At 43.7% G+C, this 144,179-nt stretch overlaps 2 protein-coding genes across 2 annotated transcripts; one reads left to right on the top strand and one right to left on the bottom strand.

Moving 5' to 3' along the window:
* Positions 1-92,691: 92,691 nt before the first annotated feature.
* Positions 92,692-133,196, bottom strand: Dusp10 (dual specificity phosphatase 10). Its single transcript, XM_052200807.1, has 4 exons — positions 133,073-133,196; positions 130,088-130,939; positions 98,402-98,770; positions 92,692-94,011 (listed from the first exon to the last, which is right to left on the bottom strand). Exons 2-4 carry the CDS (start codon positions 130,896-130,898, stop codon positions 93,746-93,748), a joined length of 1,446 nt encoding a protein of 481 aa, XP_052056767.1. The 5' UTR covers positions 130,899-130,939; positions 133,073-133,196; the 3' UTR covers positions 92,692-93,745.
* Positions 133,197-133,457: 261 nt separating this feature from the next.
* LOC127697384 (translation initiation factor IF-2-like) lies at positions 133,458-134,593 on the top strand. The gene has a single exon (XM_052200500.1). The coding sequence runs from the start codon at positions 133,781-133,783 to the stop codon at positions 134,480-134,482; it is 702 nt and encodes a 233-aa protein (XP_052056460.1). The 5' UTR covers positions 133,458-133,780; the 3' UTR covers positions 134,483-134,593.
* The last annotated feature ends 9,586 nt before the right edge of the window (positions 134,594-144,179 follow it).

Raw genomic sequence — 144,179 nt, 5'->3', positions numbered from 1 at the left:
CAGAAGGTATGAGTTCTCTGTGGCACTGGAGGGAGGAAAGGGCAGTCGGAGGCACACTGCAGGAAAATACTGATGTGGCTTAAAGACTCAATTCATTAATGGCTAGCTGCTGAAAAGAAACGTGTTTAGGAACTATAGGACAGTCTCCATTACTGTGGTCCCAAGCATATTTTCAACAGGACAATACTATCGTTGAGAACATCTAATAATGTCTTGCAGGATCATACTCAGAATTCACGTGGACTACCTGTGCATTAAAGAATACAGGGCTGAAGGAACTTGGAGCAGAGAGAGTGGTGGGGGAACCTACCTCCTTCATGTAAAAGGAAATACTCATGAAGGTTCTTTCAAACAAAATCTTTTGATTCTAGCATGCTCTGGAAATTTAAATTTTGTTTTCATTATCCTTAATCAGTTAGGATAAGATATGCCACAGCAACTAGCAAGTCCCAAATTTCTGTATATATATATGTCTTCAGTAAAGTGTTTTGAGACTTACAGTGAAGAGCAGAACACCAACATCTTCCTCTGGTCCTCTTCTGCACACAGACACACACACACACACACACACACACACACACACGTACACATTCACTCATGCACACACATGCACGTGCACACACACAGTACATTATGCATTAGTACTAATGAGACTTTCATTCCTTTTTTGAAACTAGTCACAAGCTCACTTAATCACTAGGTATAGCAAGAGGAAGAGATGTGGTATTTTTCCATTTACTCATAGGAGAAAAGCAATTTGTGCATAAATATATATGTGTGTATGTGTGTGTTTCCATGTATGTGCAGCTATTCATGCATGTGGAGAATGGAGAACAACCTCTGGGGTCACTCCCTCAGGCACCATCCACCTCCATTTTGAAATAGCATCTCACTGACTGGAAGCTCACCAAGCAGGCTAGAGGAGCATGACCAGTGGGAAAGAATCTATCCATTTCTACCTCAGCACTTGGATTACAAGCATGCCACCCCACCTTTTGAGATTTTTATGTGGGCTGCAAGGATCAAACACAGGTCTCCATGCTGTGTGGCAAGCACTTCGCCAACTAAGTAAAAGGTTTTAATGAGAAATAACTAATTTGGATTCAATTAAAAATACATTCAAACTTTCACAGAGCAAAACAACTCAGGAAAAGCAGCACTGACTGCTTCCTCTGCTGGGGCTGACTGTCCCTGCTGTGAGCATTCCCAATAGCCCCAAGAGGCAACTTCTCCTTTCTGTGCTTCAGTTTCTATAAAACAAGAATAATCTTTCTATATCTCAAGCTTATTTTGATTCAATGTCATGATGCAGATGCAGTTTCCTATAACATTCCAAAAATCACAAAAATGGAATGGATAATAAATGTTCTCGTCCTCAAACTAGGTCCCCTGTGTGTTGGATACATTTCTTTTTGTAATTGTTTTAATGTCTTCTTAGACAGTTTTGTATTCGTTGAGCTATCTTCCACGTTTTCTAAGGAAGTTGTTAAAAGTAGTTGTCGTCTTTCATGCCACAGAGGCAGACAGAGGCATGCGACCAACAGAGAGTATTCTGAGGTCACCCAGAGCTGGTAGTAGTTTCAGAAATAGTCCCAGATCCCAACCTGCACCATGGCATGTGTGTCTTCCCCTCCCCCGTCTTCATTTGGCTCTTGCTTCCATACCAATCACTCTGCTAATGTATTGGCAAGAACTGAGAGCAGGATGCGTGGGAACTATATGCAGAGACCTCTTGACAGTCTATTAGTAAAAAATAGCTCTAGTTCACTGTCCTGTCCCCGTGAGGAGGGCACATGAGAGAGATTGGGCACATGATCCAAGAGGTTTGATCCACAGGCAGCCCAGATGTTTCCAGCACCTGCGTGCCCTGTGCAGATGGCTGCGTAGTGAGTGTGGCATCCAGGAATGTGGGCCCAGGTCCACTGGCATCCAGCTAGGGGAAGTCCCTTCTGCAGGAACTGACTGTGACTTGGAAGGTAGAGTGGAAAGTCTGGAGACACAGGTCAGAGACAGTATGAAGTAGAGATAGCTCCCAGGGCTCTGTCGGCCAGTTACTCCTTCCTGTGGGAAGGGTGTGACACAGAGGCCACCAGAGAATGAGAAGAGTCCTACCGAGGTGAGAAGTGGGGAGGGGGGTGCCTACACTCGACAAACACAGCCAACCAGAAAAATCTACCAAAGACTGTGCAAAAGTATCAAAGGCAGAATTTGTAAGGAACTTACATGATCAGGTTGTGGGGGAAGGGGAAGCATAGAATTATATAACAACTAAGGGAAAAACTACAAGACACTATGAAGAACAACTTGAAATGCAGAATTGCAATGAAGTAGAGTTCAAAAGTGGATCTGAATTATTGAGCAAGTTTTCATGGCTCAATTACACTGTGGCCTAAAATTTGTCCCTCTTATGTGATTCCAGTGTCTTCTACTCCTATACAAATAGTTCATGCTTAATTATTATGATCCCTTGTCCTTTAGGCAAACCAGTACTACAAAGTATCCTATGCTCTCAAAACTCCAGCCACCAGAGAGGTCACGGAAGGAGGGTCACTTGAGCCTCTAGTTCCTGGCACGCTTGGCATCACGACAACATCCTACCTTAAAAATCGAATTTCTGGCTGAGATGTCTCAGTTCACAGGGTGCTTTTCTCAAAAGCATGAATATGCGGGTCCAGTCCCTCCAACCCACTTCCATAAGCCAAGAGTGGTGGTGCACACACACTTGTAATCATAGGGCTGCGGAGGTGGAGACAGTAGATTCCGGGGCCTGCTGCCCAGGCAGCTTTGCCTAATTGAGAGATCTCCTGTAAAAAAACCAAGATGGACAGCTACCTGAGTAATGACGCCCAAGATTATCCTGTTCTCTACATGCAAGTGTTTACACATGCACCTGAACACACACACACACACACACACACTCTCTCTCTCTCTCTTTCACACACACACACACACACTCACACACACATACACACATACACTCTCATACACACATTCATACACTCACACACATACACACACTCACACACACATACACACACTCACACACACACACACATACCAAGATGCAAAAATAAATGAACACCATTCCCTCCCCCCAAAACAAGCAGACTCTTTGTAGAAAAGTAACTCACACACACACACACAAACACACACACCAAGATGCAAAAATAAATGAACACCACTCTCTCCCCCCAAAACAAGCAGACCCCCTTTTGTAGTTAAAAAAAATATCTAACCACCCTTTTAACCCTTTTATAAGACTAAGGTGGAAGTCTTTTGGGATGATTAAGATGACTCTATTTTAATATTGATATTCTATCTTCTGTAATTTCAAATGATAGCCAAGCATCAGACTCCCTAATCCTCTTGGGCATTTAGCAATAAAAAATAAATAATTAAGGCTGTCTTGGCAGTGTGCCAGTTCCAAACTGGGTTTATCAAAGAGGGGAGATGAATTGGAGTGTGTCCAAGGGACAGCACCACCTGTAGGCTCCGCTGTGTAGGGTCTGCCCCACACTCTAGGACAGAGTGTGGTAGAACTTTCTCAGGCCACTTACCATTCTTGGAGACAGGACAATCCCAGCTTTATGGAGTGCTCCCTGCTCATGGATTCTCTGAGCATACCTATGTGAGCCACTCACTCCAGCCTGGGTAGGAAATTAAACTTCTCATTTAATGGTTCTGATTTTGAAATTCATTCTGATAAATCATCTCCTGCCGAAGAGTGTTCCTCTTTCATCATGAAAATGGGACTCAGGAAAGGGACAATGTTTTAGTTTCTCAAGGACAGACTGAAATCCTAAATGTTTCTAGGAGCATCCCAAACGATCACGAGGTCACAAGTAACAGAGGCTGACAGAGAGGAGACACTTGCTTGGGACTATTGATCAAAGAGACAGCTCTCATCCAGCCAGACAGGTCTGTCCTCTGACCTTCTCCCTTTGGAACGAACTCCATATTAAAGATCCTTGAGGCAGCTCAGATTTATTATTCTGATCAAAACTAACTGATTTTTCAAAGAGCTTACCACGGCTGTCAGCGTGGACACAGGGATCACTGTGTTGAAACACTGTTGTTGACTGCGTGCTCACAAGGTGAGCATCTATTATAAGCTGGGCTTGAGACCCTTCCTTTCTCAGCCCTATTTTTAGAGGGCTCATGTGATACATGACTCTTGCACCTGTCAGCGACAGGCTCAGTCAGCAGCCGCCACCAGCCTGTCTGCGCTGCTACTGTACTTGTGGGCACACGAGGACACCTGGGTTGGGGCGGGGGCTGTATGAAGGTCACTGTGGCCTCTGGCCTTCAGACAAGGGCACCCATGCTTCGTGCTCTGGCCCAGCAGCTCAGCCTCAGACACTGACTTCTCATGGCAGCAGTTACAACTGTTTTGCAGGAAGAAAAAAAAAGGTTTTCTAAAATAAAAGTTGACAGCCACACAATGAACGCATAAACATACATGCATTTATGTGCACTGCACATGGAAGATTTAAAATGATGTGCAATCCTGACAGGTACAGGCTGGACCGAGGAGGATCAGAGAAGGCCAGAGAGATTCCTGGAACCTTCACCCCTCAAACTTAGGTGTGGCTTAAAGTTTTAACTGCTAGAATGTCACTGCAAAGGTTTTTTTTTAAGCTGTTGCTGCCAAATCTGATTGATATTATTGTTTAAGATTAGAGAAAAGGTGAGAAAGAGGAGGATAAGGGACAGGAGAAGAAAGGAAGAAAGAATGGAGGAATGGAGGAAGACAGGGAGGCAGGGAGGGAGGGATGGAAGGGGGAAAAGAGCCGAGGTAGTGAGAAGGCTTGCGTGTTCAAGAGTCAAGCTCACACTCAGTGTAGGAGTCATCGCAAACACATGATACACAACAGCAAACAAACCTTAATGAGCGGTTGGATTTCAGTAGAATTCATAGATAATATTTGTTTCCTTATAGCATCTTGTAAGTTGGCACAGCACAAATACTACAGAATGTAGAAGACTGCAAAGGAACATGGCGTTATCAGCCAATCAGTTCCTCCCCCAATCAGTTACGGTTTGGCCCTCCTTTGTGCCTTTTCTTTTGCTCAAACCCTTTCCTTTTTCATAGAAAGCAAGGCATAGCAGAAGAAAGAGGGTGCGAGTACCCCATACATACATGTACACACACACACACACACACACACACACACACACACACACAAGAAAGGACCCTTGATGCTTACATCTCCAAGTCTAATACTTCTCTTGAAAGCATTATTAGGGAAAGGAGGAGATTGCAATCTGGGAACCAGTTGGTTTTTGAGATCCCTTCTCACATAGATTGTGTACTAGTCAATCTGAAAGCTGCGAGAGGTACAGGGGGAAAACAGTCAGAGCAGCAGCTATTATTTACTGAAAGTTAATGTACTTCTAATATGCTGAAAGAGCAGCCTGAATTTCCCTCTCACATCATCCCCATGGTGCAGAGAGAATGATTTTTTCCATGCCATTTATTTTAGAGAGCTTGGAATAGACCCAGAGCCTTATGCATACCAAGCCCACACTTTACCATTATTCACCCTCAGCTTCTGCAAGGCATAGAGACATGAGGGAGCTTCCTCAAGCTTGTGAAACAATAGTCTGAGCCAAGGTCAGAGTTTTATTAGCCTTGGCCACATAGCCCAAGCTCTTAGCTGTGAACAAATGGGCACAAAGGGGAACCTTGGCTATCCTGTGCAACTTACCCACACTGCGAAGTTGTGTTAGTCTATTTAAGAAATTATCAGGGCACTCTGTGAGGTTTGCAGAAAGGTGGTACCAACAGATATTAGACCACTTCCCCAAGGATGATGAACAAGCGACCGCCCATCCCCCCTGCCTTGATGCCATCCCAGAGAGACCTGTGCTAGATGGTCCAGCATGGGATAAATTTGTCCATCTTGCTGAGAGTGAGACGGTTGTCCAGAGCTGTCACTAGGGAAGTTCACTTAAGGTTCTAGGAATAAAAGCTCTGAATAAGGACTTAGTGTGTGCCAGGAAGGGGCTCATAATCTGCATATCATCTGCATTCCCACCCCTCTGGACCTATATGTCTGAGTCATCTCAGTCAGAGTAGATGACCCACAGGATGCTCTGTCTCAGAAATGTGTCTGTTGGTGTTATCCTCTGTACAACCCCTCCCCCCTTTTTTCTATATTGCTCCTGGTGTTTGTGCAGCTGCTTAAGAACTAGATATGTAATCAGGGCGGTGCAATTAGATGCATTTCTTATCATGGAAGGAAGAAAATGCCAACTCAAAATTGATGCAATTTTCAAATGCTCCATGATACGAAATGATAAGTTCACTTAATTGATGTGATCTTAATTGGAGTCACAGGGGAAACTAAAAGTCACAGTGAGTTGGGTTGTTTGTGTTTTTAATAGCGCTGTTTGCTGAGATTGGACCATTATCTCCCTCTGATTCCCCAAATGATGGAGAGTTTGTATTTCTGAAATTTAATGAGAAGGGAATGCCATGGTACAGCATTTTTCCCCCTGACTTTCTCTGTTGTGCTTTTGTTCTTAGAATATTTGGATTTTGTGGGCTGTATATTGAGGCTGAGCCACCATAGAAGGCACTTAAGACAACTCTGTTCGTATTTCAGTGATTAGAAACACAGGGATTCATGTTAATTACTCTCAACTGGTGACATTTGCTCTTTTCTTTTGCTAAAGCTTTATTCAAGTGATTAATATTTGAGCCCAAACCATCTCCTTGAAATTGTTATAATCATAGAAGGACTGATGAACAACACTAAATCCCTGCTCCAATCTTATCCTAGCTGGAAATAGAAACAAGAAAAACAACATGTAAGATCCTGGGATAGAAATATGCTATAAGTGAGGCATGAAAGAAATCAGAAGACATATTTGAACCAGGAGTGGTCAACAGATTTAGAGAATGAGGCTGAATTTTACCAAGATGAATGTGCAGTGTCTACAGTAGACCAGGATGATAGAGACATAGTTCTGCCTTGAACATATCTTCTCAGGTTCACCCAACTGAACAACTTTTATACATTTTTCATAGCTATATTTCTTTTTAAAATTTTGCATTTCAAGAGGTTTTTTTAAAAAGCTTTAGAACCATGTTTGGTGGTATGTCCCTGTAATCCCAGCATTTGGGACGCTGAGGCAGGGAGATTGCTGTGAGACCAGCTTAGGCAACATAGTGAGCCTGAGACTGGCCTGGATTATAGATAAGACCCTGTCTCAAAAATAAAATAAGGGGAGAAAGAGAAAAAAGATGAGTCAGACAGCATAGTTTACCAGTAAATTCATAATGTTTTACATTTCTGTCAAGAGCACATTCTATAATGCACCTTCTCCCAAGGATGTAACTTTGCCCAAAGTAATGTAATTCAACCCATTGGAAATATTTAGCTCTTGAACCTGCCCAGTTCCTCAAACTGTAAGATACAGACTGAGGTATCCATTAGCCAAATCTTGATGTTCAACAAAATCTGTTCAGTGAAGTTTTTGGGGTAGTCATCCACAAATAACACCACCCACATCAAAATGAAAACATCTTTTAGACAACTAATGTGCTTTTCAAGTAAAATATAGAAGCACATATAACCCCATCACAGTGTCCTAGTGTTTCTTAACTTCTTCTGGGATAGCCATAGACCCTAGAGAGCTATGTTCAATGATATAGAAGTCATAAACAAAGATGTGACCATAACACTCAGAATAGAAGACAGTTTTGCCTTGTAAGAATGGTGGATGAAACAGGAAGTCTGTTTTGGTCCTAGCTTGTCACTATGAATATGACTCTGAAGAGTTCCTCAATGTCCCTGATCCTTAATTGTTTTATCCAAAATCTGGAGGAGTCACATATATGATTCATCATCTCTAAAAATCTGAATTATACTGGAAATGGAAAACAAGACATGACTGATTTGGGTTTACTTTGAATCAGTGAAGTGCTTCTAAAGGAAGATTCTAGTTTTAAAAGTCAGGAGACTAGAGTTACAATTCCAAATCTCTAGTAAGAACTGACGTTTGTGACATTGGGCTGGATACTTCCTTTGTCTGCAATTGCCCTTTCTATAAAGTTGTCTGGGGCCTGGGGGTGGGGTGCTCTGCAATCTCGTGGTGTCTTTCGGTCCCATTTCCTATAGTTCTACAATGGTCAATATCCCTTTAGGGAGCTGGGGAGACAGCTGAGTGAGCAAGGCACTGTTGCACAAGCATGAAGACATGAGTTCAGTTGTTGAGAATACATTTACTTGTGTCGTGTGTGTGTGTGTGTGTGTGTGTGTGTGTGTGTGTGTGTGTGTGTGTAGGGGAGTGAATGTGGGATAGTGGTGAGTGTGTAGAGTGAATACTTACAACCTATGTTCAGTACATAGAGATAGGTGGGTCCCTAGGTGTGGTGGTTTGAATATGCTTGGCCCAGGGAATGGCACTATTAGGAGGTATGACCTTGTAGTAGTAGGTGTGACCTTGTTGGAGGAAGTGTATCTTTGCAGGAATGGACAATGTGACCCTCCTTCTAACCATGTGAGAGTTATTCTGCTCCTGGCTTCCCCTTTATTACTTGAACCATATATTTTATATTTTTCCTTTCTCAGCTTGGTCCTTTCCATCAAAACTCTTTTCAAAAAAGTGAACTTTAATAATCACACAACAGAATTTAAACTGTTTTGAAACTTCCTTTTTCAAAGCAATTAATCTAAATCTCTTCCCCTTGGTCTCAGGCAGACTCTTTGGACAATGGCATAAGGCAGCCATGTTCTTCATCAAAATATCACAGGAACAGTCTCTAGGCCACACTAACATTCTTCTCCATTGAACCCTCTTGGAATAGCAGTTGTATACAGTTCAAATCATCCTCAGCACCACTGTTTTCCATATTCCTACTAAGATGACCCAATAAGTCCCATTTAAAGCATTCCATGGATTTCCAAACCAAAAGTTCCCAAATCCACATTCACAGCAATACCCTACTCTTGGTACCAACTTCTGTCTTGGTTAGGGTTTTCATTGATGTGAAGAGACACCATGACCAAGTCAATTTGTATAAAGGACAACATTTAATTGGGGCTGACTTACAGGTTCTGAGGTCCAGTCTGTTATTATCATGATCGGAAGCATGGCAGCATCCAGGCAGGCATGGTTCTGGAAGAAGTAAGAGTTCTACATCTTCATCCAAAGGAAGCCAGGAGCAGACTGGCTCTCATGTGGTTAGGAGGAGGGTCTCTCAACCCACCCTCTACAGTGGTACACTTCCTCCAATACAGCCATACCTACTTCAACAAGGCCATAACTCCTAATAGTGCCACTCCCTAGGCCAAGGATATAGGCCTGATCAATGAGTTTAAGATAAAATGGAAAGACTCTGTGTCTAAAAGCAAGATAGACAGCATCCTAAATAAATGAGATAAGGGAGGAACCCAAGAATCAATGGGGATGACCTTAGCTGTGACTCACTACATTGGGGATATGGAACCTGAAGAGGTCACCTTCTCTAGCTAGGCAGGAACCCCAGAGGATCTATAGGGATACCAACTCACCCACAAAACTTTCAACCCAGAATTTATCCTGACTGAAAGAAGTACAAGGACAGGAGATGGAGCAGAGGCTGAGGGAATGGCTAACCAATAACCAGCACAACTTGAGGCCCATCCCATGGGCAAGCACCAATCCCTGACACTATTAATGATACTCTGTTATGCTTGCAGACAGGAGTCTAGTGTGGCTCTCCTGAGAGGCTCCATCAAACAGCTAATTCAGACCGATGGAGACACTGACAGCCAAACAGTGTATGGAGCTTAGGGGCTCTTAAGGAAGAATAGGGGGAAGGACTGTGGGCTCCAAAGGGAATAGAAATCCCACAGGAAGACAAACAGGGTCAATTAACCTGGACTTTCTGGGCTCTCAGAGACTGAACAAACATAGGCTGGACCTAGGCCTCTACACACATAGCAGATGTACAGCTCGGTCTCCATGTGGGTCCCCGAAGAACAGCTGGAGCAGGGTTGTCCCAAAAACTGTTGTCTGTCTGTGGGATACGTTCTACTGGCTGGGCTGCCTTGTCCAGCCTCAGTGGGAGAGGATGCATTTAGCTTCACAGAGACTTGAAGTGCCAGGCTGGGCAGATACTCAGGGGCCCCACCCCCTGGAGGGAAAGGGGACTGGGAGATAGGGAGAAGGATTGTGGGAGAGGTGACAGGGAGGGGGCAGTGATTGGGATGTAAAGTGAATAAGTAATAAGTAAGTAAATGATAAATAAATAAACAAACAATGAATTGAGGTTGCCATCTGGTCTTCACAAACTTATGCAAACACAAGTGTATACATACATACATACACACATACACACACACACAGAGTGAGAGAGAGAGAGAGAGAGAGAGAGAGAGAGAGAGAGAGAGAGAGAGAGAATTGCCAGATCTTTGTTTTCCTGAACTTAAATTTCCTTCTGTAGTAGGAAAATGTAAGATAAATATATCCATTTTACAACACTGAGTAAACATTTCCCAACACAATTTCGATTTTGAAGTTCTGAGTTGCTGAAGCCAACCAGGACTGTTGAGTCCCCTTGCCCTAGAGCTTGCTATAAACACATTCATTTACTGTGTGAGGCAGGAATGTCTTCTATTTTGCTTTGTATTTCCCAAGATAAAGGGCGTCCAGCCCCTCTGAGGTCAGTTTGCTTCTAGTAGCCATGGCTCACAGTTTCTTCTCGGTAGGCCCAGTGTTTATAAACCATGTGGGGTGGGACCATGAAGAAGACTCTAAATGCTCTTCAGACTCCCAAAGAGGAAAGCTGCTAGGTTTCCTCCCCTGGAGCTCCTTTCCTAAAGACTTTTAAAGTTCTGGTAGAAATGGTTCAGCTTCTTATTATGATCGTCACATGTCCATTTTCAGGGTTCAGTGTGAGCTCCACCAGGACAGACGGTGTTTCTTCTTATCTGTCCCTGAATCTCCAGAATTAAGAATTGTGCCCATGTAGCAATTTTTCCTACATAAAAAGGAAGAAGCAGGCAAGGAAGGAAGGGAACAGGAAGGGAGGGAAAGAGCAAAGGAAGAAAGGAAGGAAGGGAGGGAAAGAGCAAAGGAAGAAAGGAAGGAAGGTAGGGAGAAGAGGGAAGGAGGAAGGAAAAGGGAGTGAGGAAAGGAAAGAGGAAAAATAAGGAGAGAAGGAAGGAAGTAGGAAGAGAGGGAAGGAGGGAAGGAGGGAAGGAGAAGGGAAAGGAGGCAAGGAACTAAACACAGGGAACCTACCATTTTACTTATCAGGAGTTAGTGAATTCCCAAGCACGTGGTCAGAGGCTGCTTGGTGCCTGATATCAGCAGCAGACAGGGGATACTGTGGAATTGGGCACAGCTGGAGGATGAGTTAGACATGGGTGGAATTTATGCACATCTGTATGGAGGGGAACAATGCTCAGACACATCCTAATGTCTGAATTTACCCAAATACTCCATTAAATATTGCTTTATAATGAATACAATGTCTTGTTAACTATTGTTTATTTGAAGCTTACATTAATGAATCACAAGCATTTATTTTCTTTGACTTATGGTGATTATAAATTTAAGTTAAGGGACCTTAATTTCCATGTTTTTTCATCTCTCAGCATAGACTGGGAATTATTTATTAACAGAACTGTATTCTTTGAATAAATGACTGATAGGCACCCCTGAGTGTATTTTTTAGGAAAGTTAACACCGGGAAGTAAATTTTAGTGGTGAATTTCAGTTGATGCTCTTTGTCCACCACTAAATAAACAATTCCATTCTTCAGACATTGAATCCAGCAAGTCTAGGTATACACTGTATCTACAAGTTATAGTATAGTGTCGATGGAAAAAATATTTACCCAACTGCATCTCCTATGAAGATCAAAGATAACTGTTTAGCCTTAAACCAGTGACTCATACGATCCTCTCTAAGGCGCCCACTATGGAAGAGAGGGAAAAGGAAGGTAAGACCTGGTAAGTAGGGAGAAAGGCTATGGGGAGTCATCTCCTCTTGCAACCACAAACTCACTGGCAACTGTGGATGTTGAACTGGCTGGTTTTGTGTGTCAACCTGACATAAGCTGGAGTTATCACAGAGAAAGAAGCCTGCCTTGAGGAAATGCCTCCATGAGATTCAGCTGTAAGGCATTTTCTCAATTAGTGATCAAGGGTGGGAGGGCCCATTGTGGGTGGTGCCATCCCTGGACTGGTAGTCCTGGGTTCTATAAGCAGGCTGAACAAGCCAGGGGAAGCAAGCCAGTAAGTCACATCCCTCCATGGCCTCTGCATTGGTTCCTGCTTCCTGACCTGCTTGAGTTCCAGTCCTGACTTCCTTTGGTGATAAACAGCAATGTGGAAGTGTTAGCTGAATAAACCCTTTCCTCTCCAACTTGCTTCTTGGTCACGATGTTTATTCAGGAATAGAAACCCTGACTAAGACAATGCCCATACTGCATTCACATAAGAATTCACCCATCAAAGGTTAGATAGCTGTGTGTGTGTGTGTGTGTGTGTGTGTGTGTGTGTGTGTGAGAGAGAGAGAGAGAGAGAGAGAGAGAGAGAGAGAGCCCTTGCTGTTGATTATTAACTATGTCTAGATCATCTAGATTCAGTGAAAGGAAGGACCACTGTCTTAAGTTGTGTGACCACTGGTGATCCCATCAGGCTCCCTGAAGAATTCCAATCCAATGATCATCCAGATGGCCTTAGTTAAATTAAATGGATCACTAAGATGAATGAGTCATCAGTGGGAGAGGATGTGTTAGTCCTGATGAGACTTGATGTGCCAGAGTGGGTTGGTAAGGAAGAGGGGGCTGCCAAGAGGAGGAGGGAATGGGAGAAGGAGATGGGAGGGTAGAAATGGGAGGAGAGGATGGAAGGAGGCTGTGTTGGAGGTGTAAAATAAATAAATAAATATATCACAAAACAAAACCAAAAGTCATAAATCCGAGAAAGGAAAGAGGGATGGGGGAGGGAGGGGTGGTTGACAAGGATGAGCAGAAGATAAGAGAAGATATAAAGGAGAGAAATCAGAATACATCATATGCTTGTGTGAAAATATCAAAGAAAAATTAATTTATAAAAATACTCATGACCAATAAATACATTAAAATATGAAATAATCCTATTATTAGAGAAATAAATATGTTACAAAATATCATATTGTATTCTATAAATATGCTTAATTGCCATGGGCCAATTGAAGATAAAAAATGGATTAACAAGCTTTTAATTAAGAGAATCGTTGACTCCATAATTCCTGTGGTCATAGTGTCCAGGAGCAATGAAAAATCTTTCTGTTTGACTTAGAGACCTCTGATTCCTCACACCCCCTACTCTTTTCTGGCTCCCCAATTTTATGCATGAGAGAGTTAAGCACTGCTCACACTTTCTGTAGTAATGCCATATTTAGGCACTTAGCAGTGTCTCCCAGCACACGCTAACGAGTGATTTTTCTAACTATAGTCTTGGTTTGCTGTGAGTTTACAACTCATAACCTCTAAAGTGCAACAATTGAAAACTGAATTAGGAGACCAGTTGTTACCTAAAGAGCAATCCTATTAGCAAAGGCAGCATGAGTTTAATTTGTCACGTTGTCCTCAAGGAACTTTTTCAGGGGTTGTGAATGAAATTATTCACTCAAGCTTGTCAAATGGAAGGCGAAATTGGGTGTATAAGGGCTGTTTTGTTGGGTCCCCGCTGGGAAATCTGATCCAATAGGGAAAGGCTGGGATAGAACACAGTCCAAGAATTATGGCTGCTATTTCTAGTGCTTCCAGTAGCTCAGCAAGGCTGATTTTGCTGTACCTGGGAAAGAGCCAACATCTAAGCAATATAAGGTCATACTGGGTACACTTGTGTAGTCTGTCATTTGTGGATATTAGGTCTCCTGCAACCAATGCTTTTGCATAGTGGATAACTCTTCAGTAGACCAGGGTTTAAGTTATGCGGCATGGGATAGAAGTATTTCTGAAAAAGAATAGCCAGAACACTGATTTGATTTAATGAGTGTTTATCAAGTAGATGCTATCTGCCAGGCACTAACTACTGGAAACACTGGGAGGACAGCGAGGCATGAAACAGACATTCTCTAGAGCCTCTACCCTAGAATTTACCTTCTGTCAGAGAAAGTGAGCATCCCATCCTGGCACACACACTGAGTCTGTGCCCAGTGGAGTGTGACTGCCCGTGAAATATACTCCTCATAAAATATTTTCTTGGTCGCAAAATTCATATGCAAACAAGACATAAGCCAAGTGTCCAGTCATCTCCCCTTCATCTCTCTCATCTCTCTGTCCACACTCTGTGTTCTTCCCATCAGCCAGAGCCCAGATCTCAGGAACATCTGTCTCCTGACTTTCCTTTGTTCCAAAACTCCACCTGCTGCAGTGATCTTGCCTTTGGACATTGTCCTAGATTTCAGATCATGTCAGACCCTTCTATCACACTGCCTTCCAGCCTGTCTGGAGCCTTATTTTACGTCCCTGGCTTATGGTTCTTCATGTTCAGCTATAGGTCCTAAATCCTATTTTTCACGGGAAGGGGAAGCCTCATCATGATCACATAGCAAACATATGCTAGTAGGTCACTGCCACACCCAATGAATTCCTAGGAAGAGTAAGAAGTATTCGGGCATTTCATCACTAAGAACTGTCCAAACTGTCTTCTTTTGGATTCATAACCTCTGTTTGGTTTGTTTCCCAACCCCTCCCCAATAAAATAGCTATTTTGCTATATTAAGTGTGGAAAATATCTGCTATACTAAATGTGCTGGTTGTTTTTGTCTACCTGACCCAAATCTAGGGATATCTGGGAAGAAGGGATCTTAACTGAGGAAATGCTTCCATAACATCAACCTGTCTGCAAACCAAGCCTGGAGGTGGGGGGGGGGGGTGGCAGGCATTTTCTTATTTAGTTCTTCTCCTGACTTCCCTTAACGGTGTACTGTTACCTGGAGGTGTAAGCTGAAATAAACCTCTCCTCCTCACGTTGCTTTGAGTGTGCTGTCTTATAACAATAGATATTCTAACTACAACACCAACACAACACCACACCAACACGCTCTCTCACTTGTGAAAGCAAATAGATGCAAATCAGAACTTCCATGACAAGGCCTGAAGAGATAGCTTGGGGGTTAAAGTACGTAATGCTTCTGTGGGGAGAGTCAACTTCCCAGAAGCCACTTGGGACAGTTCACAAATGTTCTGTGACTCTAGTTGATGCCCTCTTCTGAGCTCTTTGGGCATCACACTCACATGCACAAAACCCACACATAGACACATGCACATCCGCAATTAAAAACAAAACCAAAGTCTTAAAAAAAGAAAGCTACCATGATTAACATTGTCAATTTAGTAAGCTCACGAATATTCTTTGTCCATTCCCTCTCAAATAACTCTAGAGTCCTTTTATACCGAAAATAGAGAACTATCAATGGCCATACCCTTACTGCTCACCAGGCTTCTCTGCATCAAAGCAGGGTTTGGACTCAAATGGCTCAAGATTGAGTTCTCAGACGACTCAATATTCAAGGATAAAAAAGATATTTTGTTGCTGTTGTTTCTCATAGCTGAATCCATGCTGAGATCAAATCGTGAATTAATTTAATTTAATATTTGATATTACAGATGTAGTTTCCCTAGAGTTAGAAGCATCTAGGAAGTTTTTAAAACAAAGATTATCCAGAACATATGTAAGAGATTAAGTCACAGAAGAGGTTTATCCCCCCAAAGCAAACAAATTTTAAAAAGAGAAAAATTCCATGAAAACATGGTGCCCAAAGTAGTAGATGTAAAATGAAGAAGGTTAATAATTATGGTTAACAAAAACCACAAGGAAAATAAACTTAGCAGAATTTATCTCAGCCAAGTCAGGAATTTAGCAGTACCATGAGCAGGTGGCATTTGTAGACAGAAAGTGGAAATGTTGCATAGGCAAAGCCTGTCTGGTTACAGCTCCACACAGGCACAGTGTGATCAGTAGGCAATTGCTACAGGTCAATTTTGCCCACTGTGATTGAGCAAGACTCATAAGAATACAGATAGTTGCGACTTTCAATGGTTTGAATCACAATTTTTTGACTTTGCAGCATGAGAGACATATGTATTCACTAGGAACCATAAGTTTTTCATCTCAGTCTTCCCTTAGGCTAGCAATACATAGTAGAAACTCTCTAATGACTGTGGACACATCTGTGGGGGGTTGTCTTGTTATTAGATGATGCAGAAGGAGCCAGCCCACTGTGGGCAGCACCATCCCTATGCAATCTCGGACTGTATGAGAAAGCTTTCTACAAAGGAGCCTGTGAGAGAGCCAACTAGGAGGCAGCACCTGCCATGGGTCCTGCTATAGTCCTTGGCTGTGAATGAATTCTCTGGGCAGAAATGACACTGCATGGAATAGTAAATGGTCCTTCTTTGGGGTTCTGCTTTGAGTTCCTGCTTTAACATCCTTTTGTGATGAGCTATGAGCTAGAAGTACAAGACAATACTCACTTTGGTCAGAATGTCTTATTAAAACACCAAATGGAAACTCAAGCATCGTAAATAAAGAAAAGAGGGAAATAGTATTTAGGACAGAATAAAAACGAAAAAAGATGCTTGCAATAAATAAAGAAAATGCAACAGCTAATATACTTTTTCTTAAAGATATGAAAATAAAAGGAATTTAGGTTTTAAAAAAATGGCAATGGTTGTTGTCCACATGGTTGTTATCACAATGCCAGATCTGTCCTGAAAGAGCTGGCACTATCTGTGTAGATTGACACCCACTAAGAGGAGAGTTCAGCTTTTATGCAGAGCTCCTACCTATTTAGTCACACTTGCCTGCAGTAAGTAAGTTCAACATCTTTCTGAAGTCACACTCTGGAGAGGAGGAGAAGCTGAGTTCACAGCCCATATCTACTTGGCTGCCCAAGGCACCAGACTCTATTCACTTACATGAACCCACTTCTGCTGACTGACAACAAGGACCCAGGCCACTCCCCAGGTTCAGCTGGGACCAATGCACTGGCTTAGATTCCTACTGTGCACAAGGGTCAGAACAGTACATGGGCCCTTAGGCTCATTTTCTGCTAGTATCAGTTGATGGCCAATATATTGACATTTCATCCATTTGCTTATAGTGAAGATGGCTTAAATAAATAACAACATCAAAATTCAACCAACTTGTGCTAGAAGACAACTTCTAATGCATTATTTGTTACTTACAAAGATGTATTCTTAAAATCACACCTAATGATTAAAGACTAAGGTTTTTCTATTAAGATTATAAATGAAGGGTATTTTCTTTCATCCCTATTTAATACAGTACTGGAGATTCAAGCTGTTTGTCTAAGTATGTGAAAGAAATGTTTAATGAATTTCCTTTGTGTGAAGTGCTCTGATTTCTCCTAATTTATCATATTTTAATAAGACAACTGGCCCCAAAGTGCTAAAATCATTATGAGGTCTGCAGGTTGAAAATTTTTGCACCTATAGTGGCTGAACCTGATGATGGAGACATGAAGATTCATTATGTTAAATTATTCATTTGTCGAAGTTTAAAATTTTTCATAGATAAGAAGCTAACAAGCGAGAGAAGAAAAATACTGCAAAAAAATGACTTTAAACTTGCCCATCTGGTATCTAACTCATAGTCAATATTCATTGAAATCTAAAAATTCTGTATTAAAAATGTAAATGAACTAGAATATTCAGTCTTCATTGTCAGTGCCACTGGATTTAGAGTCACCTAGGAGGTACATCTGGACAGTTGGTGAGGTTGTTTCCAAAGAAGGAAATAACCATTCTAGACATAGGTAACATCATCCTATTCTATGAGCTAGAATCTTAGGCTCCATTAAGCAACAAATGATTAGAAAGCGAACTGAGTATCCACAACAATCTCTCTCTAGTCCCAAGTGCAATACAACATGAACAGATGCCTAAGTTCCTCCTCCATGCCTTCACCACCATGGTGGCCCCTCGACCTATGAATGTCTGAAGCATCAATGCACAGGAGGAAATGTAAAGCTAGGAAATAAATACATGGAAATATGGTTAAGATTGTTTGACATAAGCAAAATGCAAAATGAAGTCATAGTGAGATATTGCTATGCCTTTTAGACTGTCTAAAATTGATGACTATGTAGATATTCCATCTCTCGCATACATGGGAGGTCATGTCAATTGGTACAACTTTGGAAAATAGTTGTTTTCCCCTCAAACCTAAACATCCAATAGAACTCTTTCAGTTTTAATATTTGTATCAATGAAATATGCATACACTTCCATCTTGGCTCCTGTGGTCAGGTGGCCAGCTCAGCCAGGTACACAGAGAAGACCAGAATGGGGGATCGCTCAGGACACAGCCTGCCTGGGTTCATTCTGAACGTGGGAACTGGGCAGCTCTACAGCTGTTAGAGGGAGCCCTGCGGTCTGAGGTCACCGCCATCTTTGCTGCTGTGACCAAGCAGCCAGCTCAGCCAGAGACCTGTGCCACATCTGACACTGGGAAGATCCCACTTCCTGATACTCTCTAGAGAACTGGCAGGAACAGGTTAATCGCCACTGCCCTGTCCCATCAAATGTGGTATACCTGTGCCACATCTGACATGGGGAAGATCCTATTTCCTGATACTCTTGCAAGAACTGAAAGGAGCAGGTTATTTGGTAGAAGTGAGGCATTCAGAGAACCAGCATCAGCAGAGCATTTGAAATCTGGCAGCAAGCCTGTCCTGCACCATTTGCCCTGCAGAGTAATCAGTGCTTGGAGGGGGCACTTGCGGCATCCACATCTTCACTACCAGGTAGACCAGACAGGCAACACCAGGTACACAGAGACAACCTGAGTATAACATTGCTTGGGACAAGGCACACCAGGGCTCCAACAGCACCAAAGGGTAGGGCAGCACATCAGCAATCTGTACCAGAAGAAACCCAGTCATCCAGTGGTGTAGAAATAGCCTTTCAAGCCCACAGGAGGTTCAAGCACCAGTCAGTGACAGCAGAACCAACTAACGCCAGAGATAACCAGATGGCAAAAGGCAAACATAGGAATGTTACTAACAGAAATCAAGACAATATGGCAGTGTCTGGACCCAATTCTCCAACAACAGCAAGTCTGGGATACACCAACACATCAGAAAAACAAAATTTGGATTTAAATCACTGGTCATGATGCTGTTAGAGAAACATAAAAAGGACATAAATAAATCGCTTAAAGAAATACAGGGGAACATGAATAAGTTAGAAGCCCTTACAATGGAAACACAAAAATCACTTAAAGAAATTCAGGAGAATATGGGTCAACAGAAGCCAATAAAGAGGGAATGAAAAAAAAATCACTTAAAAAATGCAGGAGAAATTGAGTCAACAGGCAGAAGTCATGAAAGAGGAAACACAAAAAGCTATTAAAGAAATACAGGAAAACATAAACAAACAAGTGAAGGAACTGAGCAAAACCATCTAGCATCCAAAAACAGAAGTATAAACAACTAATAAATCACAAAGGGAGACAACTTTGGAGATAGAAAACCTTGGGAAGAAATCAGGGGCCATATATGCAAATATCAACAACAGAATACAAAAGATAGAAGAAACAATCTCAGATGCCGAAAATACCATAGAAGCCATTGACTCAACAGTGAAAGAAAATGCAAAAAGCAAAATGCTTATAACCCAAAACATCCAGGAAATCCAGGACACAATGAGAAGACCAAACCTAAGGATTATAAGTATATATGAGAGTGAAAATTTACAACTTAAAGGGCCAGCAAATATCTTCAACAAAATTATGGAAGAAAACTTCTCTAACCTAAAGAGAGAGTTGCCCATGAATATTCAAGAAGCCTACAGAACTCCAAACAAACTGGACCTGAGCAGAAATACCTCCGGTCACATAATAATCAAAACCCCAAATGTACTAAACAAGAAAGAATATTAAAAGCAGTAAGAGAAAAAGGCCAAGTAACAAATAAGGGAAGACTGATTAGAATTACACCAGACTTCTCACCAGAGACCATGAAAGCTAGAAGATCCTGGGAAGATCTCATATAGACTCTAAGAGAACACAAATGCCAGCCAAGACTACTATACCCAGAAAAACTCTCAATCACCATAGATGGAGAAACCAAGATATTCCATGATAAAACCAAATTTACACAATATCTTTCCACAAACCTAGCCCTACAAAGGATAATAGGTGGAAAACACCAATACAAGGAGGGAAACTACACCCTGGAAAAAGTAAGATAGTAACCTTCTTTAATCAAACACAAAAGAAGATAACCACTCAAATATAAAAATAACATCAAAAATAATAGGAAGTAATAATCACTATTCCTTAATATCTCTTAACATCAATAGACTCAATTCCCCAATAAAAAGACATAGACTAACAGACTGGATATGTAAACTGGACCCTACATTTTGCTGCATACAGGAAACATACCTCAGTGTCAAAGACAAATACTACCTCAGAGTAAAAGGCTGGAAAACAATTTTACAAGCAAATGGTCTCAGGAAACAAGCCGGAGTAGCCATTCTAATATCAGATAAAATTGATGTTCAACCTAAAGTCATCAAAAGAGACATGGAAGGACACTTCTTACTGGTTAAGGGAAAAATCCACGAAGAAGAACTCTCAATTCTGAACATCTATGCTCCAAATGCAAGGGCACCCTCATTCATAAAAGAAACTTTACTAAAGTTCAAAGCACACATTGCACCTAACACATTAATTGTGGGTGACTTCAACACTCCACTCTCCTCAATGGACCGATCAGGAAAACAGAAACTAAACAGGGACACAGTGAAACTAATTGAAGCTTTGGACCAATTGGATTTAACAGATACATATAGCACATTTCATCCTAAAGCAAAAGAATATACCTTTTTCTTGGCATCTCATGGTACCTTCTCCAAAACCAACCATTTAATCGGTCACAAGACAGACCTCAACAAATATAAGAAGATCAAACTAATCCCATGCCTCCTATCAGATCACTGTGGAGTAAGAGTGGTCTTCAAGAGCAACAAAAACAACAGAAAACCCACATACACATGGAGGCTGAACAATACTCAATGATACCTTGGCCAAAAAAGAAATAAAGAAAGAAATCAAAGACTTTAGAATTTAACGAAAATGAAGGCACAACATACCCAAATCTATGGGACACAATGAAAGCTGTGCTAAGAGGAAAACTCATAGCCCTGAGTGCCTCCAAAAAGAAATTGGAGAGAGCATACACTAAGCAGCTTAATGTCATACCTGAAAGCCCTGGAACAAAAAGAAGCTAATTCACCCAGGAGGAGTAAAAGACAGGAAATCATCAAACTCAGGGATAAAATCAATCAAGTGGAAACAAAGAGAACCATACAAAGAATCAGCAAAACCAGGAGTTGGTTCTTTAAGAAAATCAACAAGCTAGATAAACCCTTAGCCAGACTAACCAAAGGGCACAGAGACAGTATCCAAATTAACAAAATTAGAAATGAAAGGGGAAATATAACAACAGAAACTGAGGAAATTCAAAAAATCATCAGACTGTACTACAAAAGCCTATACTCAACTCTACTGGAAAATCTGGAGGAAATGGACAATTTCCTAGACAGATACCAAATACCAAAATTAAATCAGGTGCAAATAGATCATCTAAACTGCCCCATAACCCCTAAAGAAATAGAAGGGGTTATAGACAGTCTTCCAACCAACAAAAGCACAGGACCAGATGGGTTTGGTGCAGAATTCTATCAGACCCAGAAGATTCCCTGGCATACAATAAGGACACATGCTCCACTATGTTCATAGCAGCCTTATTTATAATAGCCAGAAGCTGGAAAGAACCCAGATGTCCTTCAGTGAAGGAATGGATACAGAAAATGTGGTATATTTAGTGCTGAGTAGTATGGAATACTACTCAGCAATTAAGAACAAACGAATTCATGAAATTCTTAGGCAAATGGTTGGATCTTGAAAATATCATCCTAAGTGAGGTAACCCAATCACAAAAGAACACACATCAAATGCAATCACTGATAAGTAGATATTAGCCTAGAATCTCTGAATACCCAAGACACAATTCACATATCAAATCATTCCTAAGAAGAAGGAAGGAGAGGGCCCTGATCCTGGAAAGATTTGATGGAACATTGTAGGGGATTACCAGGACAGAGAAGTAGGAGAGGGTTGATTGGAGAATGGGCAGAGGGAAGAGGGCTTATGGGACTTATGGGGAGGGGGGAACCAGGAAAGGAAAAATCATTTGGAATGTAAACAAAGAATATAGGAAAAATATGCATACACTTAAGACTGGTGCTCTTGAACATTCATGGTAGCTTTATCTAAGATAACTTCAGACTGGAAAAGCCTACATGATACTAATAGACATGTCTATTATCTTATTGTTGGTCTTATAGTCATCCCTTGGAATTCATTGACCTGTATAATTTGAACAAATGAGGTTTACTCCATGTCCATTACAAACTCAACAGAACTGTGAATACAGTTATTGCCATGACTCATCCATATGATTTTTAGTGGGTTTCAGTCCTGGGTTAAGCCCCGTGAAACTATCATTACTTTGATGGCCATCATTAAAGCTACTACTTAAATCAAATTAAATTAGTACCTGTGTTAGTTATCCTTTACTTTTTACTGTTGTAGTAAAATACCAAGTCATTTCTTATAGAAAGCTTTGTTTGGCTGGTGGTTCCAGGGAGTTTGGGTTCATAATGCTGGTAGGGACATGGCAGCAGGCAGCTTGGGCAGGAAGGTGAGCAGTCATATCTCAGTCACACAAAGGAAACACATCTAGAGAGCAGGAACAGAAAAATGGAAGTAGGCTATAAGTCCTCAGATCCTAGTGCCAATGATGTACTTCCCCCAGAAAGGCTGCACCACCTCACCAAATAGTGCCACCAACTGGTAACTAAGTGTTGAAATACCAGAGTCTATGGGGGACATCTTCCACTCTATATGGTATTCAAGAAATAGGACCACATTTCTAAATGACTTGGAAATCAAAAACCACTTACATATTACCCACTTACCTTAAATGAGCTCTTTTGGGGTGCTAGTAATTGAAAGGTAAATAGTATTTTGAATCTACACATGATTTTTACAATACAGTATAATGAGTGTATGCAAAAGATGATGGAAAGGGTGGAAAGAACTGCTTTGGGCAGTGGATCTTCCTGCTATGGTGGGATTTATGCTAAGAACTAATGGAGTGAGTCGGGCAACTATTGGTGAGTTAAAGGGGCTTTCTATTCAAAGTAAACAAGATGCACCAACAATCAGATGAGAGAAATAAGAGGAAGAAGAAGGAGAAGGAGAAGAAAGAGGAGGAAAAGGAGAAAGAGAAGGAGAAGGAGGAGGAGGAGAAGGAGGGGAAGGGGAAGGGGAAGGGGAAGAAGAAGAAGAAGAAGAAGAAGAAGAAGAAGAAGAAGAAGAAGAAGAAGAAGAAGAAGAAGAAGAAGAAGAAGAAGAAGAAGAAGAAGAAGAAGAAGAAGAAGAAGAAGAAGAAGAAGAAGAAGAAGAAGAAGAAGAAGAATGAATAATTTGGGGAATCCAACTGTGACCCATAGTAACAAAAGTAAGGTTGGAGTTGCAATAGTTAATAATTATCTCTCATCCCAGCACTCAGAGGTGGAGGCTGAAAAATTGCAAGTTCAAGACCAGCTCAAAAAGCCCTGCCTCAAAAATTAAATGTCTGGAAATGCTGGTTAACCAAAGAATGCTTGCCTGGAATACACAGACCCCGGGTTCCTTCCAAGGATGCATAAAGAAAATCTGTGTCTTTGTTTCTGTGGAAAGAAACTGAGTCAAGGAATTGGAGAGGAGGGTTGTCTTGTGTAGTTCTGGATACCTTGACCAAAAGCAACTCAGAGAGAAAGCGTTCATTTAGCTCACTGCTCCATCTTACACCCAGAAGGTGAGACAACTGGTCACATCCCACTTGTGGTAAAGAACAGAGAAGGCATGTGTGCTTAGTGCTCAGCTAGGTGTTTTTTACTCTTATACAGTGCAAGGCCCAAAACCTAGAAGTGGTGTTGTACACCTTCAGGCTGGGCCTTCCCCCATCATTTAAGGCAATTGAGACAATGCCCTCTCAAGTCAGAGACAAACTGGATCTAGACTATCTTTCATTAAATTCCTTTTCCAAGATGTTTCTGGGTTGTGTGAAGTTGACAGTGAGAACTACCTGTCACAATATCTACATATAATCTATGTATATATTATCTATATATGTATAAGCTGTCTACAAATCATCTACATATGTAGAAAAACCTTGAAATAATCTTGACTTCTCAAATTAAATATCTGAATCAATTTGACAATCAAATTTATTTAGTGAGCAAACACAGTATGAATATTGTAGAGAAGATATGGACATTAGTGACCTCATAAGTAAGGCTGGTTTGGTGCCCATTGCCTAGAGGCCAACTATGAGAAAACAGGTCAGCTATCAGAGCTGGCTCTGGAGTTCTGTACACTATAGCAATGCAAAAATTATTTGCTTAGTTTCTGTATTCTTTCTGAAAACATTTTTCCCACTCACTAGACTGTAGGCAAGTTAGAGCACAGAGAAGGTGTTGTGAGGATTGAAGGGATGGGTATTATCCTCTGCCTTAGAAAACAGTAAGACTTAATACATTGTGATGGGCAATCTAGATTGTCAACCTGTTGGGATTTACAATCACTATGGAAACAATTCTCTGGGCAAGTCTACAGGGGCATTTCTGGAATGATTATCTGAGCAGGGAAGACACACCCTGCATGTGGGCAGTATGATTCCTCAGGCTGGGACTGGATAAAAACAGGAGAGTGAGCTGAGCACTGGAATTCATTTCTTCTGCTTCCTCATTGCATATGTGATGTGACCAGCTGCCCCGAGCCCCTGCTACCATGCCTCTCCCACCACAATGTACAGCATTATCAAACTGTGAGCTTCCTTAGGCTGCTTTTGTTGGATTTTTTTTTTTTATGTTTTGTTTTGTTTCTAAAACAAGGTTTCTCTGACTGTCTTAAAAACTCACTCTGTAGACCAGGTTGGCCTTGAACTCAGAAACATCTGCCTGCTTCTGCGTCTTGAGTGTTGGGATTAAATGCATACACCACTACCACCCGGTTAACTTTTATCAGATATTTCATCACAGCAACACATAACTAATGCTTACATTTAGTTGTTGATGAGATTTTCCTTTTGTATTTTGCAATATAATCTGTCACTACTCTCCTTCACCTGATCCTTTCTCTCTCTAATAAGCCCTTCAGCTGACTGAGCCAGATAAGGATAAATAAGATTAATAGTCATTGAACCCTCAGCACTATTTAGATGTATTCAACAGAAATGAGGATATGAACTGCACTCTGAAAAGAAATCTTAAAATGCATGATAGGGTATTAGCTTGGTTGATTATGAATATGGTGTTTCTATTCAAGAATGTTATAGGTGATGAATGATGGATTTATGAGGCTCAGAAGACCCTTTTTTAAAGATTTATTTAGTATATGTAAGTACACTGTAGCTGTTTTCAGATACACCAGAGAGGGTGTCAGATCCCATTACAGATGGTTGTGAGCCACCACATGGTTGCTGGGAATTGAACTCAGGACCTCTGGAAGAGCAGTCAGTGCTCTTAACTGCTAAGCCATCTCTCCAGGCCCCAGAAGACCTTTTAAATACCTAATATCAATCTAGCCTCCTAAAATACCTGTGGTTTGAATGAGAATATTAGCTTGTATGTTTGAATACCTAGCCTCCAGTTGATGGAACTGTTGGGAAGTATTGGGAGGTGTGGCCTCACTGGAAAAGGAGTGTCACTGGAGGTAGGTTTTGAGGTTTCGGAAACCCAAACCATTTCCAATTTTTCTCTGTCTCTTGCTTAAAGATAAAAATATAAGCTCTCTGCTACTGCTCCAGCACCACATCTGTCTGCCTACTGCTATGCTTCCCACCATGATGGTCATGGACGCATCCTCTGGAACTGAAAGCCCTAATAAACTAGTCTCTAAGTTGCCTTGATCATGGTGTCTCTTCAGTGCAATAGGGAGGTAACTAAGACAGCCTTTTTGTGTTAAATGCTTTGTTCAGGAGACTGATAGTAGTTGATCTAATATAATAGCTAATACAATACATGTTAGAAGGAACACAATCGCTGCAGTTAAACTGCATAGATGCTTGCCCTAGCCATAACTTTCTGCAGGGTCCTAAAATTCTCTATGTTTTAATTTTTATCAACGGATAAATAAACAAAGCCTATATCATACACATAGTAGAACTGTGTCTGTTCAGAGCTCATATCTACCCAAAATTATCCCCTGTGCATTTCACAGAGAATAACTAAGAACTGCATTATCCTAAGAATTATGCTAGGTAGATGCCAAAATTATCATAGAAATAGATTATAAGCTATTTGTAGAAAACAAGGCGAAAACAGAATTTTTAAAAAGTATAGTGCCCTATATCCAGTGAGGGGAGAATATGAAAAGAAAGATGGTGGGAGTGGGAATATAAACTTGGGTCTGGACATTAGAAAATGCATCTCTGAGAACTGGAACATTGGTCTGAATCCTGAGTAAGGAAAAGAAGTCAAAACCTAAGAAGAAGGAGGAGACAACTTGCATTGCAGATGCAGTGGGTGACTGTGTGGAGCCCTACAGGGTGATCAGAAGCAGCCATCAACTTTAGCAGGTTAAAAAAAAAAAAAAAAAAACTACGAGTATCTAGCAATGAGGGGACAGGTCAGAATACATAAGCTCTAACAAGACATGATGGGCATTTGAGCATGATTCTATGGCCCTGTGATGTCGCTGTATGTTCTTTGATAGGAGTGTATTCTAATGTTGCCAGACATGCTTACTCTCTGTCATCTACCATACAAAAATGGAATGGACCAAGGACAAAAACAGATTTGGGTAGGCCAGTCTTTCACAAAGGGATTGGCTGCTGCATCCCCTGGGCTGCAAGACCATCAGGGCAGTGATGTAGCTGAGACTTATAGGCAAAATGCGTCCCTCTGCACTTCAGGGACCAGACCTAAAGTTCTGTGAATCTGTAGGGCTTAGATCACTGGCCCAGAATGTGCCAAATAGGCTAGCTTAGCTGACTAGGGAGCCCCGGGGCTCCATGTGTCTGAATCCTTAGTAGCAGGAGTACAGCATGTGCTACCACATCTGGCTTTTTTATGTAGGTTGTGGGTTCCAGTTTGCTATTATTTCAACATTTGACATTGATAAAGGATGGGTGGAAGAGAAGAAAGAGGAGGACAGAGTGAGAAAAAGTAAGGAGATAGAAGGAAGAGAAAGGAGAGATGAGGGGAAGGAGGAAAGAGAAAGGAGGGGAAGAGAGAAAGAAAAGACACACAGAAAGACATGGAGACACAGAGAGAGAAAGAAAGAAAGAAAGAAAGAAAGAAAGAAAGAAAGAAAGAAAGAAAGAAAGAAAGAAAGAAAGAAAGAAAGAAAGAAAGAAAGAAAGAGAGAGAGACAGAGAGAGAGAGAGAGAGAGAGAGAGAGAGAGAGAGAAAGAAAGAAAGAAAGAAAGAAAGAAAGAAAGAAAGAAAGAAAGAAAGAAAGAAAGAAAGAAAGAAAGAAAAAGAAAGAAAGAAATTGCAGAAGATCTACAGGGACACGGTGCTCCTTGGAGATAAGGTATGTATGGATGTGAAGGCTGCTGGGTAAGTCAGTAACAGACCATGCGTTTAGCTTGCTGACCTGGGGCTAATTCCTATACCCACAGTGCCTGCCCTGCGTACACACAAGATTCATGTAAACAATCAAACAAATGAACAAAAACAACTTTCAAATTGCATTTAAACATATTAGTAAACACACAAGGGGTATTGAACAACATTTACCACAGACCACTTTTACAAGTGAGACACTGAAGACATCTTAAATAACCACCAAGCAGGAAATTGGTTCAATAATTCAAAGTATTCTTAACACAGCACAACATTTTGAGTTATTGATGCAGACAACTCACTACATACACTGACTCTTCAAAGGAAGGAAATTAAAGACCCATGTAAGTGACATACTGATTCTGCAGAAATTAGCCATATATGCGCATTTAAAAGTCTAGCCTAAGCCCTTGAGAGTTATTGGTTACTATCATTATGATTATCTTTGGGTGGTAAAATTATGAGTAATTTTCTCCCTTTTTTTGTAATAACAAAAGGTAGTGAAAGTTAATTAAATTCCAACAAAAGAAATGTAAAGCACTAAGAAAAGAATATTGGAAAACTACAAAGCAAAATTAAATGTCCATTAGCTCTGGATAGAGTCATACTGTTTCATTTTTATTTGCTTTTTACTTAAATGTTTTTTTAACTTTTGTAATAATACCATATTGCTTTAATAATAAGAAAAACCCATAAAAGTCTGTCAACTATTAGTGAAATGCATGTGATAGAAAGAGAGGACTTTGGAGATATATACTGCAGAAGCCAAGAGTAGTTATTTATGCTTTCTACGAGCTTTGTGTGATTTTACCCTGATAGTATAACACATCCCTAAAGAATGAAAACTATTATTTGAAAAAAATGTATTTTTGCCCATTAAAAACAGAGACAACAGCCTCTAGATATGCACTTGCAGAGCTACATGGAAAGGTTGAAGGTAATATAAAGATTAAATAATACCTATTTTCACTGAGGACAAGTAGCAATATTCTTATTGCTTATCAGAACTCTAGTAAAACATACTTACACTCAAAACATCACACCTGGATTATCCATAGTCACTTTTACCTATGAAACTGTAGTAATGTTTACTTTTTAAATACACACACACACACAAACACACACACCAGATTGCATCAGAAACAGATTTACCCAGTGCTTAAATTGAACATTGGTAAGTACTTAGAAACACTTGATGCTTTTTCGGGGAAACTGAGTTTAAGTCCCAGTACCCATGTTCAGCAGCATCTCACAATAGCCTATAACTTCAGCTCTAGAGGATCTGATGCACTCTTCTGGCCTCTGTAGGGAACTGTACTCATCTGCACATATCACACAATTTACACACTTTGCTGGATTCCTCACAGGTCTGCTTTCATGGAACTCAGCAATGTCTAATCCACAGAGCTCCCACCTTTCCATCTTGTAAGTAAATAGTTCAAACACCACATATGAACTAAGATGACTAAATGGGTCCCAAGAATAAACAAATCCCATTTTAGAGTAGCATGAATCACTGCTGGAGTCCTGTATGGCCACTTTTGGAGTTCGTGAACTTCTGAGTGGTAGAAGATTCTCAAAGAACCATAATTTTAGAGCTATGTCATAAGATGACTGGGTTTTTAAAAACTGTTACCAAGTAGGGTCTGACTCAATGAAGTCGAGAACTGGGCAGCATTTCACATGGTGTGCCCAAGTATGAACCATTCTCCCATTTGGTTATTTGATTACAGTGTTGTTAAGCAGTTAGGACAGTCTCAAATTGCCAGCCTTGCACAGAAGTGTGTGGAAGAACAATACATATGGCCTTGAAGCTTTTCAATCCAAGGTCCAGACGCTTTGGGTCACATGAACTGATTACAGATCATCAACAATAACAACGCACTGTCAGAAGTCTGTAAAACATCTCTTAGGTTGTAGAGATAATCACCTGCTGCTTCCATCTATACTTCTTCTCCTTAACATTCTTTTCAGCAAGAGGCTGCTGAGAGTTATGATTTATGGTCAGGATTGGACACAAGCCCACACACTTAGTCTGCAGTTGGCTTTGATGTCATTACAGAGCTGTGTTAGTTACTTTTCTGTTGCTATGATAAACTTCTTGACAGAAGCAAGTTAAGAAAGGATGGATCCGTTTTGGGCTCGTAGTTCCAGTGGCCATATAGTCTATCATGAAGGGGAAGGCATGGTACAGGTGTATGAGCCAAGCCTGCCCGTCAGGAGCAGAGTTCTCATATTTTGTTCACACACAGGAAACAGAGAAAGGGAGAACAGGAAATAGAATCTGGCTATAAGTCTCTACTACCACCCCAAGTGATGTGCTTCCTTCAGCAGTACCCCACCTCCTAAAGGTTACATAACCTCCCCAGACACAACCACCAACTGGAGACCGAATGTTCAAATTCATGAGCTTGTCAAGGATATATCTCATTTAAAACAACACAAAAGAAATTTGTTTTATTTGAAGATCTCTAGAGATGCCTGAGAGAAACAGGAAGCTGGAAGCAGCAGCGTATGACCAGGAAAGGATAGGAATGAGTAACATTGTTAGGGGCATCTGGGTTGGGCTTCAGACAGGAAAGGGGACTGACTGGCTGAATGGGTGTGATGATAGGAGAACAGGGAATTCACAGAAGCATGTGATACATCACACCACCCTCACAGAGCCCGGAGCCCGCATACCACAGTTTGGCAGTAACTTGAGAGAGAAGTATATTCATCCAATTACGTTCCTTGGCACCTTAACCATCTATCTTCAAGCTCTTAGGAGCTTAAATTACCCCACGGCTGGGATGACAATATGAGTCTCCAGAATAAACAAATCCAACTTTATGGCAGGACGAGTCATCAACTGGAGGCAGGTGCAGCCATGGGACAGTTCTCTTACAGGGCCTACATTTTAACCCAGGAAGGAGACCTGCCCTTCCTCTACTGGGAAAGAAGAAACAACAAGAAAATACCCATCTGCAGGATGACAGTTTTGACTAATCTTTTGGACAAGATTTTAACTATTCTAGTGATTTATACGTGAGTCAAATGTTGGTGTCCCAAATCTCAAGTGACTGGATCCCTTAACGCCATTGAGTTAGACCAGGCCTGGGGCTATCTTCATTATGTTTCTCATCTCTCAGGTCAGTTCTGTTCCTGAGATGGAAAATAAGCTTAATGCAGTGCAAGCTGGGAGACTGGGAGCTATATCACTTTTGTGGTTGCTGTGATAAAACACCAGGACTAAAAGCAAATTAGGGAATAAAATATTTATTTTAACTTACAATTCCAAAGAGATGGAGTCCATCTTGGCAGCACAGTTGTGTGGAGGCAGGAGCAGGAAGCTGACTGATGACATTTTCTTCCACACACAGGAAGTGAGAAGGGAGGAGAGAGGGGGGAAGGAGGGGGAGAGGAGAAGGAAGAGGAGGAGGAAGAGGAGGAGGATGAGAAGAGGAGGAGGACAAGAAGAGGAGGAGGAGGAGGAGGAGAGGAGGAAGAGGAGGAGGACAAGAAGAGGAGGAGGAGAAGAGGAGGAGGAGAAGAGGAGAAGGAGGAGGAAGAGAAGAGGAGGAAGAGAAGAGGAGGGGGAGGCTATAAAACCCCAACATCCAGCCATGATGTACTCCTTCCAGTAAAGTTCAACCTCCTGAGAGTCCCACTCCCTCCTCAAGCAGTAATCTCTAACTCAGGACCAAGTATTCAAATACACAGGCTATCTCTCATTCAAACCACTACAGGAGCCACTGAAAACTTACTTCCACAAAATAAAACTTCCAAACAATAAGTGGGCCTAGAGACTGAACAGTGACTTCTCAAAAGGAGAAACCAAAATGAGCAGACAAGATTAAAATGTTCTGCATGCTCAGCCATTGTGTGGATGCAAATGAAGATCACTTTGAGAGCCCGTCTCTTCCCACTGAGAGCATCAATCATCAACAAAGGAAATGAAGACAGGTGCTGGAAGGGACTTGGGGAAAGGAGACACTGTTGGTGGAAGCGTAAACTTAGATAAGTGCACATTTATATGGAAACTTCAGAATAACTAAATCCACCTGAATTCAAAGTGTGAGCGATCTGTCTTGGTACTGAGACCCATGAAGGCCACAGGTATTATGATATGCTGAGATGGCTCAGTGGGTGAAGATGCTTAATGCCGAGGCTAATATGGCCTTATTTCATCCCTGGATAATGCTTGTGGTGCGAGGGCTACCAGCACCCTGGCATTGTTCTCTGATGCCCTCACATATGCACACACACACACACACACACACACGAGGGGGGCAGAAACTCAGAAAAAAAATTTTTTTTCATGCCTGGTATTTGTTCATCAATGGGTTTTCATGAGTTGCCTGCACTCAGTGAAAACCAAAGATTACCACTAAGTTTTATTGCCATCTTGTCATTTCTACAATGAACGCTTTATTGCCTCCCTGTGGGCAGATAGCTTCTGGTGCCCACTCCTGCACACTGGGCATGGCATCTGCCCAGGTATTTGACACCCCGGGGCCTCTGCGCTCTACCTCGCTTTGTGAGTCCCAGTGAACAGGTTGTTCTGTATGGAGCTCTCCGATGAGCGGGGCAAACCTGAGTCACCAGCTGATGTCACTGCCCTCACGCCACATGCTCCCGCTCCCTCTGACTCATGGGGTCACCTCTGTTGAGAACATGGCTTTTATCCCATGTCCCTGTCCCATTGTGCCAGCGGTCCTGATGCCTGTGCACACCCACACTAGCTTAAAAAAAACTCGGCCTCAGGAAGGCAGGTACAAGCAGGCACATTTTCCTTACTTGTTTATTATGGATTTGGGGAGGGGGGTGTTTTGTTTTAGTTTTAGTTTTCATGAAAAAAAAATAGAATGAGCCTATCTACTTTAGGGGAAAACTTATTTATACGTACATTGGATTTTGTTTGTGTATATAATGTGGACAAGGATTATCCTTCTCTTCTCCCTTATACCCCCTGTTTGAAACAATGTCTCTTTATTGTTTACAGCTGTGAGTGACAGGCAACCTGGACCATGAAGCTCTGGGGAGTCTCCTGCCTCTGTCTCCCATCTTGTTGTAGGAGCACGTGGACTGAACCTGGCATACCACTGAATCTGATTTGATGGGACTTTGGGGGATTTGAACACGGATCTTTCTGCTTACATACACACCACGCACTTTACCCACCAAGCCATCTCCTCATCCCTAATTATGGCAATATTTAAATATTTCATTTTTGTTTATGTGTTCCTGTATGAGTGTGGGCATGTGCGTGCAGGCACCTAAGAAAGCCAGAAGAGGGCATCTGATCCCTTGGAGCTGGCATTACAAGCATTGTGAGCTACCTAATGTGGGGACTGGGAAACAAACTTGGTGTCTGCCTTCTTGATTGGTGGGCTATCTCTCTATCCCCAGGTTAGGACAATTTTTAATGACAATATTTCATACAATGAATTTCATTACAGGATGACAAAATACACATTACAAAATGGAAAAGGAAGTTGCTGTTTCTCTTAGGCTGTTAAGCTCTGCGGTAACCCTTCAGTGGGCTTCAGATTTCTGCTGTTAGTTCCGATTGTAATTCCTGTCTGGGAAGACAGAAGTTTGACTCCACACTTCTGGAGCCCAGAGTGTCAGCCAAACTTTCCAATCTTTTACTCTCGGTTTTTCCTTCCCTAGGTGCTTCCCTTAATCTCGCCATGCTAGCCAGGCACTTCAGAAGACTTTAAACAACAATACTTAATTAGGATTAACATTCATAAGTGGATGGCAATGTTATCCTTGCCTCGTGAGGATTTTCTTTGGATCAAAGCAGAATTCATATAAAAATCACTTTACAGAATATAAAGTCCTAAGTAAACACAGGCACTTGGCAGCCATAGTGTGCCATGAGTTCGTTATTTACACAAGGATATCCAAGAGAAGAAGTCAGAATGTAAAGATCCCAGCTTTAGGCACTAGAAGAATCATCTTTCACAGCTTTGAGTCTGCTCCTGGTCCTGTCATCGTTTGGTCCTGTGAAAGTACTGAATACTCAGTCAGGGAGACAGCTGATGGCCAGAATGTGAGGAAAAACAGATTATATCGTCCTAAATAAAGTTATTTATTTGGTTATGGGAGCATGACTAGTCCTAAGGAAGGACAAATTTTAACCCAGCCCAGGGTCTGCTGGCCTCTTCCTTACTAACCACTGTCTGGCCCTGGCTCCCTGTCTTTCCCAATGCTCAATGGCCCTTTGCTTCTGCTAATTTTAACAGAGGGTTTTTAATTTTATTTTAACACATTAAAGAATCCATACTAACATGTGAAGAATTAGGTTGTGTTGTGTTTTTTTCATGCACATTTCAATTTTGTCCTTTCTCCCTTCCCTACTCTCCTGACCCTTCTCTTCCTGTGCCCTCTGTCCCAATAGCCTCCTCCCCTTTTTTATACCAGGGGTCCTTTTGCCCACTCCCCTTTCAAAACCCCTTATTCTGATCTCACAGTCTATAACCACTCCCTCAACCTTATATTTAGATTTACAGAAACACTAAAAGTTATAATCTCATGTGAGAGAACCTGTGGGTTTCCTCTTTCTGCATCTGGGTCACCTCGTTATTATCATATTTTCCACTTCTGAAAATTTGCCTGCTTCAGGACTTTGGAGGCAGAAAGGGTGATGTTCCAGCCAGGGTGAGGTACTGAGACTATGAACAATCCGAGCGGTCCATCTACCGAACAGTAGGATGTGAGACTGAAGGTCCACGGGAGGGTCTCAGGCAGGGTCCTCACCTTTGAGACCTTGCTTACCTGGACAGCAAGGGAAGAGAAGGATTCAGGATCGCATTGTCCACAAAGGGAAGCAGCAGCATACAGCAGGTGCCAAGGGCTCTGCATACTGGTCCATAGTGTGGAGCAAGACTGGTTCTAAGAAGTATGTCGGTAGAGACAAACTTAAGCTGAGAAATGATGAGTGTTCACAGTCAAGACCCCAACTGTCACAAAGCAAGCTTCCTTGCTGGGCCTTTCCTTCTTGTTTTGCTTCTTTGGGTCTGAGGAGTATAACAGGGTACCTGTGTTTTATAGCTAATCTCCACTTATAAGGGAGTACATACTATGCATGTATTTTTGGGACTGGGTTACCTCACGCAGGATAATATTCTCAAGTTCCATCCATTTCCCTGCAAAATTCATGATGGCTTTGTTTTCAATAAATGAATAGTAAGAATTCCATTGTGTAGATGTACCACATTTTCTATATCCTTTCTTCCGTTGAGGTACATCTAGGTCGTTTCCAGTTTATGGCTATATAAAGTGGCTATGAACATAGTTGAGCAAGTGTCTTTGTGGGACGGTGGAGCATCTTTTGGGTATTTGCCAAGGGACGGTATAGCTAGGTCTTGAGGTAGAACTAGTCCTAGTTTTCAGACAAACCTCCAAATTGATTTCCAACATGATTGTACAAGTTTGCACTTCCACCAGTAATGAAGAAGTGATTCCCTTGCTCCACATCCTCACCAGCATGTGCTGTCTCTTGAGTTTTTAATCTTAGCCATTCTCATGGTGGTAAGATGGAATCTCAGAGTTGTTTTGATTTGCATTTCCCTGATGACTCAGAACTTTGAACATTTAAGTGTTTCTTAGCCATTTGAGATTTCTCTGTTAAGAAATCTCTGTTTAATTCTGTACCCCCATTTTTAATCAGGTATTTTTGGATTGTTGGTGTCTAACTTCTTGAGTTCTTAATAAATTTTGGATATTAGCCCTCTGTCAGATGTAGGGTTGCTAAAGTTACCTTTCCAATCTGTGCACAGTCGATTTGTCCTATTGACAGTGTTCTTGGCCTTACAAAAGCTTTTTGGTTTTACGAGGTCCCATTTATCAATTATTGATCTTAGAGCCTGAGCCATTGGTGTTCTGTTCAGGAAATTGTCTCCTGTACCAATGCATTCAAGGGTATTTCCCACTTTCTGTTCTATGAGCTTTAGTGTATCCAGTTTTATGTTGAGGTACTTGATCCACTTGAACTTGAGTTTTCTGTGGGGTGGTAAGTATGCATCTATTTTCATTCTTCTATATGTAGACATCCAGTTAGTTCAGCACCATTTGTTGAATATGCTTTCATTTTTCCATTGTATGGTTTTGACTTATTTATCAAAAATAAAGTTCCTATAGGTTTGCAGGCTTATTTCTGGGTCTTCAATTTGATTCCACTGATCAACGTGTCTGTTTTGTTACCAATACCATGCAGTTCTTATCACTATTACTCTGTAGAACAGCTTGAGGCCAGGGAAAGTGATTCCTGCCAAAGTTCTTTTATTGTTCAGGATTGCTTTGGCTATCCTGGGTTTTTTGTTATTCTATATAAAGCTGAAAATTGCTCTTTCAAGAGGCCACAGACTCTTAGCTTTTGACTTTGGATATTTCAAAAAACAACTCAAAGTGATAAAGTACTTTTTCTAAATTTTTCAAATTGAATTAGGGGCAAAATTGAATTTAAAAAAAAACTAAGCCTCTAGATTTTGATGTAGATGTGTGTGTCTCCAGAGTTACCAGAGGGCACGAGGTGCTCTGACATAGGGGATTCCTTGCAGATTTTCCCCATCAAGTAGCACAGCTTCCTCTAACTGATGCTTAGCTCGTGCTTAGCTCGCTTCACTAGGCAGAAGTCTGGCACTGTCTTCCAGAATGGAGTGTGGGCCAGGAACTCCCACTGTGCTGGAAGGATGCTGAGATGTGAAGAGCACCTCTAACTTACTGTCAGCTGCAGACCAGGAGCCTCAGTGCTTTGCCCCCTGCCCTGGAAACTGAAGCACTGTACCTTGCCATGTCAAATCATTGGCCAATAGGCTGGACCGCCACTCTCAAAGCTGCTACTCAACTTTCCATGTTAACAGCCCATGAATTCTATAATGAATTCCAGAAGGTTTTACTGCTATTCAGAAAGCTCTGAGACAGAAATCCAAAAAAGGCACATCTTCCAGGTTCAAAACATAGAGCATCAGGCTCTAAATATAAAAGAGTAGAAAGTCCAGGTCTGGTCCAGCAGGCAGAGAAAGGAGCTCTGAACTCAGATAGTCCAAGAATGAACTATTATAATAGTTAAAGTGGTAACCAGAGGTCAATATGGCAAAGAACACAAGATATAACAATTAAAAAAAAAGACACAGTGAAGCTAGGAAACTGTGTTCCCATAGTCCCAGGAGAGATAGGAGAAACTTGAGTTTGAGGGCAGCTTGAGCTGCATAGTAAAATAGTTTCTAATAGGAGTAAGAGCAGGAGGAGGAAGAGAGAAGGGGGAGTTGAGGGGAAAGAGGAGGAAGAGGAGTGGAGAATAGAAGAAGAGGAAGAGGAAGAAGAGGAGGAGAGTTGAAGTTTGGTCTTTCACTATGTATTGTAATACTAAATAGTCACCTCCAAGGTCTAGTTGCCCCCACCCCCAGACAAGATAATCTGCATGTGTGACCATGCTCTGTAATTTAAAACTATTGGTTGAATAAAGATGCTGACAGCCCATAGCTTGGCAGAATGGAGATAGGTAGAGTTTTTGGTTTCCCTGTTTAGGGCTGAGGCAGAAAACCACTAGATGGAGAGAGAAGATGCCACGGGGTAAGTGGATTGTGAAAACATGGCCATGAGGGCTGGCCAACTGGAGCTGAGAGCAGCCCAGATGGAACATGGTAAGTTAGAGTTGGGGTTATTGATAAGGAAGTAAACATAATAGCATGGAGGGTAGATTTTTGCCCATCTCTAGTGCATTCAAGGCTTATTATAAAATAAAGATTGCATGTCTTTTGTCTGGGTACTGAATGATCAAAGGTGGGATTAAAAAAAAAAAACCCGATTGAGATTAAATACCTACTACAACAGAGGAAAGGAGAAGGAGGAGGAGGAAGGGAAGAAGGGAGGAGAGAGGGGAGGAGAACAGGTTCAGGGGAAAGAGGCTAAGGAGCTTGAGGAAAGAATAGAAACAAACGGAAGCAAAGGAAACCGATGTCCATCCTATAGAAACAGAGTGGGAGGTGGTTGTCAATTCCAGGGTCAGTGGCTCTAAACAGCAGGAGATGATCTCATTGGGTTTAGCAGATTCAACTCTTCTCCAGAGTGCTGGTGACTTTTGATTATGTGGGTGTGCCACCTTTTTAAATGTGGTCAACTTGCAATTTATGACTAATGTGCACATATGCCATAGTTCAATCAAACTTACCAAAAGCTAATAACTTGTGGAGGTCCTCCTATAAGTTAATTCTCAGTAATGAGAAGCATGGTTTGGCCCTGTTGTAATTGCTTCAAGTCTTCAGTTTCTATTTTATCTCCTTAAGTTTTTGAAAATATGATTAAAGGACCAAGGAGGCAAAGGAAGGGGAAAAAGAGTGGGGTAGACATGATGTTCATCTAAAGGACCCGGACTGGGTAGACAGACACATATGTGCTCTAAAATGAAGTACCCAGTGAGAACTCCAATGGTATAAATCCAAGTTAATTGGATCAATCTTGAAATATTTATTAGCCTAACACTTAAAACAGAGTGAACCAGTGTTTAAGTCTCAGTCAGTGAGGAAAACAGACTGAGTTCTAATCATTGTCTAGGGTTGGGTACCAAGGTCAGAAAACCCAGAGACCCCAAATCATATCCAAACAGTACCCGAAGATGAGGGTGGGTCAGATCCCATCAAAAGCTGCTTGGGGCTCTGCTCTGACGAGACTGAGGTCTGGCCGCTGAAGAGGTTCATGAGGAGGTTACTAGTGACCTCGGTAACATTTACCCACTGGTAGGAATCAATGCCTATACTTGGCTCAGTAAGGAATTGGAAGATCACGTGATGGCTCAACATATAAAGAAAGGTGCCTGTCTCCAAGTTTGAGTATGCACATTTCCCAGATGCACACAGTAGGAGTGCCCAACTCCCCCCTACACACACACATACACACTCATACACACAAACACACACACACACACACACACACACACACACACACACACACACGAGATTCCTCTGACCCCTACACTCATGCCTTGAATTGTGGCATGTGCTTCCCTACTCAGCTTCCATTAAATAAAAAAATTTATGTAATAAAAAATTTTCTTAGAACAAAAAAGACAGGAAAGGAAAAAACATAGGCTACCTCCTTTGGAGAGCTTGGGATTAAAGACCATCAGATAAAGTAATAAACAGATTTTCAGCAAGACTTTTGGTTAATGCAGTGGCCTAGATGACACGCCACTCCAATCTATTGTCATGGGCACCACATATGATAAGTAGTCCTGATATTCCCTCTGTACCTCACACCAGTCTATACCAGGCCACATCCTCCCAGACAGGATTTAACAGAGGGGGGCTGTGCTTCCCCTGACAGGTACCTTAGTGCCGCCCTCTGAACCCTGTTACCTGCTGCAGCCTGGGACCTCCTTCCCTCCCCCCCTGCTTTCCTCACTTTTATAAGCCTGAAGGGACAATAGGAATTTTCTCTCCATGCTGCTTCCTCCAAATAGTCTCAACTCCTGATCCTTTGATGCTTGAACTAACAGATGGACAGAGAAGAACTTAGACTTAACAGTTACTATGGCCCCAGGCCATGCAGATTTAGGGGTTGCATGTAGCCTTCAAGGTATGTGAAGCCAGCACCCCAGCACAGTGATGTCAAACATGTCCCAGTAACAAAAGAAGACCAGACCTTGATGTAATTCCAGTACTCGAGAGGCTGAGCAGAAAAGGGAGAAGAGATAGACAGACAGACAGACAGACAGACAGAGATTTAATTGTGTATTGTTAGTCCCTAGTTAAAATCTTCCAAGTACTAAAACAAAAAGAGAGATAGAGAAAGGGGTGTGGATAGGAAGGCAGTGAGAAAGGGATGAATGGTAGAGAAAAAACAGAGAAACGGCTGAAAAAAGAATAGGGTCTCTCTCTCTCTCTCTCTGGTGTGTGTGTGTGTGTGTGTGTGTGTGTGTGTGTGTGTGTTGTCAACCTAAATAACAATCAGAGTGAAATCCTCCAAAGAATATTGACTTCTTTAGGGTGGGTAGAGCTTGCCAACGAAAACATACTGTGGTAACTGTGGCATTGTGGGAATATCCCAGGAGGTTAATCTGAAGGGAAGTTTTCAAGTTGGAACTGTGCAGGTTTAAACAAGGCACCTTTAACCAACAACTTTGATTTCAAGGATTCATTTTAAAAAAGAGAGTAGCATTCTGAGGTTGAAGAGCCAGCTGCTGGGCAGATGCCCTTGAGGAAGCAATGCTTTGTGCAAGGTGTGGCTTTGGGCCAGGGCTGTGGTTCAGGCAGGGTGTTCTGTCAATGGTTGAGTCATGAAGCAGGGAGCCCAAGGTATCTCCCCACACAACCTTCTGGCTTCGTTTGCTTATTTATATCTTGGTTAGGGCTTGACCAAAACAATTTCCTTTTGACACTGATAAATTTCACAGAATTAAAGTGATAATGCATGTCAGATGCTCTGTAGGTCTACAAATATACGTAAATTAATCTTAGAGAGCTTCAATGCAAAGTCTAGCTACAATGTATCCCTTTCTCTGCTTCTTAAAGATTGTAATTTTAAGATCTTTCCTGAGGATGTCTATTTGTATCTTTATAATGTGACAGTTTCTTTTAAAATGGTTCCAAGATGTGTTTAGCAAATATTTTTTAAGAACCTACTATGTGTTAGGAGTTCTTAGCACAGAAGACATCCACTGATCAAGATGAGGACCATCTTTACTTTCAGGAAACAGACCGGAATCAGTGGACAGTAAAACAGAGGAAGGTGAGACCCTCACACCTGCCTTTTGTAGGATGTGGATATCCTAAGCCAGGCAGAGCTAAGTTCACATCCTGGAAATATTGTTTCTTGGTTGCACTAACCTGGAGAGTGCTTCTGCTAATGAGCCTGGAATCTCCTCTGTGAGAGTTGGGCACCATATCTACCCCAAGTAACTATAGCTAAAGTTCTAGAGGGACTTTGGTTGGATGGGGGGACCATCAGTACAGACATTGGTTTTAGGTCTGTTAGAAGAAGGAAGTATTTTCTATAAATATATTTAAAATTTAAGCCTTTCTTTCACAAAAATCTAGATGTGAATAATTAAATTACATTCCCACAATATCATTGTATTAGTTACTTTTCTCATTACTGTGCTAAAATACGTGATACAAGCAAGTGAAAGGAAAGAAGGGGGATTGGCTCACAGTTGGAGAGCCCAGTCCACCATGGCAGGAGGGTTCCCTCACAGCTGCTGAGCCCAGTCCATCACGGCCAGAGTGTGGGGCATCTGGACACATTGCATCTGCAGCCAGAAAACAGAGAGAGTCGAGCTGGTATTCAGCTCAATCTGACTTTTTTTTTCCCAGTCTTGGACTCTTTCATGGGATGCTGCTGGCAAGATTTAGAGGGGGGTCTTCTCACTTCTATTAACTTAACCTAGGAAAGCTTTTCCAGAATGTCCAGGCCTCCTAAGGGATTGTAGACCCAGGTACCTGACAGCATTAACTGTCAGAGTCACTATGTGAGTCTATCAGACATTCTCTAGGACCTTCTCTGAGCTTTTGCCCAGGTACTGGCCTCTCTCTTTCCTCTCTTCCAGTGTCTCACTTCACTTCTTATTTGCAGAACAAAAAACCTGAGTGTTTGAGAAATCAAACAAGTTAGAGCTGGTCTTCTAACCTATATACACATTTCCTTTGGCCTTTGAGTTAGATTTAATTGTGAACGAAAGAGAAGCCATTGGTACATGAGGGAAGCAACTAAAGGTGAATGTCCCTCCCCCTTCATTTGTCTACAAAAACCTGGAGTGTTGATAACCTGCTATGATTTTTCATGTTCTTCTTTGTAGTGGCCTTGTTTTCTGCAGTTTCCAAGGTGAATAGACAGGCTTGTCACCTTTGACCCTTCCCCATATCCAATCCCAACCTCTATGAACACAGTGTCAGCAATGTGTATTTAGGGTGAAATTAATACCTCATGTTTGAAAGGGCACAATTTCTTCCTTGTAAATATAAGTTACAAATTAGAATTTTAGTCACAAATGATCATTTTCTAGTAGTATAATTTTTGGTACCTGCTAATGAGTTACCATTTTTGTAAATGAAGAGAGAGGAGGGAAACTAAAGGTATTAGAGAAACATTCACCAAGTTTCTGAGTCAATCTGTCAATAAACCTACATATAAGGAAACTAAAATATCTATTCCACATTTTGTTATAAAGGCAGAAATCATTAAAAGGGGAAAGAGTTTCAATGTACACCCAAAGTCATCTGATCCCATGCTTATATGGCTCTAGATAAATGGGTCAGGACTATCTGTAACTGATGACTTCAAATCACTCCTTTGGAGACCAGGGATGACTGTGTCTACTGAGACTCCTGACCTGGTCTAATACAAGAAGGCCGATTCACCAACCGGATGAGAGTCATGTTCCTACCGACATCTCTGGGCCATGAAAGGACTATTCTGACAACCATTTCTTTCCCTTATTTTCAGGGTAAGAGACAATGCTGATTAGCTTGCAAACTATCCCCATATTTTTATATATCTTAAGTTTAATTTACGCCACTAATCATGGAATTAATAATAACCCTCCGAGAATGTCACTTCTAACAGAGTGGAGATGTATACTCTATGACATTAAGCATAGCATCCCTGTGATGTAATCTGTTTACAAGAGGAGCACAAAGCCTTTGGGCAGCATTCCATCTCAGTGAGAGATTCTCTGACCGGCAGAAGATCCAACTGACGTGCCTGGAAAAGTCCCATGGCCCTGGCTTCTTTGGGGAGATAAGGTTTAAATTAATAAATGATGAAAAGATAATGCTGGCCCCAGAAAGTCCAAGGTAGTGTATTACTGTCCCAAAAAGGAAAGCAGCAAGGGCCACAGGGCAGAAGAAGGGTAGAGTACATGGAGAATGGCAGCAACCAGTCCATAGACAGAGGAGAGGGCAGGAGACTGGGCGCCAGTACTGCAGAGAGCACACCAAGGTGTCATCAGTCATCGGCCATGCTTTCTTTTCCTTTCTTTCTTTGTTTCTTTGTTTCTTTGCTTCTTTCTTTCTTTCTTTCCTTCTTTCTTTCTTTTTTATTTTTGATGTGAAAACAGGATCCTTCATTCTGCTGCATGCAAGAAACACAGTTTGGCAACAAAGGTAGACCTTACCTCTGAGTAAAGTGCTGGGAAAAGGCTTTCCAAGCAAACAGATCTGAGAGAAAACTGGAATAGCCATTCCAACATCTTTTTTTATTATAACTTTTTATTTTCTACATTCTTTGTTTACATTCCAAATGATTTTCCCTTTCCTGATTCCTCCCTCCCCATAAGTTCCCTAAGCCCTCTTCCCTCCACCCATTCTCCGATCAACCCCCTCCTACTTCTCTGTCCTGGTACTCCCCTACAATACTGGAACAAGCATTTTCAAGATCAGGGACCTCTCCTTCCTTCTTCTTGGGAATCATTTGATATGTGAATTGTGTCTTAGGTATTCAGAGTTCCTGAGCTAATATCCACTTATCAGTGACTGTATTCCATGTGTGTTCTTTTGTGATTTGGTTACCTCACTTAGGATGACATTTTCCAGATCCAACCATTTGCCTAAAAAATTCATGAATTCATTGTTTTTAATTGCTGAGTAGTATTCCATTGTGTAAATATACCACATTTTCTGTATCCATTCCTCCATTGAGGGACATCTGGGTTCTTTCCAGCTTCTGGCTATTATAAATAGGGCTGCTATGAACATAGTGGAGCATGTGTTCTTATTACCTGCTGGGAAATCCTCTGGGTATATGCCCAGGAGTGGTATAGCAGGATCCTCCGGAAGTGTTATGCCCAGTTTTCTGAGGAACTGCCAGACTGATTTCCAAAGTGGTTATAGCATCTTACAGCCCCACCAGCAGTGGAGTAGTGTTCCTCTTTCTCCACATCCTCACCAACACCTGCTGTCTCCTGAGTTTTTGACCTTAGCCATTCTGACTGGTGTAAGGTGAAATCTCAGGGTTGTTTTGATTTGCATTTCCCTAATGACTAAAGATGTTGAGCATTTCTTAAGGTGCCTCTCGGCCATCCGAATTTCTTCAGGTGAAATTCTTTGTTTAGATCTGTACCCCATTTTTAATAGGGTTATTTGGTTCCCTGGGGTCTAACTTCTTGAGTTCTTTGTATATATTGGATATTAGCCCTCTGTCAGATGTAGGGCTGGTAAAGATCCTTCCCCAATTTGTTGGTTGCCGTTTTGTCCGCTTGACAGTGTCCTTTGCCTTACAGAAACTTTGTAATTTTATGAGGTCCCATTTGTCAATCCTTGATCTTAAAGCATAAGCTATTGGTGTTCTATTCAGGAACATTTCCCCTGTGCCCATGTCGGGCAGATAGATCAATGGAATAGGATTGAAGACCCAGAAATGAACCCACACTCCTATGGTCACTTGATCTTTGACAAAGGAGTTGAAACCATCCAGTGGAAAAAAGATAGCCTTTTCAAATGGTGCTGGCTCAACTGGAGGTCAGCATGCAGAAGAATGCGAATTGATCCATTCTTATCTCCTTGTACTAAGCTCAACTCCAAGTGGATCAAGGACCTCCACATAAAACCAGACACACTGAAACTAACAGCCGTGCTTTCTTAAGATGTCTCTCTGGTCCCTGCAGAACACACATTGGGACGAGCATGGAGCCCAGGTCATCTACAGGAGATGGCGCTGAGGTGATCAGAGAATGAGAAAGGACTACAGGGAACATAATGGATGATGGTATTGGAAATAACTTTTGGAGATGTAAGGTTTTGTATGTTCCTGAATGTCACACTGATAGCAGACAACTGCTGCCATATTGAGTGTGGACTGTACCCACCGCTCCTCAGATAACTCTCAGACAGGCAAGAGTATAAAGTCCTTAAGTGTGTTGGGAGAGCAGACATAAATAAGGCATTGGTGTGGGTGTAGGATAGTCAGTTGGTGATTATGAGATGTTGTGAGTACATACATATTTGTATGAGAAATGTGAAGGTCAGAGGTCAACTTTGAATGTTCATCCTCATTCCTTTTTAAGACAAGATCTTTCACTGGAACCTAAGGCTCCCTGTTTTGACTAAATTGGTTGGCCAGGACGCCCTAGATATCATCCTATCTTGTCTCCTCAGCACTGGGATTAAAACTCTGGACTTTACATGGGTGCTAGGGAGCGAACTTCAGGCCTCACACGGCGTGACAAGCACTTTACCAACTGAGCCATCTTCTCCAGAAGATGTCTCTTGCCCCAGAAAATTGTCTCTTGTGGCCATAGAAATATGATCAGACCCTGAGTATTTACAGAGGATTAGTTGACTATTTGTGAGGCATTATGCCAATTTTGGCAAGGGCCTGTTTGATGGTGTCATCTCATGGTAGATGACATCATGGCTGGCATGTGTGCAAAAGAACGAAGTCACATGGAGAGACGAGAAACCGGGGAAGGGGTGCAGCCAGGCTTATTATTTTAGCAACAACTCTCTAGAAATAGTGAACTCAGAGTCCTGGGAAATTTAATTAATTCCTTCTAAGGGTGATGGCTTTTTTGTTCTAACAGATTTCCACTAGGTCCCAACTCTTAAAGGCTCCACAACTTCTTAATATCACCATAGTAGATCATAAGGGAACAAGCCATATCAGAACTATGGCACTTGGTGAGCTTGGTATTTAAACATGAAATAAATATACAGAAAATATAGAGAAGGTGGTTCTCTAGTAGGCTCAAAGTTCCCCAAGAGGACAGGAGCAAACTTGGCATACATCCATTGAAAGCAAATGCAGTCTTTCCAGTCTGTCTGCTATTTCATACTGTTTGATCTAGTTAGTCCCAATAAGCCCAATGTCTATAAGCCAAGAATTATCCTGCAGAAGGATGAGTCTTTTGTTAAATTAAGATTTATCTGTCCAAAATTCCCTAGCAGAACACTTATGTACTTAAGTTTCATACATCAATAAAAATTCTTTCTAAAATCTTACCATTTAGATAGTGGGGAGAGTGTTACTTGAGCATTTAGAGAGTGCTTGTATGTGTAGATTAGAGAGAGGCAGGCAGAGAAATAATGAGGGAGAAGAAGAGACAGGGAAAAGAAGCTATGGGTCAGTGTCCAACCACAGTGGCTTTGTGTGTGACAGATGAAGTCATTTGTTTGTAACTGCTTTAAAAAGATATTTACCCAGGGAGCCGATAGCCACTGTGAGACGCCAGCCTGACCTTCATGTGTTTGCTCAGACAAGTGGCAGTGGTCAGGACCACATGGTGCTGGAGGGAGAGTCCCCCTGATTCCCTTATTCTGACCCATTTCTTCAGACACCTTGTCTGTTACCGGAGCAATCCCCTGCATTTCTGCGACTTTCTGAGGGGAACAGTAAGATCTTGGTCATTTGAGAACAGATATAACAGCTGTGGAAATTCTGGGTTCATCGAGACTTAATGAAGGGTGAGGGGCACAGATGTAGGGCCAGGCTTCTCTGGAAAACTAGATGACACACCTTTTAAAAATTCCTCTTCTTCTTCTGTCTAGAAATTAAATAATTTTACAGCCATTTCTTACAATTTCTCTAGAGATGTCTGTCCAGTCTAGCATCACAATAAACATACTGAAACCAAAACCTCAAAGCTATATCCTAGATTGTCTCTGACAGGGCAGAATATGTGCTCTAGAAAAGCTCTTGGCCATCTTACACGCCTGAGCATGTCCTTTGATCACTTAGACTTAACATGGTACATTAGAGTAGACAGCATGTGGCCTATGTCTCCATCAACAGTCTTGAGTACTCAGCCGGACCACAGTAGTCATCATGTATGTCTCCAGGGTCACTGACCAAGCTCTTTTTCAGGCTGACTGCTACATGATACCCTTCACAGGCTTTCCCTGTCTTTCCTCTCTAGGACATTGCAAGCTTCTCCGAAACTATGCACGTCTACTCTAGGTGGGATAGATCTTACACTATGTGTCTGCACTTCAGTAAGCCATATGAATCTTGGGTTCTAGCAAGTAAACTTCTGCCCAAAGGGTCTCATGGTCCTCTCCTTGTCAGTGGGAAAATGCCCTGGCATGGTCCTTCCACCTCCTGCCTTTCACTGGGAGGTGAGAGTCAATTATCTGAATAGCTCTCGACCTCAGAACTGGAACAACTCACTTCATCTTTGGAGATAAATTACAGAGCATTGACTGCTACCTTCAGGAAAGCCCCTGTCAGCAAGGGAGGAATGTTCTGTCCTTTAAAACACACTGATTTGTTTTGAATTGATACGATACAATAGCACTTAGAATACTCACCCACCACACTTTGTCCTTTGGAGCTGTAACATCTAAAAACTTGAACAATACATTGAGGGAAGCATCACATGACAGCACACTTCTCAGAAAGGCAGATTTTTCAGGAGCTTTTTACATAAGCTGTGTATCTCTAATTTCCTTTTTAAAACATACAACATGTCCTGAATGGAAACAAGCAATTGTGACAATAGATGGGTGTCCATAATAATGAAATTCTTTTGACTCCCCATGAGAAAGGAAAGGAACATTGTTATAGGTTATTGTTAAAGCACACTCCACCCCTAAAGAAATGTTCCCTTAGAATTAGCTGTGACAATGGAGATAAAAGCACATGGCCTGGACACTGTCTTGTCACTGTCTCTCTCCTTGAATCCCCAGCCTTAGGGGACTGTTGCTTTCCAACTCTGCCACAGAACTAAGGCCACAAAAGAAGTCATGGAAATTTCAAAGGTGTGGAAAATGCTAGAAGATAAATCTTATACCCTAACACTTTAATTCACCATTTAAGAAATTATGTGCTAAATTGTCACATTTGATTTATTGTCGGTGGGTTTTGTTTGCTTATGTTATTTCTTAGGATCCATTGTGCAGCCCTGACTGGCCTGGAACTTGCTATGTAGACCAGGCTGGCCTTGAACTTACAGAGCTCTGCCTGCCTTTGCCTCTGCCTCCCAAGTGTTAGGATTGAAATTGTGTTCTAACCATAGCAAGCATTTTCTTTTTTGCTTTTTGGATGTTTAGTTTTTCATTGATTATTCCCTTGCACTGCCTGATCCTCTCCTTGAACCTCACTGCATTCATTTCCACTTCAGTTGCTGTGATATAATATCCTGACTAAAAACAACTTTGGAGACAGAGGATTTATTTGGCTCATAATTTCAGAATACAGCTGATTGTTGTGAGGAAGTCAAAGCAGGAACTTCAGGCTTCACACCCTCAGTCAGAACAGAGAAAGAATAAACTTACGAAGCCTTGATTGGCAGTTTCTTTGCTGTTTGTGCTTGGCCAGCCTCCTTTTCTCTTACTCAGTTCAGGAAGTAGCCCATGAAAAGGTGCCACCCACAAGGGCCTTGATGGTGGCCACTGTGATGATAAGCTAAGATGGCATGACTATTCTAAATATTTGTCTTTAAAATCTTAAAATGTGAAAATATATGTCCTCTGGGGGCAACATCAAGTTATCAAGTAACATGAAGACAGCCCTCCACTCCACTCCAGACATGCACACAGGCCAACCTTATCTAAACAATTTCTCAGTTAAAGCTCTCTTCACAGGTGATTCAAGGTTGTAGCAATTGGACAATTAAACACTGATGAAAATACTTACTGTTTCCCCTTTTGCTCTAGCACTGAGTAAAGCTAAGATTCCCTATGGGAATTTGGTCTTGAAGTGGTAGAATAAAAGAGCTCGTAACTTTGGACAGGTAGCAAGTTTTGACGCAAGCAAATTATATATGTTTAGCTATCAACTGTTCTAGATGAATATCCTCTTAAATGAAATCTACTTGCTTGTAAATAAAGCAACAATCACAAATGTAGTACAGTCTATGGATACAACAAAGACACAGGAGTAGGAAATTAACTATATTTTATCTGTAACTAGGCCAAGGGGAAGACGCATGCATATTTTCCAAAGATGTTAAATGAAAGGGCATTTGATTCCATTGCAAATCTAATTGTGGTTTTATAAAAATTTCTAAGGAAAATAAGATAGACAAATTCTGTTAGAAGACACATCTCTCAGCCCAAAACTATGGACTGACTTCGTAGCTACCACAATAGACAAGGGAAAATCTAATAAGAGGGATTTTATTGGGCATGGAGAATTTTTTATGCAGATGATGTTATTCTATGTACAGAACATCAAATAAAACCATAGTGGACAAGACAAAGTGGTTAAGAATCATTGTCCAATTCTCAGTTAACTGATTAACTTCCCCATATATCTTCCTTCAGTCTTCCTAATTTCTCTTGATTGTTTCATAGTGAATGTTCAAGCTTTTGGTTTTTCTAGAGGAAAACCTCTATAAGTATTTCATAAGTCTTTTCCACATAGCATCAATTTTATGTTGGGCCACCTATTAGGTAAATCCATGAAACCAAGGATAATAGAATAGTGAGAAATTAAGAGAGTAGACCAGATGGCTCAATGTGCTACCAACTATAACAAATTGAATTCAATACTTAGGAACTCACCTGGTGGAGTAAGAGTTTTTCTCTGTCATACACACACGCACACACACACACACCATGGCATACACATAAACACACATACAAAATAAAGAATATATATTAAGGTCAAGATGATGAACCAGATTGAATTCCTCATTTCAGATTTGTTCAGATTGGTCACAAACCACAAAGTAGTGCCCAAGAGGAAAGTGAAGTTTCCCCTGAAGATATAATTAGGTACTCACAGAAGAAATGGTAAACTAAGGCTCTGTGCTGGAACCAACTGAGTATCATGCAGAAAAATTTCAGAAATACATTAAATGGAAAGTAGGCGTGTCCCCAGAGGGCACATCTTTCCCCATTTTAAGATCTTGAAGACAAATATTTATAATAGCCATGACATCAAAGAACCACAGTGGTTGGCCAGCATTTGTGACGTGACTGTCATTGTGCACCCTTGATTATAGCTGTTCATATTTGCATTGGTTCCTTGGAAAAGCAAGCATTGTTGCTAGTTGCCACTTAAGCTGTTTCCAGAAAGCTTCCCCTATAATTTAACAGGGAAACAAAGTAATTTAGGATGCAGAAATACATGGAAATAGACCATCAGGACAGCACATTTATATTAGCTGTGTGTCTCTTCATTGGACAGAGATTCATGGCTCTAAATTTCTTGCAAAGCAGCTGCCAAAAGCTTCCCTGGACTTCAGAAAGGAATATATCCCCCGAGTAGATGGAGCCCTGTTATATTTTGTTCCTGCTGTGCATGGAAAAAGGATTATTGTAACACATACACACACACACACACACACACACACACTAACCAATGTTATTGAAGATAGGAGAAATTGCCAAATCTCTTGGAACAGACAGAAGAAATTTCAAAGCAATAAGAGATAGGATGTCTCATCCATGCATAATGCAAAACTATTGTCAAAGCATCAGATATCAATTGAAGTAAATTTTCCTGATGATTTTGAACAGACACTGCCAACAGTTCCATGCTGTCCAATTGGGAATAAAATTAAAACATGAGTTTGTCAAGTAAGAAATACCAATTAAGCTTCAATTTTTTTTCAACATGCCTTTAGTTGATCCTGGGAAAGCTACAGGATGTATACAAAGGAAGATGGTGGGCTCATGATACATTGACCACAACCCCTGATATATAATGACTTGCTTAAATATTTCTAGACAAATTTGCAGATATTTAATTATAATCCACAAAATGGCCCCTGGGAATGAAGCTTCCCCTGAACACATCATATCAGGGTTGCACAGCAGAGCGTGTGAACTGTGACTTAGTTTTGGAACTGGCAAAACATTTAGTGAAAAGGATATACTAGTGAGTCTAAAAGGGCAAGTAGGACCATCCTAGAACCTCAAAAAGATGGCAACCAACACAGAGAGGGATCTAAGCCTATTTGTACAGGAGCTTCTCCAGGCTAAGGTACCTGCCATGCACGTACAAGAGCTAAAAAGAACAGCAGAGTCCCTCAGACTACAGAGTTCTCAGTAGCCACTCAGAGGTGGCACAGGCTGCATCCAGCTGCTTAAATTCTGCTGCTACAGGATTCTGGCTGTATGCCTCTAGGCCCAAAGACAAAGCTTAGTGCTTACTTGACACTGCAGAAAGATTTCTGAGTTGAAATGTAATAAAATCCTTATAGCTGCCATATTGCCCTGTAGAATAATGGACACACAGAAGGCTCCAACACATTGTATGGTGGCCCAAGAGGCCAAATATTTTCATAAGCTCAGCTAGCAGGATCGTGTGTGTGTGTGTGTGTGTGTGTGTGTGTGTGTGTGTGTAGCTGCTGCTTGCTTTGTCCATTGCACAGTGGTATCTATTCCTCAGGGTGCCTTAATGATGCTATGCCGGCTGCCTGCAACCCTGCCTGTGCCCCTCCCTGTCATCCCACCCAGGTCTCTGAGCACAGAAAGATTTGAGGACTTCTGCTCCTTCCATTGCATTCACTTTCTGTTAAAAATATAATATTTTTGTGGTGGGAAAATGTATTATCATTTGGTCTAAAATTCTTTTAAGTCATCTTGCTTTTAGCAATGGCCAAACAGCACAGCTCTACATTTGTTTAGATACTGAAGTGGAAGCTTTTACACTGATAGAAAATATCTGAGATATGAATTAAAAATATATAATAGATCTGGGAGAAAGCTGAGCAGCAAGAGAGAACTTACTGTTCCTGAAGAAGACTGGAATTCAACTCCCAGCTCCTGTGCTGGGCAGTTACATACGACTGTAACTCCACTTCCAGGAGACCAGGGGCCCTCTTCTGGTCTCTGCAGACACACATGTGCAAGTATACACATACACACGTGCATACATACACACACACACACACACACACACACACGAGAGAGAGAGAGAGAGAGAGAGAGAGAGAGAGAGAGAGAGAGAAAGACAGAGAAAGACAGAGAAAGACAGAGACAGAGGCTAAACAAATCTTTTTAAAACATCCAAGGGTTAGTAATCTCTGAGTGAGGAATTTGTAGTCTAGCCAATATGATATTGAGGACCCTGACTTGATGTAGAAAGGAGGTCCTCTTGATGTGAAGAGGACCAAGAGACAAGTGGACAGACTGACAGACAGTAGTGTATGTTTCATGTGATAGACTTGTGCTTTAGGACCAAGAAAATATACAGCTTATTTAGCAATGATATAGGAAAAGCTCACAATAATACAAACAAACAATGAAAACAACGCTAAAACCTTTCTTCCATGTTTTCTGGATATACTTTACTATTATTTAGACTACCGAGAATGTCTTTGTTTTAAAAGGAACATTTTATTTCAGAGCTAAGATTGATTACAAGCTTGTGCTGGCCAAAAAAAGACATTGAATACTGTCACCCCAATTTACCATGTCACTAATTTGGCAACAGGGGGATTATTCTTAATGGATTGAAAGAAAAATGTCATTTGTTTCCCTGTGTGGATCTAAGGCCAATATTTCATGCTTCTTAAATTTCTAAGCTGTTGGGCCACAAACTGTAAGAGTTTGCAGAAGCATTAAAGACAAAACCTATAGCCAAATCCCCTTACTTTGCAAAGGGGGAAAATAACTAAGGACATTCTCTGACTCCAAACCTTACAGGCTGCTAAGGATGCCAAAACTAGAACCTGAGTTCTGACTTTTTACAACTCTTTTCCAGAGGCATTTTTATGGATCACTTGGCCATTACTAAAGATATACTTCTTGTCCATTGGACTACAGGCCAGTGGCAGTAACCCTCAGGAATGTCTGGGGCCCCCTCCTCTTTAGACAGATTCTCAAATTTATTAACTACAAGAAAAGTATATGAAGGTAGATTTTGCCTTGAGGAATTAATACTTAAACCTAAGAGATTAAAAATTTTAATTAACATGGCTACCTGAGAAAGAGACAGTGGGTGCTTCTCTCCATTTCTCAGGTGAGGAAGCACACACACTAAGAAAAAAAAAACTGACAAAAACAACAAAACCTTATGGCCATAGAAATAATCTGAAGTAAACGCTGTCTATGCTGAGCTGCAATCTGCGGCATGGTGCCTGTGTGACTCCGTAGCACACTGGAGACTTAGCAAGGCCTCTATCCCAATCAATAAATAATGCAGAGATGAGAGATTGAGGTCTCGGCAGCTCTACAAAAATCTATTAAAAGGAATCCCAGTTCCCTTTGGAATTGCAGTCCCTCTCTGAGTCCTGCCAGGAGGTTTTTACTTTATTTGTTCTTGCATTTTGGATGGCCTCCTCCATTGGCTGCGGGATAGATTTGATTACATCATTTCATCTGTCCCTTCCCAGCCTGTCTCTGTGATTGAAGTGGGTTGGAAATGAGTCCAGGACTTGCTGCCTGAATGAGAATCAAGAGAGTTTCTCAATGACCTCGTTCCCAGTACCTCTACTGGGAGGGTCCCCATGACCTCAGAACCTCCCCAGTTCTGTTTTTTCCCCACCTATACTCAGTCCATAATCTTCTGTAGAGTGAGACAACATCATCAAAGTCTACGACAGGCACTTTTCAAGTCAAGTCAAGTCAAGTCTCTCTCTCTCTCTCTCTCTCTCTCTCTCTCTCTCTCTCTCTCTCTCTCTGCCTGTCTGTCTGTCTGTCTGTGTGTGTGAGAGAGAGGGGGGGCAGGAAGAAAGACAGAGACAGAGAGAGGGGGGGAGGAAGAGAAACAGAGAGAGAGAGAGAGAGAGAGAGAGAGAGAGAGAGAGAGAGAGAGAGAGATATGAGGTACACACTCACATGGAGGTCAACATCAGGTGTTCTCCTCTGCCCCTCTGTCACACTTCATGCCAATTTTCTGAAACAGGGTTTCTCACTGTTATTTAGGATGACTATTGCTATGATTGCTATGATGAAACCCCTTGATGAAAAGGAAGCTGGGGAAGAAGGAATTTATTTGGAGCATGCTTTCACATCACAGTTCATCATCGAGGCAAGTCAGGACAGGAACCTAGAGGCAGGAGCTGATTGATGCAGAGGCTGTGGAGGAGTGCTGCTAAGTGACTTGCTCCTCCTAGCTTGCTCAGCCTGCTTTCTTATAGAACCAGAACCACTTAGCCCCAGGATGGTACCCACTTTGGGCTGGGCCCTCTCCCATCAATCACTAATTAAGACAATTCCCTACAGGCTTGCCTGCAGCAGATCATATGGGGGCATTTTTCTTGGGGTTCCCTCCTGTCAGATGATTTTAGCTTATGTCATGTTGACATAAAACTAGCCAGCACAATCACTGACTCTGAAGCTTACCTGTGGTTAGACCAGCTGTTTGGCAAGCCCAGGGGTCCACCTGCTTCTGTTTCTTCAGCATCAGAGTTATAGATATACCCCCACTGCACCCCGCTTTTTACATGGGTGCTGGTGTGAGTTAGGATCTTCTTGCTTATCAAGCAAGCATATTACTAATTGAAACTTTCCAAAGCTTCAAAACTTAAGTCTTGGAGGGGAGAAGTTGCCTGTTATTTACAGTATTTAGCATCAGTGTAGAAACCACAGCACACCCACAACAAGGCTTTCCTGGCTGATTGTGTGTATCTGGCAAACGGAGGAGCCAGCTCATGAGCAGGATGGAGTGCATCTCAGAAGGGCTGAAGACGTTCCTTTGTAGACAAGGTTGGCCACTGATGAAATTTAAAATTACAGAGAGACATGCCCGCCAAGTCATTAAATGCACATAATAAGCTTCCATAAGCTTCTAGGGCATTTTACTGTGATCTCCAAAATAACACACTGTGAACTGCACAGCTCTCCATGCGATAATGCCTAATCACAGCAAGCTGCTCCCTGGAATCCAAGGCCTCTGGCGAGAGATGGCTGCCTGCTTCCGCTTCCGCAAGGAGATGAGAGATGCTGGCCATGGAAGCTGGAAAGTGACGCCTCCTGCCAGACTTGCTGCAGCCATGCTTTCTTACAAGTTTAAAGATGGAGAACACATCTGCTCCTGGCAGGCCCGGCACCGCATGCATCTCTTCATAGTCTCAGCCCGGAGAATGCAGCTAATGAACTTGTTTGTTTTTTGTTTTGGTTTGGTTTTTTGTTTGTTTGGTTTTTGTTTTTTGTTTTTTTGTTTTTTTGTTTTTTTGTTTTTTTGTTTTTGTTTTTGTTTTTGTTTTTGTTTTTTGTTTTTTTTGTTTTTGTTTTTTCAGAAATCATATCCTTTTACAATCCTGGAAGCATTCTGGTCCCTCCATGAGTAGAGGAGGCTCCGCACACAGACCAGTAAGCAACCATCCATGGGATTCTGGTTATACAGAGGAGAGAACGCACTACACTGGAGCCCAAGGAAGAGAAGCCCCATATCATGTGGTTAGAAGTTCCTGGTCTACATGGAATGCTGGGAAGTTTCCAGAAAGAACTAAGAGCACAACCACAGTGTGGTGCTTTGGCTGTAACTCTCCATCACATTGTAGCTAAGAAGGCACAAATTCCTCAAACATCTACAGCCATTCTCAGCTCCCACTTTCTCCCTGAATAGGCCAGAGAACAGAACTATTAGGCTAGCCTTGTGTTGTTTTTGGTTTTTGAGTATTTTGTTGTTGTTGCTGCTGCTGCTGCTGCTGTTTGTTTTGGGTCAAGAGATGGTTCTGTTATTCTGTAGGTGGATAGTCCCCTGCCTCAGCCACCCTTGCAAGGGGGTTACATGCGTGTAACACCATCCCTTAATAACAGGGCCCTATAACTCTCATGAGAAAGCCAAGATTCACATTAAAGATATAAAGAATGTCACACAACCAAATGTCATGCTGAATGATTCCAGCAATATATTCTCAAACAGTTTGGGAAAGAGAAGTTCATGGTGGATTTTTAGTGGTTAATTTTCAGCAATGCTTATGTACAAAAAGAAACTTGCTCGATCTTTGAGGATAGGCAGGGCACACCACAAATAAGGGGAGATTTCAGGCCTTCAGGGAGAGTGGATGAAGAGGTCACGGGTTCAAGCAGGCCCTGAGCTCTCCAGGAGATGCCTCCCCAAATCCCAGTGCCAAAAGTGGCACACAGTCCATCCAGAAGACAGCCAGGATTGTTGGAATGAGCACCCAAAAGACACTTAGCACAATTGTATTTCCCTTCTGGTGGCTCTAAGAGCTTGCCACAGAAGCTAAAAACCTCAGGGTCTACCAATTAGATTGTCTTATGACTGAAAACATCCGCATTTTCAAATTCAGAGTCTGTATAACTGCTGCCTCTTGCCCGCTTATCTTGCGGGTTTACCAAGCTGCAATTGCTAGTAACTTTACTGGACACTATTCTAAATTATAACACCATTTTACAGTTGAGGAGTTGCTTGTTTTTTAGTCATCTGCGTGTGGTTTCCTTCTCTGTAAAGATGAGCCACTGTGCCCTGGAAGAGGCAAACTGGCATAAGGACTTCAGGGAGAGGCAGTTGGAGGGGTGAATCGCAGCTCAGTTACTGACCAGCTGGAAAACCTTGAGGAAGAAACTGGGCCTCTCTGAGCCTTGGTTTCCTGGACCATTAAAAATCTTGTCCTGCTTGGGCTGGAGAGATGGCTCAGAGGTTAAAAGCACTGGCTCTTCTCCCAGCGGTTCTGAGTTCAATTCTCAGCAACCCCATGGTGGCTCATAACCATCTATAATGAGATATGTAATAACATCTATAATAATCTTCTGGCCTGCAGACATACATGTAGCCAGAGTGCAGTATATGTAATAAATAATTAAATACATACATAAATACATTAATCTTTAAAAAATAAAAGAATCGTGCCCTGAAGATGTGATGGGACATTAGGTAAAATAAGTGTAGAAATGTATCTGTCACATGACGGCTACTCGATGAATGAGAACTATTGCTATTCTTTTTTCCTGTTTTCATTAGAAATTCTTTGAGAATTTCATGCAATACGTTTTGATCATACTTACCCTCTTCCCTAACTTCTGCCATATCCACTCCCCCATTCCCTACCTACCTGACTTTGTGTTCTTCTTTTATTGTGGTAGTTTTTGACTTTCTTTTTTTAACCCACCAGACACAACTTATGCTACCCATATACTCTTGGATATGTGACCTTCCAATGGAGTCTGGTTAACCTACCAGGGCTCACACCATTAAAGCAGCTGACTCTCCCTCTCCCAAAACCTGTCCTTGACAATAGCACCCCAGCTAAGGGTGAAACCTATTCCAACCACCATAAACGATTATGCAAGTTAGATGTAACCCTGGCTGGGCTGGAACTCACTATGTAAATCAAACTGGTTCCAAATTCACAGAGCTCACACATCTGCCTCCTGGGTGCTGAGCTTAAAGTCATGCACCACTACTCTGAGATGAGTGTTTCAATGTGAAAAAATTAAGTGGTAATTTTCTTTTGGAAACCATCTCAGAAAGTATAAACATACTGAAATCTAACCCAATCTTCTCCTCTAAGATGTGGTAAACAACAATGGAAAAGATTAACCATTTTAAAAATATGACACTTTATTGTGTTAAATGAAATGTTCAATATGATGTCCTGAAACTATACCACATGATAAAAGATGCCACACCCAACTCAATAAAGATTACAGAGATCTGGACAAGAAGAAGGAGAAACTCACAGAAAAGACTCAACCCGCTCACTAAACAAAATTGTTTAAAAATATAAGGAAAAGGTTAAAATTACCTTGAAATACATATGTAGATAACCCACAAGAGTAGAAACAAAAGGATCATAGTTTCCAGGATGCCAGTATAAAAACCAAATATGTTCCCAGTCAGGAAAAGGCATGAGAAGTAAAATTGAGATCACACTTTATAAAAACAGCCAACATTTTTAAACTGTAAATGCTGCAGCATCTTTTCTCCCAGAATGAAAGTTCTGTGGAGAGAAAGAGAGATTTTGACAGCTTTCGGTGCTATGTTACTGGAATATAAAGTAAAATCTAGAGAGTTTCTTATTCAACATTCAAGAGGTGAACAATGGACGCAGCTCACAATTCTGCTGCATTCCCTGCATTCTCAGCAGACAGGAACTCACTCAGACAAGGCGAGGGCTGTTAGCTCCATTTTCAGGTATGCCTCCTGAGGCCCAGGGTTAATTAATCAACCAGTGGCAGAGCCAGAACTTGAACCCAGGTCAGCTGATGCAAGAGTTTCTGTATGGGGAAGAGAGGGGAACAATCTGTATAACAAAGGAAATCGGTCAGGGAAAGTATGCCTAGAAATAAAAATAACAAAGCCAGGACCCACTCAGGGGCGCCCCTTTCTCCACTGTCCAAGTGGAGAGAGCAGAAGGAAATGAATAATTTATGTTAAATACACACCACATCATTTCACTGCTGTGAACGTGAAAAATTCAAAGTATGAGAGTTGACACTGATGGGTGTCAATAGGGAGGATTTGGGGTCAAACCCAAAAAACCAGAAGTATAAATATACTATGTTCACATTTTGTTAAAGTACATGCATGTATGTGCATGTTTGTGTGTTTGTGCCTGTGTGTGCATATGTTTGTATGTTTGTGTGTGTATATGTGCATGTGTTTGGCATCATAGGACTTTCTTAGGAGCCAAATCGTTTGAGGTGGTTAGCTATGATGAGCCCTTGGGGGACTATGGCTGGGAACCCTACCAAGAGACTTAGAGGAAAGAAAGAAAAAGGAAGCAAACAGGGGAAAGTGAAGGCCACCTCTTTAAAGATTTATTTTTATTTGTGTGCATCTGTGTACATGTTCATGTTTAATTGCTTTTTATGAGTTGTATAAGAAAGACGTGTTCATCCCCAAGGTAGATTCACCTCTGTCTGCTCATCAACATCTGTAGGCTTCATTTTTCCTTTCATGCTTACACCTAGAATTCACTTTTAGTTCATTTTCATGTAGGGTTTGGGGAATTAACTGCCACTGTTTCAAGTCCTTAATCAGTGAAGAAGTGTGTTTTAATATCACAATGAGATAGCATCTCACATTAGTCAAAATAGCTAAAATGTAATGGTCTGACATGTTGGCATAGCTGTTTAACACCTGGAGCTCACAGCTGTCGTTGATGGGAATATTAAAGACCGTAATAACTTTGGAAAACAATTTTGAGTTATGTGATCACAGTTGTCAACTTGAATGGATCAGCTAAAGGCAAGCTGAGGGATTTTTTTAATCAGATTATTTGAAATGGGAAGACCCAACCATAAATGTATGAGGCACCTTCTGGTAGCAAACCACATAAAAGTAGATAAGAAAGAAAACTGATATATTTTTTTCCTGGTTGCATCTCTCTGCTGGCAAGTTCATTCACCTGATGCTGCTACTGCTGCGTTCCTTCAGTGACTGCAGAACCAGCTTCCTCAGACTTCCAACCTAGACTGAATCTTCCAGACCTTCAGCATCAGTCTGGGATTCTGAGATACCCAACCTCGTGGACTGAACAACCAGTGGATTCTGGGTCTGCCTAGAATGAAGACAATCATGTTGAGTCACCAACACTGTTATATAAGCCTAATAAATTCCCTTTTATTATCTATTCAGCATATCGATTCTAATCCTCTGGAGAAACTTAATACACGTTGCTAGAATTCAGCAAGTGACCACCAACCATGAATCCTAGCACTTGCATATCCAACGGTTTATGTAAAACAAATTGCAAAAATAACCTCACACAAAGATTTGTGAGTAATTGTCTGACAACCTTGTCTACATATGCTTGGAAGTAAAATTCAACCAGACATCTGTCAACAGGTGGATAGACTTCCACATAAAAGATGAAACTGTGATACACCCATCATACTATTTAATAATAAAATGTGAAATACACTTCCAGATACATAAATACAAATGCTATGTTTTATTTGTATGACATGAGGCCAGGGAAGCAATCTAATGGGTGGAGGTGAGTGTAAAGATCAGAGGTACTTTAGGGGATTATGGAAATACCCAGAACTGAGACTGGGATGATGGAAATGCCCAGAACTGAGACTGGGATGATGGTAAGGCTGGATATATTAGCCATGCTCACTTACATCTTCTAGTCTAAGAAAAGCATACCTCAAGAAGTCAAAATAAAAGGGAAGATAACCGAATTAGTTTAAGAACTACAATACACAAATAAAAATCAAGCCCCTGGCAAAGGGAGGCTCTTTGTGAGGATGCTGTGGGGTCAGCACGGTCTCATGAGCTTCTATGATTCTTGACAAACCACTCCCAGCCATTGAATCAAAGTGCCTTTCAAAATGAACTCAAGTAATCATGTGCTGTCTGCAAAAGCGAGTCTCTGCCACTCCTCCAAATTGTGAGCTCTGCTCATCCTGGGTATTTATTACAGACTGTGGATGTGCTTTTGGGTGACAGCCTGTGGGAGTTTCACAGTTTGTATTCCCTGTCAGCTAGATACTGATTTGCAGCTTCACAGACAGCCACTACTATACACCTAACACATGCTAATGAAACCTATCATTGAGAGGAGCGGTCATTTATGAAGAATTTATGACTCTATGGGCATTGGACTCTGAGCCATGAAAGCTCAGCCGTCTCAGCTCCTGGGATCCTGAAGCAAGGGGACTCGGTCAGATGAAGGCTGAGAGCGGGTGCTGTGCCTTCCAGTAGCCCCAGGAACTTGGTGCAAACACTGATTCTCACTCCCTATTTTTCCCCCATTAAATGAAGGCGTCTAGGCCAGAGGCCTGGGAGCTGGTATGTCTAAAAGCAAGTTCAAGAATTCCCATGCAGTGAGGATGGCCAATCACCGTCAGAGGGAAGGTGAAAAGGAGAGAGGCAGATTTTAAAACCTAAACTTAGGGACATGCATCCATGTTCAAAAGCGAGGGAAGCATGTGCCCCAAACCTAATAAGGTGAAAGAAATAAGCACATGGAACCTCAGGCTTTTCACTCTAATTTATATTCACATCCAGGGAGATGCTGTGAAGCACTCACAGGCCAGCTCTGCTCTAGTGGGCACGGCCTCACAATGTGGGCTAAGTCCAATGCATCCAGATGCCATAGAAAGACCACCGGAAGCTCATTGGTGTACTGTTTCCTTCTTCCGGTTGCTCGGTCTCACCTCCTCAGAGTCAGCCTACTTCTCAATCCTTGCACCTGTCTTTCTTAGTTCCATTTTACAGTCACCCATTTCTCCCACCAGGAATGTCATTACTCGCCCTGGAAAGCCATATGTCTGTTCTTCAGGACGTAGCCTACACTCAACTTCAAGGATTTCATAGTTAGAATGTCTGCTTCGTGTTTGCTGTGACTTTTACAGCTCAGAGTACTTTTCTTGGAATATCAGCACCTGTCCTTAGAGTATAGCATCCATACTAGAAACTCAGGGCCTTAGGCTCCACTTTAAATCTGGATGGTTGAGAGTTCAGCAAGTTTGTGGGTCTTTAGGATCTCACTGGCCTACAATTTCCAAAAGAAGTAACACATTCCTGGGATGGGCTTTGTATTTGCTAGCTTCTGGTGGCTAGTAGAATTATTGTTGCCCCATCATAGGGCAATTAATAAGTTAATTCCATCTTAACTTTTTAGTGCATGTGTATAGATAAAAGCTTACAGACCTTTATTACCTTTCAGAACTTTAAGATAAAACCCTATTGCTGAAGACATCCATATTTAATCATAAAAACATGAGGAAATCAAGCTGGTGTGGACCTGGAAACTTCATTCCTTCTGGTTAGCTTTCATAGTGCTGAGAGGAAGAGAAAAGTAATCCTTAATTGTATGCACAAATGAACCTAGTAAACCACAATAATAACTGACCGGAAAGACATGCTCACCGGGTAGTAGTGCCACGGACATTACAGGAGTAACCAATCACTTTCTAATTGGATTTGAGGCCTTCTCCATAAGATGAGACATCTACCCGACACCATTACTGGGGGAAAAGAAAAGCAAAACCTATTTCTGGGGAGATCATGGGCCTTGGTGGAGAACCTACTACTGATATTCTTTTAAATGGGCATAGCCTTGAGCAAACTCCTAATGGTTTATCATTTACCCTTAGATAAAGGCACCTCTCAGTTTTCATCCTCTGTTTGCAATAACTGATTATTAACACAGAGACCTGGCTAAGGTGTAAGAGATAGCAGACAACAAAAGGGTCATGCCTAAAAGAAACAAATCTCTCACAAGGACACATACCCTTACAGGAAATCTACCTGAGGCAGTTGGGGAGAGAGGATGAATATGATCAAAACTCACTGTATGAAATTCTCAAAGTACTAATAAAAAATAAAAGAACTCTGTAGGCGAATGTCCTCATAAGCCATGGATGTATTGCCAGATGTGAGCAGGGCTGGCAGGACCCCAGCCTCCCCTCCGTACCACAGGGCATTTGCTTGGGCTGCTTTGGAAGGTCACATCCCAGAGGCAATTTATTTTAAGTTTTTCTGTGTCCTTCCCATGTTCAAAGGGCAGTGTGCTGAAGTGAGTCTTCCACTCCTTCCTTGGCCCTGCAGTGAGGTACAGGGGACACAGAGCGGAACAGAAGAGTGTTTGCTTTGAGCCTAGCCTGCACAAGGACTAGAGTTGAAGGCCCAGTTCTACCAGGTGTCTCACGCTTGTGATCTCAACCCTTACAATGTAGAGACAGGAACAGCAGAATGTCAAGGTCATTTTCAGTTATATAGTAAGTCCCAGCTGTCCTAGACCCCAACTTAAAAAAACAAAAAAAGAAAGAGCAGAAAAAAGAGAGAGGAGGGGGAATATAATCAAAATATCATAAACACACACACACATAAATGTCAAATGAAATGAATTTCTATGTATAATTTATATGTACTAATAAGACTTAAAAATCAAAGTAAAATCAAGGGTTGGTGAGCTGGATCAGCTGCCAAGAGCGCTTGCCAATAGGCCAGAGGACCTGACTTTAATGCCCCGGCACCCACACGGTGAAAGGAGAGAATCATTCCACCAAGTTGTTCTGTTGCCTCCACATGGGTGTTATAAACAAACAAATGTATAATAAACAAAAATGAACATATAAATCACATCACATAAAGTTTGGCTTTGGACGATTTATCCAGTAGAGTCTATAAAGTCACAGCCCCCTTACCTCATCTCTACAGCTCCCTTCCCCAATCCTGGAAAGCATTCATGTGCTTTGTGTCATATGGGATTTGCCTGTTCAGGATATTTCCTGCAAGTGGAGCCATCTCCAGCCTTATTTTGCTATATTTCTGAAAGAGAGGCACCTTTTAAAGATCAGGATAAAATGAGAAAAATAAGGGTAGGGAGTTGATTTTAGACTGGAACACACCGACAATCCATGACATGCATGTACTGGCATTCACACACATACATACCATACGTGCATGTGTAAATAGTAATAAGTGAGAATTCATTACAGCTGTGAAAAATGACCTTTGACAAAATGTGTGAGTTTATGTGCCTTGCTGGGCCCTGGCTGCCTGTATTTGGGTGATCACGGGGACCTAAAGGAAAGGAGCGGATGGGAACCGGGGAATTCCTGTCACCAAGAAGAACCACCAGCAATAACTCCATTTCTCCTCACCCCAACTTCCCATCCTTTCCCACCTTAAGACTTGAAAACTGGTCCTGCAATAGCACTGCCAGGAGGATGACCCTTGAATTAGGCAGAAGCCTGTCCTGGGCCTCTGCTTCTGATAATTAGATTTAGTGGATTCACCTTTAAAAATGCAACCAATTTCTCAAGATTTCAGAGGTCTGCTCACCAGCATCTGGTGGCTGTTTTGAACACCTAGTCTTTATTGTAGGCACAAACACTCAAACAAATAAGAAATGCTCAAAGGAAAATCTTGTTTTCAAGAATTGACAGAACATCTCAGAGGGTCAGAGTGAAGAAATGCTGACTGAATTACTTGTTCTTGGAGAAAGAGAGTGGTGAAATACCCACTCTGGGGGGCTTCATTAAAGCATTGAATCTGTACATTTTTGCGGTGTGCTGTCTCAGTAGCATGTGTGTGTAAACTGCAGATATTGAGACAGGAAGGCATCCACTGAAGGAAACCAGAGGTCAAGATGGGGAGTAGTAAGGAAGGGTCCCATGCCCCACTAGGGACCTGCTGTCACATATGTGGTTAGTTTAGTGAAGAATTGGCAAACCGTGATAGAATCTGGGGTGTAGCTCAATGGAGTATAATAAGATATTTGATCATACTGTGAGCCCTAAGATTGTATGCTGAAAAAAAACCTGTCCCTCATTGTGGCATGCTCAACTTTAGCACATACCTTTAATCCAAGAGTGCTGTAGAATATTTGATCACATTATGAGATTGTGTACTGGAAAAACCTATTTCTTGTTTTGGTGTGGCTCCATCCCTAGCACACACCTTTGATCCAAGAGCTTTCTGTTTATAGTAAGCAAATTTGAATGAAGTCAACTGTAGGTCAAAAGGCAGAGCAAGGGAGTAGCCAGTTGACTGGGATTAAACATAAGAAAACCCAGGAAAGAGAAGGGGGGGGGGGGAGGGTGCTGTGCGTTGAAGGGTGTTTAAGACAGTGTGGAGAAAGAGAAGGAGCTTTTTCCTTCTGCGATGTCAGTGGAGTAGGAAGGTCAGTTGGATGCTTTCTCTGTCTCTCTGAGCTAGCAGGCTTTCACCACAGGGTCTGGCTCTTGAATCTTCATTTGGTAAAATCAAACACTTGGATTTTTGTTGTTTTAAAAACAGCAGCACAGTGCTTGCCTATGATGTACAAGGCTCTATGTCTCAGCACCATACATACACAAATAAATAAATACATACATACCTACATACATACATACATGGAAAAGGATAGGAAAGGAAAACAGTAATAGCCAAGTTTTGTGTTGTATGTGCCTAATTCCAAACCTCATGAGGCTGAGGCAGTAGGGCACAAAGTTTGGGACCAGACTAGTAAAACTGTGTCTCAAAAACTAAAACAAACAAATGGGGCTGGAGAGAAGGTTCAGTGGGTAAGAGTGCCTGATGCCCTTCTAGTCAACCTGCGTTCAGTTTCCAGCACCCATGTTGGGTGGCTCATAACTACCTGTAACTCTAGTTCTAGAAAAGCAGCTGTCCTCTTCTGGTCTCCATGGGCACTGGCATACAGGCGGCATACACACAAGCACATACATACATACATACATGCATACATACATACACACATACATGCACATACACATACACACACACACACACACACACACACACACACACGGAGTGAGCACACACATAAGTAAAAACAAATATTTAAAAGAAAAGGCAAAGCTATTTCACTCTTCCTCCTTCTGCATGGAAGTACTGATGCTGAATATGGCCCCAGTGATATGGTAGGTCCTTTGATAGGTAGAATATCATGGACTAGCAGACAAAGCCACCCAAAAGCCACATAATATCTGCTCTGTGCACAGGAGCTCAGGGGCACGTACAGCCAACAAGACATATGCAAACTGTATGTAAAAATGAAGAGCTAACAGTGGAAACGGGACTTGAAAGAAGCAGTGGAAATGGGTTGGAAGAGAAGGCCAGCGAGGCTGCTCAGCCTAAGGCAAGAGCATCCAGGCATGCCGATGACAGGCCTGTGCCGTGCTTTCAGTTAAGACACCCTGGGAATGTTGATACTTGTGGAAAATAACCAAAATTCCTTAATATCTAACAATATATCACATAAGTAAATAGAATATATATTAACAGCCTGCTTCATTTCAAATCATTTCAAGTGGTCAATAAAACCACTAACTCCAGAGATACTTTTGATCTTATGTGAAGCAAGAGGCTTAATTACAAAAGTATGTAAACAAAATAGCCACAGCTGGATCTAAGAAGACCTTAAAAAGCACGTTAAGGGAATAAACCATGACACTGGACATAAAGAGAAGTGTGACCTGTCTCAGAATCTAAAGTTCCATTAGTATAGTAGACATAATCCATCTGAGTCTTCCTCAACCCACTATCTCGAAACTTGAGGTTTAACTCTTAGGAGTGATTGCCACGTTGATGACTGTCCTCCTGCTCTGCAAAGTTCATCCAAGATAGCCACTTGCAAGTAGCTACTCTTCACACTGGGACTACACATGCAAAGTTGAGAGTTAATTTTGAAGACATGAAGAGGATCTCCACTGAGGCTGCAGTTAGGGGACCCCTCCTTTCCTGACACAGAATGACCTGACACAGACCACTGGAAGGAAGAAAGGATTCTTTGGGATCGCAGTTGCTGGGGGTTCCACCCACGGTCATTTGTACCAGCGCCCTCTGTGAAGACATCATGACAGCTCACTTTACCACTGAGTGGGAAGCAGGTGGCCCAGAGACCTACTTATTTCAACTGGGTCTCATATTCTAAAGTTTCCAGAACCCTCAAAATAGTGACACTCACTGGGGACCAAGCGCTCATGACGGAAGCCTGAGCGGAGCATTTCACACTGAAACTGACCCTGTCACTTGGGCCCAAAGCAGGGAGCATAAGTGACAGATGTAGGAAGGTCCCAGTCTTTTGTGTTTCTGCACAGTGAGGGCAGACCCAGACTTTTGCCAGTGTGAGGACTCCTCTTTCTGTTGTAGGAAGCATGAGAAAATGTCAGTGCTGATAGCTGGGCTTCCAAAGAAGCTCAAAGATAGAAATCTTAACACGGGGTAGGTGGAAGGGATGGGAAGAGAGAAAGGACGGGTCCTTAACCGCAGCCTCAGTGGAGATCCCCTCACGTCTTCAAAATTAACTCTCAACTTTGCATGTGCAGCCCCAGTATGAAGAGTAGCTACTTGCAAGTAGCTATCTTGAATGAACTTTGCAGAGCTGGCATCTTGCAGGTGCACCCCTGATAAGATCAAGGAAGCCTCAGCGTTATGGGAGAGCAGGACGGAGTTCCCCAAGAGAGCTGGCTGGAGATCACATGCTACTTAGCTGGATAGAACTGAGCTAATGCCAAACTGGTGTCTCTCAGACGATTTGTTAAATAGAGCCATAATGGAGTTATCTGTGTAGTAAACGACAAGGCCAACAGACATGGTTTTAGATTTTAGACAGTGGAAGGACTGAGTGTTGGCAGTCTGATTGGAGAAGGTTAACTGAGACCTCATAGTACAAACCAAGCTTTCACCAGGATTGTTCATTTATGTGGGCGGAAGCTAAAGGCCATCTTGGGGGGCAGCCTCTAAAGATTTGACTTTCATTTTTACTGTCTACCCACTATTTCCATGCTGTTGTGCATTCTTATTAATTTTCAGTATAGTCTTCTGTAGCCCCTATAAGCAAGCAGTACTAGTAAGGTAGCAACATGGACAGATAAGTGGTCCATGAGGCCTCCTCTGACAGCCACCATGGAGATTATATTGTCCAGAGGAGGAAGAACAGGTAGGTAACCACCCTGACCCATTGCTACTCACATCACAAAACAACCCTGAGATTTCCCCTCACACCAGTCAGAATGGCTAAGGTTAAAAACTCAGGAGACAGCAGGTATTGGTGAGGATATGGAGAAAGAGGAACACTCCTCCACTGCTGGTGGGAATGCAAGTTGGTACAACCACTCTGGAAATCAGTCTGGCGGTTCCTCAGAAAACTGGGCATAACACTTCCGGAGGACCCTGCAGTACCATTCCTGGGCATATACCCAGAGGATTCCCCGGCATGCAATAAGAACACATGCTCTACTATGTTCATAGCAGCCCTATTTATAATAGCCAGAAGCTGGAAAGAACCCAGATGTCCTTCAGTGGAGGAATGGATTCAAAAAAATGTGGTAAATTTACACAATGGAATACTACTCAGCAATTAAAAACAATGAATTCATGAAATTCTTAGGCAAATGGTTGGATCTGGAAAATATCATCCTAAGTGAAGTAACCCAATCACAAAAGAACACACATGGAATACAGTCACTGATAAGTGGATATTAGCTCAAAAACTCTGAATACCCAAGACACAATTCACATATCAAATGACTCCCAAGAAAAAGGAAGGAGAGGTCACTGATCCTGAAAAGGCTTGTTCCAGCACTGTAGGGGAGTATCAGGACAGAGAAGTAGGAGGGGGTTGATAGGAGAGTGGGAGGAGGGAAGAGGGCTTAGAGAACTTATGGGGAGGGGGGAACCGGGAAAGGGAAAATCATATGGAATGTAAACAAAGAATATTGAAAATAAAAAATTGTAAAAAGAAAAAAATTGAGACTCACATCAAATGGAAGACTACCACTGTAAGCCTGGTGGTGGCCTGTGGACTTCTGTTCAGACAGTTTACCCCCCTACAAGACATCAAGTTTCTTCCCGGAGCTCTCTTTACCCTAAAGCCGCATGTTAATCACACTGTGAGCCCAGCTGCTGACTAAAATCTGTTACTCTGAACTTCTACCCCTGAGATAACTCAGGCCACTGCCCACTGACTGAGGAATGGAGCCAGCTGCACTGCTCAAAGTCACGTCTCCAAAATCTGGAGTTAAGCAAGAGATGAGAGGCCAGTTTCTCTTTGGAAGCCTGGATGCATACTGTGTACATCTGAGAGGCGTGTGGCACAGTGGACAGGGGGGAATGGAAATTGTGAAAGGGTGCAGCTAAGATAAACCTTGCAAAGTGGCTCCAAATATTGTTTGTGATCCCAAGAAACATGAGCACCCAGCATCTGAAGATAGATTAGCAGTCTACCGGTGGCTCACGTTGCTGTTGGTGTGTGAGTGATGGCTGTTAAGTCTAATGTTGGTAGTTGAATCTGAAAGATTCCCCCACAGGCTCCAATTTTGATTGCTTATGCCTGGCCACACCTAGTCTCCAGTCCATCCCTAACTCTATTTTCTCTCCACCAGGAAGTGACGATGCTCCTCTATTACACTTGCATTGACAAGATACATTGCCCCGGCAACCAGGAGCTTAGCTTTCTGAAAGAGTATGCCAAAATACACCCTTCCTTGCTTAGTCATGCACTCGATCACAGTTATACAAACTTTCTAATTTGCATCCATTTTCTCCTTAAATGAGGAAAGAATGCTATCAATTAGGACATAGGCAAATGTAGTCCAGTATAGTCTTTGGATACTCCAGAACCCGAAGACAGTGTGGGCACACCACCCACTTCGATTTCTGTGATCTTCATTTTCCTATCTTTCTGCATTGCTTCCTGATCCCATAGACACAAGCAATGAAAGCCAAGAGAAAAAGAAGTGCCACCATTTTCCTTGGCAATGCCCCAATGGCCTTTAAAATTCCACTCCCAACATTCGATCTCAGTCTTTGGAAAAGAGAGTTGTGCATTCAAAACTTTAGCACTAGGGTGTCCATCCTAGTCTGGGACCCTAATAGATGTCAGTCACACTCTGCCTCATTTCCAGCTGGGAACATCTGGGAGACAATGCATGTTAAACAGCTATACCCTATCTATAGTCATTACTCAGCCCATCCCCAGGGGGGGGAAATCAATGTGTATCAATGAAGCTATGAATACTCAAAAGCAGTTTATTTCTGTTACCCTGTATTATCACAAGTCATTTAAAAGTCAAGTGTGGAGTCTAGAGAGGTTCCCAACACCCACATGGTAGTCACCTTTCATAATAATAAGATCATCCTTTGGGTCTGATCACACTGGCTGATAGGGCATTAGTAGGTAACTCTGAAGGACAAGAATACAGTTATTCTCTCTCTCTCTCTCTCTTTCTCTCTCTCTCTCTCTCTCTCTCTCTCTCTCTCTCTCTCTCTCTTTCAGAAGAATACCTGAGATTTATGAAATAAACCCAGGAACTAATTTAATGCTGACTATGACTCAAGCCAATGTCCCTCCAGGGACAAGAGCAACTTTACATTTTTCTTCATGATGGCTTTATTAATTCTAACTTTTGCCAATGGGTAGAAGAATCCCTTTTAGGACACTGGTCTGTAATTGCTCTAGGGAACATGGATTTGACTCTTTTAACTCATCTACAGCCTGTACAGAATCCATAAGAAGCTACTGCAGGGATCCCTAACTTTCTTCAGAGGTGGGGTTACTAGTTTACAAATGCATTTCCGTCAAGTCACATGAGATCCTGGGTGCTGGGCCACATGTGCTTTTCTTGTCATGATAAGGGAGGGGGTAGAACAAGCAAGGAAATTACAATCAAAACCATGAGGTTAGAGAGGTAGCTCAGTGGAGCACATGCTGTTCTTTCCAGAACCCAAGCGCAGTTTCTAGCGTCCATGTGGGGTTGCTCACATCCCCTGTAACTCCCGTTCCAGAGGCAGGCACTACACTCGTGAACACACACTCACACTCACTCACATGTACATATACCTGATCTTTAAAAATAAAGATAAGTCAAGCAGTTTAAAAGCGGTGGTTAGATAAATCACACTAGGTGTCCGTAGGAACAATTTCTGTCGTTTCTTAGTCCTAGGGCAGTGCCAGGAGCACAAAGGGACTAAGGAAAAGCTTGTTAGGGGAATAAAGGAGATTCTCAAATAATCAATCATCGGGAAGGCCAGCCATTGTAACTTTAACATCCCTGGAGAGAAAACTGAACAGTGAAGTAGAAATCGGAGAAAGAAACAGACAGAGAGAAACAGACAGAGTGGGTAGTTGATGTTCACATGTCAGTCATCAGCCTAGAGGAGCGGTTCTCAACCTGTGAGTCATGACCCCCTTGGGGATTATATATCAGGCATCCTGCATATTAGATATTTACTCTATAATTTGTAACAGGAGCAAAGTAGCAAAGAAATCGCTCTTATGGTTGGGGTCACTTCAGCTTGAGGAACTGTTAAAGGGCTACAGAATTAGGAAGGTTGGAAGCCATTGGCCTAGAAAAAAGGGTGCGAATGTGGGAATGTCCTTCTTGGTCATCCAGTGCCCCACAATGCTCACCTGAGTGGTTTGCTACTTCCAAGACACCAATCAGGTCCCTTCTCTTTTTATTTCTACACCATGAATAAGTTGTAATTGCTTCCACAGTTTATTCTTCCAGACAGAGCAACCTCTATAAAGTAGGTTGAATAAAGCCTTCAGTTTCCTGGGTCACTAGGCAGGGTTCAAGGGTGTGAAAATCACTTCCCACTCTACTTTCTGTGAGTTGGGTGTGCTTTGAATATACCCCACCCCTGAAATTTCTTCTGCTAGAACATTGACCCCATTTTGGAGGTGAAGAAATTTTGGAAAACATTGAGCCCAATGGAAGGTAGTTAGGTGATTAGGAGTTAAGGAACAAGGCCACATCCTACTTTTCTCTGCATGTAACAGTTCTCTTACATATACACTTTTACTAGAAACTGAAGGCAGAGCCATATTCATGGACCTCCAAAACTATGAGCTAAAATAACCTTTTCTTTTCTGTAGAGTTATCCAGCCTTGAGAATTTTGTTGTAACGGCACATGACAGATAAGACTTTAGGGTAGTCCCCGAAGACCCAGAGAAATTCTGATAAGTTGCAAAGTAAACCAGGATTGTTGAAAAATTTATCCAACTCTCCAAGCCCACACAAATGCTAATGTAGCGTCTGGTAGGAGCAGGACAGAGCATAGGAAAAAGATGGAGCCAAGAAGATTAAGCAAAACTAGACCATGTTCAGCAAATAGCACTTCTTCCCTAAGGGCCACATAGCGCTACCAAAACAACTGTGTGTCTGTGGAGGCTGTTCACGTGTGGCCCCTGTGCTTTGTCTTTCTGTTCTTAAGCCATTGTTACTCAGGGGATGGCCAGCCCTTCTCACAGAACACAGCCCTCCATTGAATACAGTTTATTCTCTTCTTCCTTATTCCATCTTACAATTCAGCCAACAACCTCTGGTATATTTCATGCAGCAGACACGGACATGTTCGCGTTGTTAGACCATTTGACATTCCAAAGGAATTTTATCTTCTTTATGACATGTAGAGATAACACAGTAACAGGAGACTCCATCAACTCTAGGCAGCCTTCTTTACAGCCATAGCCTGTGATTGAAGGGAGTTAGAGGACGTATGTGATACTTCTCGTGTTTGGTTACACAGAGGAGTAGGTGTTTGTCCATCCCTCCTTTCCACATGCACTGTGCAATGCCGCTTGTTTACACGCGTGTCCATGCTGACAAATTCTCAATGTTTTTCAAGTCTGCGTGTTTCAGAAGGTAACCTTTCTCCTAGTTTTATAGTAGTGTTACAAGAATCACTCCTCTGGACCAATTTATAATTCATTAATACCAGCTCTAATCTCTGAAAGGAGTTGTAAAGGAATATTAGTGGGATACCGTGCCTCTTTTCCAGGACATCATTGGCAAATGGTTCGGTAGATTTTGTGTCTTACAGAAGGACACTTGATGGTGATGGTTTTGAAATCTGTTGTTCTCTGACTATCTCTCCTCTTGGGACAATAAAATTCAAATTTTAACACTGGTTCTGTAAGAGAAGCTTTATGTAATCACCTCTGAATATAACTCTTAAGCCTTCAAATAATACTACTAAAGACAAGATATTCTTTCTAGGACTGGAGAGATGGGTCAGTGGTTAAGAGTACTGACTACTCTTCCGGAGGTCCTGAGTTCAAATCCCAGCAACCACTTGGTGGGTCACAACCACCTGCAATGAGATCTGATGCCCTATTCTTGTGTGTCTGAAGACAGCTACAGTGTACTTACATATAATAAATAAATAAATCTTTGGGCCAGAGCAAGCAGATCAAGAGCTGGAGAGATGGGTCAGCAGCTAAGAACACTGATTGCTCTTCCAGAGGTTCTGAGTTTATTCCCAGCAACTACATAGTGGCTCACAACCATCTGTAATGGGAATGGATGCCCTCTAATAAATAAAGCTTTTTTTAAAAAAAGATATTCTATTTGTGTGTGTGTGTGTGTGTCTGTGTCTGTGTGTCTGTGTGTCTGTGTTTCTGTGTGCATACACTCATGTGAGTGCAAGTTCCCAGAGAGGGTGGAAGATGCCATCTGATCCCCTGGAGCTTGAGTTTCAGGTGTGAGTAGCTCACATAGGTGCTAGGAATTAACCTTGAGCCCTCTGCAAAAGCACAATATACTTTTCACAGCTGAGTCATCCATCCAGCCCAACAAGACGTTCTTAAAGAAACCCAAGTAAACCAACTATCCTCAAGGCCCTCTAAAGGAGCCACTAGCTATCTATTTTCTTCATAATAATACCAAAACATTATCACCCCTTTCACTAAATTGTTATTTTCACAAATGGCACAAAATGAATAGTGAATAAAGTGGCTGGGGGCTGAGCACAAACCAAGGTATTCACACTAAATCATAGTAGTGGTTATTATTATCCCAAGGGCACACATTCACCGTCCCAGCTAAGGAAAAACAAAACAAAACAAAAAACACCCTTTGAACAAGACTGTTCTTGATGAACCAGTTAAAGCTCAGTTGACATTGATGACCTCAAATGTCAACCCTGAGTAAATTTCCTCTGTGTCAATTCAACAAAACACAAAATAAGAACCACAGTACTCTCGCGGTTCCAAGAATGCGCGTTGAGGTTGCTAGTGTTTAGTTGAAAGAATTGCTAACCTACAAACCATAGTTTCCAGGCTTCGCTGTTGTTTAGCTGTTTTCTCAGAAATAAACATAGCCTATGACCAAAGGAATGTAACTCAAGAGTATTTGGTATTAGTGGTAAACACCTGTGTCATGATTTGTATTTTGGAACATTTTTATCTTGAAATTAGTTTGGTTTGGCTTTTTTGTCTTTTTCTCATTTGTTTTTGTTTTGTTTGCTATGACATTTAGCTTGACAATTTCCCACTGTTTAAAGTGTTTTTTTTTTTTCTGATAGGATCCGTTATGATGTGACCAAATGTCATTTTCAAATATTTCATAATGAAATATATGAGCTGTAAGAGGGGCTACATGACAGGGTAGAGAGCATCATTTTAGCCACATGAATCTTAGTGAGAGCCAGACCTAGCCTGATTTACGATGGATGTTTCCAATAGGACAAATACAAATATTCACGTTAATGCTACCCTCCTCCTACAGAGAACACTCAGCTCTGCAATGTGTGACCCTTAGTTTATCCTGGAACAGGCTGGGGATGTCTCAATCAGCATGTTAGCCATACAAACATGAGGACCAGAGTTCATATCCCCAGCACCCAAATAAAAACCTGGGTGTGGCAATGAATGGCTGTAACCTTGGTGCTGGGGGATAGAGGCAGGCAGATCCCTGAGGAGCACTGGCCATCATGCTACTGAGGAGCACTGACCAGCATGCTAGTGAGGAGCACTGACCAGCATGCTACTGAGGAGCACTGACCAGCATGCTACTGAGGAGCACTGACCAGCATGCTACTGAGGAGCACTGACCAGCATGCTACTGAGGAGCACTGACCAGCATGCTACTGAGGAGCACTGGCTATCATGCTAGTGAAGAGCACTGGCCAGAATGCTAGTAAGGAGCACTGGCCAGCATGCTACTGAGGAACACTGACCGGCATGCTAGTGAGGAACACTGACCAGCATGCTAGTGAGGAGCACTGGCCAGAATGCTAGTGAGGAGCACTGGCCAGAATGCTAGTAAGGAGCACTGGCCAGCATGCTACTGAGGAACACTGACCAGCATGCTAGTGAGGAGCACTGGCCAGAATGCTAGTGAGGAGCACTGGCCAGAATGCTAGTAAGGAGCACTGGCCAGCATGCTACTGAGGAACACTGACCAGCATGCTAGTGAGGAGCACTGGCTATCATGCTAGTGAGGAGCACTGGCCAGCATGCTACTGAGGAACACTGACCAGCATGCTAGTGAGGAGCACTGGCCAGCATGCTAGTGAGGAGCACTGGCCAGCATGCTAGTGAGGAGCACTGACCAGCATGCTAGTGAGGAGCACTGGCTATCATGCTAGTGAGGAGCACTGGCCAGCATGCTAGTGAGGAGCACTGGCCAGCATGCTAGGGAGGAGCACTGGATATCATGCTAGTGAGGAGCACTGGCCAGCATGCTAGGGAGGAGCACTGGCTATCATGCTAGTGAGGGGCACTGGCCAGAATGCTAGTGAGGAGCACTGGCCAGCATGCTAGGGAGGAACACTGGTCACTGATGAACTCCAGGCTTGGTGAAAGACCCTGAATTAAAGAACAAGCTGGAGAGTAATGAAGAAAACATATATATACACACAACTGTAGTAGCAAATACACACAACACACACACACAACCCTGGAACACTCTTTTGCACAATAGTGAAATATAACAACTTCATCATTCTCAAACATGCCCCTGGAAGGCCAGGTGAGAGGGGTGACAAACTCTTGCAGCTTTTACCACCAGAAAAGCTGCAAGGACACTTCCATTGTACTATTAATATGTGTGTGTGTGTGTGTGTGTGTGTGTGTGTGTGTGTGTGTATGTATATATGTGTGTGTGTGTGTGTTATTGCATTAAGTATAATATTGTTAACTCTTTACCTTAAAAAATATTTCTGTGTATATTTCCGTGCCAGCTTGTATGTATGTGTCAGCTTGTGTGTTTGTGCATATGTGTGTATACAAGCTTGTGAGTATGTATATGTACATGTATGTGTGTGCACGCCAGCTTTTGTATATGTGCTCCACATATGTGCAGTGCCTGCTGGAGACAGAAGAGGTAGACTAGCCATATTGGTGACTCTGGCCTTGACTGAGGTGACCCTGACTCAATGGATAACGTGGAAGAGCAGGCCTTCACCTATTTGCACACATGCATAGGCACACAGACACACACATGTACCCCCACACATGCAAAAAATCCACATGTACACACACATATACAAATTTCACATGTACATGTAAAAATGGAAAAAAAATCGACTCATAAAGAGAGGATGGGAGGAAATGCACATGCGCTGTCTGCTTACCGTGACTATGCATCCACACAGCATCCTGTGTGCTTCACCTTCATCTCTGTAGGATCATCCTGAGGTAGACGCTACCACATTCCCACTCACTTAGGGCCTGACGGAGTCAGAGAAGTCAAGTCACTTGAAGGAAGGTATGGAGTGGGAGGACAGCTCAGAGTCACATCCTTGAGAATTTCATTCATGCATGGAGTACACTTTGGTTAAGCCCACCCCTCCTTCCACTCCCCTCTGGACACCCTTGTAGCTTGCCCCCAGTTCCCCCTCCCAACTTCCTGTGCTCCTTTTTAAGCCCACAAAGTCCACTTAGAGCTGCCTGTATATAATGCATGGGGAACCATCTACTGGGACATGGGTAACCTCTTAGGAGCTACATCCATGAAGGGTGACCCTCCCCTCCCAGCACCATGAGTGGCCAATAGCCAGTTAGGGGTGGGACTCTGCTAGCCCTGCCCCCACCTCTGCTTGGCCTTGACCTGGTTTGACCTCGGTCTTGTCCACAAGGTCCCAGCCACTGTGAGTTCATGAGTCCATGTGTGATGGCACTGTCCTATCTAGCAAATACTGTCACACGTTGATTTGAACTTTGACGTGATTGCATTGATTAAACCAAATTGGTTTTGCTTTTCACCCTCCTCCAGTTCCACACCTCTTTTTAGTCTCCTCCCCTTCTTCTTAGAGTCTTCAGGTAGCCTCTGTCTATCTCCCACCCCCAGAACCCCTTTCTGGAGATGCTCAGGGCATGAAACTTGGCCACAGGTTTCTTAAAACTCCTCAGTGTCTGCCATACTCCCTACTCTCGGATCTTTAGATGCATAAGTTGTGGTTTGCAATGCAATGTGCTATCCATCCATCTTAATTATCTAGAGACTGAGTCACTGGATGAGAAACTCTGATGGCGTCTCTCTTCAGAGCTCCCTGGAGTGAGCTGGATGGTACTCACACTCTGCATCTCAAGACAGCAGACCTGAGACCCTAGAGCCAGTGAATGCTTCCCTCTGGGTTAGAGCGTGCGGGTCAGACTCAATGAAGGCTCTTGAGCGGCTTATTGTGGACATCAAAGGTCCAGCAAGGACCTCCCAGTGAGTGCATAGAACAGGCAGAAGAGGAGACATGCCAGAGATAAAGATGGTAAGAAGACAGAGCAGCAATGTGGCCAAGGGCCAAGGACTTCCAAAGAACTCTAGCAACCTATAGAAGTGGTGAAAGAAGAGAACATAGCCCTCATGGCCGGGGATTCTGAAGACTACACAGTCTTGTTAAACTGTTGATCCAGGACCCTTATCCTCTCTGAGAGAATACGCTCATGTCTGTTTATGGTACACAGCCACAGTAAGTTAACACACTCCTTGAACCTCTTTGGAGCTGGTGTATGGAGGAACTGAATGGCCACCGGTGGATCTGCACACAGAATCTACAGCTAACCCAAGACAGCATGCTGATGACACACAACAGAACATCTGCTCACATGCTGGGACCTGGACAAGGCCAATTTCCAGATAGTGCCAAAGTGTCATGACCCACCCTCCAGGCCTTCTGGGCAAGTACGTCTGGCACCTTGGGCGATCAACACCCACCACAGCTGATGGACCGTGGGGTAGTAGGCATGGAGAATAGAAGAACTGGAAGGTAAGTGATGGGCATCTTCATAGGCACAGCTATTGCTCCTCAGCCCAGCCCCTTGATTCTGCCTCAATGCACATATTCATCCAGCTGTCCTGGCAGCAAAGGGAGAGAAGGTGTTTACAGAAGAGAAAGTTCAACACTGCATGTGATCCGAGAGCCTGGGCTTCGGGTGAGTCAGACCCAGCTTCTGACTCTGGGTCCTCTCCCTATCCACATGGAAACAACAGTGAGGAAATGAATTTGATAGAGCTTCAATGGACCACCCCCCAAAACAGGTATGATAGTGTCTATTTCACAGCAGTGGGGTGTGGGGATATGTCTTGTTTAGTAACTATTGTCAGATTGTCACACCTGTTCAACTTTCTTCATTGTCTTTCTACTATAGATGCAGTAGGATAGACAAAACAGTTGAATAGCTGCTAGAGCTGGGAATTCTGGGATTTTTTTTCCATATCACTGTCTATCTCCCATAGAGCCTAACATGTTCCTAGGTTATCTTCATGAACAGGTGGTGAAGGAAAGCACAGAGAAGAGAGGAAGGAGGAAGAAGAGGAGGACAGTAACGCTGAGGACAAGGATGAGGACAAGGAGGAAGTGAAGGAAAACGTAATCCATCTATCACTTATGAACTCTGAAATACTCCTTCCCACAGGAAGGTAGAAGGTAGTTTGGGAACTCTGTCAAAGTGTTTTCCCTCTTTCCGACTTGCTGTGAGTTACTTCATCTAATCATGACTTCCTTGGGTCTCTGAGATATGTAAGCAACTTGATCAAAGACAGAGATCGACATCCTAAAGACTTTTCCTTCAGCTGCCCCATCCAGACCATAGCTAAGGTGTGGTATTTCTATTAACCCAAGAAAGGATCTTGTCTCTTATCTAAGACCCGATATTGCTAGCTAAACTCACAGTCTGTCACCTGCTGTGGCACATTTCATTCCCCTCATAGAATAAGGATTGTGGCTACCCTTGCTCACACACAAAGTCACTGAGGGGTCTGACAGAAAACGATCTTTGTCACTTTCAGAGCTCCACTCCTGTGGGAACCTGGAATGGATGTGCTTCTGCTGCAGTGGGACTGATTGATATTAGACCCTCAACCCAAGCAATGAAAGAAAGTAAAATATTCACACAGAAAAGGAAGAGAAATTGGAGCAGGTTGGGGACATTTGAGGGACATGTTTCTGTCCTGCCATAACTTCTAGAAACCACTCCTGTCTAGATGTAAGGTGCTTCCCTGAACTCTTCCACAGTGCTCTTGTGTTTACCAGAGAGTCCAGCATCCATAGACTGCTCCCTACTCCCCCCACCAACACATTTCTCATCCCTGGGGACATCTTTCCTTCTCCAAATATGTACAGAAGCAGCAGCCCCAAAGCTGGCTGTGGGCTGGCTGAGCTCAGGGCTATTCTGGGGCAGCGGTTTTTGCACGCCTGCTAGAGGAGGATTAATGAGCCAGTCTGCTCACCCATTGCAATTAGAAACAACACCACAACTATTCTGAGGCTATTTCTATGCAGGGAGCTTGAACTGCTCATCAGCCCCCCTCACTCAGAGACCTGTGGGTAATTAGGGCCCTGTTAAATATAGGAGACTTGATGGTTAGCAGCTCCATCTGTGTTGTCACCCTCGCTGGCACCCCAAGAGAAAGAACAAGGGGATTTCGCTTCAACCTGCAGAACCAGAGCCAAAAGCACCCTGGCTTCTTAGTCCAACACGGGCGGGAATGCCACATGGGATTTAGGAGTGAGAGTTGAACCGTCCGAGGGAAGCATCCTGCCACTCATGGACCAGGGTCAGTCAAGCCTCAGATCTGACAGCTACTCATTTAAACGATGATTTGGTTTTCACTGAGGCCATGGTGGGAATATTGGGTGTCTGCATCTCTTATATTTGAACAAGAACAACTTAAAGAAAAACAGAAAGAAAATGGGGTGGACTAGGAGGGGGGCCGGAACAAGTGATGATCATAGCAGCCTTTGATTCTGCGCAATTATGGGAACGTTAGGTGATTACAAAGCATTTTCTGTCCTATGACAAAATACTCCAAATTAAGCAGATCACAGTGCTCTGGATTTGACAATTCATGTAGTCCATGTAGTCTGTCTCTTTGTGTTGCCAGAGGGGCTGAGGACTGAGAAGTGTCAGCTATTTTAGATTCTCCTGGTGTCTTTTTTTCTTTCTAGAAATTGGTAGGTAAAATTAGGTGCATAGCCAGAGCCTACCTGCCAGGGAGATATCCGGAGTTCCTCCGACTTGACTCTATGACATATACCTCTTTGTGAGTGTGTTCTCTGAGTCCCACTACTCAAAGTGTGAACAATTCAAACACTACTTGTTGAGAATGTGGTGGAAACGTGGCATGGTCTCAGCCATGGCCTACTGAGTTAGGGCCTCTGCCCTTTAATAATGTTCTCGTGTGATCTGCAGGAGCATCCAAAGTTTAAAGCATGCCCTGCAGAAGGCATTGCTGGGTTCCTGGGAGCAGAGGTCAGCTTATTAAGATTAGCTAGTGTGAGGCTGAGGAGAGGTGATGGTGTACAGCTAGGCCAGTGTGAGGCTGCTTGGATTTCTTCCCGATGGCCGGAGAAGCTTATCATTCTCAGCATTCATTATGGAAGAGCCTCAGTTGTCTGTAACTTCACCTCTGGGTCCTATCCTCCATATGTGCCCTTTGGGTCCTTGGGTGAGATTTGTGGCCAAATACTGTCTATAGTTTAGATTGCACTTTAAAAAATAAAGTACTAGATCCTCTCCCCTGACCGGCTTAGAAGATTCAGTTGCCTTCATGGTTAATGTTGTTCTAGGGGTCATCCTTCATTACAGGTCAGTGACTGATGCTTGAGATGGGGGCATGACTCAGTGGACTCCCAGAGCCACATACCTGGTCCCTAGAGGACTCAAGCTTCTAGGCATGCTGCTTCCCTTGGTTCTGCCAGACCTCTGTGCAGTGGACAGGAGCCATTGCTGTTGCAAGTGGATTATTGATGGGAAATGGTTCCTGTGGTGGGAAATGTCTCCCACTGAAAAAAACGAAAGGAAGTTACTCACTTTCTGGGTACTTGGGGGACCTGCTGGTCTTGAGGGTCACTCTCAGGGCTAGGATAAGTGTTGGAGCTCAGGCCTCTGAAGTCCATCTGTTGAGTCAGCCCAGTTATTTCAGAACAGCCATGTGGGTTCTATTATTGAAATTCTTTATATTTTACCAAATCATGAGGGTGGGCAAACACAGTCACCCAGATGACAAGCTCTCAGCTGCGAAGGGCCTAGAGGTAGCAGACACTGGATTACTCTGGTGACACCATTCCAAGGGCAATTTCACTGACTGTTAACCCCAAGTGGAATAGTACTTAAAGCTTCCCTGCCACCAATCCATGCTAGTAAAGGAGGCAGAAGCAAACCTAACATAAGTAATGGAAACATTACATGGTTAACATTGTGATGCACACAACAAAAGAAATGCATAGGATGCTGTGTACAGTGATTCTTGTTAAACCACTTTCCAAAATGCTAAGTACCAATTAGTGGCATCTTCCAATTTCCACAGTGTAAATATTTCCAGCACTATTGGTAGTAAGTTATTAGCAGTTGCTAGCTCAAAAAATTCTAGAATATTTAGCAATCAGCTCTCTTTAGTCACTCTGAGTCAACTTCAGCGTGTCACTGGGTCCGATAGAACAGCTGAACAGACTTATGGCTTCCAGAGTATCACTGGTGTAGAGAATCTGAGCTGAGCTTGCTGGATAGAGTTCTACAGTTGTCAAGGGAAGGATCAAATATAGGATTCTTTCCAGGCAAGATACTAGCCTGTTGCATGATATTTGATCATAAAGTGAACTCTGAGATTGAGTTATTTACTGAAATTACCCATTTCTAGTTGTGGTGTGACTCAGCCCTTAGCCCTGTAATTCCCCTGGCTAGAATACAGACATACCCTTAGTACATACACACCTTTAATCCCAAACAATGAAGGTAAAGTTAGTTTGTAGAGGGAAACATCCGTGTTTGGAAGTAATGTCTAACTGAGCATCAGACAAAGTGATGAATCAGAGAAAGATTTGACAGGATAGGTTATGCCTAACTCTCACAAGAACAGAGAGGAAAGAGAGGCTGCGTAAGAGGGAAGTGCAGAGAGAGGAGGCAATTTTTCCTGGGACAGTGGTACAGAGAAAAGTTGCAGAGAGATAATATGCTAGATGTAGATGAAGACAGAACAAGCCAGAGAATGAGAAGGAGCCAGAATGTTATAACATCTTGCCAAAAATTAATTTGAGGCCAAGCAGAGCAATTTAGGGGAAACCCAGAGAAGTGAGATTGAATCGGTCATGTTGCAGAGGAGTTCTGAACCAGAACAGCTGAGTTGAACCTGCCAGACAGAGATCAGGAAGAACTAGGAAGAGGTGAGCTTATTTAGCAGTAAGTCTCAGAGGCTGAAAACATTCTAGGCCTAATAAGATTGTGTGAAGGCAAGATGCTTCCAAGACCAGGCCTAGGTTAGAAGAAAGCAGTAAGCCTTGGAGGTGACAATTATTTCAGATGAATAAAAGCTACTATAATACTAGCCTGGGCAAAGACTCTGGGGGAAAGAAAAGGCACGATGCATGATGTGAAGGGAGATCAGTTTGGTGAGGCTCTGTGTGTCTCCAGACCAAGGATGCACCATTCACCACTGTTACCTTCATGTGAGACGTGGGGAACCCGGGCAGCAGAAGAGTGGAGAAAATCAGCAACTTGTACCCAAGCACACTACTGCAGAGTAGAAGGCAACAGGTCTGAACCCAGGTCGTTCCCCAAAACAGGCTGTATATACTTTCTGCTGCTCTTGTTGAAACCTGTCAGGAACGAGATTTGGGCTGTACTTCCAGGAAGAGCACCAAACTCCTCTCTCAAAGCATCTCTCTCGGCAAGCAGTTCCTTAGCCATTTGGTTCAGAGGACACTGGGAAATTTGATGAGAGGTGGAGATGCCGTTATTGTGACGAACATGCTTAAACACATGTGCAGACTTGCTCATGGGTTTGGGGGACTCAGTGCAACCCTGAAGCTGTATTGCAATCTCTGTGATTCAAAAGCTTCAGGGGAAGAGCCTCCATGCTTGCAGCTCCCCATACTGCTCGTCTTCCACCTACTTGGCCATAGACATCCTGTCACTGGATGGGAGGGGACGACCCTCACTCCCTATCTGCTGTCTAACTAGATGTCATAACAAGAGATTTTGCCTTTTATTGGAGTCCCGGAGCCATGTCATTTAAATACATCTTCAAAGGGTGTTGGGCTAGAATGAGGAGCTGGTGATTTCCATTAGCCTGATCCCTGATGGCTTTGTCCCCCGTGTCCCTAGCCATTCTGTGAAACTCCATTAACACCTATTTTTAGTGCTCCCCTGAAGACCCATGCCCTTGGACATCCTTTGTCAAAAATGCGTCATTAAAATAGTCCTGAGTCTTTCAGCAGTTCCAATTCCAATAAATTTACTTCACACGTACAAAATTATACTCAGGAGTAAATTTCTAACGTATAATTTTTATGAATAAAATTCTAATGTACTTGCTCTTCTTTCTTCACAAATTCTTCTGAATTTAAAGGAGGTATTTATAAAAGTGATATGAACTTTTTTAAAATAAAAAAAGCCACTTAACTACAGAGCTTACAATCCTGACTGTAATTATTTTGCTGCAGTTCTAATACTGCCCTTCATCCTATGCCCAACCCTCCCTTCCAGACCAGGAAAGGACAGAATCAAGTTGGAGACAAAGTTCTGTCTGTTTCCGCAGCCTCAGGAACCTTATGATAGCTATTCCATTCAATCACACATAAATACATTGGCCCATGAAAAGCTGTCAGAGCTCCACCGAGCTAACAGTTAAATATTCCAAATTAAATATTTTGTAAGCTGACAATTGTTTTAGATGAGAGTCACTAATGGGGGAAAGATGCTCTTTTTACTGGTTAGTAATAAAATGATGAGCAATGTGACCGTCAAGGAGCTGATGAGGCAGAGCATGTCCTGTGGACTTATGTAGTCTAACACATTGTTTGGAACTCTGTGGGGGTCCTCTCAAGAGTGTGATCAGCCTGGCTATACATTGGGCCATAACAATAGAAAGATGAAGTAAGTGTTGTTGAGTGGATTAATTGCTGATGCACTGGGAAAAATCATTCCCATGGGAATTCTAATCAGCCACACCCAGACTAAGAAAAGCAATGTGTTGCAGAAGATGTTCATATATATTGAACTCTGGTTCACTTATGGATGAAGCCTCATGTCCTTTTCTTTGAGCCTTTGTCTTGGTCTCTTTGTTGATGACCAGTCACTTGAACTTCTGCCCAGTGGCCCACCCATGAGTCAGAAGTATCTGTGAGGTTGGATGAGTGTCTCGCTGAGTTTCAACTTGGAGAAGTGACATTTGTCCCACTCCTAGCTCTGTCTTAGTCACTTGCTACATACTTTGCTCATATGAGATCATTAGCTCACTTCATCCTCCAAAAATGTGATGTAGGCAAATAGGACTCAGAGAAGAGCGAGATGACTTAGCAAATGATGCATGGCATTCGTGACTTGAGTTTCTATTATTCAAGAGAAGCTCATAAGAGAAAAGTGTGGTATTTAATCTTCCAGCTTGCTTCAGAGGGTACTTACCCAGAGGCAAACCCCTGTCTATCACAGGATGAACGTGATAATGAAGAAAAGATCATTGGCTAGAGTTTTCATGCCTCACTCTGAACTTCACATTTATCCACACTTGAGTCAGGAGGAAATAATTATAATTCAATCATTTCTTAAAGTAATCATCAGCCTGATATGCATGCCTGTGGAGTGCTCAGTAGCCTGGAGAGCAAAACTTCAGTCTGAGTTTAGAACCAAACCCAAGCAGTTTTTCTGAAGAATTCTTTTTAAGTGCATCTCCCCATTTACCCCCTTTCAATAATAACAATCAGACATCAAAGTTACTGAAAGTGCACCAGCCAGATGAAAGGTATGGTTGTGAGATGAGTGAGAAACTGAAGAGTCTGAGGCCTAGGGTATGAACTTAAGAAGCCAACACCAGAGACTAGAAACTCTTCAGAGGCCAATTGGGTTATCAGCAAGTTTAACTCTTTCAATAAAAAAGAAAGGTGAGAGGGGGTGGAAAGGACTGGAGATAAAAGAATAAAGGGTTCAGAGTCTGGTTGGTGAGAAATAATGACTTTGAATTGAAGAAGAGAGGAAACAAGCAGACAAGATCTGTTTCCTATCAACCCATCCATATACCCCCACAAGACCTCTCCTCATCCTTTGCTGAATATATTTTCACTGGGACTGGAAAAGTGGTCAGAAGTGAAAGGCTCAGAGGAACTCTACTTGCTACAAGACCTGTAGCTCAGACACTCATATTCAGTCCATTTTTGTATCTCACATGTTTTCCAGGACAATGAAGTGTGGGTTGTAAGTGGTAGATTCTGACTCCCTGAGAACCTCCTCTCTGATCTCTGTGCCTTCCCTATAAGAAGATTGGAAGTACTGGGTATTGATTTCCATCATCTATCTACTCAGGGAACCTTGATGAACAAATGCAACAGCTCGCATCCTCACTGGGATATTTCTTTCACATTCTACATTGGAAACAAGATCCTGCTTTCCAATTTGTTTAGCCATCCCTTTCCTAAATCTTGGCCTCAGTTCTACTGTCCCTTGTCAGTTTTATTGGATCACTTCATCAACTGCTTCTTTTTAAACTCCTACCTTGATATCTGCTTCAGAAAAAAAAAAACAAAACAAAAAAACAAAAAACAAAACAAAGAGAAATTACAGTTTAATTCAACTGTCATCCAATGGGTTAATAAAAAAAAATATGAGACTCCCATACAGAAGACACATTTGACAGCCATCTCCCAATAATGGCAATGGACCAATCCAAAATAGCAGACTTCCCAATTCCTTAGGCATCACAAATATGTAGAGACAGAACAGATCCACATAATGTTCCTTGTTTGTTTGTTTGTCTACCTGCCTTTGGGTATATTCAGATTTCTCTTTCATATACAGCAAGCCAAAGGACAAAAAGATGGGGCACAAATTATGGAGTATTGCATGCCTTTCAGATCAGTAACTTTAAAAATCTAGTGTACTGTCAAAGTATGATTTGGATGAGACAAGACAGTGAGTGGTGCGGCCCTGAGAGCTGGCACACCATCGGAAGCAGGAGGGCAGCAGTCATCAGCAGATGCAACCTTCCCCTGGTGACCTTTATCCTTATCGTCAGGGCTTGGTTTGGGGAGGGGAAAAAAAAAACAGTTCAACTTTAGCCTTGAATTACAACACTATTTGAAGCAATATTTGGAGGAAACTGATGTCATTGCCTGACTACTGTCATTCCAACAGCCCTGCCTCCTGTAAACTATTTTTTATACACTGATTTGGTTGTGCAAAGGGTATTAAGAATATTTGCAGATCCTTGGCTATTCTTGCTATGGAGAGGTGGAATCCAATTGCTTTCTCCTTGAATTTGAACTTGAGCTTGTAAATTATTTAGTAACAGGATTTTGCAGAAGTGATCTGAGACATCCGTGTTTATACGATTTTAGAAGCCTTGCAACTTTCATCTCCATAGCTTGAAAAGTAGCTACCAAGAGAAAGTCCAAGCATCCTCGAGGATAGAATCCAAGGTATTTAGTGGACAACCCTGGCTGAATTCCCAGTGAGTTAGAGCAGCACTTGCAAGGCCTTGGAAACACATTCTCCAGCCCTAACAAGCTGCCTCAGTTCTGATTCTAAGTTTATAAGATCTAGTGACCTGTCTGTTGAACATGCTTGAAACAAATTAGTGAACAAACCCAGCAATTTGAATTCTTTTATGTCACTAGGTTTTGATATAGTTTGTTATTAAGCTACAAGTTACTAAGGTAGCAAACACAAGAGCAATACTGATCTCTTAAAGAATTGAACAGATTAGTGACAGCAGCAGGAACTGAGACAAAACACAAAGATGCCATTCCTTACGTGTTCCCTCTTTATTGCAATCAGTTGTCCTATGCAAAAAAACAGATGGGTTTTAAGGGACAGTAGGGTTTTTTTGTTGTTGTTTTTGGTTTTGGTTTTGGGTTTTTTGTTTGTTTGTTTGTTTGTTTTTGTTTTTTGGGTTTTTTGTTTTTTGTTTTTTGTTTTTTGTTTTTTTTTTGGTTTTTTGAGACAGGGTTTCTCTGTGTAGTCCTAGCTGTCCTGGAACTCACTCTGTAGACCAGGCTGGCCTCAAACTCAGAAATCTGCCTCCCAAGTGCTGGGATTACAGGCGTGAGCCACCACGCCCGGCTGGGACAGTAGGTTTTAAAGATGTCTTTCAGTTGTTGGTTTCTATTACAGATGCTGTGCTAGATGTGGTTTGATCAACACAGCTCTTATAACCCATAAGAACCTTTTGGTACAGCAAATGCTAATCTTGCTATAGTTGTTGTATACTTGTTTATAAAGAGCAGGAATTAGCAATTTATAGAGCATGGACCAAATCCAGATGGCTGTATTTAAAATATAAAGTTACTCCTATTCCTCTACATATTGTCTATGACTGCTATTGTACTCCAACTCTAGAGTAGCTCTGATAGACAGCCTATATTCTTCTAATCCTAAATTACTTATTATGGTTTTACACAAAATGTTTGTGAAGCACTAGTTAAGGCCATGAGAAGCAATTTGCCTTCAGAATGAATAATATAGTAACCATCACTATCCTACCTTAGGGCCATTTCAACTTCATAGCCCTTTGTCTTAATCCAGTACACAGGGATCTTAGGTATCTGTCCATCCCCTCAGACACCATGTATGAGTGATAGCACTCACTGTGCCTGATGAGTGCAATGAAATAACTGATGTAGATATGCTGCTGAGATAATGCAGGGATTTGTCAGAGACCATGGGTACCTGAGTCATCTCTTTCTCAATGAGATTAGCTTGGCTCTCACCTATCTGCCTTCTATTTAGTAATGAAAAGGTTGAGAAATACATTCCTAAACACTCAGAGACTTATAGCCAGTGGTTGTATAGACATCTAGTGGTTTTAAGAATGCTAGTAGGGGGGCTGAGAGATGCCTCAGTGGTTAAGAGTGCTGACTGCTTTTCCAGAGGTCCTGAGTTCAATTCCCAGTAGCCACATAGGAGCTCACAACCATCTGTAATAGTATCTAATTGCCCTCCTTTTGTATGTCTGAAAACAGTTACAGTGTACTCATATAAATATAATAAGTATATCTTTTTAAAATAATTATGTTAATATGCCTTCTTTAAGGACAAAGTTACAAATTTCTACCATCTATATTTCCTACCACAAAGAAGAAAACTTAGGGGCCCTTTAGGTTTAGGAGAGAGAATCCATTTACTGTGATGAAAGGTTATCATTTCTGAGTAAACTCCAGAACTATGGAGTCTCTATCGTGGCTCAAGGTTACCATGTTAGATGTTTAAACACCTGGACCCAGAAAATCTGGTGGCACTAAATGTCTGTCTATGGGACAGCAATTCTGTATAGAGATATTTTCCCTTAAGCAAATCACAAAATAGAATTCAGGATCAATACCATGGCAGGATTTTTGTTTGTTGTTTTGTTTTTTCAGAAAATCTATCCTTTCTTTAGATACCATTTTGATACTGGAAGCTGGATCTGGGACCATAAAGTTACAATATAACCCAAATTTCCCATTATGAGCTAAGCATTGTTGATCCTAGCATGTATCTACCTAGAGCATGAACAATATCATTTCATTATCAGTGGGCATGAAATACACTCTCTCAAGCCCAAGCCAATCAATAAGCACTGACCCACAGACCCGTTGTCTTCTCCAATATGTCTTGGAACCTTGATCCCTAGAGTCATGGAAAGTTCTTGGGAACTGGTCATTGAAAAACAAATTGACCTTGTTTAAAGAAAGCTTTGTATACTAGCTTGTCATCCAGAGTTAAAGGCTACATCATTGCATTTCTACTCTGTGAGGATCCAGAAAATAGGTAAAGGGAAGATATTCCAGTAGGTAGAACTTCCATCGTTCCATCTCGCTGATATTTTTCTAAACAGAGAAAGGAGCAAAGATAAGAATCTTGCTTTATGGGCAGCAGTTGACAGATTTAGTAGCTTATTAGGGACTTTGAAGAAACATGGCAGAGTAAACCAGATTGGAAAGTCTGTTTCATTGGAAACAAATGAAAGGAATCAGCTTCTCCTAGTGGGACGGATTGTCGCTTGCCCACCAAGACATGGCATTAGGATAGAAGTATCTCAAGACCAGTTAAGCTTACCCATTCTGAGGACCTCTGTCAGCCTCCCTTCTCTACTGATCAATGAGCTACTGATCAAATCACCATGCTGGTGGACATGGGGTGTGTATATGTAATCAGGCACATTCTCACCTACTCACCCAAGTCTAGTCATCTACAGCAACTAACGTGTCCAACCAACTCCAAATGAGGCAGCACTAATTTCCTGGACTAGCAAACCACCCTCTTGAGGAATTACTCAGCTATCTGATGACAAAACCACTTCTGTCCTGGAAGGCAAGTTTCTTCTCACTCCATAGAAACTGACTTTTCATATGGGTTTGCCTTTCCTACTAAACACCTTGCCAAACCCAGCAATTGGCCACTCGCAGAGTTCTTCTTAGCCACCACCATGACATCCCATGCTGTGCTTTTAAGGAACGTCCTTTGTGGTGAATTGTGTATAGAAACAGATCCATGCTCACTAGTCCTACCATGTTATCTATCACTCTCGAGCAGTAAAAAGGCAGAAGAGTTCTGACAAGTCTATTGCTATGCTGGACGAGTGGAAATATGTCACAGGGCTAGAGTAATGTCCCCTAACATGCAGTAAAGTCCAAGTCATCAGCCAGTGTATGTTGTTTCCTCCTTGTCTGTCGATGGAGTTTAATAAACTCTATTACTTATTAATATAACCCAGTCAGCCTGCTAGTAACTGAGGCAGAGTCCTATGGATTTACTAAATCAGCTCTTGAACATTACTGGGGGGTTGCCCCTAATCTATTTTTCAAATGCTGGACTGGCTGTTCTCCCAGCATCTTTCCCACAAATACTTCCTGTTTGAGTTCTTCCTGAGTTACTTCTGCTCCAGCAATCTGTCCTTGTGGGGGAGGGGGAATGTTCACTCAGCATCTGCTCCTGGTCCATCACATCTAACGGAGACCTTCTGTGCCCTCCGTCTTCTTCCTCCTCCTCCTTTCCCCTCATGGATCCTACCTGCTACCCCTAACCCTGGTAAATGGAAACTCTGCCTCTTTCTATTCTCCTGAGTAACTGGCCATTTTTATTGAACCAATGTTTTAAATTGGGGAGCAAGATTTTCATAGCATCACTTGATGTACGTTAGGGTCGGCTGGGGAGTAAGGGGGAGTGTAAACCAGATCTTGGGAGCCAGTATTTATCATTGGAATACATAGCAGCACCAGAACAACCACCAACACTTATCTAAGAATACTTAAATGCAGGGATCAAAGGAAAGAAACAAGGCAAGTGTTTCTCGCTAATGTCATTAATGATCCACTTACACAGCTTGTTTCTACCCTCGAATGTGGAAGTTTTAGTTCCTAAAGTAAAGACACCTCTACTGAAAGATGTGATATGGATCCATTGTACTAGAAGTTGACACCAACAATTACCTTGGGTGCCTTACACTAAGCATCAGACATAGGCTAGAGACATGGCTCATCTGTTAAAGTATATCCTGCTCTTGTATTTCAGTTCCCAGCGCCCATGTTAACCAGATCATAACTACCTGTTACTCCAGTTTCATGACATCCAACATATTCTTCTAGCTTCTGAAGATACCTGAACTCACATGCGCGTGTGCGCACATGCACACACACACACACACACACACACACACACACACACACACACACACTAAAAATGAAATAGACCTTTTCAAATACAATCAAAAGTATATTTTGCTATACTGACTGACATAATTGTGATTGTCACAAGTAACCTGGGCCAGTACTGGGTTAAGGAAAAGGACATTTGGAATGCTAGAGTATTGCTTAGATTGTTGTGTTTTGTAGTTGCCTTTGTTGCTATAATAAAATGAGTGGAAAATAATCTAATCTAAGCCCAGTTGTCAAGGTCTGAGCCCTTCAGAAGGTAAAGAACCATATGTGCTTGCTGAGGACAGAGGAAGAGAATGAACAGTGAGAGAGGGAGATTCCAAATATGATGACGCTGATGACAAAATCAGCCTAGACAGGAACTGCCTTTCCCACAGTTCCCTTGCCTGTCTCACACTGGGTTACTAAGTCTGAAAGAAAATTTGCATCAAGTTGGGGGGGGGGAAACAAACAAATAAAGACAAATAACAGCCATCCCACTTGAGAGGGGTCACAGGAAGAATTATGAAGAGCATGCTTTTGCCTTGATCCTGTGACTCACCTTAGCAGGAGCCATGATCTCAGATCTTATGCTCTCTCCCGGTCTCCTCAACTGTCAAGTCCTACACTCAGCACCTTTGTAATTTTATCTTTACCTCTCTCTATTTCTTGTTCAGCTTTTCTCTCCCATGGCCTTATTCACACACAGATTTCAGGCCATGTCACACAGAAGCAATACTCTGCCAGTGAGTCTTCCAACGTTTCCAAAGCCTGGTTATTTCACACTGTTGATGAAGGTAACCAGGGACAGAAATTGGGAACTATTGGCAGTATGGCTGCCATTCCCTACTGCCTCCAAAGGGCAGGTGGGTAAAGCTCAGGTCACTACAGTTCCCGGATAGGATATTACTCAAGCTTTTGAGTACCAGCCCTTCAGTATCTTGTACTGTGCCCTGCCTCAGAACATCTGAGATTTGAGGTTAAAATTAATCCCACATATGTCTCTATAGTTCATGTCCAAGAGTCAGGTTTCAAATAAGGTGAAAGTTAAGACAGTTTGATCTTTGGTTCACCAGGCTTACCCCTCAGAAGACCCAGAGAAATCAGCACTGTCTCTCTCCCGGCACTGTGTCTCTGTCTATCTCTCTGTCTCGGTTTTCAGATGATTTGGATCCTAATTCAACACTAGTACTCTTTCTCTTGTTACTCTACTTTCCTGTTTACCCTGTTTATTCTCTTTAGCTTTTCTGGGTCATCTCTCATTGGCTACCAACATGTGATTGCTGCATCCTAAGAACTTTTCCTCTATCATTTTGCATCCATGTTCTTGTCAGCTTCCCTCCTCACTCTCCACTCCATCTACCTTGGTCCAAATGTCACCAGCAGGAGCTCATCTCTGAACTAAGCTGTTTATACTCATTGATACTGCCTGGAAAAGCATCAACTATTGAAAAAATGTGGACAATCTGGAGTTGTTGTTCTGTTCAGACCAAGGGAATGAAGCCCACTCTATGTCATTAGATATACTATGGATGCGTTCTACGAAATCACTGTATTCTTTCAGCACAGGCCCTGGGAATGACTCATGAGGTAGATGGAGACTATGCTTTCTCAGAAGACGCAGTCATTTCCCAACTCCTGAAAGTTGCAGCTAGTGAGAGGCTCAGAATGCAGGGGAATATGCTTTCCAGAGCATTGGCTCTGCTGACCCAGTGGGTTCATGAAGTGATTAACATTCCTCATGAAGAGATGAAGGTGAAGTGACTCAGAGCAGATTAGGAGAAGACTGGAGTCCTTCTCAGAATTCTTGGTATGCTGGTTGGCAGGATTCCTGTTGCCCCAAAGCAGACCTTCTCCTTAGCTCATAAACTTCCAAACACATAAATCATGTCCCTGTAGCTATTGATTCTTACCCTGCATTTGCAGAAGACATGATAAAAAAAAAAGCAAAGAGAAAGAAGAGGAGGGAGAGGGAGACAGAAAGAATTTTATACCCCAACAGGACTCCAACTTTTAGACTTGGAAAATGGCAAGCCTGCCAGGAATTCTAAGTCACCTTGTATCAGAAGTGGTCTCTTTCAGTTTGCTCTAGATGACAGAAACAAACAAACCAAACCAACACTGTTGACAGTACAGAAATGCCAAAAAGAGATTTACTTTTTTGACTACTTCATATTCTATACTAGACTAAAGTAATTGCAGCTAGCTCTCAGTTCCTATTATGCTCAATTTCCACTTTTCTAATGAAAGAAAAATTTAAATGACTCTTGGCACACAAGCTATTTGAATAAAGAAATCAATGTCAAAATATTTCTGGTGTAACATTTGTAAGCAAATGTTCACAAAAATATTTTTGTCAAATGTAAGCACCCAGAGCCAGCCATGCCAGGATTCTTCAGTGCTTATTTGCACCAGGCAAACTTTGGGGTACTGTGCGAATCTTCCCCGGTGGCTAAGTCCCTCTAGATATACACTCTAATAAAATGTACAAAACCCTTAGGATTCTATTTCCCTCCCATGCCACTTCCAACTATCTGTGGGTTGAATATCCAGCACTGACAGAGTCAGTGTGTACACAGAGCTGATTTCTATTGGCTGGGAAAAACATTGGAAGAGTCTATCTTGCCACTTGTACCACAGGGTGAATTTCCCTAAAACACATCACGTGAGCTAGTGTTAATTGAGGCGGGGCTGTGAAAACCATACAAGGCAGATTGTCACTGATATTTACATGTAGTTACCAGGGAGCCAACTGTATTCTAAATCCTCAGTTTGGCTGTGATTTGGTTATCAAGTCTGGTAGAATCTGCTCAAATCCAGGCGTCTACCGTCTCACAGGAAGAGGATGGGAGGGAGCCGAGGAGGGAATCAGTGCAGGGATCCTTAGCCTCTGTGAGTGGTCCCTGTTCTACACTCTCATCCCCATCTCTTTATTAAAACCGGTGCTTTGTTTCTAATTATATTATGTGGACAGTGCCAGCGGCAAGGGAGGCATAAGTCTAACCAGAGAAGACAGGCAAGTGCAAAGAACGACACATCCCCAAACGAGTTTCATTTATATAATGAAAATAAATTCTTACACCATCAACAAAAACACACCAAGGATTTGTTTGGTTTTTTTTTTGCGAAAAATATTTTTTAAATAAATTTTTGTCTTTTTTTTTTTACATTCTGATATACATATGTAACAAGGTTTATGGCACTGTAACCAGAATCAAATCAAAAAAGAAACACAAATAAAAGGAGGAAGAAAGGGGGAAAAAAGGAGAAAGGAGGGAGGGGAAGCCACAGGTATTGTTGAATTCCTGTCTCCAAGCTGACGCTTCCATTCTTCAGCTGCCAGCTCTACCTCAGCGGCACACTCCAAACACCATTTTTATTGCACAAGTGCCAGCAAAGGCACATGGTATAACAGTCAGTTTCTTTCTGTTAAACAATCAAACAAAAAGTTCTCTCAGACCCAGAGAAGGAGAAAAGATATCCGGAGCACGGAACACATCAAAATCAACACTAGCCTGTCTCCTCAGAGAAGGTGTGAGGTGAGCTGAAACCACCCAGCTTGCTGGTCCTTCTCTTCACACCAGGGAGCACAACTGGGCATGGTTTGGCAGGATTTGCTTTCTACGTGGTTGTCCAGTCGATTCCAGGTCTAGAGTCTTTTCCATTTCCTTTTGGTTCTTTGTAATGGAAGGGTGGTATCTTCGGTCTATGAGCCCGCACAGACTATTTAGCCAAAACTCTACAATAAGCTTACAAGGGAAACTGGGAAGAAACAAGTTTTATAATATTTTTATTTGTTGGCTTAAAAAAAAAGACCTCTTTAACCTAACTGCAATACCAGTTTAAGAGCAGTGAGTCCCATCAGCATCAAAAGTTAGAGTCTTCTTACAATTATTAAAAATAGAGTCTTTAGACAAGTTTGCTTCCTTTCACAAATACTCACGACCTTAAAAAAAAGAAAAGAAAAGAGAGAGAAAGAGAGAAAGACAGACAGAAAGAAAGACAAAAAGACAGAAAGACAGACAGACAAGCCAGAATCCGCCTTCCTTCCTGTGTCTCCTAACAGCACAGCCCTTTCTACCAGCCCACAGTCACACGACGGTCTCCATGCCCATCAGCTTTGGTGTAAGGATTCGTGGCGTCACGCCGTTGTTTAGGTCTTCCTCAAATTCCAGCAACTGCCCCATGAAGTTGAGGTTCGGGGAAATAATTGGTCGTTTGCCTTTGACGAATTTGTAAGCATCAGTCATGGTCATCCTCGTGTGCTTCATCAAGTAGGCGATGACGATGGTGGCAGATCGGGACACACCGGCCTGGCAGTGGATGAGAAGGCCCTTCCCACACTGGTGAGCTTCCTCTGTGGGACACAGAAACAGGTGGTAAGAAATGGGGGCAGAGGGAGCTTAACTTGTGCCCAAGTCAACAGTGTTTCCTTTTGTACAGAGAGAATGGATTCAAATGGTTCCAAAGCATGATACATCGATGGATTCTACATCGTCAAATCATGAGCTATAGAATTGACCACAATCAGGAATCAGGAGCTGCTGGTCTGCATTTTCTTAAATTATTAAAAAAGGGGGAGGGGGTGGCACACATGCCACAGTGTGCATGAGGAAGTCAACAGACAACTGGCAGGAGTCACTTCTGTCTTTCCACAATATGAGTTGGCAGGGATTGAACTCAGGTTGGCAGTCTTGGCAGCAAGTCCCTTTTATTTGCTAAGTCACCTCATTGGCCCTTCACCATTTTGAGGGGGAGGGGTATGTGCATCTGCCTGTATTTGGTACATGTGGGTGTGGACACATGTTTGCATAAGTGCGGACGCACGTTCACATGTGTGTGCAGAAGGCCATGTTTGGTATCATGTGTCACCTTGATCACCCTCCATGATATAAGATGCAGGCTCTCTCGTTGCATCCAGAGCTTGTTGTTTCTGCTGATCAGGAGAGCTAGCTTGCTCTGGGGTGTCCCATCTCAGTCCCTCATGCCATGGGATTTTAGCAAGCTGATACAGCTATGTAGCTTTTACGTGGCTTTCTGGTGATCCTAGCCCCCATTCTCACACTTGTGTCATGATGAGTGCCTCACTGCTGAACCATCTTCCCAGCCCCTGATAGCTCTACATTTAGAGAGAAGATAGAGCAAGGGAGTCATCTGTGGGAACAGCACATGTCACAGGAAACGGGGAAGGCAGAAGCTAATACCTACAACAGGACACACCGATGAGATGCAAGCTACTGAGCTCGCCATAAATGTTACCAGACCTCTTTCTTGACAACCTTATTCCTTTCCTATTTTCTCTAAAGTCATAACACTGGCATGAAAGGAAGAAAGGGTAAGGAAGGAAGGAGAGAATGGAGATTATATGGCATACACAAATGGGCATGCAATAAAGGTCTTCTGATTAACAATGTTAATACCACTTCCCAGGTCATATGACTACATGACTCATAAAAACTAGTGCTATTAGCAATGGACCTTCCACATGCTAGATAGACACATAGACACACACACACATACACACACACACACACACCTTTATACTACAGATGGTTCTCTATCAGAGCTAGCATTTGATGCATGGAGTTTTACTAAAACTTCATGGAAGGGAAGGAATAAATGTCAAGTAGGCAAAAAGTTCCTATACTTGGTTTCTCATCAGACACCAAATGTCGTTAGTGAGGCCTGTAGAGCACGGATCTACTGCATGGCCCTCTGCGGGAGTGTTTCACTCCTCACTGCCACATACGTTGATCCTACATGGTGATCATTTGGAAAGCAAGATTCCCAAGTAGCTCAGAATAGAGAGCACCAGAAAGTGGCATGTTCAGTATTAAAAGCTTTGGACGCCTGTGAGCACTGGACAACATTTTCAGTGACACTTCTAGATTAAGACACATCCCCCAGGAAGTGTCCCCAGAGGAATGCAGGCCGATGATAAGGGATGATAAGGTAGAGGAGAAGGGAGTAGAGAGACTCGTCCCTTAGCTTAAATCCCCCACCCTGGCTGCTTCCCAGTAGACGAAGAAACAAACAGGATGTAACTATCTCTCTCACCAGTCTGTAGGCAAGCTTGCTTCAAAAGACCCAAGAAAAGTCTCCCTTTGTCAACACCAAATGACCTCCCAAACCAAGGCTATCGAACATGGCGGAGGAGAATGAGTGAGGTACACTGTGGGTGTGGCCACCTGTTGCACTAACACACTCGCTGAGTGGCTGAGTAAGTCCTCTGACCCCCAGGACATCCATCTTCCTGCTTGAATAATGCAAACACCACCAGCTCTCCAGTTTCTGGAAGCTTGGAAATAAAGTCATTTGATTCTGGGGTTAAACTATCATTGTTAAACTCTAAACCTGAACATTGCTTAGTTTATATTAAACTCAGATGAATGTTATTATGCTGTGTGCCCCTCCCCCCCAGCCACACTATAAAGTTTCAGTTTATCCAATCAGAGAACAAAACCATGTCCACCCACGTGATCCTGAGTTGTTCTGCAGGCTAAATGTTGCATGTCATTAGTTTTGTTTTCCTTCTAAAAGAGGAGGTAAGCCTGAATAATCCAGAAGGAATGTAAGCACCGTGGCTGTAATCTCTCAGAACAAGCCTATCCCACGCCACTAGCTAAGTGGAAAACAAATTCCCAACTTCCTCCACCTGAAGTTAAACAGGTGGGACTCCCCTTTATAACAGCCTCAAGTAACTAGGAACTTCATCGACCTGAGGACAGACATTTCTTGCTCAGGATACAAGGAGGCTTGGCTCGGATTTTATGAATAAAGAACCCAGGGCATCTTTGTACCCAGTGTTAGGAACTAATTAACAGGGCATGCCTGGTAAACACGGGAAAGAGTCCTGGCCAGAAGTCAAGAACACTAGGTCCTTTGTTTTACAGGTATAGGTATGCCATGGCGCACATGTGGAGGTCATTGTGGGGCCTCACCTATGACCTTCTCTGAGATGGGATTTCCTGTACTGCTGTGGATGCCAGGCTGGCTGTCCTGTGAGTGTCTAGAGGTTCTCTGCCTCCTATCTTGTCATGGGAGAGAAGGCATTACAGATATTTATTCTTGCATCTGGACTTTCTACGGGTTCTGGGGGATTCAAACTCTGGTCTTCAGTCTTACATAACAAACATTTTCCCCATTGCCTCCTCCTAGCCCCCAGTTCCTTTATGACACTAGAATTCCTGGCATGGAAAGGTCACCTTACTTCTGAGTTCAGAGATCACTCTGACTGTCCTACCAGAGTGATCATGCACAGCCGGGCTCTGAAGGCCAAAAGAACCATCATCCTGGTGGCTGCTAAACTTGTGACTTTTTTTTTTCTGGCAAAACCAGCAACAACCATGAGTGTTTTCTTTCTTAGAGACCGGTGACAACCTGAGGCGCTAATATGGAGAGCATTGGGCTATTCTTTGTGCTGCTAAAAGCTGGAGTGTCTTGGAAACGATGCTGATCACCTGCGTCTGCTCTTCCTGCCCTAGTCACCCTGAGTCTCGCCACAGTGCTACAAGGGCTACAAAGGCTACGTTCAGCTTCGAGCTGGTGGTTGCTTCTTTCCGAGGTTAGAGCCTACTATTGCTAGAATTTTCCTTCTTGGGTCCTACAGGGGTTTCATCTTCCCTGCTTCTCTGAGTCGGAGACAACATTGTCAAGGGAAACATGTACCTTCTCATGGGCACTAATGTCAGTCCTTGCCACTCAGTGTTTAAGATCTGAGATCACTCGGGTGGAAGATGACAATTCACACCATCCTTCCATTCCTCCTCTGCAAGAATGAAGTGGGTGGAGAAACCCATCACAGCATGGCCTGCTTTTGAAGACATTTCTTCAGAACCAGCCCTTTCCCGATGCTGCCTTTGCCTCCACCTCAAGTGAAAAAGCTACACACTGTGACTCAGTATACCTCATGGTGCCCAATGGAAATCTCTTCCCCTAAGCTGGGTGAATAAAGCTGAGCGAGGTGCTATGTGGAGGTTTGGGGACAATAAGGAGTGACGTCACAGTCTCTACTTGGTGCTTCTTTCAGGGCTTGGAGGACACAGACAAGGCAGCAGGAATAGCTCTGAACAGTTCTTCACGGTCCCTTTGAATCTTCTGGTCATACGATACCTAAGTGCCAACCTCCACCATGGTGTCTTTGTTAATGGGAGGATAGAGGATAGGGACTTCTGGCTGAACAGATGTTGGACAAAGAGAATGATTACTGCTTTAATATGAATGTGAAATGGTCCCACAGACTCATGTATCAAATGCTTGGTCCCCAGCTGGTGGTGCCACTTCCAAAGGTAGAGGCTTGCCTGAGGAAGCAGGTCAGACACTGTGCTACTTACTCAAGGCCACATGCTGTCCTGGTCCCTCCCTTCCTAGTCACCATAAAGTCAGAAGCCTTCATCATACACCCCAACTGCTATGTTCTGTCTCACCCCAGGCCCAGAATCAGTAGTACCAAGAACTGAAATCTCCAAGATTATAAATCAAGAACAATCCTCCCTTGAAGACAACCTCTCTGGTATTTTGGCCCAGGCAACAGAAAGCTCACTATCTCAAACTATGGCTACTACCCAGGTAGTTCGAGACCAACAGGAAGGACTATGGATTAGGTAGTTATTATTGTTATTGTGTTGTTGTTGTTGCTGTTTACCCTAATGTAGGAATAAATTTTGGATCTTATATCAAAACCAGAACTAGGGGACAGAGAGAACCAAAGGAAGCTCCCCGACCCCCACGCTGTGGGAGATAGTTACCGATGAATTCGAACGCTTCTTCAAAGTACTGCCGCAGGTTCTGCTTGGTGCTGTCAGTGGCTGGCAGCCTCTTGTAGTTGAAGAGACCTTTCTCATAGTGGTACAGAGGAAGGTGCGTGGTGACGTTGATGACGTAGCCAATGTTGAGCCTCTGCATGGTATCTAGGTCCTGAGCATCCTGCTCATTGCCCAGGAACAGGAAGGGCAGGATGGGCGTCAGCTCTGCGTTCTCGATGTCAGGGGTGGTGGGGACAGACTGAGGTAGCACGCTCGAGGCCGCAGATGCACCCCCCACCTCCCGGCACTCTTGGAGCTGGAGGGAGTTGTCACAGAGGTTTCCATGGTTCTGTTTAAAACTACTGAGTCCCCCTGGAAGGAAAACACAGAAATGACATATGAGTAAAGCCCACAGGGGGGAAAAATGTCAGCTTCCCCATAGAAATGGGTGTCACTGTAGCTTTGTATGAATGTTTTAGCATTTCTAAATTAAAAAACAAGAACCAGAAGTCTGTTTCCGTCACCCAGAGCCAGCTTCAGAGGGCACTGTGCTCCCTATTGCAAAACTGGGCCAAGGTGCCTGGGAACAAGTTCCACGCAGTACCCAGTAATTTCATCAACGGAAATTCTGATTTGCCTTTAACAGACATATGGTCTCCCTGGCCTATATGTAACCTTGCACTTTGGGGGTTGAGAAAAACAGGGATGACATCGTCCAACTGTTTGTCTCCTGGGACTGTGTACACATGTCTTGTAGCCTTCATGACTCACTTTACAGAAGGACAAGTTCCCTCAGAGCAGAGCAATTACAAGCGGGGCTTGTGGGAAAGCCAGGTTACAGCAGCTCTTATCCAGCTTGCACTACGGACCTGCGGCTGAGTCGTGCAAGTGTGTCTCTCTGGGTGTGAGTCCGAGATGTCGATAAACACAGATAACGTGTTCAGTACACTCCCAACTCCCGGCCCTGCATGGCCGCTCCACATGAACGACCTTTATTCTGTTCATCTTATTTCTGTGGCTGCCCAAAGGTAGACAAACGCAGAGGGGAGCCTGGCTAAGGAAGGTTGGGTTGGAAGAGTGACTCGGGATCTACATTTTCACTTCTTCCACGCGTGTCCTTGACATTCGTAGATCCTGACTTCCAGGAGAGTGGCGTCTGAGAGCTGCCCATTTTCCCATACTTAGCTTTTAGAGGATTGTGGGTACGCTAACCCATTAACAGTGACCTCTGATGGATCTAGTAACGCACACTCTGAGCTTGAGGCTCTGCTCCGACTCCAAGGCTTGAGTCTGAAACTCCTCAAAGGTTAAAGCTTCACCAGTTTTCCCGCGATTAGCATGCAGACACGGCCTTGTATAACAAGGACAGAGTCACTCGGGGAACTGGCTCAGGCGCAGCTGTGCCGTTAGAAGGCGGTGTTCGCACAACACCATCTGCTTGATGGTGGAAGCTGAGAACTGGCCCCACAGAGCTGGCCTCTGACTTTCTCACTCACACACATACACAAACACAAACAACTCGAACACACACTCAACGATAATAAGTTCTAAAACGGAAAGAAAAGGCTAAGTAAATACCCAAAATAAAACTATTAAATACATCCATGGGATATTATTATGCACCCGCTAGAGGAATAACTATAAAACCAAAGAAAATGCTTCTATTTAATGCTAAAGGAAAACCAGCTAATTTAAAACTCTCTGAAGAATAGCTTATCCATTCCAAAAAGGACAGTTAAGGGAATGCATGGGTCAGAGTTTGTCACTTAACTCCTCCTTTCTTATATTACACATATTTACAGTCAAACCTGAATGATTATGGGGCTCAAATTCTACTGCGTATATGAGAGACTGTTAGGAAACCTGGGGAGGGGTCACCAAATGATGTGAACCCCAGGAGAGCAGCAAGGGACATGTAGGGTCTTCTAGAAAAGGGTGAGACCCTGGGAAGTCCCTGGAAGCGATGAATGTTCCAGGGCTGAAAGCACAAAGCCTGACCAGAGTAAGGCGCTGCTAAGAGGCCAGGAAGCCCCCTTGTCCACCAGCTTCTGCACTGACACCCCATCCTTCCAAACCGCAAGCCTCATTTTTTGACCACTAGGGCAGGTGACCTAAACACAGCATGCCCCCGACCCATGCACACGGCACGCTGTATAATAGAACACAAGTCATATTTTCTGTAGGGAATGGCAACAATTCACAGTCAGCTCCGGAGGACACTCCTGTACCCAGTCTGCCAGTCAAAAATGGAGACAAGGAAAGGAAAAAAGGAAAAATAAATGTTTTTAGGAGAGCATGTTAGAGCTCTGACTCCATTTGAATTCATTTCTGTAATTAAACTCTGCCCTTGCTGTTGTCTTCTGTGGTGAAATCACTATACCCGGGTGGCCAGCCCAGAGGGAGCCTTCCAACTACAAAGAAAAATGCAAGATACCAGGAAAAAACATCACCAGTGAACACTTACAACTAGAGTGCAAAACTCCCCACTGCCACTGTCGCAAACTTCACAGAGGACACTTGAAGGAGCTGTGTTGAAATCTGTTGTGCTCCTCAAAGCCCCCCCAGTAAACAGCCTGGCTGATCCTGCCAGGGGAACTCAATTCACTTCTTTCTGAAGAAAAAGGCACTTGCAATGTTTTATTCCATGTAAGTTGGGAGGAAGGACTGGGAAACTAAACTCAAAAGAAGAGGCTGGGGCGGGGTGGGGGTGGGGAGTCTCAGTCTTACTTAGTGTGTTCAAGCTGTAATTTGTCTTAAAGTAGCTAGTTCAAAAATAAATAAATAAATAAATAAATAAATACATAAATAAATAAAAATAAAAGCATACCAAGACACCCTCCCACCCCCAGACACACACACACACACACACACACACAACCCAGCATAGAGCTCTTTTAAATTCAGCCTCTGCCCCTCCTTTCCCAGTGACATCAGCCGGAGGCTCCCCACCTGCCCAGTTGCCATAGCACTCACACAAAGACACACAATGACATCAGCTGGCATGATATCAGCTCTTTGAATGCAAACAATACAAGAAGAACTACTTTGTTTAAGGCCTCGGGTACAACTGTGTTCTGGGGAGCCAATGACGTAATGCTAACAGGTGGCAAGGGGCCTTCCATTTGCCTAATGGGGGAAAAACATGGGGGAGGGGTGGATCAGAGAAAGTCTAGGACTGACACACTGAGCACTTCTACCACAGGCACTATGTGCCTATGTGAAATGAAGTGTGTTATATGTCTGAACCCTATGGAAAGACACTTGTGTTCTATTATGTGTAGGGAGAGAAAGGGGAAAGGCCTCATGTGACTAACATCTTAGCAGGACAAGGAAGCTCTCACTGAGGGTCTGAAGAGACAGCCTCCAGCCAAGTCTGATGGACAGTGTCACACTGAAATGGAGAGTCTCTCCTGGATAGCGTTGTAAACAGCATAAAAGAGTAGCATCTTACAGGTATATTTCAGAGAAACCTGCATACGGTCATTTGTACCTCTTAGGGTGAGTATGGGATTGGAAGCAGCAGAAGGTAGGAGTAGAGCTAATGAGGTTGTTTTCGGCCCTCCAGACCCCACCAAACGATTACTTAATGAGGGGGGTTTAATTCTGTTCTGTTCGGCCTGATTATAGAAGAATACTACAAAGGGGTGGGAAGATGGCTTAGTCAATAAAGGGCCCACTACGTCACAAGGATGAGGATCTGGGTTTGGACTTCCTGGATCCCCGTGAAAGCAAGGGCAAATAGTGCATGTCAGTGATCCGAGGGGAGCTTGGGGAAGAAGAGACAGGGAGACAGATCCCTGGTACCTCACTGGTCAGCCAGAGTAGCCAAATACACACACACACACACACACACACACACACACACACACACACTGGAGTGGAGGAAGGGCATATGATGGGCGGAGACACATGGACCCAGCCTCCAGGAGCCTCAGCTTCCTGGGAACCTGTGTGGATCCCTTTCCCTTAGGAAAGCGCCTTTTGCCGCCAATCATACATAATACAGCCTATGCACAGGGCTAGGGCGGAGGACACCTATGTGAAGGTTTACAAACACATCACACGGCATCCCATACATTCCACCCCATTATGCCCACATCAGCACCACAGTCCCGTCTTCCACTCCAACCAGTGATGGGGAAGCTGCTGGAGCCTGAGCCTGCCCCAACGAACCCTTGCCATGAGATCCTAGGCAGGTTTCTCGTCTATCTCTTCCTCAGTTTCCCCTTACCAACGGGAGAAAACAGTAGTGCCTACACAATACTATTCTAAGAACAAAAATAAGTTAAAAAGTATAAAGTTCTGCTGAAACCGTATTGGGTATCTGATGAGCACTTGATTAGTAACTAGAAAAGAAAAGCCCTTATATCATACAAAAACTCTGAGTAGTGAACATTCTAGAATATTCACATATTTAATATTTATTTATTTATTGGTCTTTTCTTGAAATAGGACATTTCTCTGTAGGCTTAGTTGGCTTGGTACTCTGTAGATAAAGGTGGCCTCAAATTCATAGCAATCCTCCTGCCTCAGGTTCCACCCTGAGGAGTGCATCATTACTCCCAGCTTAAAATTTTATTTATAAAATAACTAGATGCCAACTTATCTGAGGAGCTTTAAAGGGTGAATAACATGATTCTTTCTAAATGTAAATAACAGGTCCAATCTTTCCTGAACAATAGGTCTGTGGTTTTCTCTCACCTGGATTAGCTTTCCCAGGGAAGATTTGAATTCCTGTTTTTGCCAGGAACTGGGTTTTTACAAAGTAAAATAGTTCTTATCCTTCTCCTCAACCCCTCACTCCAGACCGGGAAGGCTTCCTGGGCACAAGCAGCTTGAGGTTATCAATGCAGATAGATCTGAGACATGCACGACAGTACAGAGAACAGACATGTTCAACCCTTTTCTCAAAACCAGGTTTTCTTGGCTTCTAGTACATGGATTAAATGGCAATCATGAAATACCCACCCCCTCAAAAGAAAAATATGTCTGAATGCTACCCTCAGAGGCCAGATGAGTTCAATGGCACCTCTGGAAGTGCCAGACTCTCAGTTTGGTGGGAAAACCTTTCTCTGTAGCCACACTTCTGCTCCGGTCCTCTTTAGCTGCCGCAGTGCCTTCTGGGATGTGATTCTCTGGCTGTGGGACTAAAGAACCACTAGCAGGAGGATCCGAATCCATAAGCAGGAGACACTTGTGTTCTGCAGAGGACAGACCTTGCATGCACAGGCTCCATGCTAAGCTGAGAAGTGAGCCTTAGCCAGAAATGTAAGGATAACACTGTCAGCAGATAGAATTAGTGTCTACAGAAGGGTACGGGTGCTGCCTACTTTAAAGAGACACTCTGACTACTGTTGATGGCCTTGCTTTTCTTACTGGGTTCCAAGGCAGGGCACTGGCAGCAGTGAAGATCAGGGACTAGATGGAACAAGTCTGAACTAAAACCCAGTCCTAGCCCTTACCATCGGAATTGCTTCCAGTGGGTTATTTAATACACCCGCATCTCAGCTCCCACATCAGCAATTTAGACATATCCATCCACAGACCTCAACACAATACATCTTACAGATGACAGAATTATTGCCATATAATAAATAATATTTTGTAGCTCCCCCAGTGGAAACAATAATATACCATGAAGCCTCCTAAGGTTCTGTAGGCACAAAGATAAGGTGAAAGACTAAAACCTAGCTGATGTCCTATCTAAGGCCGAAATGTCCGGAGATGGGGGAGAAAGCACCTTAATATGAGTTCACAGAGCACCAGCTACAACCTCTACATTTCATGAGAGGCCTCTCATGAAGGCCTCTACATTTCATTTCCTATGAACTTATCCACATATTCCATAGGTAGGAGTGGCCATTTGACAGTACCAGCTACTTTAAGTTCATTCAGTACCAGGAGGCATGAATTAAATTATCTTAGGATCTGGCCCTGTAGGAAGCTACACTGATAAGAGAAGAGGGATGAAGGTGTGGTCTTCTAGCACATAAGGGATGGAGCAAAGGCAAAGGCAAACAGGAAAGGAGGGGCAAGGGCCGAATCCAGTGGTTTTGTGGGTGAGTACTAGAATATCCTAACATACACACCAACTGACGGCTTCTCCAAACCAGTGCGGACTGCCTTCTGAGAAATGCCCAGTGAATGAAAAGACATGGTGAAGAAGGGGAGAAGGGATCAGACTTGAAAACCAGTTTGAACACAAAGAGGGAGAGCTGCATCTTCTCTCTCTCCCTCCCTCCTTCCCTCCCCCCCTCTCTGTCTCTGTCTCTGTCTCTGTCTCTGCAATTGGCCCTTTCTGTCCAAGTGTTTCGGAGGAACCAAGGAAGGAGAAAGCTCAGGGTGGCAAACAAGAAAAAGTGCAATTCTGACAAACTTGCTTAGAATACATGAAAGAAGTATGTATGCATCTGTAGAAACTATATATGAGTAAGACATATCGTCTTAGAAATTACAGAAATAACATTATGATGGGATGGGGATATGGCTCAATTGGTAGAGGGCTTACCTAGTATATACACAGCCCTGGGTTCAATACCCAACACCACACAGACTGTGTATAGTGGCATATACTTATAATCCTAATACGTGAAAGGTGGAGGCAGGAAGATCAGACATTCAAAGTCATCCTCTGCTACAGAGTGAGTTCAATTAGGCCTGGGTTATATAAGACTCTGTCACAAATGAACACAGGAAATTAGGAAACAGAAACACACACACATACACACACAAACACCAACAATTAAAAACTGTGAGAAATGCAGTTCATTAAGGAAATGGTCATCTATAGAAAAAGATAAACAAAAATATACTACACAAAGTATTTATGTAGTATATACCTCAAAAGATGGTGGCTAACAATTTTTCTCAGAACTACTTTGTAATAGTTTCAGCAACCAGATACATGTCTCTGTGTAACTTTGAACTAAAACAATGCTATAGTAGTCTATTTTTTTTTAAATTTATCTCTTCATGTTTATATTTCCAGATTAATAGCTTTGGTGGAAGCTAGGTTCTTAGGGAGAAGGACTCTTAAGTTCCCTTGTACACAAGCCTAGTCACCTCCTCCAGGGGACGTGTAACTCGCTAAGATCTTAGGTACAACAGGAGCCATAGGGGAAATAAGGAGCTATGGTCTGAGCTTAGGAAAACCATTTGCAAACACTAAAACATAAAGTAAGTATCTCTCTCCCTGTCTACTTTAGTGACAAATCCTAGGTAGAAGTAACTTCAAAACTGTTATGTATGTGGCTAGAGAGATGGCTCAGTGGTTACGAGCAATGGTTGTTCTTCCAGAGGTGCTGAGTTCAATTCCCAGAAACCACATGGTGGCTCACAACCATCTGTAATGGGATCCAATGCCCTCTTCTGGTGTGTCTGAAGACAGCTACAGTGTACTCTCATATATATCATATATATATATATGATATATAAAAGATTGTATATATATATATATATAATAAAGATATATTTCTAAATATATCTTTTAAATATTTTTAAAGATACATACATACATACATATATATGTATGTATCTTTAAAAATTGCTATGTATGGCCAGGCATGTTTACCTAATACTTTCCCTCACAATGCGGAGCCTAGAGGCAGGAGGATCAAGACTTTAAAGCCAGCCTAAGCTATATAGGAAGGTCAAGGCCAGCCTGGGCTACATGAAATTGTTTCAAAAAGAGAAACACTGTCCATCACAAACTATCTTCAGACTTCAGTCTAAAGGTCATTGTTATTCTTCATGTCCGTGAATCTGACTCAGCTGGATCTCGTAACATTGAGAGAGATGAAAGGGGGAAAAACTCTGGTAAATCTATACCAGAATTTGCTTGAGTTTGGAATTCACTGAATCTTTTCTTTGGACCCTTATGTTGAACAAAAGAATATGACAGACCATAGATCCTTACATGGAGTAAACACCTCTGCACACTCTTCTAAGCCTGGTTATTTCTGCTTCCTTCCTAGTGCCTACAACTCCTCTGCCTGAATCATGGGGTGTGTTGAAAAACAAAACAAAAATGAACAAAACTAGCCTTTTGGAAAAAAGCTATCCTGGACTATGAATGCACTGAGACTCCAAACCAGTTAACTGTTCCCTCCTGATGCCCTTGTACCCTTAGTAAGAGGCTTCTTTCTAAATCTGTGGTGCTATATACCCATCCATCAGCAGTTGGGGGGAGGGGCGACTGCTTGTGTTTTGTTCATGATGCTCCAGATGCCTCCTTTGATATCATCTTTATAGTAACCTCAACAGTAATATGCTTCTAAAATATCATGCCTGGGGTATAGAGTGATGGCTCAGTCAGTACACAGTCCTGACTCTGCAAGCATGAGGATCTGAGTTTGGATCCCCAGGACCCAAGAAGCATGGCTGGGCACCCTGAATCCCAGCACTGGGGATACAGAGACAAGAGGGTCCCCAGAGGTCCCTAGCTAACCTAAGTTGGTGAGCCTCAGGTTCAGCAAAAGAGCCTGTCTCAGTCATGTGGAATGATTGAAGAAGACACAAAATGTCAACCTTTGACTTTCATGTGCACAGACACACACACACACACACACACACACACCAAGAGAGGGAGGGGGAGAGAGAGAGGGGGGGGGGGGAGAGAGAGCACTACATGTACACACACCTCCAAAAAATTCTCCCCTAAATATATATCTACAAAATATGGAACTGAGTCAGAAGGACCTTATGTTTAAAAAAAAAAAAGGAAACTCTAGCTTCCTTTAGAAACCTTCCAAGACATGGTGCCTCTGGAGTGTTTTATCAGAGGCTGCAGGATTCCTTTCTGCCCTACCACTTCCCTCTCTCCTCCTCTGAGGCAGTCCAGGGCTCCCCCAAGTTCATGCCTTATAGAAGTGCTATAGAAATGGCTGGAGACTAACTGTCAGCCTGCTGAGGAGAGCCTCGCCTCATCTAAAAGGCAGGCCCAGATCAAAACCCCAGGAAGCAGGCCGGGGCTTCCACCACTCATCACAACCTTCAGACTTCAGGCTTTCCCAAGTAGCCTGCATTGAGGAAGCCACACATTGTGTGTGTGTGTGTGTGTGTGTGTGTGTGTGTGTGTGTGTGTGTGTGTGTGTGTGTTTGAATAGCACAGGCAGATTGTTTGAAGCTACTTCACAAGTATGTAAATACAGGCTGCTTCTTTAAACCTGTTAGCTCATTTATTTACATTAGTACAGAAAGCACTGCCAGAAGCGACAGCTGATGACAGTCATGTAACTTTCCACAACGATGACAATTAAAGCGCTTTGGGCCTGCTTTCACACGCTTATGACTTTTATGTGAACCGGATTCAAACTGTAAGATCTCTGAGTCCCCTGCCAGGAACAGGCTTGGGCTTTGCACAAATCAGTGTGATTCTAAGGGAAAGCAGCCCCAGGCTCCTTCCCCTGCACCTGCAGCTGGCCTCAGCCTCTTGCCCCACCCCTTTCCCCTATTCTGACCTCAACATTCTTTTGTGACATGTGTGAGCCTGCCATCCATACAAACAACAAGAAATGGGTTGGGTGAAGGAGCAGGTAAGAGAAAGTAAAAGGACAGTCACAGTCTGGTTTCTCCAACCTTCCAAGTCTTACAGTTTTGGCCCTTTAGCTGTGGGAGAGCTAATTCCTGTTGCTTAAGTTACCCAGCCTGGGGTGTTTTGTTATAGCAACGTGCTGTGGTTTGGATGTGCTTTGGGCAAGTACTCAAAGTCCAAATACTTTGTAGCTTAGGAGCTTTGTAGGGTGGTGATGTTGACAGTTGGTAGAACCTTTAACAGGTGGGGTGTAGTGGGAGATCATAAGGTCAACAGGTGCTGGGCTTGGAAGGGGTGAATACATTTCTTATATGACCCGAGTTAGTACCAGTGAGAGCAGGCCTAGGCCCAGAGTGTCTCTGGCTTACACTCTTGACATAGGATCTCTTTGGCACATACTTCTACAACTGAAATGTTATCCACAACAAAGTCCTCACTAGAGGCCCAGCAGATAGAGGCAATGGATCTTAAACTCCTGACTTGGAAAACCATGAAATCAATAAATAATTTCTTTATAAAGTATCCAGTACTGTGTCTTTTGTTATCACAACAGAAAACTGACTACTATGCAGCCCAAGCAAGCTAATATAGAACCTCTTTACATTTTATTTTTCAGTATAACTCGCTCCATATACGTGTATGTATATTAGTATATCTACTATTCAAGAGTCACACCAGAACTTGTGGGCTACCTAAGACAAGGCTCCTGAGAGCCAACCAAAGGATATCATACCTTATAGTTAAGCCAGACACGGTCCAAGGTCGAGATGGTGGTGGCGTGGGAGGCTGCCTAACCCCCTGAAGAGCCATAAGAAGCAAGCATATAGAACCTTCTAGAACTACAGTTCTTTTTGCTGGCAGCATTCACAGAAATTATCCTTTCTCAAAAGGATATCCCTCACCCTCATCATGGACAAGACCCGGCTCAAGCTCACCTGAGAGACCTTGCTGAGCCAAGCATTGTTTTCCTTGGAGACTTTTTGAGTGTTTGGGAAACCCTATGCTCTCTGGTTAATCAAGAGGGGAAGGGGGACATGCTGAGGAGGCTCTGCTGAAGAGGGGCAGTGTTAATAGCGTGGTGCTATGAAACACAGCCATATTTCTCCCAAGAGTGAGCCACATACTCTCTGCTGCTCATTTAAGTCTCCCAAGGCAAGGCAAATATTCTTTACTTTTCAGGGCAGAAGAAGCTTAAATAATCAAACACTGCTAAGCAAACAGACAAAGCTACTCATTAAACCAGCCCATGGCACAAGAGGAAAGCTCGCTTCAGTATCTACCCCAGGACCACATTTATCTTTGACCCCCGAATAAAACACAGCACAACTTCACAGCGAAATTACCTTTCCCAATGGGCTTTAAGTAAAAATCCAATACATCTCTAGAAACATCAAGGGCAAGCCTCAAGGGACTACGTTCTTCTACCGTGAAGCATTCCCACTGGAAATTACATTCAGAGGAGGTCATCAAAAATCATCTAAGATCCGTAGACGGGAGGAAAAGACAAGGTTTGCAATGGAGACTGGGGTTGGAATGCCTATGGTGATGAATGAAACTGGCCAGTCAAATCCATAAGCCACTCGAACTTGTTTTGAGGGAAACCCCACACTCAAACAATGGCATCTACAACCATGGATTCTGGAATGATCTGAAGGTCAAAGGGCTTTGGCTAGGGGAATTCAGGAAGCGATGAGGGACGGGGTGAAGGCTCCACTGCTCCTGTCACAATCTGGAATGCTTTCTTGAGCCAATGTTTTCAGTCCACAAAAAGTATAGCAACAGCTTCCTTAAGTCAGAGCTAGTGTCTATATTTGGCAAGAATAGTTAGCAAGGATAAGTGTTGACCATCAGCAGCCAGAAAGGAAGGCAGGGGCTGCCTCTCCAGCCACACACCATAGTCAAACCACCCACAATGGCAGAGCTCTGCAAGGCCACACCAAAACCAGGCATGGTCTCCAGTCACACTAAGAACTAGGAGAGAGGGTCTGGAAACCCCTGCAGGTGGTGATTGTAGTACCAGGATATAGTTATGGGTCAAAAGCTGGGGTATCCTCATCTGGTAGACCAGATTACAGCCTAACCAATCCAGCCATTGAGCTGGGATCATGTTATCACCATGAGATCAAGGTTACTGGACAACCATCCCAGTATCCGTCACTGCAGCCCAGGAAGCGAAGAATGGAAAAATGACCCTTATGCACTCCACATCTGGCAGTGTAGGACTCCCCAGGCACATTCCCTGAGAGCCACGTCCAACATGGAACGGTATGACATTTATTGTCAACCTCTCAGAAGTAAGCTGGTGGGTAATTCTCTCATTCTTTCCTTCCTGAGCACTCCTTAAGCTCAACCAAGCCCTACTACAACACAAAGCAGGCAGAGGTGAGCCATGACAAGGAAAGTTAGTTGCTGAGGTGTGGGACCTCAGTGTTCTAGTCCAAGGCTCTCTGTATTCGCCGGCCACTCTTTCAGGTCATTCCCTGTGTGATCCTGTGATGCTAAGCAATACACACCCCAACTGTGTCTACCTCCTGGTACCCAGATCCTATGACCCTGGCAATCTCCAAAGAAATAAGAGTGACTATTGGTATGCCAATGAGGTGAGTGGAAGTCTGGGAGTCCTTAACACCTTCCAGATGGAAGCAGTACCAGAAAGCAGAAAGCATGGTTGGAGGCCAGGGATTTCGGCTCTAGGCCCCAATCTTGATCTAGAGATGAAGATGAAATTGAATTGCTCCCCTACAGCCAAAAATTTAATCAATCATTCAGACTTAATGAGAACTCCATAAAAACTCAAAGAACAAAGTTTGGAGAGCTTCCAGATGGCTGGGCCATGTGGAAGGGACTGGAGGGCCGGCGTGCCTACATACGACACAAGACCTGAGTGCCCCTTCCCACACGTCGTCTCACGCGTCCTCTGCTGTCTGCCTGTCCGTGTGCATGCCCTGTGCATGCTTTATCATATCTTTATAATAAGCAAAGGTCACTAAATGCGTCCCCGATTTCTGTGAGGTGTCATGGCAAGTTAATCAAATCTAGAGAATGAGTTCTAGAACTTTCATTGAGAGCTAGTTGGTCCGAAGTGCGAGTGATACCCCGGGACTTGCCCCTGGTACCAGGAGTCGGGGAGTTCTGGTGTATTTGGGCCTTTGGCCTGTGGAATCTTATATGATTTCCAAGGAACTGTGTGACATCTTAGGACATCCTGCTGCCGTCAGCTGAGGAGCTATTTGAGGGATAGAAGAAATCTCCACAGAACTATTCTGTATGGGGAAGGTGCAGGGGTCTGTTTTCTGTTCCCATAACAAAATAATTGAGGTGGAATATAAACACGGGAGATTTGTTTAGTCCCTAGTTTCAGAGACTAAAACTCTGAACAGTATGGTGCTACTTCTGGTGAAGGTCACCTTGGCTGTGTCACACCATGACAGGTGGCATCACAGATGGGATGGGGAATAAGGGGGACAGAAAACCAGGGTAACAGCAGTGCTAGGCTGCCCACTTCTTTTCTCATTTTTATTATTATTATTTTTATAATTACTCTCTCAGGTTTCCACAAAACCGGTCCCATGCTCTGCCACGGGCGGGGCCCCAAGTTGACCTCCTAAGGTACCACAATTTTGCAGCATCACCATGTTGGGGAAAACATCCTTTCCAAAATATAGACACGTGAGGGCCACAATCCACCACATCCTAACCATAGCAGAGCAGACAGCATAGGTTTCCTCTGAGACTCACGCAGGGCTCAGCAACTGTGGTCTCCTAGAAGGGCTCTTCCTGATATGTGAGTATTCTCTCAGCTAACTCCTTGACCACATATATCACCGCATTTTATTATCTTCAGAACATCTGCCACTATCTGAAATCATCAACGTCATCCTTTGTCTTTTATTATTGCTTAAAAGTGGAGCCCAGGCAAGCAGGGGTGTCATTAGGAGGCAGGGCACGTCTGCTCAGGGTGCTCAGGCTGCCCCGCACCTCTGCAGGACAGGCTCACTCAGCTGCCCTGCACCTCTGCCGTACAGGCTCCGGAAGGTTGTTTGGCGTCTTTAAATCCCAGTTTACTTCTGGATAAAGTAGAGCATCAATGGGCAACAGAGTTGATGCAATAATAATTAAATGAACCACTACTAAATGAGTTATTCAGAGAAATTGTACTCATTCACTGTGTACCGCCCGCTCTGAATAGCAAGTGCTCGTTAAATATTTTTAGATGAGATGAACATCGGAATGAGCCAGAAAGGGCCATTAATTATGTGTTGTTCCGCATTCTGCTAGGGATTTGGGAGATTAAAAATAGTCCCCAAAGATAAATCTAGTTGGAGAAAAAAGAAGGGATGAGGATGAAGAAACAGTAGAAAAACTGTAGCGAAGTGTAGATGCCAGAATGTTCTGGATGATACCACAGGCCATAGCTCATGTAAGTACAGGAAAATGGTGAACTCTGCTGGCCCCAGGCTGAGGAAAAGGCAAAGAACCAGTTGCAGGGCCTTACACATGACAAATAGGCCCGTAGGTGGGGTTGAGAATGAGATCTGTTCCACTTGGTGGTCTCTAGCCCCTCCCTCCTCTCTAGCCCCTCCCTCCTCTCTAACCCCTCCTTCCTCTCTAACTCCTCCTTCCTCTCTAACTCCTCCTTCCTCTCTAACTCCTCCCTCCTCTCTAACTCCTCCCTCCTTTCTAGCCCCTCCCTCCTCTATAGCCCCTCTCCTCTCTAACCCCGCCCTCCTCTCTAACTCCTCCCTCCTCTCTAACTCCTTCTTCCTCTCTAACTCCTCCCTCCTCTTTAGCTCCTCCCTTCTCTCTAGCCCCTCCCTCCTCTCCCATGCTTCCATCTTTGGACATCCTTTATGAGCAACGTTGGCAGAGGTGGATGAAAAAAAGTTGTGAGGAAGAATGGTCATGAGGGACACCCAGGCTGAGAGAGGGCAGGAAACAGGCCCTGAATTCAGGTCAGCATGTAGTCATGAAGTGCTCACTGTGGGACACAGAGCTCTGCCCCCGGCATATGCCTAAGTAAGGTCTGGTTTGACCCTTAGACCCGGCAGCTCTTCTATCTACACATGGTCAACAGTCACAGATACTTTGAGCAGGGTCTTCACTGACCCAGGGCCTCTGATTCACCCACAATGCCAGATCTACAATCATGCATTCCCGAGTACCTCTTCTTATTTGGCTTCTTAACTCTGAACTGGCAGGCTGGTTATTTACATTTGAGGTCACTTAAAAATCACATTATCAAAGGATTGGAGGATGGGTAAAATGCTTACTTGGCAAGTATGAAAAACGTGAGCTCAGATCCCAGCACCCACAGAAGAATCCAGCCATCCCTGGGAGAAAGAAACAGGAGAATCCCAGGGGCTCATTGGGATTCTCCTGTTTCTTTGAAACAGGAAAAGAAACTATGGCACACACACACACACACACACAAGAGAATGCATGCACAAGTGTACACACATAGACACACACATACATGCAAAAATAAAAAAATAAGATACTGGGATTATACCCTAAGAGCTTTTACTTCAATGGTGAGTTTCCTCTCTCACAGGGCTGTTGCACATATTTGTGTCTTGAATGATGCACTCTGAACCCTGTAGGTCACAGGAAGGCAAACATTTGGAAGTACCATGGGGGAAGGGAGCACTTAACTCTAGGGCTTTCGGTCAGTTCTCATCACCTGTTCTATCTCTTTTAGAAACGGAGGCTGGTATCCCACGCTCACCCTCACCCTCACCCTCACCCTCACCCTCACCCTCACCCTCACCCTCACCCTCACTGAGGGGGCAGGGAGCCACCGACACCCTCAGTGAGAGCTGTTGTCAGTTATTTGCCTGGGCTACCGCCATCATTAAACCTCTAATGAGCAAGCCTGCATTGGCGACAGAGTGGGAAGCTCCCAGGACCAAACCAGGTTAAACAGATTTCAGATCTTACAGTTCTTCGGATTCTGATTCAGTCCTGTTTCTTGTGGGGACCCCCTCCCCTCCAAGTAATAACTGGTTTTATTTTTTCTTTTCATAGAAACCCTTCCACGGTGGCCCCATCACATGCCTAGAGAAGTCAAACTTTCTAGGAGCTGGTGACCTAAGGTTTAGCTGACCAGGACTAGTCTGAGCATAGCTAAAAACTAATGGTGAATAGGATCATGGGGGAGACCTTGTCTATTTTAAGCCAGGAAGGCGAAAGCAAAACAAAATAGACAAAAATAACCATACAAGATCATGGCTAAAATATCCAAACAGAGGTATCCACAGCAACTCTGTTGGAGTTGACACCATATCTATGAAATACCGTAAATCACACCATAAGCATGAATCCTAACAATGCAAATGACCAAATAATGCAAATCCCTTCCTTAGGGGTTTCCCATATACCAGATTCCTTACTGGAACAAAGTCTCAACATCAATATTGAAGAACTTCTTGTAGAAAAGAGGCTAGCATGCACTGTATCCCTGAGGTAACGCCTAGGAGTTGAAATTGAGGGGGCCCTCAAAGGCGGGAGGGTCTTGGGCCTCAAAATATCACAGTTCTGCCTGCTGACACAGAAGCTTTGTAGTGTAAAGCCGGCTTCCCAAGACCACATCATTTTGTAAGAGTAGAGTGAGGCTTCCTGTGTCACCAAGGAGATGGGGCTAGGGAAACAAGCGAGTCTCGCTACCTCTCCAAGGGTGAGGTATTCTCTCACCACCAGGGCCTTCAAGTAGACGCCTGGTGCTTTAACCTCAGAACACGGTAGTGCAGCTCAGACAGAGCTCTGCCCACAGAGACTCCAAGGGTGACTCCTGTGGAAGGCCACAGTCTCCAACACAGCTGCCCTCACTGCAAGTGCAGGGTCTCTCAGGCCACTAGCACCTCTGACTAAATAGTCACCAGTTTTCTGCTTCCCCGATGATACCCTGTGTTTGACAAGCCACTATGGTGATTCGCCAAACTCAGGAAAGCGCTTTTGTTTGTGCTTTACTAGGAAGGATGCAGCGAAAGGAAGCCGTACACCGGGTAGGCCTGAGTATCCCAAACCCTGAACTTCTGTGTTCAGTCGTGTGGCATTACGACACTCCACCCTGCCGGCATGTCCCTGTGTGCAAGGAGAGGGTGCAGCCTGAGCACAGGGGGCCAGGCTTCTATGTTAGTGTTTCCTTAGGTGCAACTGGAATTGATTCATCATCGGCCCCGTGACTGAACTTAATCCTCAATCCAGCTTGCCTCTTCTGCAGAGGCTGGCTGCATTCCAAGCTTCAGGGCCAGTCACAGGGCTGGCCCTTCTGATAGATGACCAGCTTGTCCCCTGAGTCATCTCATTAACATAAACTCAGGTGTGAGGCAAGGGGCTCTGCAGGAACAACTCAGGGGCCCTTATCTCTGTAGATTCCAGAGGGTGAGAGGTCATCTCCACAACTCAGGGACAGAGGGCAGAAAAAAAATCAATTTACAAGTCCATAGCCATAAACACTGTGGACCTGGGTGTCAGCCTAGCCTTCAGGTGACTTCAGTGTGACTCTGAGTGACTCTGTGAACCATTCTCAACCTCTATTTTCTCATCTTAGAAAGAGGTGATAACTTATTATCAGACGAAGATTGGCCTCACTGGATAGAAATGTCAGCAGGCTACTACGCAGTATGACTATTTTTCTAGTCACTACCGAGAACGATGTAAAGGGAATCGGGCCAAAATTAACACTAATAACATATTTGACCAAATTATGGTTTCAACACTCAGCTGAGCCTTTCACACTGCAACCCAAGAAGGGTTTTTGAAATCTGATCTGTATGATTGAGAGCTGCTTCGACTAGCTCTGGTGACCAGAATCAGACAGGGTACAGCTACCAGGAGATGACAGCTCAGGTAGAGGGGATGTCCCCATTCAATGAGTCCCTGCTGAGTGCCAAAATCATCACTATCTGGCCAAGTTAACAGAAAGGAGAGAATGTGTTTGTATGTGAATACATGTGCTCACATGGGCAGAGTTAGTGACCAGTACCAAAAAAATAATGGTTCTACAAGCTACACTGTAGCAGAAAGTGAGCTGTCTCCCCCATCGATGTGAAATGGCCACTCTTCTCCAGAAAAGAACACTCCATCCCATTATCTGTTCTGTTCCCAAGCGTGTACATTATTACATCAGCACATGTTACAATCCTTACAAAATCAAGTAGCCACGGATAATGGCTTTTGATGGGCAAAGACCCCTGGAAGACCCCATGTGGCCAGATGGGAAAGGTTTGAGGGCTGTGAAGAGCTCTGGAAAGAGCTCTGGAGGAGGGAAAGCTGAAGGAAGGAGCTGGGGCCTACTGAGTCACAAAATGATGTTCGTGGTCCTCATGGGCTAATTTCAGAGCCACCGTGGGCCACCGGCCACCCACCAGCCACCCACCAGTCACCAGCCACCCACCAGTCAGTCCCATCCAGCCAGGAACCCCACTCCACAGTGTGGAAAAAGCTGTACACAGAGAACCAGGAAATCAGAGGCTCAAAGGAGTCAGGGTCACTATTTGGACAGCTTTGGAGCATCTGGCTCTCAGGATTCAGAACAGTTCCCAAACGTTTTACAGAAGATGTGGAATGTGGCCTGAAGAGATAGCCCAGGAGTTAGGCACAAGCAGAAGAAGCATGAGGAAGTGAGGTTGTGGCCCTTGGCGACCACACAAAAGCCAGGTGCAGTGGTACACACCTCAGGGGTTAGCTAGTGAGACAAAGATCTCAGAGGAGGGTTGATGATCCAACCAATGCAGCCCAAGTGTGAGCTTAGAGTCAGGGTCACTATTTGGACAGCTTTGGAGCATCTGGCTCTCAGGATTCAGAACAGTTCCCAAACGTTTTACAGAAGATGTGGAATGTGGCCTGAGGAGATAGCCCAGGAGTTAGGCACAAGCAGAAGAAGCATGAGGAAGTGAGGTTGTGGCCCTTGGCGACCACACAAAAGCCAGGTGCAGTGGTACACACCTCAGGGGTTAGCTAGTGAGACAAAGATCTTAGAGGGGGGTTGATGATCCAACCAATGCAGCCCAAGTGTGAGCTTAGGGTTCTGTAAGAAAGCAAGTCTCAAGCCAGAAGTCAGGTGAGAGAGACAGCTCTCAGGGAAGGGCACGATACACAGATGTGAGTGCACAAGTTTGATTCCTGGACCCTGCAGCGAGGGACTGAAAGTTACCCTCTGACCTTCACAGATAGAGTGCACAAACGTGTGTGCTCACATGTGTGTATACACACACACAGACACACGTCACTACCATGTAAAAAACTATAAGGAGGAGAGTACAGATAGAAGACATGCAATGCTGACTTTTGGCCTTTATACATACCCACACCCACACACACACCTTCATCAATCTGAAAGCTCAATGCCTGTTAATGGTGGTATTTCACGGTCACATCCCCTACTTATGGGAGCCTATCAGGCATCATCATCCGGGTATCTCTCTAGTTCCATGAAAGCTCACCACGGTGGACTGGGCATCGAGCTCTCCTCTGGCTGAGAACAGAGATCGGTAGAGTAAGTGTAGGCATAGTGGACTGTTACATGACGTGCAAAATTAATTATAATAAGTTCAACCTAGCATGCACTTTATCAAGGAAGACAAGCTAATTATCTGCTAGAGAATTAACTCCTATTTAAAGGGTATTTTACCTTTGCAGAAAAGGACTGATGGGGATTCTTCCCATTCTGATTATATTCATGGTCCTGTGTTTCTGAGTTTGCTTAAAGACTCTGGGGACCTTAGTGGGCCTAAAACTGGGACATGGGGGAAATAAATGTATATACTTAGCATCTCACAGAGTCTAGCTTTTTTTCTGTTTGCGCTGACATTTTAGTGTGTTCTACCAAGGCCAATGAGAGATCTTGGAAGGTAAAGGTAATTTGCTGCCAAGCTCGATAACCTGAGATCCTGGGACCCACATGGTGGAAAGTGAGAACAGAGTCTCAGGCTGAATTCTGACCTCCACACTTGTGCTGTGATGTGACATGACGTGACATACATATTACACACACACACACACACACACACCCGCCCCAAAGGTAATAAAGTGTTTTATCAACAGTGTAATACTGTGAGTGATTCAGAGAGGGGATTGTTTATAACCCTGGCTAATTTTCTAGTTCTACAGAATATCAGGCTGCTTGGGGCTTACAAACTGCCTCATCATGCCCCACCCAAAGAACAAACCCAGGATCACAGCCCGCGTATCAGATGACGTATAGTACACTCACACACCAGACAGAGCCAAGGGGCAGTGGGTCAAGGACAGAGATTTCCCTTAACCCTGAGGACTTTGATTGGCAGCTAAAAATCGAAAGTGATTTAGGACAACAGAAAAGATAAATCCTGACAGGCTGACAGCTGGCATTCACTCCTCCAAAGGGGGTCAGTCTAAGATGTAGACACTTCTGAAGCAAGGGGTTCCCCCAGACCTTTCTCGGGTTTAAGATCCTAGTGGCCATTTGGCCACTAAACAGATGACAGCATTGAAGAAGAAAATCTATGTTGACCATGCAGGAAATAAGGGACCCTGCAGCATAAAGTGAGAATCAGCTAGAGTTTCTATATGAGACTCTGCAAAACATGCACATATATGGGTAAGGGATGAAGAGGATATGTAAAAATGAAACCAGGGTGGTCAGGGCAGGGTTCATAGATCTTTTTTTTTTTCCATTGTGAAATGTTCTTAATGTTCTAACAGTAAGTGTATATTAACAGCTTTTCTAGCACTCAATTTTCAGCAGTTTTTCTTAAAGAGAATTTGCATGCATTTTTTTTTCCAGCATAGCAGCAATCCTGAAAAAAACGAAAGGACCTGTGTAGTCATCTGTCCATCTCAGTGAAATACTGACTTTTCCAAATATTGAAACAGGAAGATCTGGTAAGCAGCAAAGCTTTTCCTATTGCTTTAGTACTGACGTCAGATCATTTTATGGTGTGATGCTACTTAATAGTTCATAAGAAAAGAAGTAGATGGCTTATTACTATAACTATTTTATATTATAATTATGGAGAGTTTTTAATCAATATCAGCCTTTGCAGGCCAGACATCGTTTATAGTACTTAAATAAACAACTATGTAATTTATCCTCCCTAGCTCCTACCCTTGTCCCCATCTTATGTGAACATCATCATTATCTCTATTCTCACAGATGTGGCCACCAAGGCACAGACTTGTCCAAGTGTCAAATGACAAGATCAAAAGTCCAAGTCATCATCAGCCCTGGAATCCTGGCTCCTGATAACCAACTTCCACAACTTCCTTGTCCTCTGAAATTAGTATAATTATCATAGGAAGGTCGAATATGTTATCAAGCAAGGCAGAATCACAGATTCACCAAACAGCCCAGGAGGGTTAGGTCTGGCGGTGCATGACAGGAAGCAGAAGCAGGAGGTCATCCTCAGTAATGGTGAACTGAAGGCCGGCCAGCCTGGGCTACATGAAACCCTGCCGAAAAAAGAGAGGAAAAAAGAAGTCTTGGAGTGGGGGAGGGAAAGTGAAAGGGGAAGAAGGGAGGAGAGGGGACCTGAGATGTCTGGGGTGAGGTGATAACACCTCATAAGGGGCTTTTGAGTTTCCACGTTTCCAACATATGAAGCTGGGTACCTGATCCTGAGACAGGAGCCTGCCTAAGAGTGTGTTACTCCCTATACAGGCTCCTGAGGTCACTTAACTACCCTCTCCCTCTAACCCCTAGTAGCATCTCAGCCTTGGACTGCATGAGGGAAGAACAAGCCAGACGGAACAGAAAAGGAGGGGTCAAAACCCAGCAACCGGGGGCAGGTGGATGGTGGGTGGGTCTGTGGGCTTGTCTCAGGGAAGCCCATTTCTCAAAGCAAAATGATGGCCCACTAGACACCCAGGCTTTACATGCAAGATGGAAAATTTGTAATTAATGTCCCAATCCCCACTAACTAGACAGCCAAAGCCAGAGATCTGAGCACTCAGGGATGGAGTCACAGGGACCAACCACATCTTCTGCTGACTCATTCTTCTTAGCTCTACACCTGCCTTTCTGCTGCAGCATCCAGTGCCCACTACAGAGAGTGGGGTATAGTCATACTTAAGACCTCCATATCTATATTATCAAGGTTCCAGACATTTAAACGTATACTTATTAGAAGTTCCTTCTTAAGATGCCCAGGTTCATCATGTACCAGGTCAAGGGCCTGAATCTCTGAATCAAAGCCACTGATGACACAGGACATTGACAGTACGGAAATGCTTCATAAATATCAGAAATAACATCACCATTTCACAGGTTTCTCTAATTGAGTTACAACCAAAACCAAAACAAACAGAAAACCAAAAACTTCTGACACATTATGGATACGTTAAGGTTTCCAGAGTCTGAGATAGAACCCGGATATAGATCCCTTGCAAAGTCATCAGCTTTATGGACTGAGTAGGACGCTGTTCTAAAAAATACACTGGAATTTTCACTCGAGGACAGCCAAGGAATTGGGGGAAGGGAAGCTGTATTTAATGCAAGGCACCTTCAAGACAATCCACTCACCAAGGAGACCCACAGCCCATCTTTAAACAGATATGTGATCAGCCTGAAAGGTGCTCAGACTTGAAATCAAAAGAACAGTTTTTTGTGTCTGCCCATCGTCCAGCCCCCACCCCCCCACTATGCCAAGTGCACATTACCAACCACACATCCCGCCCCCTGGTCTTTCCTGCCCTCTCTCTTTTTTTTATTTCAGGGCAACTGAATTCAGGAACGAGTGGAAGCCAGTCAGCAGCCAGAATGGCCCATTGAAATATCACATTGAGAGAATGATATGACCTGTTCTTTTCAAAATCTTATCATTTAAAAAAAATGATTTCCTTATAAGCACGGAAGTACAAAACACAGGAAAATGGTCCATTTTTCTTCAGTATCTGTCCTCTGTGAAGTCTGTTCAAGTCTTAACCATTTCAAAATGGAGGCAGTGAAAACAGCCTGGAACTGAATCCTTGGGCCCAGAACTCAAGCCTGAGGGCAGAGTCTGTAGCTGTCACCTGATCTCCAGGTTATGACAGCGCTCCAGCCTCTGCCTTGCCCTCCCCTCCCCCCATGCCTCCTGGCCCTTCCTGGCCCTTCCTCCCATCTGATTTATTTTTCTTCTCTTTTTCCAGTAGCAACATCTGGTACTGTTTAGTGCAGTGGCTGGTAGCAGAGCTCAGGGCCATGATTCAAAGGGTGTGAGATTATTCCTTCCATGGAATAAATAAAATAGAAGGTATTGAACTGGGCAGCAATGTCCTACCCTTCATGGTGCTTCTCACTTCAGACACAAGATGAATCAAATGAGCCCGACACCATCCCTGGATCAGGCGTGTTTCTTGTACATACTTGATGTCAGGGGTGGGCAGCAGATGCCCAGTGGGGTCTACTCCCTGTGTAAGGCAAGAAGCAAACCCTTTCAGGGACACACAAAGAACAGCTGGACTTGGTTTGTTTTTCCATGAAATTCAAGTCTGGGGTGGGGCAGTGAGGAGGCGCAAGTCATAAATAAAACATTAAAGAAGTCAGATTCTGTACTGAATCCACACCAACTTTCTCTTTGTAAAGGAACTTCTACTTCGCCAGGGCAGAACACAGACTGATGGTTTGCTAGTGATGTGTTTGGATGACAAGCTGACAAGAGAGCAGACCTAGGCTCTCTCATCTTGTCTACTTGACTGGACTGAAACTCAGTAGGAGTCGTACCTCTGATGTGGCTATAAGAATGTTTCAAAATGTCGTAAAGGTCCCACCTCATAGGCTGGAGGTCTCCCCCAACTTAAAGAGGGAGAAAGCCTGGTGAGCCCAGACTGAGTAAGCATCCTCTTGTGTTTCTGCCACTGGGCCTTCCTCAACATGATGGGCCCTCAAACCGTAAGCCAGAATAAAACCTTCCTCCCTTAGCTTGCTTTCCATTGGGAATTTCTTCATCACAGCGGTGGGAAGGCCACAAATCCTTAAGAGGAAACTGCCTTTATCTCCTGGGGAAGCTGGCACAGCTGATTTCCTATGCAAAGGAAAATGAACCTTCCTTTTTAAAACTACATAAAAGATGGGTCTTGCTAGCGGGAGGCGAGTGCGGACTTACTAACTTTTAAGTAATAATATCTGGCATAGGTATATTCTGAAAACAAACATAACATGGAGATTTTGTTCTTGGCTTCTGGACGTAAACATCTATAGGGAAAAAAACCCTTCAGGATTAGAAAGCACTATCAAGCTGAATGTGAACAGTGCCTTCCTTCACCTCACAATGAAAGTTTGTTTTAAGGCAGGGGCTGAACTAGACAGACTTTGAAAATAAATGCCCACTCATTGGGTGTTCGACTCTTTAATTTTTCTTAATTAGTAAGGTCAGAATCTAAATCAGTAGCACAGATGGTACACAGTAAATGTAGCCAATGAAAATTTACCAAAGAGGGTTTATAAATGGACCTAAAATCAGCAGGAAAAAAGTATCCAGGTACACCTGTGAAAGATTACTTGACTAGGTTAAGTTGGAAAGACCCAACAGCTGGTGTCACCATTCCTGTGGGGTTGGGCCCCAGGAGAAAACAGAGAAAGCAAGCTGGGTACAGCCACCCACTTCTTCCTGCTTCCTGGTTATATACCACGGATCCAGCCGCCTCAACTCCAGCAGTTGCATCCCCCCCTCCAGGGTAGACAGTATGTCCCATTAAACTGGGAGTCAAAAGAAACCCTTACTGGCTTTTGGCTGGAGCACCTTCTCACAGTAACAGCACAAAGAAACTCATATATAGAAACTTCATCACATAAAGGAAACAGCAAAGGCTTTGGAACCAATGAGAGCTAAGTTTTCATCCTAGCCTCCTCACATCTCAGAATGGAGAGGGGGGGGAGAGAAAGAAGGGAAGAGAGAGAGAGAGAGAATGTGTGTGTGCGTGTGTGCTGTGTGTGTGTGTGTGTGTGTGTGTGTGTGTGTGTGTGTTAAAACATTAAAAACAGGTCAAAACCTTTCTCTGAAGCACTGTTTGACTGGCCTGTTTACTTCGTGTGTCTGTTCTCTCACAAGGGACGCAAAGTGAAATTAAACCCAGGTCTTGTTCCTATCAGAAACATGTCCAAACAGTTGAGGCTCAAATGACAAAGTTCCACTCTGCTACACAGAGGGACCCTGTCTGCCTCAACTGCAGAAGCAGAAAGAACATGTAGTATTTCCCTTTCCATTAAAAACAACAAATCGTTTCTTTGCAGGCTGCAGGCCTGGAAAGGAATCCTGTAGGCCCTTCGTGTTCTCAGACAAAGCTAGAAACGGCCTCAAAAAAGAAAGCAGGGGGAACAGCACAAAGACACTTAGCAGAAGAGCATCTGCCTGTTCTCTAAACAGGCTGGGGGATGAGGAAAGCGCAAACACAAGCGCACGTATGCAGCCGAAGGCCCCTGGACGCTCTCTCTCTTCCTCACATTCAGATCGCAAACACCGACAGAGCATACTCTCCAGATCCACACAGCACTTCACAGACGGGACTATGAGCAGTCATGAGACCTATGATCTAACCCCTCTACCCACCAGCTTCTCCTACCATGATGCTACCTGCCAAAGAGCTGTTAGCATCTGAGATGCATCTGAGATGCTGAAGTGTACTTTTTCTTTTTCTTTTTTTCTTTTTGGCTTGCAGCTCTGGAAAGCCTGCCTAGGCCCTTGCCCCTGAGCAAGTACTTACTTCCATAGCCCTTTCCCAACCCTTGATCTGGATGTACCTTGGCATATTTTTTAGCTCTTCCTTAAAATATTAAGTCCCTAAGAAAATGGGATTAAATCAATGCTAATAGTTGGCCCATATTCCAGGACCTAGGTAAAATCTCCACCATCAGGTACTGGTTTCCAAAATCCTTCGACTTAAGTCTTTTTCTGTTCTGGATGGAAACTAGAAAACCTAAACGGTACTAGTATTCAAAACGACTAAGGGGATTATTTTATTTTGTGTCTGACACTATACATGGGATGGTGCTGCTATGTGGTAATAACATGCACCAGTCTATGAACCTAGCAAGACCCATTTCAGCACCAAAGACCAAGGTTCTGAAATTAATCACGCATGTGACCTTGGATTAGTCATAAACCTCTCCAGGCCTCATTTCCATAACTGCATAAGGAGCTTGAACTAGATCAATGGTTTTCCAATTTCACTGTGCAGGAGAATCATGTGGGGAGCTTTTCAAAATCTTGGCATGTGTGCAAGCTGTACCTTACACCAAATGAATCAAAATCTTTTGGGGGGGGCGGGGTAGGGGGTGGAAGGTGGGAGATGGGGGGAGGGGAGGGGAGGAGCCTGAGCAACAGACTATCAATCATCTAGTAGTGACAGCATAGAATCAACAACCTTCCAGAGTTGATTAAAAGACCGACCATTCTGAGGATCGGAATTTCTATTCTGAACCTGGATATGGTAACACGTGTCCATAAACCCAGCATTAGGCAGCAGAGGGAAGACAACGGCTGCAAGTTCAAGGCTAGCCTGAACTCCACAGTGACCCCATCTCAAAACAAAAACAAACAAAATATCTTTAGTGTGCAGTTGGTTATTTGGTACCAAAGTGGATAAAGTTGCCTAAGCACCATCATGTGCCCATAATTTATATCTATAACTACTCTCCAGGGACCTTGGAGAATGGAGATGACTGTTGATCACAGCTGAGAAGATCTGAGGGAACACGGCCTGTTACAGAGGCCTCCCTGGCCTCTGAGGGTCTCTGCCCAGGGACCTCTTCGTCCCTTGTGATCTCATCAGACCACCTGGTGTGTTGGCAACCAACAGACTTAGCAGGGAAACACACCTAGTCACCCTTCTCACAACTCATGCCTGCCTCCTAGAGAAACATGCTTTAGAAATGTAACTAGGTGTGCTGCTTTCCTGTCGGTTTCTTGGTTTGCAATCAGTGACTACTACCCACCACACTGCCAAGAGTTTCCTGAACTCATCTTTCGACAACCTAGGCTACTGATCCCGGTTCAGTTCAACCCAGTTTGGTTCTGACCGGGTAATGATTCAGAGTCCTGGGCTCAGACCAATTTGCCCTTTCCCCTGTTTAAGTTGCGATAGCATCTCAAAGCCATGGGGGCTGACTTAGCTGGATGGACCACTCTTTACACGTACCTACTCTCCATTATCCCATACTAGGAAGAACTATCGACTCTCACAATAGAGCAAACCCAAGCCTCTGGGATGTCATCACTGAGGGGTCACCCAAACTCCTGTAGAGTCATGGGAAAACCTACCTATGCAGAGCAGAGGGGTAAGAATAGGGTGGGGAGGGGGGTGTGCTCAAGTTCCTTTGTCTTTCACTGGGATTGAATGAGGGCAGGAGGACGAGCTAGTCTGTGTCCTTCAGGGGAGCATTCAGAGCCCACTCAGAGAAACAAGCGAGCATCAGCCCCTCCTCTTCCCTCACACTCCAGCTCCTCTCTGGGCTCTGGCTTGCAGCAGCCCACACCCCCTCCTCCTTCCACCTACCCTTTTATAGTCAGACTACAATCCTCCTTCCAAAAATAAATCGAGGCGAGGCCAGAGACGACAAAGTTGAAAAGTTTTAGACTTTCGTTATTCCATCCAGGACATTAGCTGGACAGATTTATCATCCCATTTTCCTAAGCTTCCCTACAAATAAATAATTCTAGGGTATGCCCAAATTACTCAGCCTCTTGACCCAACGTGTTTTTGCAATTACTTGGCACAACTGTACGCTACTTAAATTAGGTAACAGTCACCAAGTTATTTTTAGGCCCTAGCAACACACACACACACACACACACACACACACACACACACACGTAGGCACACAGCTAGACCTAGGTTGTTATACCCCTGGGAGAGAAGAGAACAAATGACCTTCTGACTGACACATTTCAATGCACAGAAATACTGCTGAGCTACAGGGAGAGCATACCCAGCATGTATCTGGGCTCTGCTGAGCACTTTGCAAGCCTTCCTTATTGAATTCCTGAGTAAAGATCACAAGCCCAACACAGGTACCCATGCCTTCTTTTGACCAATGAGGAAGCCCAGAGAACTAAAGGCCTAAGCAGCCTGTCCAAGGACATCGAATGGAGGAACGTAGAGTCCTCCGGCCTGCTGATCCACCGTTCTTCCTACATGTCTCTACTTTTTCTTACAGATCTAATGTTTGGCATGTACCCTTGGGTATTAATCAGGCATTCAGAACCACAGTTACAAGAATAAAATACGTTTGCAATGTAGCTGTGTCTTAAAAGAGCAGACAAAGCAAGGAGGGGTATACTACTCCCCCCCCCCAAAAGAAAGCCGACTACGAGGTCTTTCCCAGGGTCTCTAGTTTCTTGGCGGAGCCATTTATTCATGTGACTCTGTATTGCTAACTAACAAATATTTCAGAATCTATTTTGACTGAGGAGAACTGTTAGACCAAATTAGCTCTTTATTCATGAGTTAGGAGAAAGGTTTGGGAGCTTTGGGTGGCTGCGTATAACATGAACTTACATAGTTTTACATACATGCCAGCTTTACAGTGAAAATAGGTCAACTGTGTTTGTATATTTTAATAGAAAATATTTCTAGTATGTAAATGCATAGTGGAGAAGAGGGGGAAGGTTTTAGTGTAAATCTCCCCCCTTGCCTGACTCGTCCCCTCTGTGTCACCCTTTTAAAGCGACTTCTCTGTCAGTCTTTTTCCTCCTTACTCCTACCCACACAACCCCTTCAAAAAGCTTCTGGTAGAAAGCAGAACTGTAGAAATCCATAGCAGACAGTCTGCCATTGCTTTGTGAGAGCACCCAGCAAGTACAGGCCTGGACTTTGACTTACCAATTGCACAGGCAGAAACCGGCCCTGAAGGGGGTCTCCAGGAAGGGGAGGGAGGCTCCTCCTGAGACTCAAGACCCAGTCACTAGCAGTGGCATTCCACACTTGAAGAACACTCCTGGACAGGTATTTGATACTACATATTTTGCTGGGAAAAAAAATGTCTACACCACTCTGTAAAATACTCCCAGCTCAATTATAAATATAAAACAGTAACTCTGAACCGTAGACTGGAGTTTATGACATAGAATATTTCAAAAACAAGGAAGGGAAGACAAATTGGGGAAATACATGTTTAATCTGGTTGGCAATAAAGGTGTTCATCTTGAAATTTTTGATCATAAAGTTTTAAAGGCCATGGCTACTATGAAGAGGTAGTAGGGGACATGCCCTTCCCACATGCATAAAGGACAAATAATTTCCCTGACCCCAGCAGCCTTACAGATGTCACCGGCAGAACAGCACCTCTCATTTTAGAAGGTCAAGGACTGTCCAGCCTCCTTCCTTAGGTTTAAAATCACATTACAGTTGATCAAAACAATCAACATTAGTTGGAAAAGGTTACAATCCTTTCAAAGACTGAATCTGTAAAGATTTATTCATTTGGATCATTCAGATGAGGTTGACCAGAAGCAAGGGTCTGGTGCCATATATCCTTCAGTGGGTAAGAATAAGCCAGCGACTACACAGTCTCAGACCTAGGTCACAGCGGGGCGGAGACTATAAATTAGAACAGTAACTTAATCCCAGGGGCTTCTGTGCCTCCGATCAGTTTCGTCCCAACCTGACACTGCTTGACTAAAATGGCAACCCGGCCGCCACTGGGCCTGACAGGCAGCTCCAAAAATGGAGAATGTGGCATTGAAACTGAGGGACATAAAAGTTGGAACAGGAGGGTAGCAACCGCTGTTTACAAACATGAACCACAGTCTCAGACGGATCAGGCATCTTTGAAAAAAAAAAAATCTCTGAAAATAAATCAACAAGGCCTGGGGACTTCCAACCATAGAGTCTAACCATCTACCCCCACACCCCAGCAGCCACAGGCTCCCTGCAAAACTCACTCATTCCAACATGGTACCACTCCCCCACTAGCTGAAATACAATCTTAGCTCACCAACAAGGTGAGTCCTAAAATAAACCTCAGAAGAGAAGCCAGACCAGGATGGTCTGCTCGATCCACTCAAGAACCTCGGAGAGGCTGCACACCATGCTTGTTGAGAGAAAAGCTCCTCACCCTCCACCTCAAGGGCGCTCCTCTGAAATTAACCTCTGGTTTGATCAGAGAAGAGGCTAACAGGGGACTCAATGTCCCATCTCTTCCACCTCTTCCCTAACTCAGTCCTGATTTTAGGCCTTTCCTCCCAAAGGTACCAACTTAATAATGATAACAGAGTAGACGACCGGACCTCTAACTCCTGAACTATATATTGTCAACCAAATTCCAAGATAGTTGAAGGAAAATTCCCCCCAAAACTACAAATAACCCAACCTCTACCACCAGAGCGTCTTCCGAGCTGGCCGCCACGGTGTTGAACCAATCGGAAATGACGAGCCCTCAGCGCAGCTGCCCTGGGCGCCTGGTGGTGAGGTCAGCAGCGTGTCCAGCCCCGCCCCACTGAGGCAGTCTTTACACTGACACCAAGGAGCAAACCCAGGCTGCAGGGATCCTCCGATGTATCTATGGGATATGGGTAGAGGAATCCTTTCTTCCTCAGCAGTACCTAAGAGAGACATTTCTCAGCAACTGATGGTCCATCCCTCAACCCACCAAGCTCTATGGCAAGAGAGAGGCTGGAATCCACACAGCCTCATCGGCCCTATGTTTAGAGTTTACAGTCATCATAAACTAAGTTGTCTGTTTCTTCTTCTTAGATTACACAGACAAAAAGGGTTGATTTTTACAAAACCTATCCTATCTACTGGAGGAAAAAAGAAACCCGCGAAGCTATTTGTTATAGGTAGGGGATTTGAAGATGGTGTTTTCTCATCTGTAAAAAAAAAAAAAAAGAAGACAAGACGGGATAGTGCCAAGGGAAGAGTAGTAGGCTAAAGCCACAGGGGATTCTAAAAGTCAACCAGACAAAATTCAGAAGAACACAACTACACAACAGAACCCTGACATATTTGTGACTCCAAAAAAACTTACTGCTACCGCCATAACAGTGCCCGGAGCTTCTAGAACTGTGTAGAACTGTGAGCCCACATGCCTCAAAGAAAGCCACATCTTTGTGACAGTTGTCCACAAAGACGGCAAAGGGTTAGTGTGAGAAGGGGCACTCCGTAGCAAAGGATAACTGAGTCACATTCCTAAGAGCAAGGGGAATGGTTAGAGCTACCCCACAAAGACCAATCCTAGCCTGCCCCAAGTTAAATGCGAAACGCGGTCAAAGGAACCCAGCACCACTGATGATCACAACCCTTTAGTGCTGAAGTTGGGACACTCCACCCCAACCCACCCCTGCCCCACCCCTCACACAAATGGCTCAAAACAAACCGAAGAGAGATCACGCTCCATCATGACCAGATAGATATTATCAGAAGATGCTCAGAGGCCAAAAGGACAGTGTCGGAGGACAAAGATGAGCAGGTGGACCATGCACATGGTCAGACCAACACTGTACGTCAGAAGCTCAGAGAAGACTGGGTCATCTATTCCTTTTTTGGGGGGGAGGGGTTTCCATCCATCAGTCATTCTACACTAGGGGAAAGTGATGCATGACTCCTTCTAGGGGAGAAACAGAAGCTAACTGTTGTCAGGTGATAGCAGAAAGAATAGTGGTAGGGCAGTTCGTAGCTCTATCCTCTGCAGCTTCCTCAGAGAAATACATGCATTTGGAGACTTCGCACTTTCCATAAGGCTTTAAGATAAAGATGTGTGCCTTTGTTGAAGATGACTGTATAAGCAATGTGAACATCGAGGCAATCAGGTGAGAAACGAAGAGTTTCTCCCACAAAGTACTGGCACCTGTAGATGCAGCTTCCTCGGGTCCATCCTCATTTGTCAGACCTTGAGAGATAAAAAAACGTTCCAACCCACTCACCGACTGAAACAGAGCTACCAGAGAAGACATGACTTGAGAGACACCATCTTGGTTGTACAAAGTGATTTTTGCAAACCATCTCAAGGGAGATGTCATAGTCATCACAAAGTGGAAGCCAGATCAAAGCTGGGACTCAGATATAGATTCATTGCTATTTGGATTTTCTTAATATACTAAAATAATAAGAAAAGGGTAGGAGTAAAGACAAGAAGACAGGCTATTTTGGTTCATGGAGCCTTGGGGTACCACTTATAAAAGAATCTCATGGGGGAACCTAGCTGATCAGGACACATTTGAGGAAGGAATGTCAGGGGAGGGGGGTCAAGGGAGAATCATTACCTTTCAATACCAGGGGTTCTTTGCCTTCTCTCTTCAGGGACTCAAGGACTATGTGAAGCGGTTGGGACGGCGTCACACGGCTCGGCTCATTGGTATTCTCATCATAAACTATAATTTCTTTGGAAAAGATCCTCTTGAAAGAGTCTTTGCCTTCTCTACAGGAAATCAAGTCTAAGACGGTGATCTTGCCCTGCTGCAGCCTCCGCCGGCTGATCTTATCGGCACAGTTAATGTGGACAGCTCCTTGGATGTGGCTCTTGTTGTATTCCATGAAAGGCCTGCAGTCGATGATGACGGGACCCTGGCTGGGCAGGTGACTCTTGCTGCATTTGGTCATCTTCTTTGCCAGGTCATTGGGGTAGATGATTTTGATGCTGGCTAGCTGCTTGGGAGTCCCTGACACGGGGCTGCCCACGCCACCCGATGGACTTAAAGAGCCTGTATTTTCATTGTTGTTGACCATCTGGTTAACTGGGCAGGTGGTCGAGGTTCCTATGGCGGTGGTGGCAGTACCTGCGGCGACGGCTTGAGTCTGGGCCTGGTGATCCTTGTCGTAGGTTGCCACAGTGCAGCAGCTAGTGCTGCTGCATCCGCAATTCAGGGAGCGGGCAGAGCCGCTGGATGAGGGCATATACGTCAGATTCGCAGCCTTGAGGGTCACGACGGCGGTGGCAATGACAGGAGTGTGGCTACCACTGCCTGGGCTGGCAGAGCCAAGGTAGCTAGAGTCTAAACAAAGGCTGAGATCCTGAGGTCGGACAGGCCGAGACAGTGCCACTACTACCCTGTCGTCTAAAGGAGATGGAGGCATGAGGAGGCTGGAAACTGGCAATTCAAGAAGAACTCAAGAGTCTGTAAAGAAGGGGAAGAAAGAAAAAGTCAAGTCGCATGACGTCAAAGTCAGTCTCATCCAATCCCCGGGCAAGACCTCTGCATGTCTCTGAGCAAAGTCAAAGTCCTAGGTGCCCTTGGCCATGATACTTTCAAAGGCTAAAATCCACTTGGATATGTTCAGAGAGGATGCATGCCCGAGGGACCCCACCCATTCTGACACTAAAGGTTAACATCAAACGACATGATGTGAGAAATGGGAAGAGACCTCCTTTCGGGGACCTGAATCAAAGTTCAGCCTTAGTGAAGGTAAAGATGCAGAGAGCTGAAGACAGCGAAGGCAGACAGGAAGGTTCTGAGATTTATTCTGAGCCACCTCTCCTGCACAGAAGTCTGTTTCACCTGTGATGGATGCATCTGTCCAGCCTGGCACGTACTGTATTTCATTTCTTTCCCCAGAGCCAAGGCAGAGACAAGCAAGAACACTGTCGGAGCTCATGGAGATGCATGGAGATGCTTGGGAGCTACATTCACAGAGGACTGGATGTTAACCTTCTGCAAATCGGAATGTGTCCTCCTAAGCCAGTCTCCGTGGCTAGGAGCTAATCTTGCTCCCCGTTCTGGTGGGTCTGGTGAAAAGCTCAGCATTGTCCCATTCAAAGCTCACATTAGCCTCTTCCAAATCAAATCAAGCCATGTGCCCCCGCCCCTTACATGATGCGTAACTATCCAAAAACCAAGTCTCTAAAGGAGTCAGGTCTGGGAACCCCAACCCAGGCTGCGATGCCCCTAAGCAAAAAAAAAAAAAAAAAAAAAAAAAAAAGCTTGGGTTTCATCCTGTCATACAGACTTTGCATCTCCATTGGAGTGGCAACTTTGTAAAAATTGTTTCAACCCTATACTGATATTCTTCTTGGAAACAGTATGGATTCCATGAGGGCAACCTCACTTATCCCTTTACCACAGATTGGCTAATTGGGAACCTCAGAAGTAGTGCCCACAGGGTGCCTCCTCCAAAGGTTCCTGCAATGGATCGCTTATCTCCTCCCCGGAGGAGGCACAAGGCCACTCTATAACATAGCAATTCTGACTCCTCCACTAGAAAAATCAAACCCCAGGCAAGAGCCACTCATCTAAACGAACTTTAAAAAGAGCTGTCTGGAAAAACACCAAGAATCATCGGTCTATTCATAACGGTCACTGTTCTCTGAGATCAAGCCAAAGTGTCACCAGCGAAATCCACACACACGCACCCAGGAGCACGTACCCACCCGTGTAAGGCATATCCCCACTGACTCGGGTTTCTCTCACCCACCTTTGGTTGGGAGCAAAGGATCCAACTCCTGCTTCCCTGCCTCCCTCCCTTCCTCCCTCCCTTCTTCCCTCTCCCTCTGCCTCCCTGGCGTAGTATCTTTTTTTTTTTCCGGAGCGAGTACTATTCCAGAAACTGTTAACTGTGTCCCAGCTGGACCACGAATGCAGTCAAAGTCTTCGCTATTTTGTTACCTGGTAGGGGACATCCAGGATCGGTAGCCCATTTCCTAGGAGAAGGACCCTGGAACGACTTTCCAGAGACACAGGCTGGGACCGGTAGGTACCTCCACACTGTGCTGCTCGCATACAGGCAGAGTGCGCGGAGATCTGCATCCTTGCAGCAGATAGAGCTCCAAAGCCATCCAGTCTGGCCCGGGAAACCTCCCACATAAATAGCACTATCCCCCTACCCCCTTTTCTCGCTAATCTCCCTTCCACCACTTACAGGGTCTGAAGAAAAACCAAGTGGTTAAAGAATGCTCCTTCCTCACTCCTGGGGCACGTAGCATCCCTATTCCATGCCACCACTGAGCATCATCAGCAAAGCCCTGGGCTTTGAAAACTGCCATAAGCATCTTAACCGAACCAAAACTCATTTCCCCCCTTCATCCCAAGGCAACCAGACCAAAAGACTAAACCTTAGGACCTTCCTTACCTGATGCGGGTCTGTCTCAGTCTCTCTCTCTCTCTCTCTCTCTCTCTCTCTCTCTCTCTCTCTCTCTCTCTCTCTCTCTCTCTCTCTCACACACACACACACACACACACACACACACACACACACACACACACACGGAACCCTCCACCCTCCAGCTCTGAGTGACCGTGATGTCTTCCACTTACTTCATCAATAAGCGTAGCCCTCTACCATCTGGCGCCTGCTCCAGCTATGCGCTCGCGCAGTGCGCCCCCATTCACTCAGCTTCATTGATCCCCAGCAGCAACACAGAGTTACTTTCTCTTTTGCTACAGCGTAAATGTAAGCTTTGGAGGGGGCGGAGCTGCCTCCGAGCGACGGCGCAATACGCCAATGAGGACCCAAAGACTGCCGCCCGCTACATCACAGTGGTCTCTGACCAATAAGAATCCGAGGAGGGCGGAGAAAGGGGCGAGGCCTCGCCGCGGGATGGAGGCCAGCTTGGACGCGCTTGTGGGTTTGGTGTGTTAGAACGCGGGGTGGTGATGTCATTGGCAACCAATCAAAAACTTAAAAGTGCTAGCCCGGGCCCGCTTGGAGCAGCGGCTCTCTATTTACATGTAAAGCTAGGCGGCAGGACGCGGTTAACCCTTCCCAGGACTGAAGTGTCAATGGCTTGCTCTGGTCGCTCCAGCTAAAACTAGTTCTTCTGACCCTCCCTCAACCCCTGGTGCGGACATCAGCCTCACGGGGTCTCCATTCCACCGTTTGACTCCAGGTGGAGTGTCCGTCCAACTTTCCCGAGGCCGGAGACGACTCGAAGCCGGGTCCCTCCATGGCTGTGGCTGCGCCGCGCGGGACGTGAGCGTGCACAGGGCCGGCCTCCCCACAGCCCCGCTTGGCCCGGCCCGCAGATGTCGCTGCCCCTCCGGCTGCCCTACTGCTCTCCCGCGCGGCGGCTGCGCGCCGTGCTCCTGTTCCCTTACTTCCGTGCCCCTGTCACTCCTCCGCCGTCCCCAGCCTGTTCTCAGGAGCCGGACTCCGAACCCGAAGGCGGCACCCCGGAGAGCTACACGGAGGACGACGCCTGGCTCTGTGCGGGCAGCCACTGGGGGCCCGTGCTGAACGGCAGCGTGGGCGCCGTCCCGCAGAGCTGGGCGTGGTCGGGCCCTCCAAACACCCCGCAAGCCCCGCAGCCCCGGCACCGACCTCCTCCCACCGCGGTCCCGGCTTCTTACGCGGCCACCTCCCCCGGCACGATGTTTTGGAACCCGCAGTCCATCCGCCCCCCGGTGCTGGGCCGCCCCCGGCCCTCAGTGGCGCAGAGCCCTCGGCGAGCCAAGGAGCGCCAGCCTGGAACAGCAAGCGCTGGCGGGAAGGAGCCAGAGCTCTGCGTGAATAGCCAGAATGAGAGGCGCTGGAGGAGTATGGAAGGGCCCACACCAGGGCTCCCAGTTCCCCGAACTTTGTCCATCAGAGGGGTCGCTGGTCGTGGCATGTCTCCGGTGAAGAGAAGTGGGAAGCTGAGCAAGCCTGCCAGCGCCTTGCCAGAAAAATATCAGGGAAGATGCAGAAGAGTGACCCTGGAATTCAAAGGCGTGGAAAAGCCCAGGTGAACTGTGAAGAAGTTGCATTAAAGAATCCTAAAGCAATAGAGCTTTTTATACCTCCCTACCCCCTCAGAGAGGACGACCAAATGTGAAGTAATTGAAGTGGAATAAAACATTATCAGCTCTGTGGAAGGTTCAGATGTCCTCAATGCTGGGAGGCGTTTGCTTTAGACCCCAGACATTCTTTCACCACGGATATTGATCTAGGATCCGAAGGTGTCCAACCATCACCTTCGCTGACTAGCTCTGTCAATTTAGCATTATCTCGAGTACTTCTACACAAGTGCACATTGATGTTGCAAAAGGATTTTCTGTAGCTCCATTCTGTCCACACCCCCAAATACACAACACTCACACCTGAATGTCTGCACATGAGTGTCCAGGTCACAACCATTTGCTCCTTAGATCTTTGAGGATTAGCAGGATCAGGCTAATGGAGGAGTCAGGCTGTGTGTATTTTCCATAGAACCCAGAAAAGAAGTTCCCACAGCGATTTTGTGGGTTTGTAGCTTAAAGGCCACTGCCTATCTCTATCCCTGAGCATTTACTGGGTGTTTGTATTTAAGGTTTGAGTTCTAGGTTTTAGGTCTGCCGTTTGTCCAGCCACATTCGCTGTGTTCATGGCTGTGAAAAGATTCTTGTGGAAGTGATAGGGTATAGTAGGTCGAGATTCTCTGTTGATTAAAGGCATCGGGAGGGTTGTGTTTGCTTTAAGACGGAGGAGCCTCTGTCTAAAGGGACTTACAACCTGTAAATTGTGACTCACAAAGCCTGACGCAGGGCCATGTGGGAAAGAAATGTAACTCATTTAATGAGATTATAGTTTCAAACATAAGTTATAGTAATTCAGTTAACTAAAAGACTGTCATCCAGGCTGAAAAATTGGGAAAACTGACAAAACTACTCATCAATCAAACCGGAAGCTTTGAGTAATTTCCAAATCATTAACATATGCATGATAATTACCAGACTATCCACATATGCTAAAGATATGGAGACTTTTTAAATTAGGCAGCAATTTGTGTCCCTATACTCAAAGAAGTCAGATTCCAGATAGTTTTTTTCTACTCCCTATTCTAGGATGCTTTGGGGAGGAGGGAGGTGATTTCAGTTACTATTTTGGGGTAAAAATAGTCTCTAAAACTTAGCCTTTAAGTTTAAACATACAGGATCAGTCAGCAAAGGGCCATGAACACAATCGTATCAAACACCAGCGTTAGCCTTGCTGCATAGTTTTAGTCCCAGAGAAAGAGAAAAGCATCTTCCTCACCCTTGGGCTTGGTAGTATTCTTATGCTGGTCTGCAGCTTTGTTCCTACAAACTGTAAAGAGCATATGGTTTCCACCAGATCCGCATGCCTTGTATCAGAGCTAAAGAACAAAGCTAAATGTGGCCGAGATCAGAGACAGAAAACAGACACTGTTAAAGGACATGTTCAAGAGGTTAAGCCGGGTGCTTGGTGGCAGAATGGTGAGGTCTTCACCATAACCCTGAAGGTCAAGATAGATATCTGGAGATTCAATTAAGGAAAGAAGATTTGGCAACATTAAATCCCCAGGTAATGGTGATATTCGATCAGCAAATAGGAAAGGCGCTGAGGAATAGAAAGCAAGGAAGTAGGAGATGAAGTCTCTGGAGTAAGCCTGGGAAATACTTCACACACCTCTCCAGCCTAGGCCAGAGCTAGGAACAGCCCCTGGAGAAAGTGGCCACCAAGGTCCGCTCACAAGTGGAAATTCAGTCCTCAATGTGATAGTATTAAGAGGCAGACACTCTTCTGAGGTGGTAATGAGGACAGGGCTTTTGCAGATGGCACTGGAAAGGGAATTATTCTGTCCTCTCCACCCTGCGTATATGTAGTGCTAATTTCTTCCCAATTACATAGTAACAAGCCACCATCTTGGAAGCAGAGGCCAGGCTCTCACCAGAGGCCTTCTTAATCTGTTTTCTCAGACTCAGGAGCTCTGGGAAGTGAAGTTCTGTTTTTAACTGCAGAGACTGAATTAGTCATCAGGCCTTGTGCTTAGTCAAGAGGAGCAAGCTGTAGCCCTGGAGGCTATCTTCACTACCACCTGTGAGGAGCAAACATTTGTAGTGTAGAATAGCGGCCATTTACATGTGACTTTGAACACCTGAAATGTGGTTTGTTGGGGCCAAGACATATCAAGTTTAAAACGCACATTGGATTTTTGAAAACCTGTGAAACATATAAAGGATATTATGCGCGGGTTGCTTATGTTTTGGATGTGCTAGGTTACATAGCATGTCATTAAAGTTAATTTCATTCATCTACTAGTTCAAATATGACTAGGAGAGTGCTTTAAAAATTCGCTCCATTTTTGCTGGATGAAACCATTCTGGAACCTGCCAAGGCTACTTTAATCTGAAGCCACTTGGATGTCAAAGATAACAACTCTACCAGGATTTCAGAGTCCCCCAGGCTATCTGACAGGATAAACTAGAAGTGGAGCCTTGTGACAGGGAGTGGAGACCAGCTGTGCCACTCTATGACCACACCCCTAGCCGCACAAGTATATAGATCTACAGGTGGGGGAGGGGCGTGTTTTACTCAAGACCACAAAGAGAGCCTGACAGCTCCACCTATGCCGTTTTGGTATCTTTGAAATCAGTTTACCCACAAGGCAATTAGAGGCCAAGAGATGGGCATCAGCCAAAACCATGTTTAATATGGTTTTGGGGACTTGGCCCAGACATCTCTTCAAAACTCAAACCTGACCTCAATTGGCCACACAGAGGTGACTGTTTGGGCAGGTGAGTCCCAGTCTCCTCATCTTCACTTAGGCAGTGAGACCCCTTTCTCTGAAGCCGTCTTTGCTCCTGCCCGGTGGACTGCCACTGCCTTGTGATGTCACAAATATCTGTTGCTCTTTGTCAGAAGAGCATTCTGGTAGGCCCAACAGTCTTGATAATACGTAATGTATGAGCCATGGCTGTAACTGATGGCTTCTAATTATTATGATCACTGCCACACTCAAGACTGTCCACATTTCCCTGTCAGCAAGCTGAACCATCGTGTTTCATCCTCAGAAGTCACTGCCAGGGCCAGGCTTGGAACTGCAGGTGATCTAACTAAGGTAGGGTACCCCAAGGGAAACAGGTGTGTGTGGCATTGCTAACCACCCTTGGACTTCAGGACTAAACACAGGTTGAACATTCTCAATCTGAAAATACAAAATGCTCCCCAATTCAACACATTTTGAGCACAAATATGATGTTACAAATGGAAATTTCTGAATACAGGTATGTGAAAAATGGAGATGGCTTGGCAGTTAAGAACACTTACTGACTTGCTCTTCCAGAGGTCCTGAGTTCAATTCCCAGCAACCACATGTTGTCTCACAATCATGAATAATGGAATCCAATACCCCTTCTGGTGTGTCTGAAGACAATAACAGTGTACTCACATACATAAAATAAATAAGTCTTTTAAAAAGTTTATAAAATCACCTCCAGGTTATATGTATAAAGTTTATATAAAACATAGACAAGGGAACTGAAGCAATGGCTCTGTTGTTATAGAATGCTTGCTGTTTTTGCACAGGACCTGAGTTCTGTCCCTAGCACCTATATGTGGCAGCTCATGACCAAATTTAAGTGCAGTTCCAGATTATGAGCTACCTACTTCTGGCTCCGAGAACACCTTTACTCATGTGCACATGCTCCCACAAAGACACACACGTACTCTTTTCAAAAAAAAAAAAAAAAAAAAAAAAGAACCATAAATGAGGGCTAAGGAAATGGTCCGGTGGGTACAGTGCTTCCTGCGTGAGCTTGAGGACCCAAGTTCAGATCCCCTGCACCCACTGAAAAGGGAAGGCAAAGCAGCGTGGGCTCATAACCACAGTGCTGAAGGAGGAACACAGGCAGATCCTGAAGGCTCACTTCCTAGTGTGCCTTACGTGAAGCAGCAAGCTGGAGGGAGAGTGAAAGACCCACCCCAAAAAGCAGGGTAGAGAAATGATTTAAGGTGACATCTCAGAGGCCAAGGAGTAAGAACACTGGCTGCTCTTCCAGAGAACCTGGATGTGATTCTCAGGACCCACAGTGTGGCTTACCACCATCAGAACTTCAGTCCCGGGAATCCACTGCCCTCCTCTGGGCTCCATGGACTCCAGGCATGCAATACATAATACATACATACATACATACATACATACTTACACACACACACAGACTACGCCCATACACATCATATTTGAAAAAAAATAACCCAGATGTTCACTCCTGACCTTTACACATGCCCTCAGGCATGAACATACCCATACATACGTGAACATGTATGCACACCCAGTAAAGAGAGAAATTTAGCTCTCTTGGTTACTTTTCAGTTTCTGTGATCAAACAGCATGACGAAAGGAACTTACAGAAGAGTTGCGTCCATTTGGGTTTACAGTTCCAGAGGGATGAAATTCCATCACGGTGAGCAGGGGCATGGAAGCAAGTAGCAGGCTCAGCAGGGACAGGAAGCAGAGAGCTCACATATTTAACCATAAATACACAAAAGAGCAAACAAGAAGTGGAACAAAGGAAAGGGAGAAGGCGGACACAATCTCTAGGCACGTCGGAGACCTGGGATGGGGAGAGGCCACAGAAGGTCTATGGGGTGACTCTACCTGAGACTCCTAGCAGTGGAGGATATGGATCCTGAAGTGGCCACTTCCTGTAGCCAGACAAGACTCTCAGTGGACAGATAAGGACAGCAACCCACCCACAAAACCTTTGACCCAAAAAATGTCCTGTCTATAAGATATGCAGTGGCAAAAATAGAGTAGAGACTGAAAGAATGGCTGACCAATGATTGTCCCATATAGAGACCCATTTCACGGGCAAGAACCAATCCCTGACACTATTAATGATACTCAGTTATGCCTGCAGACAGGAATCTAGCGTAACTGTCCACTGAGAGGCTCTATCTAGCAGCCAGTTGAAGGAGATGTAGAGACCCACAGCCAGACATTAGAAGGAGCTCAGGAGTTGAGAGAACTGAGGGACCTGAGAAGGACCAGGACTCTACAGGAAGAACAAGAGTCAACTAACATGGACCCTTGCGGGCTCCCAGAGACTGAATCCCCAACCAGAGTATGAGCGCTGACTTGACCTGGGCCCCTCTGCACATATGTAGCAGATAGCCTTGGTCTTCATGCTGGTCCCCTAACAACAGGAGTAGAGACTGTCCCTGATGCTGTTGCTTGCCTGTCTGCCTGCCTGCCTGCCTGTGGATCCTGCACTCCTAAATGGACTGCTTTATCTGACCTCAGTGGGGTAGGATGCACCTAATCTGAAGGGACTTGTGTACTGGGTATGGGTGTGAGGTGGGATGGGAGGTGGGGTTCGCAGTGTTAGTGGCAGAGGTGACCCAGAAAGCTCCCCTTCTCTTTTGAGAATGAGTGGGGGAGTTGTGTGAGCAAGTACTGGGAGGAGAGGAAGAGCTGAAATCAGTTATAAAGTTAATAAATCAATAAATTATCAACAACAGAAAAGCTCTCAAAGCCTACCCTAGTGACCCACTTTCTCGGGCAAAGCTGCACCTCCCCAAAACCTCTCCAGAGTCACCAACTAAGAACCAAGCGTTCAAATGCTTGAGCCTATGAGGAGCATATTTCATTCAAAATCTCATGTTCTACCCTCAACATAGCTCATTATCTGTATGTATATAAGTATTCCACAACCCTAAGAAGAAAACCTGAAACCTCTGCTCTCAGATGTGTTGAGTTTGGGATACCTAGCCTTCTGTCCCTTGCAAATTTAATCTTAGCAACTCTCTCTTGACTGTAGATATAGCAGACTCTTTGGATGCCCCAGTATGCCCTAATGTGCTCTGCAGTGTTCACGAGCAAGTTATCTATAGCTTCTAAAGATGTAGGGTGTGGAGATGAAGTACACTGGGACCTCTTTGCTCTGTGCTAAGCAGCTCTGTGATGGTTAACCAAGGACTCATGTAAATCTCCACATTAGCACCCATGATCAAGTAACTCTTTTCTGAAGACAGATGTGGGATCAGCAAAGACAACGTGACCTACCCAAACTCATCCAGCCTGGTCTATGGAGTGAGCTCCAGGACAGCTAGAGCTATACAGAAAAACCCTGTCTCAACAAAAAAGACCAACTAAGACCACCTGCCTGTATGCATTCTGTGCTGTGTAACCCGTCCAGTCCTCTCAGTGATTTTGTGGACTTCCTCATCTCTCAGCCTATAGGATTCATTGAATTGACTCCATAAAAATTGTCTATTTTTTCTTTTTTTTTCTACTGATCTTCTTGGAAAGCCAAGAGCTTTGAGGAGGTGATGGGATCCTAAGGGTTCTGACCTCTTTCTTATTCAGATTAACTCACTTGTTCCTTTGAAGTTTAATGTGTTGCCTGAAGGTAGTAGAACCTGGTTGGGGTGGAGTCTAGTTGGAGGGTATAGGTTACTAGGAGTGGGCCTTTAAAAGATTTAGTTTTGTGCATGTTCCTTTTGTCCTCCCTTGTTTCCTGACCACAAAGAGGCGAGCACCTGCACTCCCCACTGGGATGTAACTTACCACAGGTCCAGGAACAACGTATAGTCAAACTTCCAGGCAAACAAAGCTTTTCTCCTTTAACCTGTTTCTCTCAGGCATCAAGTTTCAGCAACCAAAAGCTGACAAGCACTGGACTGGATTCGGTTGTTTTGTTTTGTTTTTGTATTTTTGAGGGTTTTTTAAGGTTTATTTAGTATATATAAGTATATCGTAGTTGTCTCCAGACACACCAGAAGAGGGCATCCAATCCCATCACAGATGGTTGTGAGCCACCATATGGTTGCTGGAAATTGAACTCAGGACCTCTGGAAGAACAGTCAGTGCTCTCAACTGCTGAGCCATCTCTCCAGCCCTTTTTTTGAGTTTTTAATTTTCTTAATACCTGGCTTCGAAAGGGTGCGTGTGAGAATGGTGAAGGAAAGGAATGTACAGGTAGGAGAAATGCTATCCAACTCAGAACTGACTGGTGTCCTGAGTCAAACCAACTATGATGGGGCCTGGAGGGAGATGGGTCTATTGCTGTCCTGGTGGTTAAGCATTCTCCTATCTGAAGCGTCAGTGTGATGGTTCTCAGCAGACACTGAATGTCTGCTCCAGTAGAGGAAGGTGGGTCTTTAGAGGGAGTGTCCTGATTCAATGAGTCATCATTTATATACCCAGACCTGAGGGCTTCTGAGACAAAATAGACCAGAAATAGACCTCTAGGAAAGCTGAGGAAATCAGTGCTGACAGATGTTTAGAGATCTGCTCAGAGACACTCTATCCAAACCTAAAAGTCCAAAAACCAAACACAGCAAGCAGCCTGCTTTCAAGGATGCAGACTTCTTCCCTAACTGAGCTTAAGTCAGTGCCATCTTCCTCAGGATGATTTAAACTCGCATGTTAGCTTGACAGGCCTGCAGAATCCAGACCAGTGAGCAGACATGACTCAGCTGGTTTCTGTGAGGATGTCCTTGGATGAGATTAACATTTGAATCAATGGATGGTGAGTAAGGAGACCACTACTCCCCAGCCCTGAGGGTGAGCCTTAGCCAATAAGTCAAAGGTCTGCTTTTGCTTTTGAGGCAAAGGACTGATCTTCCTCAATAAAGGGGAATTCGGCTGCTAGATTTCAACCCATTATTGACTTCCCAGAATCTCCACCCTGCTGGCTGACTGCCTAACCCTACAGATTCTCTTGAGTTTTGCCATTTTATGGCACGATCTAATCTAAGAATTTTTTTCCTCTTTCTCTGAGCAGGAGAGAGAGAGGGAAAGAGAGGAGGGGGGTTGATTGACTCTCACCCCAACTATCCTTTTTTTCTTGGCGACACAACACAGCTTGAGAGATGAGATTGTATTGGGCCTTCATTCCTCCCTACTTAAAACATGCTTAAGTTCACTACCATTTCTTTCTTTCTTTCTTTTTTTTTTATTTCCAGGAGTTTAAAAGTGCCTTGAAAGATGATGAAGATATATTTACTATACTTGACTGATACAGAAGGCAGACACTTCACTGTTTACTAGGAGAAAGGAGAAGGTCCAGGTGGGCTTTCTGGCTGTGGGATTCTGAGGTGATCTGAAGATCAAACATAGAAATACAGATAAGTTCAGAGCCTCTGATTTGTGCCCCTTCTGCCTAAGGGAAGGGAGAGAGGAGAGAGATAGCTTCCTTTCCCCAAGTACTTATCTAATCATTTCCTAAGCATTCTGAATTTTGAACAGGTCAGGAGTTCCCATGGTTAAGTACAGATTGCTTTCTGAATTTTAGAGCTTGTGTTAAAGAATGTCACTTTAAACCCCAGCATCATAGTTGACATCTTATTTTTGTTTTTTCTCCTTACTTCTGTTCCCCCAAGTTAATTAGCATGCTGGGATCTTTGTGTAATTTCAGCATAGGACCTGCAGACTGGCTTACACTGGCAGGGCCCAAGGTTCACAACAGCTAACTGCAAAGCAGAATTCCTTCTATTTTCAAAGCCTCTTGATCTCCCTGTGTTCCCCAGCTGTCTCTTGGGGGATGTGCAGTGTGTGTGGCTATGAATACAATATTTGTCCTCATCCTACCTGGGTCCCAGTACACTGGAAACTATTTGCCCATTATCTGGGCCACTGTCCCTCCAACACCTAGATCACAGGGGACTCAATACAGGTCAGGAGAGTCTACGTTTTCTGACCAAAGTTATACTGATCTCAATTTTTTCCCCAGTAACAGGAATCAAACCTAGGACCTTGCACATGATACTCCAGCACCTCACTGTTGAAATGCTCCCCCAGACCCATTGATGGTGACCTTGATGTTGCCGGTTCACATACCAGACTAGTTATAGCTAAATCCACGGTGTTGGATAGGAAGCCAATAGCCATATATGGCTAACCACTCCATCTATAGCCAGTCCTAGTTAAGAGTTAATAAGGTATAAAATATATCTGTTGGATGTCACAATGAAAAAGCACCTCATCATATTTATTTGCTTAATTATTGTATTAGTCAGAGTGTATAGAGTCACAGAACATATGAATGTCTCTCTATACTGAGGGAATTTATTGTGATGACTTACAGTCTGTAGTCCAACTCCCCAATGGTCAGTTGTGAATTGGAAGTCCCAGAATCTAGTACTGGCTCAGTCCCACGAGGCTGGTGGTTTCTGCTGGTCTTCAGTAGAAGTAGATTCCAAACAGATGTGCTGGTGAGTAAGTGCAAGCTGTGAAGAAGAGTGAATCTTCCTTCTTCCAAGGTCCTCATGTAGGCCTCCAGGAGGCCCAGATTAGAGTGTACCACCACTCCTGGACCCGGGACTTGTTTTATCCCAGGCTGACCTTGAACTCAGAGATCTCCTTGCCTTAGTCTCTTGGGATTAAAGGCATGTTCTATCGTGCCTGCGCCTAAGCTTTTCACGGCCACTATGCCTCAAGATCTCTAGGCCAAGATCCAGGTCAGAAACTTGTGCCTTCCAGCCTCAAGATCTGGATCACTTGAGCCTTCCAATTCTGGATTGTAGTTCATTCCAGATATAGTCAAGTTGACAATCAGGTAATAGCCATTACAACTATATACTGCCCCACTCTACTACACAGTGCTGGCGGTAGCCGGTTGGTATACTATCTAGTTGGTTCCTGATAGAGAAGGCATCTCCTGAGTGCCTTTTCCATACCTGTTCCCAGGAGGTATGAAGCATGCAGGGAGGGTTTCTTTGATA

Source organism: Apodemus sylvaticus, chromosome 12 (genome assembly GCF_947179515.1).
Source record: "Apodemus sylvaticus chromosome 12, mApoSyl1.1, whole genome shotgun sequence".
Lineage (NCBI taxonomy): Eukaryota > Metazoa > Chordata > Mammalia > Rodentia > Muridae > Apodemus > Apodemus sylvaticus.
This window is presented reverse-complemented; position numbering and strand designations above follow the sequence as displayed.

What these genes read in the sequence shown, in the direction of transcription:
- LOC127697384 (XM_052200500.1), top strand. Translation starts at nt 133,781, where the DNA reads ATGTCGCTGCCCCTCCGGCTGCCCTACTGCTCTCCCGCGCGGCGGCTG.
- Dusp10 (XM_052200807.1), bottom strand. Translation starts at nt 130,898, where the DNA reads ATGCCTCCATCTCCTTTAGACGACAGGGTAGTAGTGGCACTGTCTCGG. An exon ending in AGAACCCCTGGTATTGAAAG is followed by an intron (nt 98,771 to 130,087) that starts GTAATGATTCTC and finishes TTTTCCTTCCAG; the next exon opens with GGGGACTCAGTAGTTTTAAA. An exon ending in AGAAGCGTTCGAATTCATCG is followed by an intron (nt 94,012 to 98,401) that starts GTAACTATCTCC and finishes TGTGTCCCACAG; the next exon opens with AGGAAGCTCACCAGTGTGGG.